This window comes from Paramormyrops kingsleyae, chromosome 9 (assembly GCF_048594095.1).
Source record: "Paramormyrops kingsleyae isolate MSU_618 chromosome 9, PKINGS_0.4, whole genome shotgun sequence".
Classification (NCBI taxonomy): domain Eukaryota; kingdom Metazoa; phylum Chordata; class Actinopteri; order Osteoglossiformes; family Mormyridae; genus Paramormyrops; species Paramormyrops kingsleyae.
The window spans coordinates 21,609,329-21,753,507 of record NC_132805.1 but is presented as its reverse complement, the minus strand read 5'-3'; the positions used below and the strand labels follow the sequence as shown (position 1 = coordinate 21,753,507).

Genomic DNA, 144,179 nt, shown 5'->3' with positions numbered 1-144,179 from the left:
ACACCCAGAACTCCTGAGCTTAATTTCCTCCTGTAAATCCTCTACAAGCCTCATAGACCCAATTCCTACAAAATTTTTCAAGGAAATCGCACCACAGATTAGCAATACCCTGTTAAATGTGTTAAACTCTTCTCTTAAGCTTGGATATGTTCCTAAACCTTTTAAATTGGCTGTTATTAGACCCGTTCTAAAGAAACCAAATCTTGACCCTAGTGTTTTAGGAAACTATAGACCAATCTCAAATCTTCCTTTCATTTCAAAGATCATGGAAAAGGTTGTAGTTCGTCAGTTGTATACTTTCCTACAAAAAAATAATACTAATGAATTATATCAGTCTGGCTTTAGACCAAACCATAGCACAGAAACTGCTCTAGTCAAAGTAATGAATGATTTACTTATGGCTTCTGACCGTGGCTTGATATCGCTGTTGGTATTACTAGATTTAACTGCAGCATTTGATACTGTGGACCATAATATCCTCTTGGACCGGTTAGAAGGTGTAGTTGGCATTACAGGGACAGCACTCTCTTGGTTCCGCTCATATTTAACTGATCGCTATCAGTATGCACATGTGAACAACGAATCATCCAAGGCCACCAAAGTCACATACGGTGTCCCACAGGGATCAGTACTGGGCCCACTACTGTTTACACTATACATGCTACCGCTTGGTAACATTATTAGAAAACATGGTGTTGGGTTTCATTGTTATGCAGATGATACACAGTTATATATATCTGTTAACCCTGATGATACATCACTCCTATCTCGGTTAGAAGATTGTCTGTTAGATATTCGGTGCTGGATGGCAAAAAATTTTCTAATGTTAAACACAGAAAAAACAGAAGTACTGGTGATTGGTCCCAAGGCTGCAAGAAATAAGTTTCACCACCTCAGCATTAGTGGCCTTCCAACACAACCTAACACAGTGGTTAGAAATCTTGGTCTTCTAGTAGATTCAGATCTATGTTTTGATGCTCACATAAGAAGTATAACTAGAACTGCGTTTTATCATCTACGAAACATAGCCAAGCTTCGTAAGATGCTCTCACTTCGTGATGCAGAAAAATTAATACATGCCTTCGTAACTACCAGACTAGACTACTGTAATGCCCTCCTTTCTGGTTGCCCGTCTGGTTCCTTAAATAAACTTCAGCTGGTACAAAATGCAGCAGCCAGGGTTCTCACAAACACTAAAAAATTTGATCACATCACACCAGTCTTATCCTCCCTTCATTGGTTACCAGTTAAGTCTCGGATTGACTATAAAATACTGCTGTTAACCTATAAAGCACTGAATGGCCTTGCACCAGACTACCTTAATAATCTGCTGACCACATACAATCCCCCACGCTTGCTTCGATCTCAAGGTGCGGGATATCTGTTAGTACCTAGGGTAGAAAGATCTACGGCAGGCTGCAGAGCTTTCTCCTATAGAGCTCCTCAGCTGTGGAACGGTCTTCCACCGGATGTGCGGGTTTCAGGCTCACTTTCAATGTTCAAGTCTAGACTAAAAACACACCTTTTTAGTTTAGCTTATAGGGACACTAGTTCTAGCTAGCTTCTCACTCCCAGTTAAACCTATAGTGTGAGGTGTAGAGCTGGGTGGGGATCGGTGCCATTGGCTTTGGATAAACTGAATTGACAGTGCTGTCACTCTAGCTTCACAATTGCTTGTGGGATTGGAGTGCTGACATTTCAGGGACTCCCCATGCCTGCATTCCCACCTGCCTCTCCCTCCTACTTATGCTGCCATAGCCATATCTGCCGGAGCATTGCACTTCATATTGCACTCATCTAACTTTTAGCACTGCCTATAGTCTCCCTTACTTTGACTAATTGCATTTATTTCCACCACCTTCTCCTGGGTGGTGCTACCTGGAGCCTTCAATCTATCAAGATGTCCAGCACACCCTGCAACATGTGACGTCGCCACTGCCAATGACGACCGTGCATCCAGCTCGCCGTTCTGCCAGTGTCATCTTCCTTGTACGACCCGCTCCCTGCCTTCTGGCTGCCTGGCGATTGGAGGATGTGTTGGCACCGGCTTGTCATCTCCCCCCTACTCTGCGTTTGTGTTTCAAACTACACTGTATTTGACTCTCCCTGCCGGCCCCTGGAGGATGGGCTCCCCCTTTGAGTCTGGTCCCTCCCAAGGTTTCTTCCTTCTAGGGAGTTTTTCCTTGCCACTGTCGCCTATGGCTTACTCACTGGGGGCTTTGGGTGGGGATGCTGTAAAGCGCTTTGGGACAATGTAATGTTGTGATAATGCGCTATACAAAAATAAATTTGTTGTTGTTGTTGTTGTTGCTAGCTGTTAGCTTGCTTGCTTGTTCCTCAGTTTGTGACTGTAATTTCGGCTGATGCCCCGGCTTTATGTTTTTTGGTGGCATAGTCAATTGCACAGGGCTGTGGAGTCGGTAGATAAATGCTCTGGCTCCGAGTCCTCAGTTTCTAAATCTTCCGACTCCGACTCCCCGACTCCTCTGTATGTATATACTATGCTAATGTATTTTCTACATCCATTGAAGGAAAGGAAGGCAACATACATGTCATTTCACCACAGAACTACTGGCTAGGAAGCCAACACTCTACTATAATGCCAGATTAAAGACAAACACAATGAAAACAAGGTTTTCACTAGCGCATAGCGAAGGGGAGCCGACGGAGCTGAGAACACACCAGATGATTTTTCCGGCGTTTGACGCGTGATGACTCGTTGAACGGCCGAAAAATCGGCAGTGCATCTGTAAATGTATGGGGGGCTTTAGGCTAAGTTCACAGTTCCCTGTAACAGTGGAACACGACACAATGGAAAGCGGTGCCGCACCTTACCTGTGCATTACATCCCATATAGTGACGCATACAGTCAATGAAAAGCATGCTTCATGGTTACTTGACATGTTCGTTTTGTGGTAACATTATGCACTGCATGCATTGGGCTTTATTCTTACAGCAGAGAAGTAGTTCATTATGACTGTTTGTGAATTGGGACATTTCAACTTGCTTTTTTAATTCCCATTTAAATTTAGTAGGAGTCGGTTAACTTTTTGCCGACTCCGACTCCAGGTACCCAAAATTGTCTCCGACTCCGACTCCTCGACTCCGACTCCGACTCCACAGCCCTGCAATTGCAGGGTTATTTCTTTCAGCTTTATATTTCTTGAGGGTACGTTTTGGTCACTTTGCAGGATTAATTTAAAGAAAGTTAGCGCCAGCTCAAGTCAGCGTGACCTAACAGCTACACGCCATAACCGGAAGTCTCTGACTCACTTATTGACAGGAATAACATCGCCAGTACGGAGAAGCAGATGGAGAAATAGCTGAGGAGGATCGAAAAATCAGGGCTCCCAGGGAAGTTTAAAGCATGGTTCTATCAACACTGACTGTTGCCAAGACTCATGTGGCTGCCGACTGTGTATGAAGTCCCAATGACACGCATTGAAGGACTGGAGAGGAAGATCAAAAAGTGGTTGGGAATCCATCCAAGCTTCACTGCAGTTGGCCTTTACATAAGATCAAGGCAGCTCCAACTTCCTCTGTCATCTGTGGTGGAGTAATTCAAAGTTGCAAAGTGCAGAGTCATAATGACATACAGGGACTCCCAGGATGAACAAGTCAGACAAGCAGGTGTCATCACAAGATCAGGACACAAGTGGACAGCTGGCTCATCTGTTGCACAAACAGAGCATGCTGAAACTACGTGACATCATTGGAGCGCCATGCACAGGAAGACAGGGACTTGGAATCTCCCATTTCCAACAGTGGGGCAAGGCAGGAACCAGTGACAGAAGAGCCATGATTCAAGATGTGGTACGGACCCTGGAAGAGGAGGGACAAAGGTCAAGGCAGTGGAACTAGCTTCCCAAGAAGCCTGGACCGAATAGGACCTTCCCAAGAGGAAAATCACCTGGGTGGACCTATGGAGACTGAAGCCATTCTGCATCTCCTTCCTGCTGAGGTCGGCGTACGACACACTCCCTACCCCAACAAACTTGCACAAGTGGGGTATGAGAGAGGACCCATTGTGAAAGCTGTGTGGGGAGAGAGGCACCATGGTGCATATCCTGTCTGGGTGTAAAACAGCACTCACCCAAGGAAGGTACATATGGCGCCACGACAAGGTGCTCATGACACTTGCTAACGCCTTAGAGCAGGAGAGAAGAAAGAAACGGCAACCACTCCAGAAAACAACATCAATCCAGTTTGTTAGGGAGGGGGAGAAGCCACCAACCACAGTGACAACAAGAACCAGTCTGCTACAAAAGGCTGCAGTTCCCCCAGATTTTCCCAACAACCCTGAGGCCGGATGTGGTACTGTGGTCTGGATAGGCAAAAAAGATAATCCTCATAGAACTTATGGTCCCATGGGAAGAGGGGTGTGAACAGGCCTTTGAAAGGAAGAGCGCCAAATACCAAGACCTTCTGCAGGACTGAAGGGGGAAGGGATGGCAGGCATGGCTGTTCCCCGTTGAGGTCGGCTGTAGAGGATTCCCTGTGCAGTCAGTATGGAGAATGCTCACAGTCATGGGGATGACAGGATTGGAAAGAAAGGCAGCAGCTTGCAGAATGGGGGAGGCAGCAGAAAGGGCCTCTTGCTGGTTATGGAGCAGGAGAGGGGAGGTAAGCTGGAAGCCAGGAGGGGAAGATGGGCAGTGACTTGGCCACCACTGCCAACCCACCATCAGGAGGGTGTTGTGGATAAGGGTCGAAATACCCAATGATCGATGGGTACCACCTGATAACATCAACCCCTCCTGGCCAAGGCTACATTCACTCAAGGTGAATGAAGGCAAGGAGCATCTTAGGATGTATATGTAATCTATCATCTATGGTCCCCACGTGCTTGTATGCATGCCTGACAATGTTGGGGTATGCTCCTTATGAGACAACAGATGGTGTCCTGGGGGATCTCCTCCAAGATCTGGACCAGGGCATCACTGAGCTCCTGGACAGCCTGATGTGCAACCTGGTGGTGTCAGATGGACCAAAACATAATGTCCATGGGGTGTTCTATTGGCATGGGGCCAGTCAATGGTATCAATTCCTTCATCCTTCAAGAACTGCCTGCATACTCTAGCCACATGAGGCTGGGCATTGTCGTGCATCAGGAGAAACCCAGGACCCACTGCACCAGCGTAGGGTCTGACAGTGGGTCCAAGGATTTCATCCCAATACCTAATGGCAGTCAAGGTGCCATTGTCTAATCCAGGGGAGGTCAATCTTACCCGCAAAGGGCCGGTGTGCATGCGGGTTCACTGCAACTCCCTAATTAGATTACTAATTAGAGGACTGATTCGCTGGTCCTTACACCTGAGGTTTGAACAGCTGACCTATACAGGTTACCCCAAAAACCTGCATACACACCAGCCCTTTGCGGATAAGATTGGCCACCCCTGGTCTAGCCTGTAGAGGTCTGTGCGTCCCTCCATGGATATGCCTCCCCAGACCATCACTGACCCACCACCAAACCAGTCATGCTGAACAATGCTACAGGTACCATATTGTTCTCCACGTCTGTCACATGTCCACAGGGTGAATCTGCTCTCATCTGTGAAAAGCACAGGGCACCAGTGGCAGACCTGCCAATTCTGGTATTCTCTGGCAAATGCCAATTCAGCTTTATGGTGCCAGGCAGTGAGCACTGGGCCCACTATAGGATGTTGGGCCTTCAGGCCACACTCATGAAATCTGTTTCTGAATATTTGGTCAGAGACATTCACACCAGTGGCTTGCTGGAGGTCATTCATAGGGCTCTAGCAGTGCTCATCCTGTTCCTCCTTGCACAAAGGAGCAGATACCAGTCCTGCTGATTGGTTAAGGACCATAGCCCTGTCTAGCTCTCCTAGAGCAACTGCCTATCTCCTGGAATCTCCTCCATGCCCTTGAGACTGCTGGTAAACACAGCAAACCTTCTGGCAATGGCACGTATTGATGCACCATCCTGGAGCAGTTGGACTACCTGTGCCACCCCTGCAGGGTCCAGGTATCATCTCTATAATACTGTCTGAGGCAAATTCAAAACTAGAAGAAGAAAAAAACAGAAAAGATGAGGAAGGAAAAATGTCAGTGGCCTCCACCTGTTAAACCATTCCTGTTTTGGGGTTTGCCTAATTGTTGCCCTGCTAGTGCACCTGTTGTTAATTTCTTTAACACCAAAGCAGCTGAACCTGATTAACAACCCCCTCTGCTACTTAACTGATCAGATCAAAATCCCAGAAGTTTAATTGACTTGAGGCTATACTCTTTATTAAAAAGTGTTTAATGATAACTTTTTGTAAGGGTTCATTTGCTTTTGTGTAATATTGTAATACAAAATATTTCCATACAGCACAAGACAAATGTGCCACGTGGTGTATTAGTGAGGCCAATAGCAAGGATGAGAATGATTATGATTGTCTCTGAGAGTGCATGCAGAGCTCAAGTAAAACCAGCAGCGTTTTTTATTTTATTTTTAAACATATACTTGATGAAAAGGAATTGTAAAGCCTGTCAAGTTTTGTTTCCTATGAAATTCAAATAAAAAACCAGATAAACAGATTGAAGTATTGCTAAATTGCAAAAGGTCTATATTTTTCTCCTGATGTATTGCTTTTTTCCCTGTGCATTTAACTAACAAGAAAGTTTGTCATTTTTGTGAAATAATAATAGCAAGCTAAAAAAGTTCATAGTTATTAATTGTAAAATGCACATTTGTTTGAAAATGAAATTTTCCAAATATTCCTTTCTGATTTAACGGGCTAATATGTATTTTTAGATCTAGTCTTAACACTTGATTTATGTGATTTATCTCCTGATAAATATTTGCATATGTCAATCTTTGTAGAGCCCAGTTGGTTCAAGCAATTAACGTAAGATCCTGGAATAAGCCTACTATGGGAAATGTTTAGGCTGTGCACTAGTGAATGCGTGCAGTTCTATAATTTTCCCTGTAATTAGTGTCGGAACTGCGACATTTTACCGAGAAACTTATCTCCGTAAATTGGGCCTATAGAGACGCCACTGTAATTACTTGTATATAGTGAATAGCCGCTGTTTTCCTGTGTCTTTTTGATTTTAATGAAGATAAAATTAAAACGATACAGGCGACGAATTCTCTCTTGGAAATATATATTTTAGAAATTCGGAAAGGCATATGAAGATCAAATTTTCATTTATGGGTAAACCCTTAGAACCTGACAAACGCAAAATGAGTCGCATTAATCTAGCTCTGCCAAGAAAATCTGTTGCATTATTTACTAAATTTATTTCACGTTTTGTTTGCGTAATTTCTAAACATTTTAACATGTATGACTTACATATCTATTGCTGGATAATAATATTAAATTAGTCATTTCCTTTTTTATTTTTCCGCAGCTCGGATTTTTACCATGCCCATAAAAGGATCAGATAACATTCAGCTCGGTATTTGTTTTGCGAGTGACCGATACTAGAGAAACTGAATTACTCAGCAGCCGGTCTAAACCATGTGCTTACACGAAGAGGAGGGTTTATTTGAATGTACCTTCGGCAAAAAGAATAAAAATCGCTCGGAAAATGCCATATTGCTATTCATAGCAGTTATAAAGGGGGTTTCTCGTTTTAACAAATACAGCAGATGTGTATTATGTTTACTTGTTGGTAATACTTCTTCGCAACATTTTACAAACCCCTGGTGACTTTTTGCGACTTCCCTTGTAAACCTTCACTAGCTCACCTGTCCAGCTAATTTGCATACAAAAGTTAAGCTGAAATGGAGGGTTTACCTGTGTCGTAGTGTCAAAATATATGTAAACTAAACCAAAGGTCAATTTCTGTTTTATTTTGTTGGAAAGTATCATAACTTGTATTGCTAGCTATATCAAGTTATATAGTGGATTATCTTTAAAAGTTTCAACTATGTTTCTGATGTCGGGTGTCGTCGTTTTTTTATTTGGTAAGTGTTTCTTTTTCGATTGCGTGATTATTGTAGTACTATAGTTTTTAAAGCCCCATAGAAACATGTTCAGAAGGTAAAATTTTATTTGATATATATTTATTACTTTTTGAAGTAGTAATAAGCACCCTTCTGGTTTAACCTAGCAGAGTTGCTCTTAGGCCCTACAACCAGGAAGGGGATTTTCGGTATAGGGTATTACGTGTTATATTTGTGTATTATCAGTGCTTGTCTTTTAAAACTCAAAGTATATGAATAAAAATGTGCTCTGTTTTTGGCGGAGGATTTCGTAAACGTGAAGCGTAGGCTTGTTGGAGCAGGTCTCTGCGATTACGAATGAGTCATGGCAATGTGAATTTTCTAAGCGGGCTCCATTCTTTTAGTGCTACTCTGTGATTGTGAGTTTCACAAAACATATCCAGGCAGACTTTGTTTGGTTACTTGTATTGACGATAACGCTAGCGGTATCCCGCTACCTCGGCTCCCTTTGTAAGAGATTTATTTACCTATGCCCATGAACAGCTATAATGCTTTTTATGTGGCAAAGATACCTGTATCTGGTCAACACAGCACAACAAGATTATATACACACACATATATATATATATGTGTGTGTGTGTGTGTGTGTGTGTGTGTGTGTGTGTGTGTGTGTGTGTAAAACATTTGGTTTCGTTTTAGCCGAGGCAGTTCACCTCGATTGCAGATTTTATAAGTTTATACTGATGAATATCTCATTCAAATAATACAGTAAAAGTCCTCTGGTTAAGAACGGCTAACTTAAGGACAACTCGTAGGTTACTTATGAACAGACAGACGTGAAGCCTGTTACATTTAAAAATTCGGGTTCAATACAATGGTTCGTTACAACGAAATCACGCACTACTTTGTGACGCCCACGAAGAGATTACGCGCCTTCAGAGGTTATTAACCTTTAATGTTTAATCCTTTAATAATTTCCCCCTGTTTTTTAAACTGCTTTAAGAACTGTTTCTTTAATGTTTTTTTAAGTACTATATAGCTACACATACATACACAGATTCTCTCTCTCTCTCCCTCTTCAGTATATCTTTTGTGGTTACTTTTATTATTGTGTTTTTACCTATTGTATTGAGTAGAAGCTGAAATCTATGTGGCACACTAATAGTTATTTTTTTATTATTATTATTATTAATTGACCATTGACAGGAACAGAATAGTTTTTAGGAAAAACATATAAAGAATTTTAAGTAGCATTGCGGAAATGTGTTGTACAGTAAATTAATTGGACTCATGTGCTGTCTCCATTTAAACTTATCTGTGCACTAAAGATCAAGAGTTCAATCACAGATTTACCATAAGTTGGATAACCCTGTCCATGTTTGGGGATAAAAGCACCTGGGTTGTTCTTGGTTGCAAAAGGGGGAAGGGGTGTGGCTAACTTGATTCTAATATTCTATTAATGTTAAATGGTTAAAATAATTACCCATTACCCACAAAATACCAATACCAATAACCCTTGAATTGGTTTTGTTTTTCCCTTAGGCTCTGCCATGGCCATCTCTGTCCAGTGCCCCACCAAGAAATATGTAGTTATCCTGTTCCAGCCAGTTACACTTACCTGCAACTACCAGACATCATCCATTCAGCCACCAGTGGTGACCTGGAAGTACAAGTCATTTTGTCGAGATCCCATCCAGGCAGCACTGAATCCCAGCAGTGCTGACAATGCTCTGGCCCAGGCAAACCCTAATTACAATCCAAACATCGAATGTTCCGATAGCACACGGACTGTTCGTATTGTTGCTTCCAAACAGGGCAGCACCGTCAGTCTTGGAGATTATTATCAGGCCCGCCAAATCAGCATCATCAACAGTGAGCACAGAGGCCATTTAAATTGTCATTCTCTGGTGTGGTAGTTGGGGTGAAGAGTACACATTTTAATCGATAATACCATATTGAGGACCCCTGACTGTCTCAAGTAATTCTGTCTAAGCGCTTCTTAGAAGATGACATAGTTCAAGGATCTCCTGACAAGTGCTTGATTTTATTGAAATTAATGGATTTGTGCTCAAAACAAAATTAGCTGTGTCTTTCAACTTTAATGCTGAACTCAGCTATACTTCACTGACCTACCATCCTTATCCTGTCTTCAGATGCAGACCTAAGCATAGCACTGACGGCTTGGGGTGATAGTGGCGTCTATATTTGCTCTGTAGTCTCCTCTCAGGACCTTACAGGAAACAGTGAAGACTATACGGAGCTTATAGTTCTGGGTGAGTTATTAATAGCATGTGTGTGATCCCTCACCCTCTACTAAACACCCCCATTTTAGCTGTGGCTCCATTACAGGTTAGGCCAGGTTTTCTAGAAGAGCTCACCTATTTAAGATCAGATTTACTTGTATCAGAAGTCAAAGGGTTTTTTATATTATAGATGTTTCCGTCTCTCACAAGTTTCTCTGTGAAGGACCTTAGATGTAGATTGAGAACAATGGTAAAGCGGACAAGTTAAGTAAGGAACCTTATTCGATGTTTGTCTTTCTTTCGCAGAGAGAAAGTCTAATACTACAGACCTCCTGCCTGGCATTGACTTACTGGTCATGGAAGGTACTTAACTTGCCCTCTAACCAGAGCTCCTGAATGCTTATGCGAAGGGATTTTTCGGGCATATGCCCCCCCGCAGGGTCCTTCACAAGAGAAACTTCCTGTGAGATATTAGTATATTAGAAAGCTGTGTTTAGATAGCTACATGCAAAGTTTGAGTCTTTTTGAAGCAGTGGAGGTACAGTAAATATGTAACTTTTTCATAACTATCAAGATTCAATGGCAACTTTTTTCTGTCCATGAAAATAGGTATTCGGTAAGTACATTTACTCTGTTTAAAATGGTTGTGTTCTCTGCGGTGGCCAAGTGTTGTATGACAGTGAGCATGACCAGTTCTTACCACATTCACAAAAACTTGTCTGATGTCACACAAACCAGCATGTCCTATGTCATAACCTGACACTATATATCGGTTATAATTTTTGGCTTTGTCCGGCTTAAGTTTATATTTTGAAAATGTGACCCTTTTAATAGCAGCAACATGAGAGTATTCAGTCATAGTAAAATGGGTAAACACATGGAGGACTTGGAAATGTTTGGCTATGAATCCTAACGCCTGCCGTAATGCTGTGTGTGTCTTCCCCTGTTGCTTTCAGACTGGTTGCTGGTGGTATTGGTGGTGTTGGGCTTCCTGTTACTTGTGCTCTTCATTGCGATTTGCTGGTGCCAGTGCTGCCCGCATACATGCTGCTGCTATGTCAGCTGCCCTTGCTGTCCTGAGAAGTGCTGCTGTCCCAGGGCTTGTGAGTATTAATCATCTGCTGTGGCCTAAACATAAAGCAGCACTTCAGGCATGATTCTTTTTCAGAATTTCCTGTTTATGAAATTAATTTATATTTGGATAAGCCACTGTGAAATTCAAACCATTTTGTTATTTAAAAAGGCTCATTTGGAAGTAGCTGCATATTGCTTGCCTGCTAAACACCTCATGGTTCTTCCTTGATCTCCATGGACAGTGTATGAGGCAGGAAAGGCGGTGAAGTCAGGTGTGCCGAGCATGTACGCCCCCACCCTCTATGCCCCTAGTATGTACGCTCAGCCCCCATATGGCAGCATGGTGCCAAACCCCTCTGCCATCCCAATGCTGCCCATGCCCACTGTCCCCCCATCAAACGGTTATGGCCAAGACTTGGATGGAGCCAGTTCAGGTAAGAAAGGTTGTTTTAAAATCATTGGCATCCCATTTGAGCTTCTCTGCTATGCTTCCTGTAATATCTGCCTGGCTTGTATGTGGACAAAAGTGTCTGTTAGCTAAACAAATAAATAAATAGGATATGCCCGATGCTCTCTCTGACCACCTCTGAATTGTGATGGATGAGGATAAGTCTTGTCTGTCTGTCAGTTAATTTATTGATTAAAATTTAATTTACCACAAAAGCAGCTAAATGGGTACATATTGTAGTTTCTCAGTTTTAAAAATTAATTTTATTGTGAGAAGAGCTTGGCTAAGTCTTTGTGATTGAATACGTTTTCCTTTTTTGCTGTAGTTGGACAAGGCTCCCAGGTTCCTTTACTGCACGATAGGGACACTGGGGGCAGCGGAAGTGAGTAAAATGCCATTGGAATCATGAAGCACAATTCCATCACCCACACACCTGAATTTGGTTTTGCTGTCTTGTTTAACTGTCACTAAGCTTGTTGTTAGCTTGTCTCAGCTAGTTCAATGTTTATAACTAACACTATTCTTTTGCATAAACAATTTGGTGACTTTTTAAAAACCGTAAAACAAAACTGAAAGAGGGGCTTTTCAGAGCCTTACAACGCAAAAGATTTGCTTTATATGACAACAGTATATGCCTGCTTTCAGCACGCAGTGGTTACCGCATCCAGGCCAACCCCGATGGAAATGCCACTCGTGTGCTGTACTACATGGAGAGGGAGCTGGCCAACCTGGACCCCACTGGACCCGGCGATAGCTCGGGCAATTACAACCGCTGTCAGTTTATTCATCTTTGTTGCTGCTTTTTCGTTATCGCCTCAGCACTTGGTTTTAGAGTCTCCGTCATGAATGTAATTTTACACTTTGCTGTGACCTTTCTATCAGTGATGGACAGGATGAGCGAGGTCAGCTCGCTGCACGATGACCTGGGCTCCCGAAATCGTGGCAGATCGCAGGCACCTCACCTGAGCACGGTGCCAGACCAGGACGAGAACATGAGCACTATTAGTAGTGTGTCCCAGTATGCCCGGCGCAACCACAGAGGGCCAGGGGGCAGTGATGCACCCTCTGGGGGATACATGGGTGCCCGTGGACGGGCACGCTCTGTCGATTACCTGGATGATGTTGCTCATAGTTACCATGACAACTATTCTCCCCCACGGGATGAAAGAGGAGCTAGAAGAGGCAGAGGAGGGTATATGCTAAATTTCCTATGATTGTTTTCCTATGCACCTAGAACACTGTAGCATATACTTCACTGTTTCAAGGCTGAAATGTAAAAATACCATCTTGTTTTCCTTTCCTTTTCTCATTCAGGTTAGATGAAGGAAGCATTTCTAGTGACTATAACCGATATGACAGGAACAGGCCTGATTACTCGCGTGATGACTGGCACCCAAGGGGAAGCAGATATGAGGGCAGGCGCAGCCGTAGCAGAGATGACCTGACAGACCTTGAGAGGGAGTATGGGAGGGGTGACAGAGATTACTATGATGATAGCTTCCTGACGGAGGCACTGCAGAGGAAGAAAATGGGTGAACAGCAACGGATCCGCAACCCAAACATCCATAGCAGAGATGACCTGGTGGACCTGGAGAGGGAGCGTGGGAGGGGTGACAGGGATCACTATGAGGATGGTTTCCTGAAGGAGGCGCTGCAGAGGAAAAAAATGGGTGAGCAGCAGCGGGCCCGCAGTCGCGACAGGCTGGACAGTGAGAGTGAGCGCTCAGAGCGTAGCAGAACAGGGCGCGGGCCCCCGCCTTTACCCCTAGTGCCACCATCCTCCTACCCTGACCAACGAAATGACAACTTCCCGCCCCCTCCCCCACCCTACAGTGAGGATGAGAGCGTGGCGTCTTCCAAGAAAAGCAACCTGCGAAAGGTGAGTGTGAATCTTTACTGAAAGCAAAGTATTCTCTCACGCCATTTAGATGTTTATATGGACCTTAATAATGTCCATTATATATAGCCACATTTGTAATACTTGTAACTATGCATTGTATGTCTGAACTAGTATTATTCTACTAATACTGCTCTTTGCATTTACTTTCAGAATGGAGCTGTGAGTCGGGAGAGCTTGGTTGTGTAAAGTGCATTAAGTATGGGAATCTGTTTCTGGAAAAGATTACAGAATAAATCTGTAGCATGTTTTTATTCCATTTTATGAACTACTACTAGTACTTATTTGTAAAGCTTATTGAATACCTTTGGCTTTGTGTGCATATGCTTTTCTAATCAGTCAGTAAAAATGGGCAGGTTTAGGCTTGAGTTGATACAAATTTAATTGCTTGGAATCCCTGAACATTAAACTGTATGTAGCCTTGATTCATTATTTGCATATCCGCCTTTTCAATATGAATAGCTATGTACATCTTTTTTTTCATAATAAGTCAACAAGTGCATTTTTATATGGAGAACTTTTCTGTCTTTTTATCCTAAACATTTTGTATGTAGCTAAATATGTTAACTTTAACAATATAATTGTCTGTGACATTCTTGCAGGTGATTGGTGTCTGTGAAATATTGAATATTGAATATTACATGTTTTGAATTTGGTTGCTTACCATTGACCTATTTTTGTAAACTTTTTTTTATATATTTTTTTTTTCCATCAACCCCCTTTCACCCATACCTAAATTATAGTATGTAAATGGTGAAATGATTACAAGTGGATCTTTTTCTTTAAAATCTTAACCTCCCTGGCATGGAATTCCCAGTAGCAGAAGGCAGCTGAAGAATCCACAGAATGGTGCTGGAGAGTGGCTTGCCCACACACACGCGCAGATGACAAAATACTGTCGTCATAAGCCAGCATAGCTTATACTGTGTCCAAATGGACAAATGGGATTGAAAGAGTTCTTTTGGCAGTCCTTCTCTGTTGATGTCATATATCCCAGTGTTCTCTTTAAAATTCCTTGTCCCCCAGTTGCTGTCATTAACAATGCCTTATTTGTTCATTCAGTTCTATATCATGTCACTCTCTAAATGCTTTTGATTTAGTTATCTTGCTGAAATACCACAAACCAACAGTGGAAGTGAGTTATGGCTGTATTTGTTGCTGTATGGTTTTATTCAACCAGCATGTAATGTCTTGAAAATGTAAATTCATTGATTTAATTTTTTTTTAAATAAATTCATTTTTTAAAATCCCAATACTGATTTGGTGGTTCTGTAACATTCCACAGTGACCATGTGATCATGTCCTCTTCTGAAAGTCTTATATGCTTTGAAGTATTGTATAATTTCATGTACTGCAAATCATCTGCATCTGGACACATTTAAACAGTAAGAGTTTTTTTTTTTTTTAACAAATAGCAAACTTCAAATTCAAGAGTATTTTATCGCCACTTAACCTAGTTTATATTTGGATTTAAGTGTAGTGCAGCAGTAGGAGACAGAAAGAAGACAGTTATATCATGGCAAAATGCCATTAGATGCATCAGGTACACTTAAGTACAGTGTGTGTGTTGTGAGGTACTGTTAATAGTCGGAAAAATTGTTGGTTTTAGTGCCCCCCCCCCCCTCCTGAAGCATGTCTAGCACTCACTCCTATGATCTTTGATAGCTTGGATGTCATTTGTTCCAGGTTCCTCTTCATGCATCTTTGCTTCCATTACTGATGGTCATGGATGATGTTAAGGTACTTTGAATGATAGCTGTGTAGAACTCAACCTCGAGCTCTTTGATTCTGCACTTTGTCTGATGCAGTAACAATATCTGTTTGACCTTCTTGCTTTCATGATTATATTTAATTCAATTTTGAAATGTCTGTCAAGAAATTTGAAAGTGTCTGGTTATTTAAGTCTATGCACCATGTTACTTCCTGAGCTGTCTTTTGCTAGGTTTGAAACCGGTTTCTTTGTTTGTGATTACTCCAATTAAGCATACTTATACTGTAGGTCTTGGCTGAGTTGTCTTTAGGAATCCAGTAACAATTTGAGAGAATGATGTCTAGCAGAAATAGTACTTTGGTCATACTAAGAGTTGCACTGAATATGTGTACAGGTGTAGTGGCACAGATGTGAGGGTCTGAGAAAGCTGGTTAACTTGCATAATTTTTGGACTAGGAGGATGAAGGGTTTGTCTTCTCCTTGCTGCTCTGGTACTCCCCTTATAGGTCCTTTTGTGTTCCAGATTTCAAGCTGTGATTGAGCAGCTATGCAGCTGTTTAGCAACTTCTGGTAGAGAGATGTCTCTTGGGATGAATAGTCCTAAATACTGTATTCAGTTAGCCTAAAACAAAATAAGGGAAGTAAACCCTTTCATACGCCATCTTTTTTGAAGAAGTGGTACTGTACTGTATAGCTAAATAACTATGTATGTATCCCCTGCCTTCAAAGAGAGAATATTGCCTCCTACTGGCATGTCCAGATCACAGATTCTGCAACAATAGAGTAAGGATTGCAATTTTTGCTTTTTAATAGGGAAATTGCTTCAAAAGTGTTTTCAGCACCACTTATAGCTACCGCTTCATCTGTAATAGCACTTGACATACTTGGAATATACCCAAAATGGTATATTTATTGCTTGTAGTTCATTATAGGGGGCAGAAAGTGAATATATGCTTGCCTCTCAAATAAACAATGCATGGATAATCACACAGTTCAAGATTTTTTTTAATGAACATGTTTCCTTTAAAAGATAAGCCTTGCTTGCTCACCTTTCAGCAGTCTGTATTGGCACTAGTCAGAGATTAGTAATCCATAGTGTTTGCCAAATGTGTGTTTTTCTCGAGCCCAAGGGAGGGATGTATGGGACATGCTGGGGGAGGGAGGTGGCACAGCCCCACACGCCTGTGCTGGGTGTCACTGCTGTGCTCTTCATTCGGTACAAACCAACTGAAAAGGTAAGAGCTGTGATGCTTGAAAGACGTGCTTGGTTTTAGCATCAGAAAGTGGAAATGTTGCATATGTATGCTACTGATATTTCTGGCATTTATAATGTTTATGTGAAATGAAACCCTCATTACCCGCAGTTTTTGTATTTGATTATATATGCTAATTTTAATAGGATATTTTTTCTGTACCTTTAGGCATGCCAGTCTTGTAATGGATATGGATCTGAAACAGGCGAAATTGGGTGTAGCTAGGTGCTGAGATCAGGTTTTCAGTAAATATCTTGCCAAGATAGAATAGGTTGTGTAATTCTAAAAATTTTAACCTTTGAAAACTGACATTTAAGTTTACTAGTCAAATAGATAATAAAATGTCACAAATTAATAATCTTTGTCAGTTTGTTGCGCATGTTTTTTACTGCAACATTCATAGTGGTCCCTTTTTCACTTTGCTTTCACCCCCAGGTCTAATGTTTTAATATATAGTTTAATTATGTTTTCATAAACTTTAACTTCCAGTGAATTCCGGGTACCATAATTCCTTCTTCTTTGCTATGTGCAAAAAAGTATTGAGGTTAGCTGTATGCAGGTGGAGAAGAGCACAAAGTGGGTATGGAGCTGTGTGCAGGTGGAGCAGAGCACCGAGTGGGTATGGGGCTGTGTGCAGGTGGAGTAGAGCACGAAATGGGTATGGGGCTGTGAGTAGGTGGAGCAGAGCACCAAATGGCTATGGGGCTGTGAGTAGGTGGAGCAGAGCACGAAGTGGGTATGGGGCTGTGAGCAGGTGGAGCAGTGCACCAAGTGAGTATGGGTCATAGTGGAGGTGGAGCAGAGCACCGAGTGGGTATAGGGCTGTGTGCAGGTGGAGTTGAGCACTATGTAGGTATGGGGCTGTGTGCAGGTGGAGCAGAGCACCGAGTGGGTATGGGGCTGTGTGCAGGTGGAGTAGAGCACGAAATGGGTATGGGGCTGTGAGTAGGTGGAGCAGAGCACCAAATGGCTATGGGGCTGTGAGTAGGTGGAGCAGAGCACGAAGTGGGTATGGGGCTGTGAGCAGGTGGAGCAGTGCACCAAGTGAGTATGGGTCATAGTGGAGGTGGAGCAGAGCACCGAGTGGGTATAGGGCTGTGTGCAGGTGGAGTTGAGCACTATGTAGGTATGGGGCTGTGTGCAGGTGGATTAGAGCACTAAGTAGGTTTGGGGCTGTGAGTAGGTGGAGCAGATCACCAAATGGCTATAGGGCTGTGTGCACGTGGATTAGAGCACTAAGTAGGTTTGGGGCTGTGAGCAGGTGGAGCAGAGCACCAAGTGGGTATGGGGCTGTATGCTGGTGGAGCAGAGCACCAAGTGGGTATGGGGCTGTGTGCAGGTGGAGCAGAGCACCAAGTGGGTATAGGGCTATGTGCAGATGGAGCAGAGCATCAAGTGGGTATGGGGCTGTGAGCAGGTGGAGCAGAGCACCAAGAGGGTATGGGGCTGTATGCTGGTGGAGCAGAGCACCAAGTGGGTATGGGGCTGTGTGCAGGTGGAGCAGAGCACCAAGTGGGTATAGGGCTGTGAGCAGGTGGAGCAGAGCACCAAGAGGGTATGCGACTGTGTGCAGGTGGAGCAGAACACCATGTGGGTATGAAGATGTGTGCAGGTGGAGCAGAGCACCAAGTGGGTATAGGGCTATGTGCAGGTGGAGCAGTGCACCACGATGGTATGGGACTGTGAGCAGATTGAGCAGTGCACCAAGTAGGTATGGGTCATAGTGGAGGTGGAACAGAGCACTGAGTGGGTATAGGGCTGTGTGCAGGTGGAGTTGAGCAATAAGTAGGTATGGGGCTGTGTGCAGGTGGAGCAGAGCACTAAGTAGGTTTGGGGCTGTGTGCAGGTGGAGCAAAGCACCAAGTGGGTATGGGGCTGTATGCAGGTGCAGCAGAGCCCTAAGTGGGTATGGGGCTGCATGCAGGTGGAGCAAAACACCAAATTGGTATGGGGCTATGAGCAGGTGGAGCAAAGAACCAAGTGGGTATGGGGCTGTGTGCAGGTGGAGCAGAGCATCAAGTGGGTATGGGGCTGTGTGCAGGTGGAGCAGAACACCAAGTGGGTATGGGGCTGTGAGCAGGTGGAGCAGAGCACCAAGTGGGTATGGGGCTGTAAGCAGGTGGAGCAGAGCACCAAGTGGGTTTGGCGGGGGGTGTAAACCCATCTGTCTCCATGATCTTCACAGAGCTATATCTGTAAGGCTTGTAAGGACACATTGCTGTGTTTGTTTATCCAGTGTCAGTAGACTAGTAAAAAATGTAAAAAGATCATGCCAGTCCACAGTGTTTTTATTGTCACGATAAATCCCAAAATCAGATATAATTATGATTTACATGATTATTCAGAATGAATATTATCACTTTTACTTACCAAGGTCATTTAGTATAGCTTTATACCTAGTAAGAAGCAAAATTGTAATTTTATTTATGATAAAAAAAATTGTAATACTAAGTGTTATTCAAAATTGTAAATAAATTAGTCATTTAAGTTTTATTTTTAGGTTACAGCAACAATGCCATAATTAAATTGATATACTGAACTACTTTATGGATATTTACTAAAGCATGTTTGCAAATCATTAATCACTGCGCTGCTCACTGAAAACAAAACACAATAAAGACAATTCAGAATTTCTGAAAAAGTGTGGTTTCACTATGTCAACCATAAATTATGAGTAAGGAAGATAATGAATTGCTACATTATGGATTGGATAACTCTTAAATCTTAAAGCAGTTTTCAAAAGAATATGGACAAATTATGATGAAAAGCACGTATTAGTTTTGTGGGGCTGTGAAGGATACCATTGTTTTTTTTAAGTTATATATGAGGCTTTCCAATGTTTTTATGAAAACAACTTACCTTTAAAGGCAAAACTCTTACAATGTTATGGAATTAACCTTCAAATGAACTAAATCACATGTCTATGTCTGTTGGCCAATTAACCTTTGTTAATCATTTTAGTACTCTGCCATATTGTGTAGTTATACAATTATTTAATACTTCGCCTGAGTCTTCTCATCGTAACCTTATAAATGCACACCTCTCCACTTTGTGTTATACATTCCTCTTTATCTCAAGTTAATATATTTTAAGACAATTACATCATACAGTGTACAAAAATAGATTCATTTGTTCATAATTGTGATAAAACAAAGGCAAGACGAAAAAGATGAGGGTAAGGGTTTGCAATTACCTAATGCTCCTAGGTCCCATGAAGGAAAAAGAAAGGCAGACAGAGGGAGAGGCCGAGAAACTGAGAAAAGGGGATTATTGTGATTAAAAGACAATTATGTGTGTGCATCAACTTCCCTGTGCTGGTCAGTGTCAGGCTCGGGCTGTCCTATTCTTCTCCCTGGGCAGCACATCGGAACAATGCTGCCTCTGTTAGGGAGGGCAGAGGCACATCTCATAGTGCGACTGCACTCACACTTATTGTTTACTCCAGTGTTTGCAGTCATTAGCTTCCACCATGCCACAGCTTTGATTGCCAAAGAAGAAGGAAGGGGCATTTTCACTTCCATAATTTTAAGTTTGTCTTGGTGAACTATAGGCAGGCCTCTGTGGTACCAAAGGTTTATCATGTGTGGCTGATGAAGCAGAGTCTGCTGTAAGTCTGAAGTTAACTGTATTTAAATCACGACTCCTTTTTATCTACTGAATGAAACTACACCATTATTTAAAAGATGCACATTTCTATTGCATGGTTTCATATGTCAGTCTACCTGTGCAATACTGACATTTTAATATTAATGTGAACTGGATCAATTAGTAAGATTATATTATTGTTAAAAAGACTTAAACCAATGGCTTAATTTTCTGAAGCAGTCACAGACAACACTGAGTAGAGAAAATGAATTTTCCTACATGCTGACACCTATCTATGTTCACAGTGGTCAACTAAGGATGGACTAAGGAAACTGCTATTCTTCTGAGTTGTTTTTTCTTTGGAGGACTGGGAAACAGTGCAGTCCTTTGTGGTGCTGACAGTGCAAGCCATGGATTTATGAATGACTATGCCTAGGGATGGAACAATACTATTATCCTGAGGGACTGATTTTCATACAGAAGGGAGGGTGCCTGAGTATAGAAGGGAGAGTCCAATGAAGGAGGGGAGTATTTACCCCGCCGTCCTAATGGGGCATGGTACAGAGAGAGCCGAAGCAGACACGTCCCAGAGCACACCCACTGGACATCTATGTGGGACCACTAACTCATGCTAAGAAAACTGAAGGAGAGAGGAAAAGGCCTAGCCACTCGTCTGTTTAGTGAGTTATGTTTTGTTATATTGCACATTTTAGAATGATTACAGTAGAATACATAGTATGTTATATATTAATAATTATATATATATATATATATTTTTTTTATTATTATTATTTTTTAAAAGTTTTTTTTCTGCTGGTTATTGAATTTTCCGTGCCTGCAAAATTTGGATATTGTATTTTTTTTTCTCATTCAAGGTGCTAGTGTATATGCTTTATGATTCATTACATTTAGCACACCCTCAATTTTGCTTAGGTTTGATATAATAGCTTCATGTGGAATTCTAGGTAAATGTATTTCATGAAAATGTCAGTTTGAATCATGTCTAATTTAGAGAAATTTGCTTAATCTTTCATTACTAAAATATCAATACTTTGATAACGTCTACATAAAGATAGTTAAATTGGGTTTTTACATTAGATGTAGTTGATTTTTAAATCTTTGTTAATATTCCTTAATTGGACTGTTCAGTTGATGAAAATCGTGTTTTTTATCATTATATGAAGCCCAGGTTAAAGTTTAGCTTTTCTATATTTTTTTTATCAAATAAGTGCAATCTCATTTTTCATAACTCAGAAGATTCTTCCATTGTAATTTCTAATTGTCATTTTTTTAAATGTTAATTTCCCCAGGTCAAGTCAACAGTTTTTTTCTTTTTACTGTATGTTTAATACACAGGCCAGCATTAGAATTCAAAGCAGATAGAGAGATTTAGGGAATTCTGGGAGATTTGAGAAAAGCAAGAGGGAGGCTAGAGGATAGTATTTAGCCATGATATAATTACCTGTTATCTTTGTTCTGTAGTGTCCTAGAGGTAGACTTGCATGCTCAGTTTCTGTGCTGAAATGTTCTTTTATTATATTTAGAGTCTTTCTTAAGTAGCAATGTCATACACTATTCAAACCATGTTTTGTCTGAAAGATAATGAATGTAGAGGACTCTTTTCACCATATGCTTATGATTTGTGTCTGTAGTTACTTCCTCTGCATGGGAGAATGGTTTCTTTGACTGTTGTACAAAATACACGTGTTTTTTGCTCTTAGAGTCAAGATATATTTTTGCTTTTGCTCAATAGCAGTATTTTGTGTTCCATGTGTTTTATATGTCTTACTTTCAGTGCAAAGGTCCAAGGACTGCAAAATGCTTGTCATTTTTAGCATTGGTATGCTTGCATACCTTTTAACTTACTTGTCATGGTTTTTCCGGAGTTTGGCTTCTGAGATTGCCAATTGTTGCCCCCTGCTGGGGAGAGGAAGAGATAGCTCTCTGGTGAGAGGGGCCCTGTCGTTCGCCATCTGCCCAGTAGGCCCAAGCCGGGCCACGCAGTGCAGGGCTCCAGTAACTGAGCCAGAGACACAGCTTGGCAGCAGAGATCATACTCACACAGGCATGTATGCACACAAACACACACCCACACACAATGTATCAGTTGTCCACTCACTAAACAAACAGAATCTGTTTACTTTAATGTTTACTGTTTACTAAATTTCCCCAGTCTGGGATCAATAAAGTCTTATCTTACTTATACAGCCTTTGTGTTTCACCATTTCTTGTTCTTTCGTGTCCACCCTTTCTTTGTTATTTTGATTTCTGAATATCTTCTCAGACTTACCCATTGACATTAACTGCACTGTGCGCTGTAAGTCATCACTCTGCCTGTATAGTTGATTTGAATGATTTCTTTACATCCATTATTGCATTTTTCAGATGTCTTTTAAGCAGCGTAGGTTTTGAGTTGCACAATATATGAAGCAATTTAGTTCACTGGGTTATTTGCCATATTGCTTCTATTGCTCAAGGTAGCAGGAAGTAGCTAATTGTCCAAGCTACTTTGTAAAGAAAAGGTTGGTGTCCTTCATGAGTAAGTCATGCTATAAGTCACCATGCCTGTGGCTGTGATTTGCACAATTCCTCTGATTGTGAAGGAACCAGGAAAATTATTCTTTTGGCTTTGATGTACAGGATGTGACAAGGGGTACTTGTGTCAAAAGACCATCTGTCCTGTTGGTAATTATAGCCGATGGTTGTATCAGATTGGGGCTCTGTGGCAAGCTGTGTGAGGGCATGTTCTGAAGAACTTACCACTGTGCTGCCTTGATGACAACAACATTTTTTCATTCTAAACATTTTAATGTTTTTTTGATTTTCCTCCAAAATAGCATTACTGTTTAAAGGAATAGTATTAAATTTTTTCTTGGCAATGCAACAAACAAACAAGCCTGTGGGCCATAGCTGACAATACGTCACACTGCCACTAGAGAATAATGGGATTGCAATTATATTGATCACTTGGCAACTGCTGCAATATAAACTTAATACAGTTCTGCAATATTCATAACTTGAAATGCTTGACTTGCTATTGTTTGACTGTTAAGAAATGGTAATAGGAGCCTATGAGTAGCATGTATTTTCATTTTCTTAGTGTTTTGCCATCTATTTGCAGAATGATTAATATTCTTTGTTTTGCTAGGATAAAAATCATATCTTGGTGTCGGAATGTTATTGGTTGTGATCGCTAACATCCAAAAGTTATCCTGTGCTTGTGTATATAGGCCTAACTTTAGTACCTGTCGTCTGTTCGGCTTGTTGTTGTGAATGAAAATGTCCAATTAGTGATATTTCATCTGAATTGTGGCTAGTGAGACTATGTGCATGCAAGTGTTGATTCATGTAAAGATGTTGATTCATGATGCAAATGTTAATCATGTAAAGAACAATGTCTTTTTGTTGTTTCTTGGTGCATGTTAGGGCGATTGTGATGCGTCCGGACTTTGGCCCTAATATGCCATCTAACATATTTACTGGTTACAGTTATGTTCTGTTTCTGTCATTGTTAAAGCTTTAAATATGTTCCCCAGTCCAGTTTTATCTATTTTAAACAAAGGTACTACTTTTCCGCTAATGAATCGTAATTCATGCCGCCACTTCTATGTAGTTTAAGCCCCCTTTTGGCCCTGATCATTTTAGTCAACTATAAATATTGTATTCATACTTTTTATTTATTTTTTTAATAATCTGTGTATAGTGTTACATGTCAGATATCATGTTCATAATTTATTTACACGTTTTTTATTTTTATTCCAGGACCGTTTATCTTCACATACATGCATACTCACACAGTTCTTGGCAGAAATTGACAAGCGTCTGCTTGTGCCTAATAAAGAGCAGTTACAGTTGCACATCACCACCTTGTTCAGATCAGACAACCTGCAGCAACTGTCACCTCACCACTAGTGCCTGAGATTCGGTTGGCAGATTCTTGAACTCTGCACCGTAGTGGTGTAATTTACACCCATATGCACTTGGGCAGACCTCTGCTTAGTGCAAGTCTCACTCACTAAATGTGGAGACTGTGCGAGACTGACAGTGGAGGCGAGAATGGGGAGGCGGAAGGTCACATAGCGGCTTTGTTACTACAGGGGTTATTGGCTGCAGCAAATTGGCATGTGGTGTGTGTGTGGGGAAGTGGGGCGGGTCTGGCATGTGCTGCATTCATCTGCACCAACAGTGCCTGATGAATGCTACATTCAGGGGAGTGTCCCGACCCAACATCTACCCTCACCTCCTGTTAAATATTTATCTGTTTGCTTTAGGATAGCCCTCCTATGCATGAGATCCTAGTCTTTTAGCTTGCCAACAATTTGGATGATGAGATAATGCAATGAAAACTCATATTAAAGTACAAAGAAGTGGCTGCAATATGCAGAAAACCACAGTAAATGGCAACTCAGAGAACTACAATAACACAAGCCATAGTCCAATGGCCACCTTTTCATTTGCTGATTAATTCAGATACATTAATTACATTCTATAAAGCCAAATACAGCATATAAGTGGTACAGTAGTTAATCTTTTGCCTCCCCTACATGTGTAAGCTGTGTTGATACTATTACGGATTGACTGTAGTATTAAAGAACCTTGGTAGATGGAGCATCAACTGGAAGATATGTCAAGAAGGGCAAGGTATGCATGGTGTGGGCACCAGGCAGTGTGAGAAATTTCTAGATGCATATTCAAAACTGCCCACGGCACACAGTTGTGCAGCCTGCAACAGTCATTTTTTTCTTTTTCTCGGTCATAGCCCTCCACGGAGAGCAGCATATTTCACTCAGGGAGGACCAAAGAGAGACCCGTGAACTTCACTGCAGCTGGCATGAGGCAAGTTAAACAGGGCTCTTTACTGTTTACTGTGTTGCGATCATTGTATGGCTCTGTTCTGTTAGTACATAGCTCACTGTTATCTCAGCTCAACTTCAAGAAATTATGGCTGTGTTACCGTACATTCATGGAATGTCTTAGTTTTGTATTAACAAAAGTGGATTTCATCAAACTAGCTTCTGTGCAGTACTTTGGAAATTGAACTAATTTATATAAGTGCTATCCTCAATATGGAGTAGACAGATATAAGTGTCTTAAAATCATAATTAAAGAAATTACTATCTTTAATTAACTAAATAATTGTTGGAATAATTGTTCCTCTGATTAATGTTTCAAAAGAATTTATTGAGTAAGACTACTTATTTGATTACTTTTCACACTGGACTTCGAAGGGTTCTGATTTTCCAGTTGTAAGGAGAGTTGCGTATGATTTCTTTTGATATAAACTGTTTTATAAGACTGCCCACCATCTTTTAAGAGAGAGTATGTATGTTGCCTCACCACTTATGACAACACATTAACACTTTCATTCCTTACAATAGCTTATAATGCAGTACACTGTATTACAGTTCATGCATAACCTTTTCCCAAAGACAATGAGCTCTCAAACTAAACACTAGAAATAATTTCTTTAGTGTTTCAGGGTAGGACTGTAGTTGCAATGTTGTATTGTGAAACTGACTGAAAGGATCCAGCTGATGATTTGACATCAAATGTTTTGGTGTAGGTTTCTGGTATTGTATTAAGTAATTATAATCAGCATGACCATCTTACGCTATAATCATGGAGGAGTTCAAAAACGTAACTATAACTTGGTGCCAGTGCCAGAGCTTGTGCCAGTAGGAGAGCTGATGTCATTGACTGGTGCTGATGTCACTTGTTTCTGCAGAAAGAGAGAGGAGGGACTGGCAGACTTGTTATGAATTATCTTCTGGTGCCGGAAGGAGGAATCACAAGAAAATAGTGAAGGGTTGAAAGAAAGTAGAAACTCACAAATTCTACTGTTTTGTCAACCACTTTATGATTGCTAATTTAACTTGTACTAATTATTCATATACAGCGGTACCTCAGTTCTCGAACTCATTAGAACTGAAATTTCTTAAAAGTTGAACCAACCAGTTCGAAAAAAAAAAAAAAATGATAGGGTTTTTTTTAACTTTACATATTGTTTGGATACATTTATTTTCTTACTTTACAAATTACTGTTTTGATGTATGTGCTTAGATGTGTTTAGTACAGTACATGTGTTTTATCCTGTTCATTTTGTGTTTAAATGTAAAAAAAAAAAAACATATTTAGGTGTAATTTTTTGGGGTTGGGAACCAATTAATTGGTTTTCTATTAATTCTTATGGGGAAAATTCTATCAGAACTCGAACTGTTTAGGATTCGAACCTGAGTTATGAACGGATTAAGTTTGAGTTCTGAGGTACCACTGTATTTAATATGAGATATTTATCAAATAATAAATTAATCCAAAATACAATAAAGTTCCAGAGCACAGAATTTTTCCTAAGTGTTGTATATTAAAAGCAGTATTTCCATCTCTTGCAGAAATCAAGTGATAATCTAAAGACATGTGGTACCCAGAACTGCTACTTCCTATTTTGCTGATTATAAAAGGTAAAGTATCCTGTTTTTGAAATTATGTTACTTATTAATAACATCAAGGGGATTCCATGTATAAACAAAGTAAATTGTATTACAGGCACCCTCAATCACCCTCTTGTCTTTTTTGTACATAATGACAACCTCTTAGGTTACCACGAGACACATCTGTTCGAAATTGTACTAGAAATACAGGAGAATAGAGTTTATATTGTTAGTATTTGTTCTGTTTTTTTTTAACATTTACTTGTTTTCTTCCTGAAAGTAATAAAGAATGGATGGATTTGTTTCTAATATTAATAGTATGTTATAATAAATATAAAAAATAGATTATTTGGCATTGATTTATAGAAGGCAAGGCTGACTTTCTGCTCCCATTTCCCATCATCCCTCTCTCCCAGACGCCAGTGCCCAGTGGAATGTATGGATGCCACGGGACATCTCAGCCATGACTAACTCATGCGTGGTCATCCCTTGCACCTTCATGTATCCATCAAACATTCGTCCCTCACGTGGTGTGCATGGTATCTGGTACTTCGGCCAGCCTTACCCACAGTTCTTTCCCCCTGTGGTCTTCAAATCACGCACCGACATAGTGAATGAGAGCTACAAGGGCCGCACAAAGCTTTTAGGTGACCTGAATCAGAGGAACTGCACCCTGCGCATCAGCAATGTTGGCGCTGAACATTCTGGGAGGTACTACTTCCGGGCAGACCTAGGGGGTGCCAACATCTTTACCTACCCCGACTTCTCCGAGCTCAAGGTGTTGGGTATGTTGTGTGGGGTTAGAGGGCTTGGTTTTTAGCTTTCATGGGTAACTGCGTGCTGTCGTATCACTGCCTGGTTTAATCTTTTATGAACCAAGTAATCAGAGGGTAGGTTAAACCAATCGGTGACATGCAGCACAAAAGAATCTCACCAACAACATTTTCCTCCTCACTGATAACTGGAAAGTGTTGATATTTTTTGATAATGACTTGGTGAGTTTTTTCTTGATATTTGAGACTGATGGTGTGATTTCCCTCAAGGTTGCCTGTATCTTCAATGTACAGTTTATTCACAATTAAATTTTACTGTTAAGTTATCCAGACAGAACCGTGGTAATTGAGCACCACAAAATGGAAATACTTGCACAAATACTTGCAAAAATTCTTATGAGCCCCAATTTAATACACTTCTATAGTGCTGAAAAATATCTCTTAAATTTCACAGACTTTAAAAAATTCTGTTCTGACTGGAGCTTTGGTATTATACCATGAGCAGGATGACATTTAGCATCTTGTTAATTCAGTATGGATCTTTCATGTCTCATACTCGGTCTTTGTAATAGCATCTCAATGTGAGCCTTTGTCTGCCTTTCAGACCAACCCAATATTGACATCCCTGAAGAGATTGTTAGCAATGAGAACTTGGATCTAACATGCTATGCCCCAGACAACTGCCCCGACATGAGCCCCGAGATCAGCTGGCTTTACACAGACTACCTGCTGGATGCTGAATTCAGCTCCGACTATGTTGAGGAGGGAAACACAGCAGTGCTGTCCAGCACGCTTAGCTTCACCCCCAAGCCCATTCACAATGGCATGCTGCTGGGCTGCCGGGTCCATTTCCCCAACACTAGCTTCATCTATGAACGACTCGTCTCCCTCGATATCAAATGTAAGTGTCACTTACTCTTAGTTCAATATACTGCTCACAGATGCCTATAAGAAAATAAAAACAGCTAGTGTGACTGTCCATTAATTCAAAAATGTATATTTATTTGAATTTTGGCATGCAGGGATGGTAGCGCTCACTCTGTATGTAAGTTTTTGTGTTCTATCTGTGTCGTGCTGGTTAGGTGAATTTGTGTTTTCAAATGAGCTATTGTGTGCAAGCGCAGTGATGTGAGCCAGGTCTGGCAGAGAGAAATAGATATCACATATATTTCTATTTGTGTAACAATGGAAAGTGTGTAATACAGTACTGTGCAAAAGTATTAGGCAGTGGAAAAAAATCTTTAAAGCTATTTATCTGACTAGTAAGTGTATATTTTCTCAGAAAAAAACATATGTCTTAATATGTAAATTGAGAGTGACCCTATAAAACTAACAATAATTTCTTGTGTTCTCCAAAAGTCACTGATATCTTGCTGGATGACTGTAATAACACTCCTTCAGTTCCCAAACATTTCTTCAGGGGCACCCTACCTTTTCCATGTATTCATTAAATTTCACCATCAATTAATCAATTAATTCATTAATTTAATTAAATATCTCCATGAAGTATTGATTAGCATGTACACCTACAGGTAATTTGGTAACTCCAATTCACCTCAGCATGTTTTTGGACTGTGGGGGGAAACCGGAGTACCTGTAGGAAACCCATAACAACAGAGGGGGAACATGCTAACTCCACACATATGAAGCCATGGTGGAGACACAAACCCTGGTCGCAGAGGGGTGAGGCAACAGTGCTAACCACTGTGCCACCATGCCTCCCCTGTCTCCCCTGCACTGTTGCCTCACACCTTTTTTTTCCCTGATACTGGGATTCATCCTGACAGACTCTCCTCGCTCTGTCTGGGTGAACGTGTCCCGGGAGGTGATGGAGGGCAGCTCGGTGTCACTTTACTGTGAGGTGGACAGCAACCCTCCTCCCCGCATCTCCTGGATGTTTGGTGATGAGGAGCTGCTCTGGGATACGGCCTTGAATGTCTCCCTTCAGCTGGAGCAGGTGGGCTCCCTTCAGGATGGAGTCTACACCTGCATTGCTGACAATGGATATGGCACCATGAACAGCTCCATGTACCTTGCTGTCAAGTGTGAGTCTCCAACCTGGAAATGCAGAAGGGAAATTAGACTTTAAAGCTCCACTTAACAAAAGTTACGACATAAAAGTATTTGTACATCTTTGCATGTTAAATTAATATTCACTCTCTTAAGTAAATACTAATATCTCAAATTGTGTTTGTACTGTATGTAATGTGTATTTTTTTTTCCATTATAGTAACTTGAGATTACAAAACTGCATGTACCAGTGCCACGCCAGTACTAAGTAGCACATAGACAGTATTAAGTAGTAGTATTTAGCAATAAATAGGACTGATATTGTTGAGAGTAAAGAATGAGTCGCAAGAAAACTGAAAAAAAATAATAATCACATTATTTGAAATTCCTGAAGCACCTTCCTTGCACACCACTCATGGCCCTTTTTTGTTTTCCTGTGTCTTTCTGCATTTTGCTGGCAGACCCCCCACGGGAGCCCTGGGTGAATAGCTCCATCACTGTGCAGGAGGGCTCTACGCTGGTCCTGCACTGCAGCACCAAGGGAAACCCCCCACCCACACTCACCTGGCTGAAGGACGGTGTCTTGGTGGGCACCATCACAGCAGAGGAGGTGTCTGTACTGGAGCTGGTGGAGCTGACCCCCCAAGCGGATGGCATGTACCGCTGCCTGGCCGAAAATGAACACGGCCGATCCAGCAGCTCGCTTAACGTCACCGTCGAGTGTGAGCCACGAATCATTTACTCCAGCAGTTTTATTGCTTTATTGCAGGACATGTGGCCCCATCAGCATGAGTGGCATCATGTATGACAGAATTTCCCAATTCTGGTCCTGGAGGGCCAGAACCAACACACCTCCCTGCTCAAACACATCTTTAATCTGCTCTTTACCAGGTTTAGTAGGTCAGTCTAAGCAGGGAAATCTGCAAGCTGGGTTACAAACTAGCCCTGCAGGACCGTAATTGGGCAATCCTGATGTATGATCATTTTAGCACTACACTGACAGTACATGTGAAAACTCTTTTCCATTTTCTCTTCAACCAAACCTGGATTTAGCAGCATTGACTGTTTTGTGCCCCCTTTCTTAAAGTATAGACTTCCCTACAAACCTCATAACATAACTAGTTTAAAACTTTAATTTTGTTCCTCAACCATTCTGACACAGGCTTGCTAGTGTGTTTCAGATTGTTGTCTTGCTACCAAACCTAGATGCATATCCTTCATTGATAACCAGGTCCAGATACAGCAAACCATAACACCGCCACTTCTTAGTTGAGAGGCGATTTTGAGCATGCTATTTTGCTGTGCAATTTGTTTAGCCTAGTCTGGGTGGAGTCATAATTTAAAAAATTCTGGTTGAAGTTCTGATCGGATGATTTTATGCAAAAGGCCATTCCAAGGCAGATTGATTAGAGTTGCAAACTGTACAGTATTGGACAGTATGGTTTCTGGTTTAGTGAATTTAGTGGAGTTAGAAGCTCATAGGCAACAACCTTTATCCAGGATTTTAATATTGTGAGAAACCACTTGAACTTGGGCTATAATTAGCTAGATAGGGAATTACTTGGAGGGGGTACATAAGAACATAAGAACTATACAAACGAGAGGAGGCCATTCGGCCCATCGAGCTCGCTTGGGGAGAACTTAACTAATAGCTCAGAGTTGTTAAAATATTATCTAGCTCTGATTTAAAGGAACCCAAGGATTCAGCTTGCACTACGTTATCAGGAAGACTATTCCATACTCTGACTACACGCTGTGTAAAGAAGTGCTTCCTTAAATCCAGTTTGAAATGTTCTCCCGCTAATTTCCACCTATGGCCACGAGTTCTTGTATTTGAACTAATGCTGAAGTAACTATTCGGTTGAACAGCATCCAAACCTGTTAGAATCTTATAGACCTGGATCATGTCCCCCCTCAGTCTCCTTTGCTTGAGGCTGAACAGATTTAGCTCAAATAACCTTTCCTCGTATGACATTCCTCTAAGACCAGGAATCATTCTTGTGGCCCTACGCTGCACCTTTTCTAAGGCCGCTATGTCCTTTTTAAGATATGGTGACCAAACCTGCACACAATATTCTAGGTGAGGTCTCACCAAGGAATTGTATAATCTTAGCATTACCTCCCTTGACTTAAACTCCACACACCTGGAGATATACCCCAACATCCTATTGGCCTTTTTTATTGCTTCCCCGCACTGGCGAGAATGAGACATCCATCAACATACACACCAAGGTCTTTCTCATAATCAGCTACCTTTATTTCAGTAGGTCCCATAAAATACCTGTACTTTATATTTCTGCTCCCTACATGGAGTACCTTACATTTGTCTATGTTAAATTTCATCTGCCAGGTGTCAGCCCAGTCACTAATTAAATTAAGATCCCGCTGTAGCTGCTGAGCCGCTAGTTCAGTATCTGCTACACCACCCACCTTGGTGTCATCTGCAAATTTCACCAGTTTACTGTAGCCTATATATTGGTGTCTATATCATTTATGTAAATTAGGAACAAAAGTGGTCCTAAAATTGAACCCTGCGGTACCCCACTAGGTTTACACAAGACCTGATTGTTGACCAAAGCATTGAAATATCTGACGGAAATGATCCCTTTATTTAGACTGGATTAGCTATTGGAGGAGTTTGCTTGTTTATTTACATGCCAAACAAAGAATCATCAAATTCTGGTGCCATTTTGCTTGTCAAACTCCCACAATTCTTTATTTGAAACTTTGGGTTCTTGTCAAATACCTTTTTCACAGTGCTGTATAAACTGTCAATAAAACTTATTTTAATATAAATGATATATTACATGCTTCAGTAAAAAAAATAATAAATCTAAACCACAACTGTGGAAATGTTATTTACATAATTTGTTAACTTTATCCAGATTAATTTACAGCTTGAAAGATTATGGAATTAATATTCAGATGTACTTTAATTTCAATAACTATGGTACCATACAGGTAAGTGCAACAGAAGGACTCCTCCTTGATCACCAGTGCAAGTTACTTGACCACTATACTAGGAGTTGCCTACATATTTGGAACTTTAAATAATGATATGCAGGCAGTCGCTGGGTTAAGAACGTTCAACTTATGGATAAAATTATGTATTGTATTATTACTTTTCTGACTTACCTACAAATTGGACTTAAATACAGACTTAGGGGACTGCCTGTATACACATATATTTTTATTTGCATATTTAGTTTTTAGAAAAAGAGTAATCTCATGAGACATTTCACCATTTTGAACTAAGATACAGTACCTTCGTGTCTTACTCATAATTATCTCATTATTATTCATAATGATGATGCCTTAAGGCCCTTCAGTGCAAGTCATACATTTTCTAGGCCATGTACCAAAAAGAGTCTGACAACATAAAGCAGATTCAATGTATAAATTATTGATTGATTAATTTAACAAAACAATGCGTAACTGCTGCACATCTGACTTGCTGCCTTTCTTTTTGCGGCAGTCGCCCCAGTGTTCCTGGAAGAGTCCAAATGCACGGTGGTGCGTGAGGGCGTCCAGTGCGTGTGCGTGGCCTTAGGGAACCCCGAGCCTATCATTGAGTTCCACCTCCCCGATCTCAACATCACCGTAAATGACACGGAGAGCCGGTTCAATTACTACACCCACACGGATGGATACACGGCTACGGGCATGATAAAGCTGCGGGAGAAGAGCAATAACGGGGGAAACGGAGGCGGGCCAGTCAATGTGCACTGCCGCGTCAGTAATGCATATGGCTCAGAGATGGTGCGCCTGGAACTCCAGCAGGAAAGTGAGCATTTCTACCAGTCACTCATACTTATGACCTGTTTGGGTGAAACTCAATAACAGGAATGAAAACATTGTGTAGTTACTTCTTTTTGCAGGTTGATTTTTATGTACATGGTTTGTGACTTTCATTGTCTTTTATTTTAATGGGTAGTTTTGACTAATCATGGGAGATACAAGGATTCAGAATCCTATGTGGATGAGATGTGCATGATTTTTTTTTTACATTTTTGAACCTTGCTTCTCTTATTACTAGTTGTAACAACCAAAATAAATATTTTAGTCTATCTAAAAATTAAGTTATAAACAAGGGGTCATTACTGCATTTACAGTAGCAGATGAAATTCTTCCAAACTGCTGTTGGATCATTGTTGGAGTGACCAGTTGAGGACAGACTCTGTTCTTCCCTGCAGAGAAGTATATGATGGCTGTGGTGGTTGGCACCATCGGCGGAGTGGCTGTCATCGCATTCATCATTGCAGCAGTCAGATATGTGGGACGCAACAATAAAAAGTGAGTTTCTTGGGTTAGAAAAAGATCAGCACTACTAATTAACAATATAGAGGGAGATAGGAGCAGGGAACATACTCTCATTGTGTACTAAGAATACCATACTTACAGGAAAATAAAAAGTAAATAGCAATTAAAATCTACGGAATGCATGCAAAGATAACGTAGGTCCCCGTCAGCTACTTTTATTAAGTGTAACTTTTTATTTCTTTTCTAACCTGCTTTGGTTATCAACATTGCTGACAATTTGTTGCTAGTTTGCTTTTCAACCAAGGTAAGAGCTAGCTAGTAAACTAAGGAATGATTACCTTAACTGTTCAAAAAGATGGCTCGAAAATGTTTTAACTGGTGGTGGCATTTCTATAACTGACTCACATCAATGCTGTCATTCAGCCCTGCGTAGGATATCACCAGCACAGCTAATAAGCTGGACAGCTTTCTAAATCTTCTATTAAGTATCACAGTATCACTTCCATTTGCTTAACTTTTCCAATGATGCCCTATTAAAGAACAAAAAACACAAGGAAAGAGCATAACCCCGATAGCGTCCTTGAATTCAAACTATAAAGCAGGAAGCACTCCACTTTCTTCTAGACTATTCTAGCTAATGATCAAATGGGTAGTTATTATTATTATTTCCATCTCTCCATCATTCACACCCACTTATCCAGTACAGGGTTATGGTGAACTGGGAAAATCTTCCTCGTCACACAGGGCATGAGGCAGGACCCCCCCCCCCCCCCGACAGGATAGCAGGACACACAATCACAAACTGAGGAAGATTTAAGGGCAAGGCCACCAAATCACATAACTTCATGTTTTTGAACTAGGAGAACAAGCCAGAGTACCCAAAAAATCCCTTTCACGGTGAAAAACATCTAAATTGTTCACACACAGAGCCGCGAGGGGATTCAAACCCCAGAGCCTGGTGGGCTGCAGTGATATCCACTGAGCCAACATCTCACCTATTGTCATCAAAACACTCCCATATATTCATACAATTTAGATTCACTATATACATATATTAAGATAAACTATGTAAAGTATATAGTATAGTGTATATATGTAAATATACACTCACCTAAAGAATTATTAGGAACACCTGTTCAATTTCTCATTAATGCAATTATCTAATCAACCAATCACATGGCAGTTGCTTCAATGCATTTAGGGGTGTAGTCCTAGTCAAGACAATCTCCTGAACTCCAAACTGAATGTCAGAATGGGAAAGAAAGGTGATTTAAGCAATTTTGAGCGTGGCATGGTTGTTGGTGCCAGATGGGCTGGTCTGAGTATTTCACAATCTGCTCAGTTACTGGGATTTTCACGCACAACCATTTCTAGGGTTTACAAAGAATGGTGTGCAAAGGGAAAAACATCCAGTATGTGGCAGTCCTGTGGGCGAAAATGCCTTGTTGATGTTAGAGGTCAGAGGAGAATGGGCCGACTGATTCAAGCTGATAGAAGAGCAACTTTGACTGAAATAGCCACTCGTTACAACAGAGGTATGCAGCAAAGCATTTGTGAAGCCACAACACGCACAACCTTGAGGCGGATGGGCTACAACAGCAGAAGACCCCACCGGGTACCACTCATCTCCACTTCAAATAGGAAAAAGAGGCTACAATTTGCACGAGCTCACCAAAATTGGACAGTTGAAGACTGGAAAAATGTTGCCTGGTCTGATGAGTCTCGATTTCTGTTGAGACATTCAAATGGTAGAGTCAGAATTTGGCGTAAACAGAATGAGAACATGGATCCATCATGCCTTGTTACCACTGTGCAGGCTGGTGGTGGTGGTGTAATGGTGTGGGGGATGTTTTCTTGGCACACTTTAGGCCCCTTAGTGCCAATTGGGCATCGTTTAAATGCCACGGCCTACCTGAGCATTGTTTCTGACCATGTCCATCCCTTTATGACCACCATGTACCCATCCTCTGATGGCTACTTCCAGCAGGATAATGCACCATGTCACAAAGCTCGAATCATTTCAAATTGGTTTCTTGAACATGACAATGAGTTCACTGTACTAAAATGGCCCCCACAGTCACCAGATCTCAACCCAATAGAGCATCTTTGGGATGTGGTGGAACGGGAGCTTCGTGCCCTGGATGTGCATCCCACAAATCTCCATCAACTGCAAGATGCTATCCTATCAATATGGGCCAACATTTCTAAAGAATGCTTTCAGTACCTTGTTGAATCAATGCCACGTAGAATTAAGGCAGTTCTGAAGGCGAAAGGGGGTCAAACACCGTATTAGTATGGTGTTCCTAATAATCCTTTAGGTGAGTGTATATACACACACAAAATAAAATTAAAATAATAGCTTTCCTTTATTATTATAGCTAAGATTCGGCTGTGTCCATGATGTCCAGTGGATGTCTAAATTAGCGGTATTCAGCTAGTCACAGCTAGCAAGCCTGATCATGTGACTCCGTCCCCCAGGGAGAATGGCAACCCTGGGCAGGACCTGGTATCTAAACTGGAGAATCCTTCATTGTTCTACAGCGCAGTCAAGAAGGACAAACAAAATCTGAGGAAGAAAGTGGTGAGAAATTCTAATGCTAAAAATGATAAACTATGGTTATATTCATAATGCTATGATTATAAATGGCATCTTATAAGGAAGTAGTCAACTGTTACTTCTGTTTTTGACATGAAAGAGGTCATTTTTGAAAGTAGGGGCCGTCTCATACTCCTCTGCCTTTCTTTATTGATATAACATAACAGTTGTTTACATGTCCAACCCGTTCCTCTTACCTTTACTGATGATTCTTTGCTCTAACCTGCTTCTGTAGTGCGCATTCCAACCTGTTATTTTACAGTGGTCATGCTTCATCGCTCCTATGCATCTGTGTCTCTGTTTCTCTTCCCTAACTACCACACAGCTAAAGACTGAGCTTTTGGGCTCAAAGTTTAACTCGATCCTTGAGGAAACCTCTACGGTAAGGTTCAGACATCAGAGTATACGTATACTTGTCAACAAAAACTTGGTCTTGTGAAAACTAAGAGCAGTTCCCTTTGTAATGATTTAGATTTACACAATGTAACAGAATTTCCCAGTACATTCAGGACACTTGTAAAAATTGCCTTGTCCATTTCTCTACTCCAGGGAGACGATGGAGATTACCAGCCGGTGGCTTCCATGGCAGAGTTGGAGAAGCAAGAGCTGAACTATGCTGCCCTGGAATTCATTGGGGGACGGTCTCGAAATGGGGCATCTGTGCAGGGGGACGACGGCAGTGACTACACTGAGATCAAGGCCAAATGAATCGCACTGCTTCCCTGATGCCCCAGCTACGCGAGATGCACAACAGGTGCTCGTCACCTGCATTTCTCAGCACACTTCCCTCTGTCTCTCTTACTCTCCTTCAGTAGCCACATTCTCTTTTTTTGTTTCCCATTTTTTTGTTACACTAACTTAGCAGTTTCCCCAAACCCAGCCAGCCCCTGCTGGCTGCAGTATAGTGATTAGCTCTGCCACAGTCCTCTGAGATGGCTGTTTCATGCTGTATTGGAGAATGACACTTTGAATGAAGTTAAAGCTTCAGTTCTTGCCATTCTGAGCTCCCAACTCCCCTTCTCTCTGCGACATATGCTCCTCCTGCAGTCTGCTTTTTGCCACTTTTGGTTCTAGAGTTTGTGACAAACTGACCCTCTTTCACGGTTTAGTTTCCATAAACTTTTATTTGCTGTGGCTATCTCTGTCCTTCTTGCTCTCTCAATCTTCTTATCCTAATATCAGCTTCAACTTGCCTTGTCCTCTCCAACCTGAAATGTCAGGGAATAGGAATTGTAAACATGCTTTGGCATCTCCACCTTCATCTCAAGTTCAGAAGAGACGACCTCCTCATCTCCTAGACCAATGTGATTCTCAAACATCACATATCAATGATGCCTGTTTTTCATTGCATTCTATCCATCTATTAACTTCATAGGATTTCAGGCGTGTATGTAATCTACTTTGAAATGGTGAATGGAAATGAAAATTTGTTTTTATTAAAAAAATATGGATTGTAAGTTTAGGCAGTAGACTGGGGAAATGCAGAAAACGATTTTGGAGTTTTGAGGTGGTAAGAGAACCCTTTGCAGTTTCATGTGTTTGATAAGTGGTCCAATGTGTCTATCATGGTTGTGTTTGCCTCTGTCACCCCATGCATACGATGTTCCAATTCATGAGACATTTCAGTTTTTGAATTCATCTGATTTGTTTCCTTCAGTGTTTACCCCATAATATTATTGTCTGGCAGTTTTTTTATTTATTTATTTTTTTTTTATAGCAAAGTTTAAATTATTTACATTCATGGCAAAAGAACCCAGTTTGTTCTGGGTCAGTCTGTCAGCCTTATGTAGTGTCTACCAAACAAAAAAGTATACTTCACTGAGAGTTTGCGTGTGAATCAAACCAATCGTGTAAAGTATATTGTTATATCCTTTCCTGAATATGCTTCTAAAAATGTATTCTGAAATTGTTCTTAAGCATGTAATTAATAACCCTGTTATAAAGATTGTCTTGTTATAATGATGTAAAAGATTATAAATAATCCCAGAGTGACACACAGTATGCTAAGCGACTAAATCCACAATGTTACTCAATACATCTGAATAAATAATTTTCAAAAAGGAATATTTTACCCATATGTGATTAAACTTGTATTTGACAGCTCACAATAAACATGAGTAACTAACCCATGTTTAAGCATTCCTTATGCAAAAATGAAAAGCAAAAGTATAAAGAGGAAAATGTAAATACATGTATATACTTTGCATGGTGTTACCATCATTTAAGGTTTTAAAGTCCACTTATAAATGCAGTGAATAAAGCTTTTTCCTTTTAGTTTTGATATGCATGAACATCACCTCAGATAAGTGTAGGATGTAGCTCAGTTCCCTTTGTTTTTTATTTCAAGTTTATTCTAAAATTATATATATATATTATATATATCCTGACGCAATGCATTCCGGTTAGATGCATTGCGACCTCTCACCCAGCGGCACAAACTGGAACCGCCTCCGTGACGACACACCTTTTCCCTTATTGGCTGAAGAGTTTAGTTACACGCATGACATTTGTATCCCAGGCAGTTCCGATGCGTAATCTGCTATTTTTCCCGAATATCAAGTGAAGCAGTGAGAACTGGTTTTCAGTTAATTTGCCTGGTAAAATAAAGTTTAAATAAATGACATAAATGCTCTAATAGTACACGTAAGTTAGTGGTTTATTTATTATTAGTTACTGTAATGTTGCGCTGCTTTATTTGGTTAATCGTCCAGCCTGCAAAGAAGTCATTCAAGTAAGAATTGCATTGTAGTATGACTCATTTCCTGGCGCGTACAATTTATATTATGTCAGCGTTCACGGTTCGACTTCTGATATTCAGATCGAGTTCTAGGTCAAACTGGTTTGTTCGACTTTCAAGAAATTCGAGTTCTAGTGAGTTCGACAACCGAGGTACCACTGTGTGTGTGTGTATTAGAGGTCGACCGATATTGAATTTTACCGATACCGATAGCTAGGTTGGTCTGTACTTGCCGATAACCGATAGTTTTTAAAATGGATACTGGATTAAAAAAAAAAAAACTAAATTAAAACACAACACTACATGTAAAATAGTACTAAACTTTATTACAAAAACCAAACAAAAAAACAGTACTGAATCATGAAAATGTGCTATATGAAATAAATATGAATATATTAATAAATATTGAGGTAAATTAAAGACATGCTTTCAAACTGAAAGAAAAAGTAACACTCCAAATAAATAAAAAAAGTTACATACAAAATGAATTATAATAATAATTATATAATTATATAATATTATAATTATATATAATATTAATTATGTAAATGTATATTATATGTGTAGTCTCCCACTATATTTGCTTCTATTTTGAAAACTTTTTTCTCTCTCCATAGGCAGAGGTTGACCAAACTGTTTGTGTAATCTGTTAACAACGCTCATTATATACCCGTCTTTTTAGGCAAGAACCAGATAATGAGTGTCACGTCATGTCATGAAATGGTTTTAATACGAAGGGAGCTGTATTACGTGATAACAAATTTAATAAAAACATCGTAAGTTAGGCCTATAATAGTAATGATTTCATTTCAAACAACAAATATATTATATAGAGAAGGTGAGCAAAGTATCAACAGAGCTTTTTGAAACTCCGAATCAGTAAAACACTGCGTCGCAAAAAGATTCACTGTTTCGAAGCGCTCCAGTCGGATCCCCCCATCCCCCCGGCAAATCGCACCCTGTGCCTGAAGATAAAAAGAACTGAAATCGAATGCATTCCTGATGGTAACAATCATGACATTAAACATTTGGGTCGGACTTGCGTGTATTTTTGCCACATTATTTTAACCGCTTGATGTACTGCTAATGTTAGCGTCCTCTCAGCCTTGTCGACAAACATACTGCTGTTCTTTCTCCAATGCAGAATCTAATCAACAAATGAATTACTTTATATTGAGATGAAAACATGTACTGTAGTGTACTGTATACATACCTTTTCGCTGTCTGTGTTTTAAACGTGCATTTGAAGTGTCAGCGTTGTCCGTGCCGCGCTCTCTCCAGGCAGCTTGCGCTCTCCTTGCAACTAACAGTATCACGTGTCAAAACAAAAGCATGTGCTTTACAGCGATTTTCGCCTATAGAGGCGGCTCTTGCCATAGATATATATGTTGACTCTCGCACTGTATAAGGACAACGGACCATTCTCAGCCGCTTCAGCTCTGACGCAACCCGGAAAAACTATCGGCGTGGATTTTTGCCGATAACCGATAGTTCCGGGAATCAACTATCGGTGCCGATTAATCGGCAAAACCGATACATCGGTCGACCTCTAGTGTGTATGTGTATATATATTGATAGAATAACCCATAGAATAACAGTCCCATAACAATCTTTATGACAGAAAGAGATTTTTAAAAATGAAGTTTAGGTGAAGCTTAATGAATGGAAGAGAATAGAGAATGTGTGTGTTTGTGTATATATATATTAGTGCTGGGCAAGTTAACGCGTTATTATTAGCATTGTCTGGGATGGCTAGTTGCTACGTCATCATGCCACTTGTGGGTCCAAACTAGTGCGGCGTACCATGTTGTAAAAGCAGAATGATGTTGACAAAACTATCTTTTGCCGCTTTTTACCTCGGAAAAAGTGAAAAGAAGGTGGCTTAAGTTGATACAGTAAGTTGGATCTCAAATTATAATCAGTACAGCCTAATGCCATTACCTCACGTTAATGTTAGCACCAGGTTACCCATCTCTGTTTATAGAGACAGGTAGCAATGTAGCACAACCAGATCGTACCATAACAAACATTATTTGTTTTAATAATCCAGAATGTGCTAGTTCGAAATAGAAATGGAAATGTCTATAAAAGTGAACCAAAATGCCATGTACCTGTTATAATCTGCAATTGTTGCTTTGCAGCTTTCCCAAAGAACACTGTAAAACCCGATAAGTTCGGAGTACTCAAAACGTTTGTGGAAACTGATTACCTAAGATTTTTTAAGTAAACATACTAAAAAATTATAATTACATTAAACTTACAGTGTACTTAAAATTTTAGTTTAGCATATGTAAAGTTTTTAAGTTTTCAATACTTATTATTTTTAATTACCACTTATATAAATAAAATATTTTATTCAAGAAATAAAACTCCTTTTGAATAACTCATAGCCTGATACATATTTGAGTTCAAAATACTAAAAAGTGCACACAGAACTGTTGAGATATAAAGGGTTTTTATTTACTATTAAATTCTTTGTTTTGTATGACTGTTTATATAAATCTCTGTAAACATGTAACAAATTAAATTAGAAACTTAAAACATTGATTACAATTTTTTACACCCATGGCCATTATTTTGCAACATGGCAAATCAAAATAAATAAAAACAATCAAATAAATAAAGCTCCTCCAAAAAGAAATGATAAAAATTATAATTTATAGGAAATAAAAACAATAAATGAATGTCAAAACACAAAAAATACATACCTGATTTCAAAACCAAGTATTTGTTGCATTAAATATACAAGAGATTAAATGTAAACATTTAAATGCTTTAAACTACAGTACATGTTCCATTGTGTACATGTTCCAAGTGCAACTGAGGTAGATCTAACAACTTACCAAATGTTTAAACTACAGGTTAAACAATATACACTTGTAAAACACCTTAGAATAAAAAAATACAATCTGATTGCAAAAAGTTTTTGTTGTAGAAGTGCAACTGAGGTAGATTTGGTGCAGAAGACAACATACCAAATGTAAAAATTCTTTGAACTACATTTTCTACAACATACGCTTACAGAACTACTTAGAAGGAACTAACAAACCCAGAGTGCAATCGATATATATTTGGTGGCCAGGACACAACCTACCCAATGAAAACATCCAAGCACTTAAAACAGCAGTTTTTGACAAGATGAAATTTGCCTACAATGTACGTAATAGTTCATTTTTGAGATTGAGTAAGCAGGGTTTCAGAGGTTTACCATCATCAAGCCCCATCAGTATTTTCTGGATGAATGTGAAGGTGTGAATCAATTTTCTTGGGTAATCCAAATGCAATGCATACATTAACCCAAAGAGTAACACAAAGGCCTCAGGAAACGTGGGGATGTTGCTCAGCACAAACTCATCTTCCACCACAACAGCGGTCCTTGCCGGATTGAAACAGACAGGACCAGTGTTCTCAGTGACTTCCATCACAAGGGCAAGAGGGGTACCAGTGATGTCTGGCTCATCCGACTCCTCCACCTGGAATGCACAAAGAGGGTCCAACTGTAAACATGTCTAGTAATGAATTACATCATCAGCATTTTTTGGTTAACTATCACTTTAATATAGCATCATACTTAACTAGGCAGGCGTTTTCAGTTTACACTGAATTGGCCCAAATTTAAAAACTAATTTGCAAGAATTTGCAAAAGTAGAGTGAAAAAAAGTTGAATATATGTTGTTATGGTAATTCGTTAATGAAGCAAAGACTAAAAAAACCCTGGTAAGCACAAAAACTGATCCTGTTTGGTGAGTGCACTGAATACTTACATTCCATGTCTTAAAAAACTGTGGGTCATCTTCACGTAAATATACTGCTAGGGCACGAAGAACTACAGTGCGCTTTATGTTGATATCATGCATATCCTTGAAAGACAAGCAAAAATAACAATGAACAAGCAAGCATAGTTATTCTGGGTTCGATACTAGAGTTGTACAGTCTTTATCTTTAACTCACCTCACGATCATAAATCCTGAGGATGTCACGCAGCACCTCCGAGACCTTGCCAGTATGTGACGCTTTTTGCCTGTACAAGGCAAATAGTTGTGGCGTATGCCTGTCCAATTCGGCATAGAACTGGTTTCGAAGATTGGTGTTTGTGATGCGATGAAACTCTGCACAAACCTACAAAATCATAAATAACCAAAATGTATAAATGACATCAAAACAGCCTTAGAGAAACATACAATGCAATCATCTTGATAGAAGTTAAGCATTATTCTCCAAAAAAGTTTTTGCTATCTTTGAAAGATTAAGTAGTGGCCAATTCACACATATTCAACAAATTTCAACAAATGCTAATAAACAGCAACAAACCCCAATAGTTCAAAAGTCTCATTGACAAACTAGTTTGTTAGTGTTTGCTGGAGCCGTACAAATAATTTAAAGTTGAGGCAGAAAAGAGAAATGTAGATGTTTTACCTGCGACTCAATCTGAAGTGCTGGCCATTTCACCAGGAAGTTCTTCAACATTGGGTTTTCCTGTACAATCTCCTGGCGACGAAGGGAAAATGTCACCTGCATAAGTTTATCTATCAACAACAGGTTTTTCTCACTCTTCTCAACTTCGTGTAGAATGTCTAGTCTCATTTCTTCCAAACTGGCCTGGTTTTGTCCCTTTGGAAAATTTGGAAGGAAGTTCACTTCTGCTCGTCTTGCTCGTTTTATGTTGGAGTGGGGAGGGTCTTTGTCAGGATTGTTCTTACTTCTCCTGCCTGTGTTGACTGACACCTCCAGACATCCAGATCTGGCTAGCTTGGTACGGTAATTGCCCATTTTGAATTTAAGGCTTATCTTCCATCCATACCATCCATTTTCACTTCCAGGTTCTTTAAGGGATGGATGAGCTTTAACAAGAGCCTCTGCTGCCATACCCACATCCCTGTCACTTGGGTAAGGTTTGAAACCATGGATTACTGATGCCATGCTCTCTAGGATGTTGTGCTTTTGGGCCCTGGATAATTTCAGTGTCTTTCCAGATCTGTCATAGGCAATATTTCCCTCTTCTAGCACATGCTCGACTTCATAGGAAAAAGTAGGCACAGGAAAAATGTCAGGCCAGGTCTTCCGACGCTCGCTTACAGGCACACGAGGAAGGATTTCTGTATCAGAACTTGGAAGTGAGCTGGTAGCAAATTCTGATCTAACAACTTTGAGTGTTCCCTTCTCTGGTAACTCTTGAATATCAATCAGACAGCTCAGTTGTCCATTAAAATCTGCATCCTCATACTGCAGGGTAAACTCAAAATCCAGTCTTGGTTTGACTTTCTCTCGCAGTATGGCAATTAGATCATCCACTGATTCTGGTCGTCCAGTCAAAGTTACTTTCACTGCAATATCTGTGGCAATGTAAACACGCAGCATGAATTTCTGGGGTGCTGCCATCGTCTGGAAGACAAACAAAACAATTGATGAAAACAGGCATGGCATATTTAAACATTTTTTAAACATACAAAAATTAAAGTTATTCTCACACTATTATATTATGACAGATTCGTATAAAGACCTTAGAATGTAAGGATAAAGCACTGCAGAATTTCGCTTTTTTAGGCTTTGCTGACCACAAAATAAATCAAATTCGAACAGTTTTTTTTTTTAATATTAAAATCTGAACTACAGTCACAATCTGCAATTGGTTTAAAATTAATAGTCATACGTACACTATTAGTGAAGAAGTATGAAGCGTTTGGGTGTCAACAGCACTTTTCCTTCAACGCTGTATGCATAGAGGGGTAAAATGTCATTCAGCTCGGATAGGCTGTGGACAGTCATATTCCCTGGGGAAAGCTCATATGACCTCAGGTGTTCAATGTACCATGACTTGTGTTCTTGGCAAAAAAATGTCACATCATTGTTAACAAGGAGAATCGATTCAATTTTGCTAAACTGGGGAAGTCCCCCTTCCTGTCCCACAGACACAAACATCCCAATATCAAAATTAGTTCCATCAATAATGATCCTTGATGTGCTGTATATCATGTTGCTGTTTGTTTTTTGTTCAATGTGAACTTTTGCAACTTCAGGAAGCGATGACACCAAAACAGAAGAGACATCTGTAATCTGCTGATGTGGTTTGAAGAATGATGGTGTATTGAGGAAGTATGCCACCATGTGCTGATGCCGAGTTGCTAGTGTTTTCAGCACATTCTTGAAGTTTTGTGTATCATGAATTGCACGCTTGAAAAAACGGTGCTTACCTTCAAACCTCAATGTCCACAAATGGACAAGAGGCCCAAAACAACGTATGAGATCTGGATAATGCTCCAGATAATGATGCTTGGGGAGCAGTCGGAACTCTGGAAAAACCTCTTGAAGGATTTGTCTGTGATCCTGTATCTTAGTTTGCAAATACTGAATGGAATCTTCATCAAATTTTGGAGATAGCACCACTTCCACAACTTCCTTCAAATCCATCAAAACATTCCAAAAACCATCTTCCTCAGGAACCATATTGCCAATCATCAATGGGAGTAGTCTCAATAATGTAAGATTTTCGTGACCATTGCCACCAATGGTCTTCTTTCCTGCAAAGTTCTTGGGAATGGGATGTGGCTTGTCAGTCTTGTCTGCATGTTGGTATGGGAATGTCACAATTGTCTTGTTCAAATACTCCAGGGTAAAATATTTGATCTTAATCATCTCCTGAATACACAGGGCCAACTCCACTGGAACAATGCCTTCAAAAAGATCATGAAGGACATCAGGCGGGAAACCAGTGATTGTGTGAAAACACTGCAAACTCTCTCTCAAGACACAGTCTCTTTGGACACCAAACTGACTGTTACCATCCCCTTGTAAAACATCCTGCAGGTCATGATCATGGCTGGCTTTTGTCCTTGGGGTAAATTCGCCATCTCCAACAGCAGAACATTGAATCTCATCTCGTGTAGCTTTGCAGAACCTACAAACATATCCAGCTCTGAAAGACTGCACAAAGCCTGCTAAGGAATGGGCTGCTAGATTGTCAGCCACAACCATTGAAACAGTACCCCGTACTGACTGACCAAGGGACTCGATAAAAACCCCATCATGTTCAAGGCAGCCAAGGTCTTGCAACAAAGGAGAAAGTGCTCTTTGATAGCCACAGCTGTGAAGGTCTGGTACCTTACATAGGGCAGCAAGCTGAATCACATGCAGTGCAGATCGATATTTAGATGGCAGATCAGCAAACATCCAATAGACTGAACAGAGTTTGTGGATCTTACGTGAAGTCCCAAGTGGATTAGCAATTTCTAGATCATCTATGTATAAAATCAATGGCAGTGACAGTTCTGAGGATGACAACAAAGTATTCTCCTGGAAATACTTGCCATCTTTATGGCTCATATAATGACCTTCTTGTGATGCCTTTGTTTCCTTTATTCGGTCAAGGACGTCAGTATGTTTGAATATTTCCTGGATCATCTGAAGTATTGGGACATAAACGACTGTGCGTCCAGGCTCCAACACGTACTGCACTGGCTTTACCACAGGAAATGTTTTTTCGAAATGTGTTTTTCTTCGTTTATTTGAAGACAAGTCCTCACCTTTAGCTGTGGCACTGAAAAAAATGTTTGTGTCGTTAACAGCATTTACCAAATCATTCAAGACAGCTTCAGTAGGAGATACATGATGCTGTTGTAGTATCTCTTTTATAGTATCTTTGATAAGAGGTTGCGATAAGGAAAATATCTCTGTCAGATGATCAACTATTTCCTGACATGCCATGTCAGAAACATGAAGAACAGTTTGCATCTTCAGAAACAGGGAAGACAAATTATGGTGTAACTGGGCTCTTAACTCTCCGATGTTAACATTTTCAGCCTCAGGAACAGAAGTTGAAGTGTCCGCAATCCAACAAGGAACTGGATCATCTGCATTAAGGTCTGCAGTGCTTGTGACTAGGGAACTATCATTTTCTATTGATACAATATGATCACAAAAGTCTAAACTTCCAGAATGTTTCTTTTGTGAGCATTAAATGATGAATACACATTGGTGTGGTAGGTACAGTTCTTAAACGGGCATGTCACATTTTCATAGTTCTTTAAGTGGCTCCTTAAATGGCAGAACATGTTCGATTCTGAGAAGGGCTCTTTGAGGCCACACAAGGGACAGGTAAAAAATGAAGATCCTGTTTTTGATCCTTCACTATCAAGAGTTCTTTGTGTGTCTTTATGAATCCGTGACAAATGAATTTTCAGTGCATTAAATGAATGAAATGTGCAAATGCAAGAGTCATAGAGGCATGGCAAAGGGCTAACTCGTGAGTAATGACTGTGCTTTAAACGGTAGTGCCGAAATAACTGTGCCCGGGTGTCTGAGGAGACAGCACACAACTTGCACTTCCACTCCATTGATTTTTTTGAACCCTACAATTGGAGTGAATACTTTCATTTTAAAACCAAGAAATTTAGCCTTAATGTTACATTGTGTTATGTAACTTACCACTGGAATTGAATCAGATCTTCACAATAACAGGGACTCTACATCTACTGTATACAGGGAAACAAAAAATAACAGCATTTCAGTTTTCATGATTATAATAAATCTGGCAAATGCTACAAAGTCGACCAATGAGGCCAAAGCCAATGCACATTTCAGTCATTGTTTTGTACAATTTGTACATTGCTTTGTAAACTCTCAACACGTTATTCTACTTCACTCAATTGCTAACTTGATCTGTACAAAATTAGATAAATATTCAATGCAGGGTTACGTGTGAAGCTGCTAAAATATCTAAAGTAAACGAAAAAATGATACTTACCAAGTTCACAGACTCTGCATCCACTTTAGCCTACAAGGCCAAAAATATGTAAATGTTAATACGAGCTTGCCGGTGTCTCTACCATCCCTAGTTTTCACAACTCTTATTATTAACTATTTTTCCAATATATTGCTAACTTTGTGTCATTAGCCTTAACGTAATGGATAAAAGTTACAGCTAGCCGCAAGTACATTAACAGCTGAAGGCAAGCATAAATTCGCATTTTCCAGAACAGATCGCTTAACAAAAACAGAATAAAAAAATATGAGTTAAGGAATTTCGCCGACTAACTGATTACAATATTAACGTTATATTTAAATGAAATATGGCAGTGGGATTAACGGTTAAAAAATGCGCGCGAAGCAGAGCACTGCAGAGACGCTTGTCGAGCTTTCGACATTAACGTTACCGGTAAAAAGACAACAAAGCAAAACATGAAACATGTTTAAAAGATATACTTGTAGTTATGATAAAATAAAAAGCAGATAAAAAAACATTTACTTACAAATCACCCCACGTGCGTCCAGAGACTCCAGACTCGCACGAGTATCCGCCATCTTGGTTATGTTTTCTGGTAGCGTCAGTCAGAACAATGGCGTACGTCATGACGTAGATGACGTCATTGAACGTCACACCGTATACTTAACAATATCACTTCAGTAGCAATGTATACTCAAAAATGATGAGCAACGCAAAATTAAAATTAAGTCATTAGTTCAAAAAAAGCTATAGTTTTAAGTTCAATAAACTATGTAACCGATTTTAATTACGGTGTTCTCATTTTTTATAAGTTAGTACAGTAGTACTGTTCGGGTTTACAGTGAAGACAATTACATCCTCGTAGCTAATAATATTTATTATTTGGAGTGTCATTATTGATGTCACATACATTCACATCAGAAGAGACCAGAGCGACGAAAGTCATTATTTCTCTATGGAGAGTCGGCGAATTGGCCGAACAAAGCAAATTCACTGGCAGCAAAGCGAATTGGGCGACCAGAGCGAAAAAGAGAAGTTAAAAGTCAGTTAACCTTATGTAATGAGTTATGACGCGGTTCGGTGAAAACCAATTCTAATATATAGATTTACCAACGCCCCACGGTAACAGGCTAAATCAAACATTCCAATGAGCGAACAAAGTGAATAAAGCAAATTCAACAACGAAGCTTCTTCAATGACCTTGGCGACGTGTTCGCTTTGGTCTCTCCTGGTGTGAACGTACAGTGAGAGCCATGTTGGGGCACGGTTAGTGATCACACTACATGTGTACCGTGTCCAGCTGAACCATGCCAGAATCCACCTGTGTACCATATCCCCTTACAGAATGGAGTGATCAGGGGTGTAGTGGTAAAATAAGAGGTGGATGAACTACGAATTCTGTGATCACATTTTGTGCATAAACTATACTATGATGTGCATTTAGATCAATTGAGAAGTGGGTAAACTCTAATTCTGAAATTTCAGAGGTGGGTAAACCGTGTTTACTTGCGTTTAGCCTCCACTACAGCCCTGGGAGTGATTACACTGGTCAAACTCTTACACTGCTACACTGGTCTGGGGGCCACTCAGCGGGCAGGTTAACCGCCTCCATCCCACCATGCTACCGCTCCCTAGTCAGAGGGCCTTCTGTAAGGCTGTTAACACGCCCCCCTCCCCTCCCCCCAGAAGCCCCATGGTAGGGGCCCTTGTAATCAGATGGCCCTCTAAAGGTACACTACACCCTCCTCCCTAGGGCCTCCTAGTAGGGCCCTCATAATCAGAGGGCCCTCTAAAAGCCCCCATCCTCCCTAGGACCCCCTGGTAGCCAGAAGCCAGGACCATAATAGGAGGGCCTAAGAAGTAGGCTCCCATGCACCCATTTCCCTTTAAAGTTCCTATAGCAGGGCCGGGGGCCCCCTGAAAGCACCGACCCCCCCCCCCCCCCCACCCACCACCACCAGCACCAGCACCACCACCACAATTCAAGGGCCCTTGGCAGCCAAACGCCCTCCCTCCATGTTTCCATCAGAGGCCCTATAGGGTCAGGGGCCCTTGTAGGCAGAGGATCAAAGAATGTAGGCCCTCTAAAATAGACAAACGAAAATACATTGTTGATAAGCATTGCAAATTGTTTTTGGCTAGGGGCCCCACGGGCCCCCAGCACCCCAAGGGCCCCTGGGCAGCGGCCCCACTGGCCCGGTCCGTAATCCGTCCCTGCCGTTTCCTAGTTTAAGCTTTCTGGAAAAGGGGAGTGGGTATTACTGCAGGATCTGTCTGTGCTGGTCACCATTCATCTTCCAGTCAGTCCAGATCAGATTAATAATCCCTGGTTCTGAAAAACATCTGCACAAACTGATGCTGCCACCATCACATTTTACCACAGGAGAGATGGTGTTTTCTGGCTAATGTGCAGATGTGACTTTCTGCCATATCTTTGCAGTATCTTCCAAGAAACATTTAGCAAATTCTTCATGGTTAAGGACATTTGTTTCTCAGTCAGGGCTTCCTCCTTACCTTACCTCCTTGCCTCCTCCCTGGGCGCCCCAACAGGTGGCTGCCCTTCGTGGACAACTTATTCTTCAAAGAACAAGTTGAGGGAGGTGTAAAAACAATTTCCCCACGGGGATCAATAAAGTATCAATTATTATTATTATTATTATCATTTTTCCATAAATGTGTAATGTTTTGTATGGTAAAAGAAGATAATGATGTTTTATTACAAAGGCACAAATTGTAGTGGGACAGTCCAGGCAGGATTCAAATTGGCAGGCAAGGTAAAGGTCAGGGGACATGTGGGGGACAGGTGGTGATCAGGCGATGAGAGACAGGCTATCAAAGGACAAGGCATAGCTCAGAGTTTAGGGGTGAAAACAATATCACTAGGCAGGCAGGAAGAAATTGCAAGGGAAACATTTAAACTGCTAGTAAGTAAAAAATCTCAAGTGTGGCAGATGTGCCCAAAACACTAAGGGGTGGTTTCCCGGACCAAGATTAAGCCTAGTCCTAGACTAAAATGGCCATTTAAATCAGACTAACAGAAATGTGCTTTCTCTGTCATGGTTTTAAAAAGTCTAAGACTTAGTCTAGTCCAGAATTTAATAGACTAATTTCCTGGAGGAAGACTAGAGCAACTTCAGGACTAAATTGAGGCTTAAATTAAACCTACCAGGAGGCTTTGATGAAATAAGTTTTCGAGATCGTTTCCGCATGCATAAAGTAAATGCAGTGGAGATAATTTCACTCTTAGAACCCAGGCTTTCATCTGTGACCCAAAGAGGTCTATTCCAGTTTGTCTCCAGGTGCTCATAACTTTAAGGTTCTTGGCATGTGGCACCTTTCATCGAGAAACTGGGGATTTATGTGGTGTCAGTGAACCAACAGTATGTAAAGTCATTCACAGAGTGTGCAGGGCCAATTGTGAATTAAATGCACATTACATAAACTTCCCTGATGCTAGAACCCAGGATTCTATTCTATTCTATGAATATGGAAATTTCCCAGGAGTCATAGGTTGCATAGATGGAACCCATATTCCCATTAAGCGTCCCTCTACTCCAGATGCTGAGGAATACAGGAACCGAAAGAACTGGTTTTCCATAAATGTCCAAGGTGTATGCACTCCCCAGTTAGAGTTTTCAAACATTGTTGCATGGTGGAAAGGTGCAACTCATGATTCCCGAATTTTCCTCAACTCATCTCTGTATACTCAATTTGAAAGAGATCATAATGGAATTTTGCTTGGTGACAGTGGGTATGCTCAGAAGGATTTCTTGTTTACGCCATACTTGCACCCAACAACAGCTGAACACCTGCGCTACAACCAGGCTCATATGCGCACAAGGGGTTTAGTCGCATGTTTGGTGTTTGGAAGAGTCATTTTCAGTGCCTTAGGAAAACACTCAGATTCAAACCAAGCTGCACTGTCATCATTGCAACAGCTGTTCTTCACAACTACCTAAAAAAGCAGGGATGCCCAGATCCCCCAATAGAAGAGGATGACAATCCAGATGTGCCACCATTTACAACAAACTACAGAGAAGGACTTGCATACAGGGATGCTTTTGCATTGTGCCACTTTAAATAGATCTGTTTACATTACTTAACTTTCAACCCTCTGTTCAGATCTGATACATGTAATAATAAAACCAAATATTTGTTAAAAGTGTACAACTTTTTGGTCTGGTATGTTATTGAAACCACCACAACATCCATCTTTTCTTAATAAAACAATATTTATTTCACAGATTCATGTACTGATGTGACATTTGAGCCTGTTGCATTTCTCTCTCCTTCATCTTTATCTCCAGTTCTACTTGTAGTATCTTCATCTTCATTTCATGCTCTTCCTTGAAGATACTTCAATTTATGTTCATGAAAATCATTAACCAACTTTTCATGAACAGTGAGTCTTTTCTTCTGGTTACCAGTACTGGCAGACATTGCCACCCTTGCTTCTGAGGATGTGGAGGGTAAGCTGCTTTCCAATTCTTCAGTTCTGTTTTGACCTTCTCCTTGAAACATGAACAGTTCATATATGGTCAAATAAATACAGATTAAATGGGAAAATGTTTCACATCATATGACAGAAGCAAATAGAAGTTTGAGAGGAGAGAAACAAAAGCCAAAATCAAATTCAAATACTTAATATAGGTGCATGTGATCCATCATCTGAACTGTTCAGATGGTCATCATCTGGTATGTTCTCCAAAGGTTGCTGATTCTCCAGTATTCCTGTCAGTAACTCATCCAACACACCACAGTCTTTATTTGTAGGTCCTCCTCCAGTCTTAAACCTCTCTCTTCGAGCTTCAGCAACAGTTTTTTTGAGGTTTATTTTGATATTTTTCCACAACACCTGTATTAAATAACTATTATAAATACAACAGTGATTTTAAAAAGCCATAATAAAACTAATGATACTTAAGAACATAAGAACATAACTATACAAACGAGAGGAGGCCATTCGGCCCATCGAGCTCGCTTGGGGAGAACTTAACTAATAGCTCAGAGTTGTTAAAATATTATCTAGCTCTGATTTAAAGGAACCCAAGGATTCAGCTTGTACTACGTTATCAGGAAGACTATTCCATACTCTGACTACACGCTGTGTAAAGAAGTGCTTCCTTAAATCCAGTTTGAAATGTTCTCCCGCTAATTTCCACCTATGGCCACGAGTTCTTGTATTTGAACTAATGCTGAAGTAACTATTCGGTTGAACAGCATCCAAACTTGTTAGAATCTTATAGACCTGGATCATGTCCCCCCTCAGTCTCCTTTGCTTGAGGCTGAACAGATTTAGCTCAAATAACCTTTCCTCGTATGACATTCCTCTAAGACCAGGAATCATTCTTGTGGCCCTACGCAACACCTTTTCTAAGGCCGCTGTCCTTTTTAAGATATGGTGACCAAACCTGTACACAATATTCTAGGTGAGGTCTCACCAAGGAATTGTATAATCTTAGCATTATCTCCATTGAGATCCACACACCTGGAGATATACCCCAACATCCTATTGGCCTTTTTTATTGCTTCCCCACACTGGCGAGAATGAGACATGGTAGCATCAACATACACACCAAGGTCTATCTCATAATCAGCTACCTTTATTTCAGTAGGTCCCATAAAATACCTGTACTTTATATTTCTGCTCCCTACATGGAGTACCTTACATTTGTCTATGTTATATTTCATCTGCCAGGTGTCAGCCCAGTCACTAATTAAATTAAGATCCCGCTGTAGCTGCTGAGCCGCTAGTTCAATATCTGCTACACCACCCACCTTGATGTCATCTGCAAATTTCACCAGTTTACTGTATATATTGGTGTCTATATCATTTATGTAAATTAGGAACAAAAGTGGTCCTAAAATTGAACCCTGCGGTACCCCACTATGAACGCAGGCCCACTGTGACATTGAGCCTCTTATAACTACTCGCTGCTTCCTATCCATTAACCAGTTATCAATCCAGGTCGCTACAGTTCCTAAAATACCTGTCGCTTTGACTTTAAGTGAGAGCCTCTTGTGGGGAACAACATCAAAAGCCTTTTGGAAATCTAAGTAGATGACATCATAGGCCTTCTTATCAACTTCCTGAGTAGCTTCCTCAAAAAACTCCAACAGATTTGTTAAACAGGATCTACCTCTCCTAAATCCATGCTGGCTATCCCTCAAAATGTTATTTGAGTCCAGTTAATCTACCATTTTCTCTTTGATTATAGCCTCCATAACTTTACCAGTTATACAAGTTAGACTGATTGGCCTATAGTTTGACAAATTATTTCTATCCCCTTTTTTGAAAATGGGCGTTATGTTGGCATGCTTCCAATCAGAAGGTACCACACCTTCAGATAAGGATTTTTGAAACAGTAATGTTAAGGGTCGGCAAATAATATCTCTCATCTCTTTTAACACTATAGGTAAGATGCCATCAGGGCCCTGTGATTTATTTATTTTGAGCTTAGCTAGGCTTTGCAAAACATCAGCTTCAGTGTGTGTGTGTGTGTGTGTATATGTATATGTGTGTGTATATGTATATGTGTGTGTGTGTGTGTGTGTGTACACACACACATACATATATACACACACATACATATACACACACACACACACACACAAACTGAAGCTGTTTTGCTATATATATATATATATATATATATATATATATATATATATATATATATATATATATATATATATATATATATATATATATATATATATATATATTTATATTAGTTATAGACGATGTTGGATTAGTAATAAGAACTGGTAAGTTACTAGTGTCCGACAGTGAATACCCGTGCAAAACTATCATTGAACTCATTTACTATGTCAATGTCGTTTTCAATTATAAGACCCTTACTATCCTGCAGATTAGTAATTTCAGCTTTTAGAGCTCTTTTAGAGTTAAAATACTGGAAGAAATTTTTTTTTTTTTTTTATTTATTTTGGAAATGTACAAAGGATATTACAACATCAGTAATTTACACATTTTTTTTTTTTTAACAATAACTAAAGATGCAAATGAACAGTCCAAAGCAACCCACCCCCCACAGAGGAGATTAAAATTAAGTGTATTTCTATATACATACATATATCAAAGTAACTAATTAAATATATGTAGAAATTAGGAGAAAAAAAAAAATACATAAATAAATAAGTATATAAACATATTAATATAAAATAATAAAAAGAAGAAGAAGAGGGAGAAAAATCTCATTACTTAGTAAAGATATGTGGTGTATTCTTGACAAAATTAATTAGAGGATCCCAGAGTTTATAAAATTTGTCAGTGGAACCTCAATGTAAACTTTTTCAATGGATAGAAAAGACATCAAATCTAACCAAGAGACAGTAGGAGGAGGCTTAGGGGACTTCCAGTGTAATAAAATCTGTCTCCGAGCTATCGAGGCAAAGGCTAAAACATTAGTAATCTTCTTTGGAAGTTCACCCAACATCGCCGGTACACCAAAAATAGCAATCAAAGGGCAAGGGTCAAGGGAAATATTGAAAATTTTGGAAAAGGTGTCAAAAAAAGAATTCCAAAAATCTACCAGCTTTGGACAACAAAAAAAACATGTGGGTGTGATCCGCAGGAGCCAGAGAACACCTAATGCAAGAAACATCCACACCCGGAAATAGTTTACTTAATTTAAGATGAATTCTATGAAGAACCTTAAACTGAATCAGACTCAGTCTGGCACAGGAAGAAGAAGAATTAACACTGTCAGCGGCCATGTCCCACCAATTCTGTTCCAAACTAAGTCCAAGTTCTATCTCCCATTGATGTTTAAAACAAAAGGAAGGCGGCAAGGTATAAGGGAGAATTAAATTGTATAAAAAGGATATGGAGCCATGTTGCTGAACTAAGCACTTCTCATATAGAGAAGGCTCTGACAGGTCCGGGAAGGAGGGACAAAGGGAACGAACAAAATTACGTACTTGGAAAAAACGAAACAAATTAGACTGGAATACTGAATTTCTTTGTAAGATCGGAAAAGCTTCCAAAAACTCCATCAATAAATAAATCAGAAAAATAAAGGAGGCCTTTGTTTTCCCATAGAGCATATGTAGAATCTAATGTTGAAGGCAAAAACAGATGATTCTTACGAATAGGGCCAAAAACAGAAGCAGCGGCTAAATTAAAATGTTGTCTGAATTGCCTCCAAATTTTGAGAGAAGTACAGACCACTGGGTTTTTTGTATACTTAGAGGGGCGACTGGACAAGGAAGCACAAACTAAGGCCGAAAGCGAAGATATAGAGCAAGATTGAGCTTCTAACCTACACCAATGTGTTAATGGAGAATTATACCAGCTATGAATTTTGCCAATGTTTGCTGTCCAGTAATAAATCAGAAAGTTGGGCAGACCAAGACCCCCCATCTTTATGTTTTTGAAGATATGCCTTGCTTAACCGAGGGGGCTTGCCCTGCCATATAAAAGAAGAAATAACCTCATCCAACAGCTTAAAAAAAGACTTGGGTAAAAAGACGGGGAGGGTCTGAAAAAGGAACAAAAACCTGGGTAAAATGTTCATTTTAATTGATTGAATTCTACCAAAAAGAGTAAGAGGTAACTTATCCCAACGTTGCAAATCTGACTTAACTTGGGTGAGTAATTTAGCAAAATTAAGCTGGTACAGTAGTTCAAAAGAATACGAAATACTTACACCCAAGTAACGAAACTCTGTAGAGGATAAATGAAATGGCAGCAACTCAGCTGAAATTTGTTTAGCTAAGCCATTAACTGGAAAGCAAATGCTTTTATTAATATTCAGCTTGTATCTGGAAAAGGATCCAAAGGTGTTGAGCACATGTAAAAGATTTGAAAGCGAGCCAACAGGGTTCGAAACATAGAGCATGAGATCATCAGCATAGAGAGGAACACGATGTTCACTCCCTCCCCTAACAATACCTGAAAAGAGTAGGGGATTTTTCAAAGCTATGGAAAGAGGTTCTAACGCTAAGGCAAATAAAAGTGGAGAAAGGGGACAGCCTTGACGTGTTCCTCTTGTAAGAGGAAAATATTGAGAAGCCAAAAAGTTCGTTCTTACACTGGCAACTGGCCCAGTGTACAGAAAGCGTATCCAAGATACAAAAAGGGGGCCAAAACCAAATCTGTCTAATATAGTGAATAAATAATTCCACTCGACTCGGTCGAAGGCCTTTTCTGCATTTAATGAGATGACTATTTCACTGGTAGAAGAGGTGGAAGGGGAAAGAATGATTATTTAAAAGTAGTCGAATATTTGATGATAATTGTCGCCCTCTAATAAAACCAGTTTGATCTTCCGAGATTATCCTTGGAAGACAGGGATCCAGACGAGAAGCCAGCACCTTGGCTAATAATTTAACATCCGAATTTAGCAAACTTATAGGTCTCCAACTACCGCATTCATCTGGGTTTTTGTCATACTTAAGAATGAGTGAAATAGAAGCCTGAGTCAGAGTTAAGGGAAGAGAACCATTTGCTAAAGAATCATTGTACATATCTAACAGTAAAGGAGCCAGCTGATTGATTTTTACAAGAGGTTTGCCAATCGGAAACCCGTCTGGACCGGCTGTCTTGCCACTCTACATAGCCTGAAGACCTTTCAAAACCTCGTCCAACTCTAGAGATTTATCAAGATCTGCTGCTATACTGGCATCAATGCGAGGAATCTCTAGACTGCCTAAGAAACGATGCATACAGGACTCATCTTCAGGAGATTCTGATTTATAGAGGTCGGAATAAGAAAAAAAAAAATATCATTGATGTCAGATGGATTCTTAGTTAATACGCCAGAAGAATCATACACTTGACTAATAAGACGAGAGGCAGCTTGTCCCTTAAGCTGAGATGCTAATAGGCGACCTGCTTTGTCTCCGAACTCATAATAATTAGCTTTAGTTCTTCGTAACATGAATTCAGGAGTTTTAGTACTAAGCAAATCAAATTCAGATTTTAACTCCAGCCTCTTAGCACGTAGCTCTGGAGTACAGTTGTTAAGCAGCTGACTGTCAATCTCGATAATGGAATTGAGCAGATCTCGTAACTTGTTTTCTTTGCTTGTGCTTATAACCAGTATATGAAATAATGTGACCTCTGGTTACTACTTTGAATGTTTCCCATAATAAAGAAGGGGAAACTGCATCTGACTTATTTGTCTCAAACACATCTATATTGCTACTAATATACTCACAGAATTGTTTATCTGCCAATAATCCTGAGTCAAACCTCCACTGATTTGCTCGATCTCTAATATAAGACAAATTTAGGTTGAGAGAGAGAGTGGAGCGTGATCGGAAATGACTATCGCTGAATATTCAGAAGTACTAACTACAGGTAAAAGAGCTTTATCTAAAAAAAAATAATCAATGCGTGAGTGTGACTGATGAATACTGGAAAAAAAAAGAAAAATCTTTTCTTGAGGGGTTAAGAATGCGCCAAGGGTCAACGCAACCAACCTGGTCCATAAAGGTTGATACTGCCTTAGCCATAGCTGATTGCTCTAAAGTTTTAGGATTCGATCGATCAAGCCTTGGGTTCATAACACAGTTGAAACACAGCCCCCCAGTATAAGGTAATGTGAGTTTAGGTTTGGGATCAGTAAAAAAAAGGGAAGTGAAAAACATGGGATTGTCCCAATTTGGGGCATAAATATTTACCAATACCACTGACATATGAAAAAGATCGCCGACAAGAATAACATAACGACCCCCGGGGTCAGCATTAATCTGTGATGGAATGAAATGAACTCGTTTATGCATAACAACTGTTAAAGTTGGAATGAAATGCATGCCCTATCCATGGTTTTCTTAATCTAATGTGATCTTTAACACGCAAATGTGTTTCCTGGAGAAAAAAATCTGAATTCTGATATCATTTAAGATGAGAAAACACTCTGGAACGTTTAACTGGTCCTCCTAGACCTCGAACATTCCAGCCAACCAAGTTAACAGAAAACCCTCTACCGACTGTCACTGTGTTAAAAACAGCCATTCTCGTGATACGAAAAAAAAATAAAATCAATCAGGCAAAAAGACTTCTTTAAATTAAAAAAAAAACAGACAGAAGACAAAACACAATTGTGTGAGAACTTTTTCTTTGGAGGAGAATAATTAAACACCCCTAGAACCAACAGAACAAAAGAACATGTATCCTAAACTCGCCATAGAAACCAGCATGAGTTGCAGGAGCAAACCGTTACACAACCGGAAAACCATGCAGTGAAGTCCACTCCGACAGTGAACAAATTTAAGTCAAGGAAAACAAAAACAATTCAACAAGATTTGAGAGAGCAGTTTTAGTAAATAAGAGAGTGCTCAGATTAGTTTAGCACGTTGCACATTATCGCTGCAATTAAAGAACACAGGATACGGCATAAAAACTCAGATTTTGAAATTGACCATTATTGCTGCCCAAAATGAATGACAAAGACATTATCCATCTAGAATATGTTCCTGAAAGTAACGTTCAGCCACCTCTGGGGAATCAAAGATACGCTCACCGTTATGAGTGATGCGCAGACGAGCTGGGTAGATCATGCCGAAGCGGATTCCCTTCTTATACAGATTCGACTTAACTTTGTTGAAAGCGGTGCGGTTCCTGGTGACTCCCACACTGAAGTCCTCATAGATCTTAATGGAGTGACCTTGATAGGAGATCTCTTTGTGCTCCTTGACCCAGCGCAGTACGGTGTCTTTGATCAGAAACCTGTGAAATCTGACGATGAATGGCCGCGGTCTACTACCTTGACGGGGCTTGGGTACCAAACTTCGATGGGCACAGTCAATTTCAGGTGGGGCTGAAAGGACATCTTTCATGGTTTTAACGAAAAAGTCAGTCATGAACTCTCTTGGATTTCTGCCCTCAATCCCCTCCGGAAGGCCTACCACCCGTAGATTCTGTCGTTTCGATCGGGAGACCAAATCGTCCACAGCAAAACCGAGCGTCGCGTTTAAATCCGTCGCCGCTGATAGCTTTGCCTTTAACGACGTGACTTCGCTCTCCAATTCAGTAATCCTGCCGCTGTGATCAGTGAGGGCTGTTTCCATCTCCGAAATAGTAGCGGTATGAGAAGCCAAAGTGCCGTGGATATTATCCAAAGAAGTTTGTAAAGGGGACAGAGAGGCGTTCAGCAAAACAGTAAATTCCTCTGTTAAACTTCGCCTTGACTTCTCAAGCTCGGATACGAGTATATCTGGTGTTAGAGGGACAGGCGCCAGCGTCATACAATTGAAGTTAGCCTTCCTAACATTATATATTTTTGATTTGGACTTTGCTCTTCGGGCACTAAACTTAACCTCAAATTTAACCATGTTATGATCGCTACTGTCAAGTGGTTCTAAAACGTCTAATTTACCAATCTTGTCCTGGTTATTAGACAAAACAAGATCAAGAATGGCATCTCCCCTGGTAGGGGTGTTAAACTGAGTAAAAAACAATCCTGTACTAATTCCACCATCTCAAGTTCATTTTCAGAAGAGCCAGCAACAATGTCCCACTGCATCCCCGGTAGATTAAAATCACCCATAACTACCACATCATTTTTATTGCTCATAATCCTAATATCACTGTATAACAATCTGCTTTCCTCAGCAGCTACATTGGGTGCTCTGTAACAAACACCAACAATTAGGCTATTTGAGTTTGTAGCATCTAATTTTACCCATATAGCTTCCGTACTTTTACTTATATCAGTAAGCTCCCTTGCCTGCAAGTTTTCCTTTACATATACTGCAACACCACCTCCCTTCTTACCTATACGGTCTTTACGGAACAATGTGTAACCATCCATATTATATTCTTGTCCATCCTTATCACTCAACCACGTTTCAGTTATTGCTATAATATCATAAGAGTCCGATGAGATAAGAGCCTCTAAATCATGAATTTTATTCCTAATACTCCTGGCGTTTAAATACAGACAACAAAGGGTAGGCCTATTACAGTGCCTACTTATAATATGATTTTTTGGGGCTTTCCGTTTCCCCCCAGTTACATACTTAACTAACCTCCCTGCCCCCCCAGTCCCTAGTTTAAACATTCCTCAACTACTCTACAAATACGATTTCCCAGTACACTGGTTCCCCTCCGGTTCAGATGCAACCCATCCGGCTTGAACAGGTCCCACCTGTTCCGGAAGGTCCTCCAGTGCCCCATAAACCTAAACCCCTCTTTCCTACACCATCCTTTTAGCCACGCATTTAATCTCCTTATCTCAGCTAACTTAGCCTGACTTGCGTGTGGCACGGGGAGTATTTCAGAAAATACCACCATGGACGTTGTGCTTCTAAGCTTATTGGCGACTTCTATAAATTTATCCTGCAGAACAGCCCTTCTACCCTTGCCTATGTCGTTGGTGCCAACATGCACCACGACAACTGGATCCACCCCAGCTGGGGCCAAAAGCTTGTCCACACGATCTGGAAGGTCTCCTACCTGGGCACCAGGCAGGCAAGACACCGTACGGGACCCTCTATCACGCGTGCACACATAACTGTCTACTCCCCTAATAATTGAGTCCCCCACTACCACAACCTCCCTCTTTCTGGGGGGAGGGGGCTCCTCAGTGCCCAAGGGCCCACCTGCTTCCCCAGTCCCTTCCAGCTCTAAAGCTGGAAGCACCTGAAACCTGTTAGACACAGACACCTCAGGTGATGCCGCCTCTAACGTGTGTACGCCTTTTCTTGCGTCTACGACCTACGGTCACCCAGCTCTCTCGACCTCTCTGCTCTTCATTCTCCCTCCCCCCCGCTAGTGGCATACACACCATCTCCCTAAACGGCATATCAACTAGCTCATCTAACTCACTGTTGCATTGGATGCGAGCCAGTTGCTCCTCAAGGTCGCAAACCTTGACCATGAGTGAGTCCACTAGCTTACATCGCTCGCAGATGAAGTCCGACTGGACACTAACGTCCAGACGGGCAAACATCTTGCAAACGCAACACTGAGCCGGCCCCATAATTAACTAACTCACTATGACCCCGTACTCCCAGCCCAGTAAATTTATATAGTGTATTTAACTATAAAGATTAATTTGCGTAACAATAAATGCAGTAACGTGCGGAGTACACTAAAATAAGTTATTACTTGTGTTAAAACGGAACTTTATTATTTTATTTAAAATGTTAAACCTGATAAAAAATTTACTACTACTTACCAGAAGAATTTCTGCCTGAACCAAGTATAAACTAAAAACAAGGCGAAATCGAAGTTGCTCTTGGGAGGTCGAAAAACCACAAAAACCCCCTCACAGCAGGCTACTGCCGGAGCGGGAAAAAAGTGGAAAATGTCCTCCCGGCCCCGACTGGCGACCGAGCAAAGCTCAGGAGCAACTGTCCTTTTCCGGCGCTGGGTAGCGATACCGACGTTAGATATTATTAGTTATTATCGCCCCGCGGGTGTTTGTTACGGAGTTTAAACGCGGACAGAAAAACGCCGCTCACGCGACACCTGCAGCTCTCTGTCGGTAATAATCGCGCTGTTAATTAACAGACAAGCACTCACGCCGACCGAAATAAGAATAAATAGAAATAAACAGCCACCCACGTAAACAGGTAAAGCACACAAACACTCAAAACACTCCAAAAAACAATCCCAAACAATCGCTGCAGCTCAACACCACTCTCTCGCAGCAATCCCAGCAATCCTCGCAGCCAGTTCTGTTAGCCTGCTATATTTACTTCATTTGCATTAAATTCATTACAAATAGATGTCCAGGCATTCCTTTTCTTTGATTAAACAGCTGATGTGTGTAGTTTATCTTTGATAACAGGATGTCTCGAAACTATTTGCTTTAAAATACTTTTCTCATGTTCAGAAAAGTTCTTTGATCGTACTCTCTTTTCAACTTCCATTGCCATTTGCTTCTCAGTTGCATACAATTTTAACCTTTTCTTGGTTCATTCCATGTTTTATAGGCAACCTCAATCCAGCTAATCCTGATTTGCACAGGTGGCATTAATTAAATTAATCGAGTGTATTTTAGTTGAGGACTCCATAGTTCAGGTGTTAGTAATCTGTACTTAATCTGTGTTTCAGAAAGCCATTTTTTAAAAACATGATTAACTATTCTAGATTAAGGCCTACTCCTGTCTTAATTTAATCTTGGTCCGGGAAACCACCCCTATATGTTTAAGGCTAATCAGGAAAACCTGTCAACAGCTGGAAGAAGCATGGTCCAAAATAAGTTCCAGCAGTGATTATTAGAACATGAGCAGGAACAGGCTTCCCTGGCTAGGTGACAATGAGCATGACAACATCACCTCAGAGAGATCTCACCAGGCATACTAATCAGAACAGACCTCCAGCATACCTCTATGATCACAAGCGTGACCTAAAGTAAATAGAAATGGATAAAAATGACTTTTGTGGGCTGTATGAAGCAAAAGATCAAGGAAGGAAAGAGGGAATACAAAGAAGAATTGAACCAAAGCTAGAGTATAATTATTTCAGCATTTATTAATGATCATGCTCACTTTGTGATTAAACATTATTCAGTAAGATTAGGAGTTTCTACTGTAGGATCACACATGCACATATCACAGGGCCTAAATTCCAGGTGGCCTGAGACAAGGCTGAGCCTGGTACGAGAGGCACCAAAGGGGGGTTACACACATAAACACACACACACACACCGATAACAAGGGAGGCCAGCACTCCAACTTTTATTGCCCAAAGATTTAGGGACCTACAGACAAGCAGAGTGGACCTAATGGACAGGGGTCCCTCGACTTGGCACACAACCCCCTCCCCATACATTCTGCCTTGCATATCACTCACCCAACAGACAAACACCCTAAAGGAAGTTTCATTTAAGTTTGGCTTTTGTATACCGTGTATATTGATTTACTCACGACTACTAGTCTCAATATACAGATAGGTTATGTTTGTATGTGTCCTTAGACAATCTTAGTGTTTTGTGTGCCACCCTTATAACCATGTTCACGGAGTATCACCTATTTTACCCCTTTGCACTTGAACACATATAAATTTAAATAAATAGATAGGTATAGCTACCATTGTATATATGTTCTCATGGTATACCAGAAGAATCTGGAAAGTGAATGTAACCAATGTGTCCTATCTTTTAGAGAGTCTTCTTTGTTAACAACCCCCCTTCTCTTCCAACATTCCTTTGTGGTCCTTATCTGATCTTGGTGGACCGTTACCAAGTTTCTGTTTTCTAAAATACTATATTAAAAAGAATTAAAATTAAGGTGTACATTATCCATTTTGGAGAAGATCAATTAGAATAAGCCACACCAACCAAGATATGTTGTGTCCAGATGTGCAACTTATATTGATATTACCACAAACTAATGGCCACGCCTTATCTATGGATATGATGTGCTGTTTGTAATATGAATATTTGATGTAATGTCTGCACAAAGTGTAACATCTGTTGAGGTGCAACCCAAAACACCTGTATCCCATACTGATGTGAATCAGTCACATAGATAAAATAATTAATTGTTTAATCAATTAATGCAGATGGTATGAGGTATGTACCTGTGAAGCTGGTGTGGCATGTTTGGTGTCAAACTGATTGTTAATCACCCCTGATTCCAAATCTGGTCAGTGATTACCATAAAAGTGGATGTATCAAAAGTTATAACAGCTTAATGAAAATCATCAGTAAAGGGAGAATCAGTCGGGCCATAAATCCCAAAAGGACTGATACAGACCCCCTTCCGAAAGCCCGCCAAATGGATGGCCAGCCATTGGGCCAGGAGTCGAATTCCTGGTCATCCCTATTCATGAACTTTAGACCATAAAAACCTGGACCTCAGAACAAAGGCGGGCAGAGAACAACCATCAGCCCGAGGAAAGACCATCAGCCCGGGAGAAGAGAAGCCCACAAGAACCCTCCGGTGAAGGCCCAGCTGAACAGAGAACAGCACCCAAGACAAAGCTTCACCAGGAGAGAGAATCCAAAGGGGCTTCACTCCACTGCTCCAAACGCCGCGCCTTCCTGAGTGCCATCAACTCAGCAGCTCTGCCATCAACTGCCAAGACCCCCCCCCCCCACACTCTTCAACCAAGTAAACCAACTTCCTTTCATTCTAACAACTTAAGCTGTTCTGTTAACCTGCTATAAGAGTTTAGGGTCGTGTTCAACAAACTGTGCTTGCTTTGCAGAACAGTATTTCCCATTTAAGGTTACTCATTTAAATCCGGTCATTGCATTTTCATAATTACATCGTTTGTTTTATTCTGTTATTTCGTGTTTGTTGTTTGTGTTAGGTGTAATGTCTGTCTTATGTTAGTTGTAGTGTTGGCTAGGAATAAATGCATGTCTTTTACACAACTTCAGCCTCCGTCATTGAGTACTCACACTAAGTTCCTGCCTCTGTGCGATCTTGCTACACGCTCTGAACCTCAAACTCGCCTGAAACATCGCGAGACTCTCTCTCATCGGCCGTGAGGGGAGCTTCGCTACCAATCGTTTACATTACCTGGTGATGCAGCTCGCTGGACGAGCCTTCTAACCCAGGTTACTAAGCGATACTGGTAATTAGTGAATCCCATTTAAGTCTCACATTAACAGACTCACAGGGATACCGCAATTGAGTTTGGAGAAGCCGACCATTCGGCATAACGATTGGTTAATAATCAGCATTAAATAATAATTAATTAAACTTTAATTAATTTCAAACATATTGGTGGAGATATTAAAAATTACCTGAGCTAATAATTCCTACACTACTATCAAGTTCTCTCTCCTGTTCTAATTGCTGATTCATTACTATTTTACCTCATGGATATGCCTCCTGGCACTTTGCTCCTCATCCAGTCCTTTTTATCTTTGTGAAATTCTCAACATATGGCCGGCATATTTATATTTTTTACATATACTTCATATATATATATTTTTTTATTATTTTACATTGTCACTGGAGTGGTATACCAAATTTTACTGTTTTATACAATGACAATAAATGTATTATATTCTGTTGTCCATATTACTTCTAAACCTCTTCCAAGGAAGCAGTGTTATCTGCTTGCTAACTGATGCAGAGGATGATAATATCTACTGGGTAACAACGCCATGGTAAGGAATTCATGGTGATTTGGTCAAGGGTTTAGGGAAGCAAATGCCTGTGTTATTACACTGCTTTTACAGTGGTTACAAATCCAGCAACCATTCTCTTGCATCTTTGATTTATGTTCTGCTTCCTTTTCTGCTACAATACACCCAGACTTACAGTTCATCTATCTAAAATGACAATACGGGATACAAATGAAATCTGTTACCTAAGTCTGTATCTAAGTTGAATTTGTAGGTAAGGTGGAACAACAACAACAACAACAACAATAATAATAATAATAATAATAATAATAATACAGCAATAATAAAAGTTACTCCATATGGTGCTGTACTATACCTCGAACTGATGAATCTCTGAAGCCACTTAATGTTTTCGGAAACATTAAAGAGTAGTGCATTGTGTTCATTATTACGAGCCTTTTTAATGAAATTTTTAATTAAAGAAGAACAAGTTGTCCGTAAGTTGGACATTCTTTACTCAGAGACAGCAGAGGGTGGAAAGGGAGGTTTACAGACGTCATCTTGTGAACACAGTGATTTGAAAGGTCTGAAGGTATCTTTTTCAAACTTCCCAGGAACATTGTACATGTGAGTGATTTTCAAACTGTGGGGCATGAAATTATTTTCTGAGTATTGTAAAATAAGGTGTATAATGTTTTTTTATTGCCAGCCTCCGTGTTCTGCAAATTTTATCAGATCTAAACCAGTCCACTGAAGATGTCATGTCCTTTGCCATCCATCTGCTCCTTTCCTATATTGAAAGGAAGAACACATATGTGAGTATGCTGTTCATTTACTTCAGTTAAGCATTCAACATCATCATCCTCCAATAGCACATAGGGAAGTTGCTAGGCTTCAGCACTTCCCTGTGGAACTGGATCCTGGAGTTCCTGATAGAGACTCCCCACACAGTCTGCATCAGAGACATCACCTCCAGACACCACCATGCTGAATACTGGTGTCCCCCAAGGCTGTGTGCTCAGCTCACTCCTGTTCAGCTTCTTGGCCCATGTCTCTAATGCCGCATACAGCTCCAACACCATCAACAACTTTACTGATTATACAACAGTTCTGGGTCTCATGGGTCTCATCACCAAGCAATGGTGATGAGACTGCATACAAGATGGAGATTCAGTGACTGGTGGACTGGTGTAAGTCTAGCAACCTATTTTTTTACATGGAAAAAACACAGTGCCCTCCATAATGTTTGTGACAAAAACACATTTTTCCTTGATTTACCCCTCTGCTCCACAGTTTAAAATTTCAAATTAATCAATTCAGATATGATTAAAGTGTATATTCCACATTTAGGTTTCACTGTGTAGAAATAACAACACTTTTTATACATAGTCCCCCTCATATCAGGGCATCATAATGTTTGGGACATTTGGCTTCACGGGTGTTTGTGATTACTCAGGTGTGTTTCATTGCTTCATTAGTGCAGGCACAAGATACCTAGGCTTGCTTCTACCATTTGGAATCTGTAGTTGCCATTGCTCAATATGTCTACATGTCTATGATACTACATGACCATCAGCAAGCAGCTTGGTGAGAAAGTGACAACTATTGGTGAAATTATTTGCAGATGGAAGAAAGACAGAATAACTGTCAATCACCCTAGATCTCAGGCCCCAAGGAAGATTTTGTCTTGTGCGGCATCAATGATCTTAAGAACAGTGAGGGCTAACCCCAGAACTACACGGAGGAGCTCGTTAATGATTTCACAGCAGCATGGACCTCGGTTGCCAAGAAAACCATTGGTAACACAATATGCAGTTATAGTTTGAAATCCTGCAGTGCTCACAAAGTACGCCTGTTCATGAGGGCCCATGTTCAGACCCATCTGAAGTATGCCAGTGAACACCGGAATAATTCCAATGAGGCTTGGGAGAATGTGATGTGGTCAGATGAGACCAAAATCGAGCTGTTTGGCATCAACTCTACTCACTGTGTTTGGAGGGAAATGAATGCTGACTGTAACCGCAGGAACACCATCCCTACTGTCAAACACAGAGGTGGAAGCATTATGCTTTGGGGGTGTTTTTCTGCCAAGGGTACAGGACGGCTGCACTGCATCGAAGGAAAGATGGATGGGGCCATGTAGCGTAAAATCTTGGAAGAGAACCTACTTCCTTCAGCCAGGGCACTGAAAATGCATTGTGGGTGGGTCTTCCAGCAAGACAACAACTGTAAGCTGCTTCAAGAAGACGCAGATTAAGGTCATGGAGTGCCCCAGCCAGTCTCCGGACCTTAATCCCATAGATGACCTATGGAGGGAACTCAAGCTTCCTGTATCCAAGTGACAGCCTAAAAACCTTCAAGATTTGGAGGAGATCTGCAAAGAGGAGTGGATGACAATTCCTGCTGAACTGTGTGCAAACCTGGTGTTCAACTACAAGAAACATCTGACAGTTGTGCTTGCCAACAATGGTTACTCCACCAAGTACTAAAGCATGTGTTCCAAGGGATCGAATACTTATTTCCCTAGATAAATGACAAATTGGTTTGTAACTGTTAAATAATGATTTTTCTGGCTTGTTTTGTTGATCTATCTATCTTTTGCAGTTAAAATAAACTTACCAGTGAAGTTACAGACTTCTCATTTCTTTATTAATGGGTCAATTTAAGAATTCAGCAGGGGGTAAAATAATTATGTCCTTCACTGTATGTAATTCCAAAATACCCTATTATTGAAAACCTTTAATGTTCAAATAATGCAGATGTATCCAAAAACCCACAATATAGCAAAATCATCTACACAAAATCCTTTTCCAGATCCCTGATAGCAATAGTAACAATCAACAAAAAACACTACCGACAATGTCCAAAACAGTTATAACAGGGGCAGTCGATGATGGATGACTGAAAGAAATACCTTGTGAACAGCTGTCCTAAAGGAACATACTAGTTCCTGATGCGGTGTGAGGTGACTGGGAGCAGGGCTGTAGCCAGGGTTTGAAAAATAGTGAGCTCCGGGACCCGGGGCTGAGGGGGTTGGGGGGAGGGGTGAGTTGCGTCAATCACACATTTCAGGGGGATAGGCAGTGTTAAATGAGAGTTAAATCAATTCTTTGATGATGAAATTTACACAAGGTTTGATAAATGAGGTCCCACTGTTAACCTTTCATAGCCATTTTGCAGCTGGTTATCAGTATATGGGACTTCATGTCATTAAAATCCTTTGTGTCTAGCCCGAACACCTACTTGCAGACAGCACAATAAGCTTCTCGGTCATTTCCAGTCACTGGTTGCAACAATTTTGGACATTAACAACACTTTCCCATCTATATCTCATTGTGGCCTCCAGCTGGAGTGGCACAAAACCACATTGCGTGTTATAATAATTTGTTTCTTCAATTATCTATTGCTATAAGGATCCACATAATTATTCTTGTGGCATGACAACACACACACCTGGAAAATTTTAAATGAACATTGATCAATATGACCAATTTTGTATCTGAACTCTGATTAAATTGGAAAAATATTTAATACCTATAGGAATCATATTTAAGACTTTTAAAATGCCTTTTAAGGCCAAATTCATTAAATCGATTTAATGCTTTTTAAATATATTTTAATGATCAATGGAAACAACAACCTAATGATAATAAAACCAATGGGGCTATCATGGACTTCACAATATCAAGAAGGAAGGAGCACTCTGCCCCCCACACAAACAATGGGAAAGTTTGAAAGGATGGCCCACTTCAGATTGTTTGAGGTGTTTATGATTGTCAGGACCCTAAACACCAATTTTGTTGTGAAGAAGGCCCAAGAACGCCTCTTCTTCTTTAGCAAACTGAAACAGCAACTGCCACCACAATACTATAGACAGTATCATAACCTACTGTGTACCAGTATGGCATTCTAGCTGCACTGCTGCTGATCAGCAGGTGGCGAAGGTATGTGGTGGCCTGGGGGGGGTGGCCTGCTCCCCTCTCTTGCTGCAGCTATTCAAAGAGAAGTGAAAAGACATGGCTGCACACCATCTCATAAAAGGTAAACCCATTGATTGCCTAGCCCTTTACAGTCATTGGCCTACCTTGGTAGTAGTCAAAGGAAGTCAAGTGGACTTTTTGGTCATGCCAGGCATACACAAATACACAGTGGTACGAGACATTGCTTCTCCAGGACCACGGTGCAACATAAGACACATGGGGGGCTGTATGTACACAATTACAGAGGTAAAGTGCAGATAAGTACACGAGTGACACAACAGGAGGGCAGACACACAGTATATAAATGAATATGGTGTAGGTAATGATGAATGTGAACTATCTGTATATAACAGTATTGAATATAAAAGGAAAGTGTTTGGCTCTCTGATTTAACAAGGGACCCCCCACTGAAGTAGAGTGTTGCAGCAGTGGAAGAATTTTAAGGCATTACACAGTGTCACGCCCACACGGGCGGGGCAGAGCACCGGAGGCCGATCACCATTGGATCGCCCAGCTATTTAATCGCACTCCACCCGGCGGGCAGTGCGAAGTATTGATGCCATTCTAGTGATGTGCCTTACAGAGCAATTTCTCTGTGTCCTGTCTTCCCGGTCTGCCTTCCCTGCTGTGTTCTGCCTGATCGCCTGTCTGCCTTCCCTGCTCGTCTCATCCATCGTTCCTGCCTCGTCTCCTGCTTCCTCGTCTACTCTTCTCCGCCCTCCCCAGATCCTCGTCTCGTCCACTTGTCCCGGACTGATCTCCACGGTTACCGACTCTCGCCTGCCTCTCAACCACGATTTAGCACGTCCCCCCTTGGTTTCTGCTCTCTCCGGCATCAACTCTACTCACTGTGTTTGGAGGGAAATGAATGCTGACTGTACTACATTTTTGAAAGTTGTATGTTACCACAATCATTTAGTACTGGTACTAATTACAGTATTAGTGGCATTGCTAACGCTTTATTCCCAACCATGTTTAAGTGTTTAAATATAGCGCATGATCCTACATGGTTACAAGAGAGCAGTGCACCACTCACTGTTATCACGCCAGATTACTGAAGTTGACTCTAGTCAGTTAAAAATGCCTTTAGAGTTGAATAACAGATAAATGCAACTGCTCCCGAAAAATAAAACAGTAATGCATTGTGTAATACATTGTACAGCTCCAGATAAAAAGGCTAAATGAGTTTTCACCCTTAGATTTCTTATGTGCACAAGTCCATTCTGCACTCTTTGGTGAGACAGGGGAATTTAATACATATTTTGAGACATATTTTGGGTCGTGGGGGCTTGAGCACCTGCCCCTTTCCTCTTGGGTACCCCAAGTGCCCTTTTCTTGAGGCATTTTTTTTTTTAATTTTAATGTGTGTGTGCGTGTGGAGTCCCGTCTGTGCCCCTCGACAATAACATTTAACTATTAATCACAATTTTGCTAAATAAAAGGATCTGGCTTGCATCCGTCACATGATGACCATTAACCAATGCTTACCCTTGATGGCAGAGCGCGCTGGTTACAAGCCGGGAACGAGCTGCATTTTTTGCCGGCTGGGCGGTGCGGAGCTGTAGGGCAAACACACAAATTAATTGGGAGACGCAGACTGATGCAACAAAAACCAGTAAGTAGTGTCACGTTCCACGGGGAAGCAGGCGACAGATGCCGTGAATATAAACAAAAGGGCTTTTTTTCTGGGACGACACACTGCAAGACACACGTAACATTACAATGACCGGACTGGGGAAACAAACGGAAAGGCGGACTAAATACAATGAACTAATGACAACAATCAGAAATAGCCGTAAAACACTGGGAATCCACATGAGGTTAACGAGGGGGCGTACCACACGAGAGGAGCGGACGATCGGGGCATGACAGAACCCCCCCCCCAAAGACGCGCACTCCGGGCGCGCCCCAGGGGATGCGACAGACGTGACGAGACCGGGGACACGGGACCTGGAGAGACATAAGCAAAGCATCAACGAGGGACCGGGAACAGAACAGACACACAGAACAGACACAAGGGCAAAAGCCAAAACAAAACCTGACACAAAACGGGAAAGGCAGAGAGACACACAAGAAAGGGAGAGACAGAGGGCACAACGAACGGAGAAACAAAAGGAGTGAACGGGGGAGGAACAGAGGGACGAGGAGCAGACACAGGCGGGACGAAGGGAGGAGGAGCAGACAGTGGAGACCAGACAGGAACGGACGGGGGACAAAAGGGAGCCCGAGGGAGCCCAGGCAGGTGACGGGCGGCGGCCGGAGGGGCCGCAGGCGAGAGGGAGAAGGGAGCAGGAGGGAACCACAAAGGGGCCGAGGGAACGGGACGAGGGGGAGACGGAGGGGACATGGAGGGAGCAGGAGGGAACACCGGCGAAGGCAGGCAGGAGGGGGAAGTCGCGGCAGGCAACGGCACAGCCTGAGCCGGCAAAGGCGCCGTCCGACGCCCCGCCGAAGTAGGGGGGCCCGGAGGCGACCAACATGGAGCCGGAGGCGATGCCGAGGACCGGCACCGAGGTACCGGGGGGGGACCCGAAGGTGACTGCCGACCCCGAGCCGCAGCAGGCGACCCCGGAGCCCCAGTCAGGGCGGGCGAGGGCGAGATAGGGGGCAGGGCAGGGCGGGCGGGACCCAGCCCTGGCGCAGGTGTCCCCTCCCCTTCCGGGAGACTGAGAGGCGGGGACCCGGCCGGGGTCTGTCACACTGGGGTGACGGTGGAGGAGTCACGGGGGAAGTCACGGGGATAGCCACAGGGGTAACCACGGGGGTAGTCACTGGGGAAGCCATGGGGGTAATCAAGGCAATCCCCAAGGGGTCCCACTCAAGCTCCCCCTCCAAGTCCACTACGGAGGGAGGAGCATCAGAACCGCAATTCGGGGCCTCCTCGAGGACAGGGGCCTCGGGCGGCACCATCTCAGGCACAGCAGGGGCCACAGGGGATGTCGCAGGCGTGGCAGTATGGGCGAGCCGGGCTGGACAGGCAGGACGGGCGAGCCGGGCAGAGCGGCGGGGTCAGGCAGGGCCACGGGCAGAGTTGCGGCGTCAGGCAGGGCCGCGGGCAGAGCGATGGTGTCAGCAGGCACCTCGGGCATGCGGCCAGCAGGGGGCGCCTCAGCAGGCACCTCGGGCGTGCGGCCAGCAGGGGGCATCACAGAAGGCACCTCGGGCGTGCGGCCAGCAGGGGGCGCCGCAGGTGCCTCCAGGGGGGCACTCACCCCTGGCATGGGGACCGCGGGGAGCACAGGACCCACGGGGAGCTGAGCGAGGAGCTCAGGAGTCACAGGGAGCTCAGGGGACTGGGCAGGAGGCGCAGGCGAAGCAGCAAGCGAAGCAGCTTTCTCAGGGTTTCCTCTGCTGGAGCGGGGAGCCGGGGGTGACGGTGGCAAATTCCCTCCGGAGCTGCTCCTGGAGGGTACCCGCCTCTGGGGAGGTGCTCACTGCAGGCTCCCCCACCACTCGCCAGTAGAGTCCCTGGAGGGTGAAAAACCTCCTAGCCGTCTCCAGGCAGGGCCGTGGCTCAGGAAGCACGGGGGGCGCTGCAGCCTCAGGAAGGACAGGGAATCCACATGAGGTTAATGAGGGGGCGTGGCACACGAGAGGAGCGGACAATCGGGGCATGACAAGTAGGATATGGACTATAGTCTATAGCACACAGGAGTAATAGGTTATTATGTACACGTTGTTAAGTTGTCTTGTGGCAACTGACGAATTGAAACAAATGAGCATGCTGTGTGTGCAGTGTGCAACAGCACGACAAAACATTACCTGTCCTTTTATTAACTGCACAAGTAGTGGTGGTCATTAGCCACTAGCTAACTGGGTAAGGGTGTCATGGTCTGTAACTCTGTCCACCGTTTTAGGGAACATATTTCATTTTAAAGTAAGTTACAGGGCTTTCCCCTGCCTTTCTGGAGGGCTTATATTTCACTAAAAGGTTATTTGCCCTACTAAAATTCCAGTTTCAGTTTATTTCCCACAGTTTTGTAATCTGTTGTCACAAATCTTCACATTGTATTATTATCTCACAACACTTGTTTAATCAGCTACCATCTCTCCTATGGACTTTTTAATGTCTACAGTCTCAGATCAACACAGCCCTGCTGTCCAGCACTATCAGCAGCAGGAGCAGCAGCAACCCCTCAACAGCAACATTGTGCCCCATCAGGTAAAACATACAGTAGGCTACGTTTGCTTTGCATTGTCCCCACCCGATGACAGTGATATTGTATGATGCGATTCCATATTAGATTCTTGATGAATGTGGGTTGTTGCCTGGTTCTATATGTGCCCCTTTTTAACTTTGAGCACCCACACCTTCAAACATCTCTGCACGGCCCTGTTCGTGTGTAATATAATGAATATAATGATATCCATGGGCTTCGCCAGAAGGGGGGGTGGGGTGTTGGGCATGTCTTATGTGCTGCCTCCCAAACAGAATTAATGCATTGCATTGTACAGTCGAACTTCGTTACAACGTACCTCGGGGGACATTAAGAATTTGTACGTTATAACCATAGTACGTTGTAACCAAGTCCCTCAAAATGAATGATAGAACACAAAATGTATATAAAAAAACTTTTAGAAAACACCCCTCAAGTTGACACTATGACATACAGCTTGTGTAGTTTGAAGAATATAATAGGAACTATATTCTTCAAACTATGTTAATATCAGTTACTCATAGACAGCCGACATAATGCAAAATCCAGAACAAGATTTAAGGTAGTCTTGGCAAAATGTAAGTGAGCAAATACGAAGTCCATTTAAACTGTGGTACCTTAAATCCGACAAGTTACCTCGATAAGCCAGTAACCCCGCTTCGTAGTACAGGCCACAGGGCTCTTCAAATCTGGACCTTGATTCCAAATCCAATTCCAAGGCCTTGTTTTCAGTTCTCCTAGGTAGTTTAATAATTACTGATTCTGATTGGTCAGAGGCTTCACACCTGGCTCACAGGTAAAGGAAGGCTGGAAAACCAGCAGTGCTTGGACCTCGAGGACCGTGATTTGAATAATAGGACTCTACACAGTGGTCATCTTATATGAAATATTCACATTCCCAAATGTTTTAAATATGAAATGGACCTGCTGGTCTAATGAGTAAGGATGGGTTAGGATACTCAGAGATACATTCACTAAAGGGAAGAACATGGACATTTAAAGATTAACTATGACAATATGAAAGATAACTATATCTATATTTCTGTATCTTTAATAATATCCTACCACCCTTAACAGAGAGAGGAGCAGATATTTATGAAGTGTTTACATCTATAATAATGTCCTACCACCCTAAACAGAGAGGGGAGCAGATATTTATGTAGTGTTTACGTCTATAATAATGTCCTACCACCCTTAACAGAGAGGGGAGCAGATATTTATGGAGTGTTTACATCTATAATAATGTCCTACCATGCTTAACATAGAAGGGAGCAGATATTTATGAAGTTTTTACATCTATAATAATGTCCTACCATCCTTAACAGAGAGGGGAGCAGATATTTATGGAGTGTTTACATCTATAATAATGTCCTACCATGCTTAACATAGAAGGGAGCAGATATTTATGAAGTTTTTACATCTATAATAATGTCCTACCATGCTTAACATAGAAGGGAGCAGATATTTATGAAGTTTTTACATCTATAATAATGTCCTACCACGCTTAACAGAGAGGGGAGCAGATATTTATGAAGTGTTTACATCTATAATAATGTCCTACCATGCTTAACATAGAGGGGAGCAGATATTTATGAAGTGTTTACATCTATAATAATGTCCTACCACCCTTAACAGAGAGAGGAGCAGATATTTATGAAGTGTATACATCTATAATAATGTCCTACCACCCTAAACAGAGAGGGGAGCAGATATTTATGTAGTGTTTACGTCTATAATAATGTCCTACCACCCTTAACAGAGAGGGGAGCAGATATTTATGAAGTTTTTACATCTATATTAATGTCCTACCACGCTTAACAGAGAGGGGAGAAGATATTTATGTAGTGTTTGCATCTATAATAATGTCCTACTGTACCATTACATGTACTGTATTTATGCTGGTAGGATATTATCACAAGGTAGGACAAAATAACAGATATGGTTATAAATTTCCGCTACGGGTAGGAAAATATTTTAGGTAGGAAAAAATTTCAGAACACCTGCTTATCGTTCAAATCGCCTTACTGTAACCTAATGTCAAACCGAAATTATGCACCTGTATATGATTCAATTGGCTGAAATAAATTTCGATACATGTGTTAGACATCTGTCTTTTGTTAATTTCTTTCACTATATGTCACACAATTACCCCAATAACCACACAGTTTCAGAACTTAGTTCGCGTCGGCAGTATAAGGCTGCCATGTATAATTCTGAATTATTTCCACCTTGTCGGTCAGCGAAATCCGTTTCCTTTTAGCAGGCATCTTGCTTGATATGCGGCAGCATGACACCATGCAAAACCATGAAAAAACGGGGGCTGCATGCAAGGAGTTCTGATTCTGAATTGTGCGCGCGCTCGGAAGATGAGGCTGTACGTTGTAACGAAGGTCAGTTTGCCTATTTTCCTCTGAAAATCATACGTTATATCGAAGTTTACGCTGTAAAGGAATAATGCATTACGCGAATTCGGGACATCGAAATTTGAACGTTGTATTGGTGTAAACGTTATAAACGGGGTACGTTGTAACGAGGTTCGACTGTATGCAGCACGCATTGGACCGAGGCTTACGTCCCGCTACGTTTCGGCCTCATTGCGTCATCGCGTACCGGGAACGCTGACGTGTAATCGCGGAAGTGAGCCTGGTGCCTTCGTTTTGTCCACTTGGTGACAGTTCATAATGGAAAGATTTGCGGTTTTACACTGAATTACTACGCAAACAGGAGTCGGACCTGACTGGACAGCAGACATCGTGAGTGCGGATTTGTTTGCTCTTTGTTAGAAATGTCGCTTCGTTTTAAAACAATGACATAAACTGTCCATGTGAACCGGCTAACTTCTTGCAGCTAACTGGCCGTCGACTTACAAACTGCAATACACAACTATCAAGCTGTAGCGGCACTGTCATTGCATAAATCATAAATCGAACATATTGTCATCTTAAAAGTAAAGTAATAAATGCTATTTTTACTCCCTGTCTAATTTGCTACACGCAGCACGACAAATACCTACACTTGAGGCATTGTGGGAACTGTTTATTGATATCTTTTTATTTTATCAAGTTAATCAGTATATGTATATATTTCACGGTAAGACTGCTAAGCATTTAACCACGACTAAACGTGAAACTACCTAATAACATCCTTTGCAGAATGCTATGACGAGCATATCAGCACTAAAGTACAACACTTCCTGGTATTGCCAGCCTGATTAGCAGGGTTATACGTATGAATGAACTGTTTTCGATAAACAGGAATATAACTTTTCAGTGCTTCATAAGTAAAATTGTGATCTCTTGAACGTAATGGGAAAGACAAGTGCTATTAAGTGTAATGTACTTCAGCTTATGGTTAGAATTCTGGATTTTGAATTAACTGTAGGGCAGAAGGTGTGTGATTTGTGCTTTGTGACATTATGCATTACTAATAGTCTAATTTGCTATAGACAAATACAGTCGTAGCCTAAAATATTGGCGACTTTACATACACTCACCTAAAGGATTATTAGGAACACCATACTAATACGGTGTTTGACCCCCTTTCGCCTTCAGAACTGCCTTAATTCTATGTGGCATTGATTCAACAAGGTGCTGAAAGCATTCTTTAGAAATGTTGGCCCATATTGATAGGATAGCATCTTGCAGTTGATGGAGATTTGTGGGATGCACATCCAGGGCACGAAGCTCCCGTTCCACCACATCCGAAAGATGCTCTATTGGGTTGAGATCTGGTGACTGTGGGGGCCATTTTAGTACAGTGAACTCATTGTCATGTTCAAGAAACCAATTTGAAATGATTCGAGCTTTGTGACATGGTGCATTATCCTGCTGGAAGTAGCCATCAGAGGATGGGTACATGGTGGTCATAAAGGGATGGACATGGTCAGAAACAATGCTCAGGAAGGCCGTGGCATTTAAACGATGCCCAATTGGCACTAAGGGGCCTAAAGTGTGCCAAGAAAACATCCCCCACACCATTACACCACCACCACCAGCCTGCACAGTGGTAACAAGGCATGATGGATCCATGTTCTCATTCTGTTTACGCCAAATTCTGACTCTACCATTTGAATGTCTCAACAGAAATCGAGACTCATCAGACCAGGCAACATTTTTCCAGTCTTCAACTGTCCAATTTTGGTGAGCTCGTGCAAATTGTAGCCTCTTTTTCCTATTTGTAGTGGAGATGAGTGGTACCCGGTGGGGTCTTCTGCTGTTGTAGCCCATCCGCCTCAAGGTTGTGCGTGTTGTGGCTTCACAAATGATTTGCTGCATACCTCGGTTGTAAGAGTGGTTATTTCAGTCAAAGTTGCTCTTCTATCAGCTTGAATCAGTCAGCCCATTCTCCTCTGACCTCTAGCATAAACAAGGCATTTTCGCCCACAGGACTGCCGCATACTGGATGTTTTTCCCTTTGCACACCATTCTTTGTAAATCCTAGAAATGGTTGTGCGTGAAAATCCCAGTAACTGAGCAGATTGTGAAATACTCAGACCGGCCCGTCTGGCACCAACAACCATGCCACGCTCAAAATTGCTTAAATCACCTTTCTTTCCCATTCTGACATTCAGTTTGGAGTTCAGGAGATTGTCTTGACCAGGACCACACCCCTAAATGCATTGAAGCAACTGCCATGTGATTGGTTGATTAGATAATTGCATTAATGAGAAATTGAACAGGTGTTCCTAATAATCCTTTAGGTGAGTGTAGTACTGGAATGATACATTGTCGTAATCGATTACGTAAATACGTTGGTTAGTGTGTTGTAGTGTCGATTCATCGCATTTTCATAAACTTTGAAGCAGTGTTGCCAACTTAGCGACTTCACAGAACCCTTTAGCCACTTTTTTGTTGATTTTTTTCTTTCCAAAAAGTGACTAGTGACAAATCTGGAAAGTTTGTAGACGAACCTTACTACTTTCCATAGAAGAGAGTCACCAGTACTGTCCCCCGACAGAGAGGGACACCACCCTCTGCATCTACTTTGTTCAGTGAGTGCTGAGAGCAGCACAATCAGTCCAACTGTCAGCTGAAACAGAATGAGTTGCGCATGTGCCAGCAGTGTTGCCAAGTATGGAGGGCTAAGAGTGCCAAAATTAAATAAATAAATACACCAATAATTAATTAATTAAATGTGCCATGAATTGTTTAAAATGGGAAATATAAAGATAAATTATTACTTAAATGTGTCATGAATTATTTAAAATGGGAAATAAAAATATCCTTAATTAAATGTGCCATGAATTATTATCTACCATTAGAAATAAAATCATTATTAATTAATTACATGTGTCATTTACAATAATTTCACTATTTATTTAATTTTGGCACTTTCACCACATCATGAATTAATTTTATCTGTCACTTCGGGTCGTCAACCGAGAGTAACATCTGATTGGTTACCCTGTATAGCAAGTCAAAACAAATAGATCCCAGATACTGGATCGGTACGGGACCCGTCAACATACTCAGAGACAATAGATGACAGTATTTGTTTTTACATTGCTACCTATAATAATCAAGAAGAAGAAGAATTTCGCAACGGCCTTAATTGAGCGATATAGGTAGGGGTGTCACTACCGAAAATGTTACACCTACCGAAAATGTAACTTCCGCTACTACGCATGCGCACGCTTGCGAGTTCTTTATGGCATCGCGTCACATTTCATTGTTTGTTGATTTTTGGTGATAATGTCGACAGAGAGGAAAGAGAATTAACAGGATAATGATGGAGTTCTTCGACTTTAAAAGATTTTATTTCGCATTAGGCCTTTAATGCCAAATGTGCTTCAGAAGGAGCGACGTAAAATACAGGGTATGGCCATCAATTTTACAGTCAAAGGTGACATTACTTTAATGTTACCCAGTTCGATGTGCTGCGAAGTTACTTAAACTAAGCCTGCTTTTTTTCTCCTTAGTCATTTCTTTATTTAATTGTATCAGTGTAATTACTACACACTCGTGTCAGTTATGGCAGCTGTGTCTTGTGGTGCTAAATGAAGCAAATTATATTTGTTTCTGACAGACGACCGATTGTTTTATCTTGGGCCAAACCGCACAACATAAACATTGTTTATGTTGTGCAAATAAAAGTTCTTAACTATTATTTTGGAGTGACTTTTTTTTTTTTTTTTTTTAAGGAAATGCTGTACATATATCACAGCCCCTTGATAAGCAATATGGGTACACAAGATTGATATACACCTCAATTTTATTACAATTTCTAAAGAAAAGGCATCTATTCAGCAATACCATTGGGAAAAACCTTATGTAAGATTACTGTCAGGCACTAATAGCAACGCGCACACAGATGCAAATATTACAATCGGCAAACAATATGGTTTAAATACCACAATAAAGTGACGGCTGAACTACAAATATAAACATCAATGACCCATCTCATAATACGGGACGACATCCATGCCCTGAATCACGGTCTGCCACAAAATGTGAATACATGCGCAGTATTGGGCCTGGTCCATGATTGGTAGCGCCATGTTGGAAATGACACAGCTTCAGACCAAAACAATCGGCTGCACAAGATTCAGATAGATCATTGTTTGTCCCGCCTACTGACTTTGATGGGTCACACTGACAGATAAAATTAATTCATGATTTGGTGAAAGTGCAAAAATTAAATAAATAGTGAAATAATTGTAAATGACACATGTAATTAATTAATAATGATTTTATTTCTAATGGTAGAATAATAATTCATGGCACATTTAATTAACAATATTTTTATTTCCCATTTTAAACAATTCATGGCACATTTAATTAATTAATTATTGGTGTATTTATTTATTTAATTTTGGCACTCTTAGCCCTCCATAGCCAAGGACTCAGTAATCTGTATTGTTTGTGCCTCCTTTTTTAAAATTTAAATTTGATCCTTTTGACCATTACCGTGATCAGTGTTTAATCACCCACTATCACACAAGGATTTGGTTAATTTCCATTTCCGAACTCACTAAATTAAGAGAATTTATTTAGACAAGTCTGTACATTGTACTTCATTCAAACACATAAACTTTAATCTTTATTAAACTTATTATACTCATAATACAAATATAAATAGAAATGAACACTTCCATGGACGCTACACACACATTTAAAAAAATAGCTAACATGTCACACTTAAATATACTCTCAAAAGTACAGAAGATCAATCGGAGTCAATCCCTAAATTCAAAGAGTGGCTGAACCCATATGAAGGTTGTGCACTATGAGTAAAAAAATTAAAAAGATATTCTGTTGCTTCTAACTTTCTCTCTGAGTGATCAATTTACATGTAAAAATAATCAAAATCACACCACATCTGTTGTCTTTAAATTATATGTATGATGATTTTGTCAGATGGCGTTGCAGTTATAAAATCAAAATTTTAGCAGTGCAGAGCAGCAGCTTGGAATTGACTGCTGGTTAACATGCAGTCTGAATGGGCTGCATTTCAGTCACTATTTCATACCCGTTCTGTTTCTGTTTCTGACTGACATAGGAAAAAAAATATAAAAAACGGCATTATTGGGAATTTGACTGTATGAAAATACACTATATCGAAGCACAGAGAGTAGGAGAGAGGCAAACAGATATAAAGGGCTGACATTGTCTGACACTAGGCAGAATGCGAGTTTGATGCAATGACATAACCAATATGCTAATTAGTGGATCTTCTAGCAACATTTTGATGTTTAGGTACTTTTCAAGCAGACTTTAGTGAGTAGTTAGAAGTAGTTTGCAACACTACTTTGAAGAGGGCAAGATGTAAGCACCTAGTAATGGCTATCTTCAAATGTCTGAGCATATTTTAAGGGAAAACAATATGGTAATGGTGAACTGATATGGGAATTTTGACCAATACCGATGGTTAGGGTTTCACCGATACCATTTTTTAAAGACCTTGCTGATATTGAGTACTGATACGAGTACTTAAGGTAACATTTATACCATTGAAAATAATAATGACCTAACCAGGCATAACCAAACCAATACTCAGATGAGAATTTGTCTGGACCCCATCAGTTCATTTACAGTTTTCACGGGGTATTACCAATGGGTGAATTAAACTTGAGAGTTGGTATGTTAAACTTTTACAAAAACCTGCTATACCATTACAGTGCGATGAACTGAAAGACAGTATTTTTTCCAGACTTCCTTGTTACAGCCTAATATGTTAACGTGAGTATCAAATAAAATGCATAACCTGAGGCCATTTCTAACCAAATATAAACAGAACTTCATGTTTACAGCATGTTTACAGCATATCATGTAAATAAGGTCTCTGAGGTACAAGAGTCCTCCTTTTCAATTGAAATTATAATGCAAAGAACATTCATTAATATGTCACTATGGCATGAAATATTTAGTCAGTTTATTTTCTATGAGGGTGATACATTAGAATGAAAACTGGATATATGCCTCTACTGGGCCATGCTACACAATCCCAACTAGGGATGCTCATTTCAATTAATTTTCCCAACCGACAACCACCGTTTGTTATCTGAACATTAATCGTTAACTTATCAGATTAGAATATTAAATTAGAATTGAATGAAGGAGTGTCTGATTTTTTCAGTTTTATTTTAACATGTGCGAACAACAGCACACAGAACATATCAAGAACAGAATCTGGATTCACACATCGTCAAATTTTCACGCACCTGCAGCGTTTCCGACAACAGAGAAAAACAAATTAATATAAATAAAAAGAATAAGTACTTCTTTTCGCTCGCTTCATTTTGCTTGCCCGGCAAAATACGTCTGAAGGCACGTGTGGAACCTTGCACGTGATAACGCCCCATGAGTTAACAAATAGTGTATGTGTAGCATATTTATGCCACAAAACTTTATACTGCTACTAATAATAATAATTTAAAAAAAAATATATAAAAACATTTTAAACCGTTTAACTGATAGAATGAATTTTGACCGATTTATTACTTTCGGTTAACGGTTAAACGGTCAATATGAGCATGCCTAATCCCAACCCACTTATTTTTCTATCACTGGGACGTTTTTACTCCTCTCCTCCTCTCTTTAATTATAAACAAAACACACTGGTTCACACTGGTACTGTCTCCACATTTTAATTAAACAAAATGTCGATAAAACCATTTCAGTTAGCATATAATATTGCTGTTTCTAAGAAGTAAACATTTTTGGAAAAGTAAGAGGCTGGTTCTTTTTGAAGAATAGAGTCATCTCAGTATGATCAGCTGTGAGCCTGTTTCTGTTTTCATTCACAATATATGACACTGAGCTGAACAACCTTCCACTGTCAACACTACTGCATGGTGCTGAGAGGTACCTGTGCAACGTTTGTGCCATAGTGGGGAAATGCAATTTGTTAACCGCCCGGTAGTGCAGTGGATTGCTTTCCCGAGAAATTGTGGTCTCTCCAAGGTATGTCTCTAGCTGTGCAACAGGACCTACTGCAGCTCTGTTCAGTGATGTCAATGCTTACTCATCTGCTATTTCATCATACACACTGCCTAGACCAGTGGTTCTCAAACTGGGGGCCACCAGATGGCGCTAGGGGGGCCACATCGAAATTGTAGAATCTAAAAAAAAAAAATTACCTAAATCAGGCTTGTCAACCTATGTAAAATATAATGTATTTAAAAAAAATAGAAGTATAAAAAAAATGTAAATATAAATTTTACTTAGCACACTACGCTGCTATGGACATTATAAATTACTGTTCAGTATTCAGTGCTTTTGTTGCACTTTTCAGACAATTTTAGTTTTACTGTCAAAACTGTTTTAATACAATGTTATATTTTGTGAAATGTAAATTTAACAAACCAGAGAAATAAAGACTACAAACAGAATCTAAAATCTAAAATTAAGTAAAATTGTAAGTTTGAGGATGTTTTGCGTCATGATTTTTTTTTTGAGGAGGGGGGCCACAAAAGGATTCACCCTACACAAGGGGGCCTCCTGCTGAAAAAGTTTGAGAACCACTGGCCTAGACTGCTGCTGGCCTGGACCCGGCATGGTTTTTTGGCATATGGTTCATCCTGATCCCCTGATCCTCCTGCATGCCTGCCTCTTCTTCATACAACCTCAGCAGCTTGTGCATCACCATCTCTGGTGGAGAAAAAAACAATTTTTACACGTACAACAGAAGTGCTGACAATGCGCATGTTTGCCTTAATGATATGACTTGTTAAAAAAAAAAAAAAAAACACATTTTCCATTATATTAATGGATTGCATCAAAGTGAAATACTAAAACTTTTTAGCAGGCCATAATGACATCATATTTAGTTTTCATCTCTCTCTCTCACACACACACACACACAAACATGTTCACGTTACCTGGGATCGAGAAGAGTTGCTGTAGAGTGGGTTTTTTTCAACATCAGAAAAGTGCTTCTTAACAGCTGCTGCTAAGGTTCCATTCATGGATTTTGATGCCATGGTCCTCATGTGTTTCTTTCAATACAAATCTCTGCAGCACAGTGACGGCAGGAATCACCTCTGCTTTAATAGCCTCAGAAGAGCTCACTTTTCTGGTTAACTCCTCAAATGGAGCCAGAACAGCTAGTGTTTTCTTCTTCTTCCAGTAGTGTCCACCAGTGAGCAGTGAGATAGTCGGTGAGTTCATACTCTGACCCAAATGTTCCCACTCTATCAGGTGAAACGTACTGTTCCAGTGCATTTGCACATCTTGCTGGAAACTTTTTATGGACTGATTAAATTGTACCTTAATGTCTTTGAGGTGGGAGTAGGTTAAGGTAGACTGCTTAAAATGTCTGACTGTTTTGCACCTAATTGCAACCATATCAACAACATTTCTGTGACAGTAGGCCATCATGAACTACCAGCTGGAGCATGTGAGTGGCACATGGCAGGCTAGGGAGTCATGCATCATTCATGGCCTTTATCATATTTTTGCATTGTCTCAGAACACAACATGGAAAGAAGATTTCGGAATGCCCAGAATCTGAAGCATATCGTCACCTGATATAGCTTGGCTGGTGTGTGAGCACTTGAATGGCTTTGCTTGTAATGTGAGTTGGTGCAGCAGGCATTAAAGTAAGTAAAATCCTCATCAATCCACTGTGTGGTTAAACTGAGGAGAGACATCGGGCATACACTGCTGGTCCAGATATCACCTATGAAGCTGGAGACTGAAACTTCATGCATCATGCCGCTAATGTGCATTTCCACAACATCGAAAACCTTTGGTAAAACAGCATCTGTGATGTGACTGGGAATCTGATAACTTGACTCCAGTACGCCAAGAAGACGACAAAATCTCACATTATGAACAAACAACGACTGGTCATCAAGAGCAATGTAGTGAGTAAGATCCTCTGTTATTTTTACTGCTCGTGAGTTTTCCCTAGACATTTTGTCTCATTTCTCCAGAATTTGCACTGAAGTTTGTTGTTGTGGTCTTTGCTAACCTTAGCAAACTCTATGTACTCTGCACTATGGTGCGACTTTAAATGTCAAATTCGTTGTGTTGTCTCTTCCTCTTCTTGACACTTCAGCAGAACAGAACTTGCAGTCTGCTTTACTTCTGTCCTCATCCCTTATCTTAAAAAATGTCCAAACTGCTAACATCCTCTGCGTATACTCGCCAATTTGCCAATGCTGATATTCTCTTAATTTATCCCTCCCAAATGTTTCTGGTTGACGAATCTCTTGCTAGATACCAAAATCCATTTTGGGCAGCAAAAAAAAAGGTAAAATGTCATGGCTTTGCGTTTTAACGTAATGTTGCAATTAAATGGTATCAGTTCTTGGTATTGGAAATTTTTTACGAATATGGATTATGGCTGCTACCATTAGTTGATGTAGTCGATGACGCAATAATTTAAATTGATGCATCATTATCATTTTAATAAAATTTTAATTGAATTACAAAATGCTTCAGTTCATTATAAGAAATGTTTTCCTTTAATATCACTACATAACTATGGGAGTAGTTAAAATTACAGTGGAATCTGCTTATAGTGAATCTGTCTCAGTGAAATGATACGCGGTTTATCATTATAACGGATTATTTTCCTTTTTCTTTATGTCTCAGGCAGATTGCCATCTAATTGACATTTGTATATTTATTTCATGAATATAAGGCATTAAAATGGGCAGCGTTGCTATTTCCAGACTTGCTTTTTAAATTACAGTACTGTATAAATTAAATTGCTGAACTATGTATAATTCCAATACGCTATCATACTGTTGCGCCCACGACATCTGCATGTCCCGGCATACCGCGCGAGCGTGTGTATATAGCCCTGTGTATGGCTTGTTTATAGCTCCTGTTTGTATTCTTTTAGTATAGGTACTTGTTGTGCTGTGTATCCAGTTGCCGCGTGTGCCTTTAACTGTGGTTGTACTCGGTTCTTGCCTGATCCTTGTGTGTCTTAGCCATTGTAATTACCCACCGTGTGTGCTTTATAGTCCTTAGTGTAATGTCCCTGTATTTCTCTGTCATTCATGGCTTTTGTATTATTGTTGCTTGTTGTAGGGTTTCTTTAAGGAGTAACATAAAGAAAAACTTTGTGTCAGTCTGCCTCTCGTCATTTTCATTTGTCGCCGCTGCCTCCGTCTGCTAAAGTACAATATTATAATGACCAGATTTAAGAAATAAGATCTCCGAGGTTATGCTGTAGAACATGGAACATGGAAGTGGCTGCGGTTATGTCCACAGACACTAACTCAAACGAAACAATCTCCACACCCCATGACAGAATAAGACTCACTCAGCTCCCAACCCCAAACTCTCCGAAAACATCTCCCCCTCCCTCACGTCCCACATCACACGCAATTCCATAACCACACCCTCATAAGTACAGAACCTAAACTTAACAGAATAACATGGAACACATAATACCTGAAGGTATTACAATATTGTGCATAAAATATTGTAGTTTCACCGTTGCATCTCGGTGGCTTGTTTTTGGCAGTTTATCATAAGCTTTAATGAAACTATATTTGTCATTGAGAGAAAATTATGAAATGAGATCAGTGTCAAATATACGAGAGCGCAGATGCATAGCTAAACCGAGCAAAACGGACACTACGAGGGCGGAAAATGATGGAAGACCGAACACATTAAGAGGCGACGAGAGCATAGGATAAGCACTGTGCCTTTGAAACGCAGATAGGACCACTCACTTCTCGCAGCCTCACGCTCGATTCACCATTCCTTGCGTGCTTCTTAGTTTTCTGCTCACTTCTGAAATCCCTGTGCGCCTCACAATTTTCTGCTCGTTTTGTAATTAAAACAGGAAATTACGTCAGAGATCGAAGACGTGGTAGCTGATTTCCGAGACGAAGAACGAATTTTTTCAGTTAAGGCAACTACTAGCCAGTTAGCTCACGTTATCCTACCGTAAAATAAACACATTTCTACTTTTACAGAGCCTTTCATGAAGTTATTTTGTGTCTTAGTTTCTAGCATATAGTTTTTAATTGTTTGTGTGGTTTCTCGGTCGTCTTATTACAAGACAAGACAAGTTTATTATCATACACAGGAGTTATTTAATGTGCTTTATAAAAACAAGATTAAACCAAATGTTAAATCTTTCTTGGGCCAAAAAACAAAACCAAAGTGCAGTATGTCATGCCCCGCACCGCTCGTCCGCTCCCGTGAGTCACGCCCCCTCGTTAACCTCCTGTGGAATTCTAACGTCCTCAGCTGTTTCCAGTTGTTTTCATTAGTCTAATGTATTTAAGTCTGCGTTAGTGGTGTTTTCCCCTGTCCGGTCATTGACGTCCGTTTTGCGTTTCTTCGATGTTCCTGTTTTGTCTCCCTTCGAATAAAGCCTTGTTCACCTGATCTCACGGCATGTGTGCTGATTCTCCGCCGAAAGGCGTGACACAGTAAATGTCCAGCTAAAAATCAGACACAGTTAGAGGTTTTATATTATATCAATGTTTTCATTGGTTTGTTTTGTTTAGTTTATTAGGCTGTTATCTCATCTAACATTTGATTCCTGATGTGGTGTCCAGCTTTTATTAAGCACAGTTTGGTACCTCATGGCATATGTAAAGTGTATTACATATTACAGTTCTGATATACAGTGGTACCTCAGTTCTCAAACTCATTAAAACTCGAATTTCTTAAAAGTCGAACCAACCAGTTCGAAAAAAAATTACCTAGAACTCGATCTGAATCTCAGAAGTCAAACCGTGAACGCCGACCTAAGATACGCGCAGGGTAATGAGTCACACAGCACGTCTCTCAGCTGAAACATAGGGTAACGCTTCAGTCTAAGCCTCGCATGTGCTGTGATAGCATCGTGCATGTTTACACTAGCTGAATACATATATTTAGACAGTAAAAATACATTTAGACAATGATAGACAGTAATTATTATATAATAAAATACATTTAAAAACATTTAAATACTAATACGGTGTTTGACCCCCTTTCGCCTTCAGAACTGCCTTAATTCTACGTGGCATTGATTCAACAAGGTGCTGAAAGCATTCTTTAGAAATGTTGGCCCATATTGATAGGATAGCATCTTGCAGTTGATGGAGATTTGTGGGATGCACATCCAGGGCACGAAGCTCCCGTTCCACCACATCCCAAAGATGCTCTATTGGGTTGAGATCTGGTTACTGTGGGGGCCATTTTAGTACAGTGAACTCATTGTCATGTTCAAGAAACCAATTTGAAATGATTCGAGCTTTGTGACATGGTGCATTATCCTGCTGGAAGTAGCCATCAGAGGATGGGTACATGGTGGTCATAAAGGGATGGACATGGTCAGAAACAATGCTCAGGTAGGCCGTGGCATTTAAACGATGCCCAATTGGCACTAAGGGGTCTAAAGTGTGCCAAGAAAACATCCCCCACACCATTACACCACCACCACCAGCCTGCACAGTGGTAACAAGGCATGATGGATCCATGTTCTCATTCTGTTTACTCCAAAATCTGACTCTACCATTTGAATGTCTCAACAGAAATCGAGACTCATCAGACCAGGCAACATTTTTCCAGTCTTCAACTGTCCAATTTTGGTGCGCTTGTGCAAATTGTAGCCTCTCTTTCCTATTTGTAGTGGAGATGAGTGGTACCCGGTGGGGCCTTCTGCTGTTGTAGCCCATCCGCCTCAAGGTTGTGCGTGTTGTGGCTTCACAAATGCTTTGCTGCATACCTCGGTTGTAACGAGTGGTTATTTCAGTCAAAGTTGCTCTTCTATCAGCTTGAATCAGTCGGCCCATTCTCCTCTGACCTCTAGCATCAACAAGGCATTTTTGCCCACAGGACTGCCGCATACTGGATGTTTTTCCCTTTGCACACCATTCTTTGTAAACCCTAGAAATGGTTGTGTGTGAAAATCCCAGTAACTGAGCAAGTTGTGAAATACTGAGACCGGCCCGTCTGGCACCAACAACCATGCCACGCTCAAAATTGCTTAAATCACCTTTCTTTCCCATTCTGACATTCAGTTTGGAGTTCAGGAGATTGTCTTGACCAGGACCACACCCCTAAATGCATTGAAGCAACTGCCATGTGATTGGTTGATTAGATAATTGCATTAATGAGAAATTGAACAGGTGTTCCTAATAATCCTTTAGGTGAGTGTAGATATACACTCAAAAAATACAAACGGGACCAGCGACTGCGATGCAGATGATATGCAACGTCAAGTTCACCAGTTGGTTCTCCCTTTTACACAAGCTCAATGGCTATAAAACTCCTACGTTTAGATGATAGAAATTAACTTTGTCCTTAGGAACAAAACTAGCTAGCTTGATTTATCGCTAATGAAGGTTACCATATATGACAAACCACAAGATGCCACTGCCTGATCATGTCTGTTGAAATAAACTTAATTTAGAATGCCGCTAGCCTCCTAAGGCTAGTGGCATTCTAATTTAAGTTAATTTACAAGTTATAGAGTTAATTTACAAGTTCTAGAGCACAGTACTGCTGTTTGCTAATTGTCCTATACTGACATTCAGTCAGCAATATATGCCTATTTTACTGCATATACTAATAGGCAATTTGCGCCGATCACCATTAAAGCAGCTTCTTTCCTTGGAATAATGTGAAAGATGGCGATAGGCTGTATTTAAAAGTCTGTAACCCTAGTGATGAACGTTCTTAAAATGGCCTTTTATTAAGTATTTTAAATACACAGAATACAATCTCTCAATCTATTTTGTTCCAAATTAGCCTACATCTGATTTTTTCCATCCAGCAAAATACAAATTACAAAATGCTCAAAAGGAAATGAATACGCATTTTTAATGCATTTAACTGAAATACTGCCCATTCTCAGAATACAGAACATGTCACTTCTTGACAGTATCATCGTTCAAGTTCCTTCGATTGATGGATCTTAGCCAAGTTTTCTGTAGCCTTTCCAGCAGCTCTTCTATCTCTTTGCCTTGATTTGTATGATCTGAAGGTATACAGAAGAAACTTAGATTTGGGGTTTTCTTGCTGCTGTTGTCACTCGCATCCCGGTAAAATGGCCGCCGCCTCGTTTTCATTTATGCGTACCTTGGACAATGACGTCAACTAGGGCTGCACGATTTATCGATTTCAAATCGAAATCGTGATTTGAAACAACGAGATTAGCAAGTCGCAAAGGCTGTGATTTAGGATATACATTACACAGGACGTTGGACCCAGGGTTTAAAACTGCTGTAAGAATAGTTTTTCAAATTCATGCCATGTTCCCTGTGTGACAGTCATTCTCACCAATCACAAGCGCCTTGTTTCTCGCGTGCCAGTCATGCTCACCAATTAGAAGTGGCCCAAGAAAGCGTATAGGCACACAAACAGCAAACACTTGAAACCCAAGGAAAATGTTACATTGGCGGTGAGGAAAAATACTGATTCCGCTGCTGAGCTATAAGTGAATTGCCTTCCTATTTCATGGTTCGAGATTGTTTCAGAAAGGTCCTATCATCAATAGAACCGGCTAGCTCCTTTTAAACACCAGCTGCAATATACTTCAGCGTATCATACCTTTGGTTTTTGTTAATAGGCAATAGCATTAGTATACTGCTAACCTATCAAAACAACAATGAGACAGCCAGTAATTCTCACAGCAGCGGAGTCGGTGACCCCCAAAAAAGCCGTAAAGCCCACAATACAGTCGTGTTTATGTCGTATGTTTTTGTGTTTATTAATTTAAGTATTTCCAAAGATTAATCTTAATCCCACAACAGTAATAAAATAAAAGCCTTGCTTTAACATAAATACTAAAAGAATAGATTGCTTTAATCGCTGTTACAGAGCGTGGTAAAGTTGGTTTTATATTCGATATTTATATTTGATATTCAGATTTCCCTCCCCTATATCTTTGAAACGATATCACCAAAAATCACAAAAGTCACACTCTCTGTTTCAGGAGAAAATGCAGATTGTACTACAACATTGCATAGTGAGTGATATGTTCATTAATTATTGTAGTGACAAAGCATTTTCTGCGAAACTAATAAGCCAGCGTTGGAAGCGCAGCTTTTTGCTAGGGACCGTCTACAAAGTGCAAAGTGCATTCTGGAGAAACAAGCATTGCTACTGGAGCTTTTCTGCTAAGAATTTTTAATACAAACATCTGTGAAATTGCAATAATTTCACATTGATACTAAACCAATTTCTCCCACTTAAAAGGTTGTAGTAGTTGCCAGAGGTGCCCCCTGACTTACTACAGGTGGAATTTCTCAGAAATATCCAACCATGAGTCTACTGTAATTCAATATGTTTTTTGGAAAATTACTGTAAACCACACAAATGGATTTCTCCCATTTCAAAGGTTGTAGTAGTTGCCAGAAGTGATGACTGTCTTACTACAGGTGGAATTTCTCAGAAATATCCAACCATGAGTCTACTGTAATTCAATAAGTTTTTTGGAAAATTACTGTAAACCACACGAATGGATTTCTCCCATTTCAAAGGTTGTAGTAGTTGTCAGAGGTGCCCCCTGACTTACTACAAGTGGAATTTTACAGAAATATCAAACCACGAGTTTATAGTAATTAAATATGTTTTTTGGAAAATTACTGTAAACCACACAAATGGATTTCTCCCATTTCAAAGGTTGTAGTAGTTGCCAGAGGTGATGACTGTCTTACTACAGGTGGAATTTCTCAGAAATATCCAACCATGAGTCTACTGTAATTCAATAAGTTTTTTGGGAAATTACTGTAAACCACACGAATGGATTTCTCCCATTTCAAAGGTTGTAGTACTTGCCAGAGGTGCCCCCTGACTTACTACAAGTTGAATTTTACAGAAATATCAAACCACGAGTCTATAGTAATTAAATATGTTTTTTGGAAAATTACTGTAAACCACACAAATGGATTTCTCCCATTTCAAAGGTTGTAGTAGTTGCCAGAGGTAATGACTGACTTACTACAGGTGGAATTTCACAGAAATCTCTCATGTCAAGTGAACAGTAATTCAATACTGAAATGATCTTGCAAATTAGGCCATGAAGTGTATATGTGACCAGATAATGAACTCTGCAAATGAAGTAGGACAGGATAAAATATCTAACCAGTTGTCTTAACTGTAACAGAAAATGGAAAAATTACTGATTTGGGGAGACTTCAAATGGTTGTTCAAGGTGAGAATAGTGGGCCTAAAAGCAAAACAATAAGGACGAGGACTGGTGGCAAATTAAATTAATATCCAAAATGGATAAATTAGAAAGACGTAGTGTGTCACAGAAATGACCTGGAGACAGGAATGTGGTTCAGAATCCCATATAATCAAGGAAGTTTTATTTAAGGAAGTTACGCAAATAATAATAATAATAATTATATCAAGAATGACAATGTGTCACATCCAAATCGTTCCGATCCCCGCTCTATGCCTGCAATTCGTGACAGAATGACCAGACTCAACAAGAAGACACCTCATCTTAATGAGGTGGCGTACCTCAGACTAGTCGATGAGGTGATATACTGGATCAGACAGTCCAGGAGGACCCCACAACTCGAGCCCTTGCTATACAGTCGAGGGATAACCTGGAATCCTTTTCCTCAGGAATCCTGTTAAAACCCCACGTGAACCCCGCTTGCTTCCCAGTGGTTAAGCATGAGGCGTATCTCACAGTACTCGACCTGGCGGTGTTTGTCACACCTTGGTCGTCAGCCACCACTCCTCCTGAGTCTGCGTCTGACCTCCCTGCTGCCGGTCCACTCAGATCGGCACTTAAAGTCCCCGCCGCTCCATCCCTGTTGGGAACCCCGGTCTCCGGCCTCCCGACACAGAGTCTTCTGTTCCCTGACTTCCAGTGTGCTCAATCTCCTTAGCCCCAGTTCCTAAGGTTCCTGTATCTGTCCCAGTTCCAGCACGTGTCCCAGCTTCAGGTCCTGTCCTGGCTGCAGTTCCCGTGTCCACTCCAGTTCCTGTCCTGGGTCCAGTTCCCGTGTCTGCGCCAGTTTCTGTCCCAGCTCCAGACCCTGTGTCCTGGCTCCAGTTCTCGTCCCAACTCCAGACCCCATGGCCACCCCATTTTGGAAGATCCCGGCCAGGATCCTGTCTCTCTGTCTCTTGCAATGGGAGAGGCTACTTGCACAAAGGTCAAATCCCACCCACCCTGCCCCCAGGTTTGCCTTCAGTCCCAGTTGCTTCTGCCCAGCAGTCACTGACGGTTCCTCCACCTCCTGCTCAGCTGTCACCTGCAGTCCCACTGGCTCCTGCTCGGTGGTCACCTGCGGCCTCCCCTGCAGTGACTCATTGGGCATCTACGATCCCACCTGTGATGATTCGTTGGTTGCCTGCGGTTCCCCCAGCTCAGCCTTGTCAGTGGCCTAAGCCATTGCCGACTGTGGCTTCTCCTTCGCCTGTGATGGCTTCAACTTCCTCCTCGCCTTCTCTGGTGACCACTTCGCCTCCCCCCTCATCTCCTCTGGCAGTCTCTTCAACTCCCTCCTCGCCCCCTCTGATGTCACCTCCACCTTCTATCTCGCGGTTGTTGAGGGTCCCTCAGTGGGCCTGCGTTCATAGTGGGGTACCGCAGGGTTCAATTTTAGGACCACTATTGTTCCTAATTTACGTAAATGATATAGACACCAATATATACAGTAACTGGTGAAATTTGCAGATGACACCAAGGTGGGTGATTCAGCAGCTACAGCGGGATCTTAATTTAATTAGTGACTGGGCCGAGACCTGGCAGATGAAATTTAACATAGACAAATGTAAGATACTCCATGTAGGGAGCAGAAATATAAAGTACAGGTATTTTATGGGACCTACTGAAATAAAGGTAGCTGATTATGAGAAAGACCTTGGTGTGAATGTTGATGCTTCCATGTCTCATTCTCAACAGTGCGGGGAAGCAATAAAAAAGGCCAATAGGATGTTGGGGTATATCTCCAGGTGTGTGGAGTTTAAGTCAAGGGAGGTAATGCTAAGATTATACAATTCCTTGGTGAGACCTCACCTAGAATATTGTGTGCAGGTTTGGTCACCATATCTTAAAAGGACATTGCGGCCTTAGAAAAGGTGCAGCGTAGGGCCACAAGAATGATTCCTGGTCTTAGAGGAATGTCATACGAGGAAAGGTTATTTGAGCTAAATCTGTTCAGCTTCAAGCAAAGGAGACTGAGGGGGGACATGATCCAGATCTATAAGATTCTAACAGGTTTGGATGCTGTTCAACCGAATAGTTACTTCAGCATTAGTTCAAATACAAGAACTCGTGGCCATAGGTGGAAATTAGCGGGAGAACATTTCAAACTGGATTTAAGGAAGCACTTCTTTACACAGCGTGTAGTCAGAGTATGGAATAGTCTTCCTGATAACGTAGTGCAAGCTGAATCCTTGGGTTCCTTTAAATCAGAGCTAGATAAGATTTTAACAACTCTGAGCTATTAGTTAAGTGCTCCCCAAGCGAGCTCGATGGGCCGAATGGCCTCCTCTCGTTTGTATAGTTCTTATGTTCTTATGTTCCAGCTCTGGCCTCGCGGTTGCCTGTGGCCCAGGCTGCTCCTGCCTTCCCTCCGGCTCCTGGTTTTTTCCCTCCCTTTGTGTCCCCATCCCCTGGTTTGGTTCCCCTTGTGGGTGGTGTCCCCATGTTCCCTCCTCGTTCACTTGGTTTTCGCCTGTTCCCTTTTCATTCTTCTCCCCCTTTAGTCAGTGTGCTCTCTGGTGCTGTCCCTTCGTTGTCCCCTTCCTTGTCCCCTTCCTTGATTTCTTTGGGTCTCCTGTTCCTGTCCTTGGTGTCCCTGTTTGTGTCTCCATTTGTTCAGTTGGTGTACTGGTTGTTGCTGTCCTGCTTGTTCCTGGTGCCTGTACAGTTTCCGTTTGTTTGTTAATGTCTTTTGGTTGTTGTTTCCCCCAGGTGGTGCTGTGCACCGAGTTCCATTGTGTCCCCTGTTTGGTCCCTTTAGGGGGACTTGTAGTTAAGTCAGTCATCAGCTCTGGCAACTACTACAACCTTTGAAGTGAGAGAAATTTGTTTCTCTGGTTTACAGTAATTTTTCAAAAAACTTATTGAATTATTGTAAACTCATGGTTGGATATTTCTGTAAAATTCCACTTGTAGTAAGTCAGGGGGCACCTCTGGCAACTACTACAACCTTTGAAATGGGAGAAATCCATTTGTGTAGTTTACAGTAATTTTTCAAAAAAATGATTGGATTACTGTGCGATCGTGGTTGGATATTTCTGTAAAATTCCACTTGTAGTAAGTCAGGGGGCACCTCTGGCAACTACTACAACCTTTGAAATGGGAGAAATCCATTTGTGTGGTTTACAGTAATTTTCCAAAAAACATATTTAATTACTATAAACTCGTGGTTGGATATTTCTGTAAAATTCCACCTGTAGTAAGTCAGGGGGCACCTCTGGCAACTACTACAACCTTTGAAATGGGAGAAATCCATTCGTGTGGTTTACAGTAATTTTCCAAAAAACATATTAAATTACAGTAGACTCATGGTTGGATATTTCTGTAAAATTCCACTTGTAGTAAGTCAGGGGGCACCTCTGGCAACTACTACAAGCTTTGAAATGGGAGAAATCAATTTGTGTGATATACAGTAATTTTCCAAAAAATAAATAAATTACTGTACACTCATGGTTGGATATTTCTGAGAAATTCCACCTGTAGTAAGTCAGGGAGCACCTCTGACAACCACTACAACCTCTGAAGTGGGAGAAATTGGTTTAGTAATAATTTGAAATTATTGCAAATTCACAGATGTTTCTATTAAAAAACCTTAGCAGAAAAGCTCCAGTAGCAATGCTTGTTTCTCCAGAATGCACTGAACACTTTGTAGACGGTCCCTAGCAAAGAGCTGAGCTTCCAATGCTGGCTTATTGGTTTTCGCAGAAAATGCCTCGTCACTACAATAATTAATGAACATATCACTCACTATGCAATGTTGTAGTACAATCTGCATTTTCTCCTGAAACAGAGAGTGTGACATTTGTGATTTTGGTGGTGTCGTTTGAAAGATATAGGGGAGGCAAATCCGAATATCAAACGAATATCGAATATAAAACTTTACCACGCTCTATTAGCGTTGGGTATGGGCACACGGTCTTATTTAGAAAACATACAAAAAGAGACGCATATAATGTTTATTCATTTGTTTTGTATTTGTCCGAGTAACAAAGCAAAGGAATGATAAGCTGCTTTAGTCAAAAACTGCATTTTACTTCTCATTTCAAATAAAATGCAGGGTTGGCAACTTTGATCAGTTGCATGGAGTGAGATTTTCTGTTCTCTGTTCTGCACAAACATTTACATGTATGTAAGTTTTATTACCTTGCAAATAGTCTGTAGGGTTTGCAAACTGCCCTAACGTTTATGATGCAGCTAATTTTAAGTTCAAAATGGAATACTGATTTGCCGTAAGATTTCTCGCATGAGAGTCTGAAAGTTTTTTTTGTTTCACCAGCATTGATTTGTATAGAAAATCGTATACAGTTGTTAAAAAGTGGAAACTTCGACCAAGATGAAATCACCAATAAATGACTTAATTCTATTTATTCAACATTTTATAAAATGCATACTATGTTTAAAAATTTCCAGCTTTACGGTTTCAGGACAGAACAGCCACTCTGTTGTGAACATTACGACTTTTTGAGTGTTGTTAGCTGCTGTTATTAACACTAATAACACATTAGCGCAAACAAAAGGGCTGCATACACCGAAGTAGTTCTTGCTTGTTCATTGGCGTGGAAAAGGCGGTTCCAGTGTTGTTAGGGGGGTAATCAACGTTTTATTTACCTTTATTTTACCAGGAAGTCCCATTGAGATATAAAATCTCTTTTACAAGAGAGACCTGGCCAAGGTAGCAGCCATACGAAACATAAACATATACAGTACATGACAATAAAACATTAAACAGTAAAACAGAAGAACAATTGTTTTTGCACAGTGGCTTCTCAAGCAAAACATTGACATTCCTCAGTCACTGTACTATTTATGATGATCTTAAAATCCTTTAAAGATATTAGTATTTGCAATTTAAGAACTTTTTGAAGGTTGTTCCATGACTATGGTGCGTAATGAGAAAATGCTGTTTTGCCAAGGTCTGTCAGTGTTAAGATGCCGACCCAGGAACGAGGCAGACCCCGAAATGCAGGAGCCGGGTTTATTCACACAAACAAAGCCAATCACACGCAGTGCCAAAGGGGAAATCCGTAGGAATAGTCGGGTCGGGCGCTGAAGGGTCGAAGCCGGGTAAATCAGTCCTACAAAGAGGGACGGGACGATGAGACGAAGGGATGGATCAGGCAGGACGAGTGGATCAGGCAGGCAGGAGAAACGAGGCAAGCAGGAACGGGGACGAAGGCAGGGCGAGCGGGACCAGGCAGGCATGCAGGGCAGGCGGGACAGCAGGGCACGGCGAAACAGGCAGGGAAAGGAGAGGAAACACAAGACAGGTAAACGCTCGGTAATGCTCCGGTACATGGCAACAATACTTCGCACCGGCTGTCAGTACTGCTAAGCCTTAAGTATAGGTCCGGCAAATGAGGATGATTGCTAAGTGCTGCGCTGCCCCACCCCTGTGGGCGTGACAGTCAGGACCTGGGGGACATATAAAGGCAACCACTTGGAGGCACGCAAGTGGTAGCTATTGGAGCTGATGCAGAGTAGGGTACTGAGATATTCTGGGAGTTTACCCAGCAATGCTTTATAAACAAACATGTACCAATGCCGTTTTCTACGGATGGTTAATGACGTCCAGCCAACTAAGTCGTATAAAATGCAATGATGAGTGAGGGATTTTGCATTTAAAATAAAACGTAGAGAGGCATGATACATTGAATATAGGCTCCTTAAAGTGGAGGAGGCCGCATGCATGTACAGCATATCACCATAGTCTATCACAGGTAAAAAGGTAGCTTCCACTAGTTTTTTCTTTGAAAATACGTTACTTGCAAGATCGCTATTTTTCTATTTGTTGCAATTGTTTTCATTATTACTTTAACTTGACACACCACATCTTTAAATTCTCATGGTGGCATTATAATATAGACCAGTTAATATTGATGGTATCTCATGCTGCATCATATGTTTTAAAATTACTACACAATGAATATTGAACTGAAGTTTGACATAAAAAAGTTAAATCGCATAATCGCATCAAATCGTAATCGCAATGTCTGTCAGAAAAATCACAATTAGATATTTTCCCCAAATCCTGCAGCTCTAACGTCAACTTAATATGACCCATTAGGAAACGATTCCCCGGTTGCAGTTCCTGTTGTGGCTGAGCGTGCATATGGCTGAGAGTGCACATTCTGCAGCCAGACCCTTTTTCACGCTTTCAATCGACAGTCTCGGAAATCAGCCATCACACCTTCAATCTCTGATGTAATTTCCTGTTTTAATTACAAAACGAGCAGAAAATTGCAAATTGCGCAGGGATTTCAGAAGCGACCAGAAAACTAAGAGATGCGCAAGAAACGGTGAATTAAGCGTGAGGCTGCGAGAAGCGAGCGGTCTTATCTGCGTTTCAAAGGCACAGTGCTTATCCTGTGCTCTCGTCGCCTCTTAGTTTGCTCGGTTTTCTGTCATTCTGCGCCCTCTTAGTGTCTGTTTTGCTCGGTTTAGCTATGCATTTGTACGGTGGCCCCTGCAAATTAAAAAAACACGCAAAAGAAAAAGCAGAAACAACAACAACCATCACTACTGTGTAGCGACTGGGCCACATGAGCTCACCGCGCCCCCTAGCGTGGTGGAGCACTTCCGGTTTGGGATTGTCTACTTGCTGCGCATTTTCATTTTGTTTCTGCTTTTTCTTTTGCGTGTGTTTTTTTTTATTTGCTGCGCATTTTCATTTTGTTTCTGCTTTTTCTTTTGCGTGTTTTTTTAATTTGCAGCGCATTTTCATTTTGTTTCTGCTTTTTCTTTTGCGTGTGTTTTTTAAATTTAATGCACATTTTCATTTTGTTTCTGCTTTTTCTTTTGCGTGTGTTTTTTTAATTTGCAGCGCATTTTCATTTTGTTTCTGCTTTTTCTTTTGCGTGTGTTTTTTAAATTTGCTGCGCATTTTCATTTTGTGTCTGCTTTTTCTTTTGCGTGTGTTTTTTTAATTTGCAGTGCATTTTCATTTTGTTTCTGCTTTTGTGTGTGTTTTGTCTCTAGGGGCCACCGTACATTTGCGCTCTCGTATGACACTGATCTCACTCCATAGAAAATAACTTTCTTTTTCCCGTCATGTTTCCTATGCATACAGCATTAGCCTCAGGTAGCTAGCCACAAACAGTCAGGTTACTGCACGGCAAGGTAGGCTTATCAAAGTAAAGCAAAAGAAAAAAAAAAAGAATTAGCATAGTTTAACATTTTTTATGTATGTTGTCGTATAAAAAGACCCAAAATGAACACTGTAAGTGTACTACTTGATTACTATAAGCAAATTACTGAAACAGTATTTGTATATGAATGATTCTGTCACAAGCTTTTTGATTCATATATATAAGCGGTTCATACTATAATTGTGATCACTATAAGCGGGTTCCACTGTATCACTAAACAAAAAGGTGATTTTACACTGCAAAGTTGTAGTTGTCATGAAAAATAATAACCCTGTACCATGCATTGATCACTAACTGCTATTCTGCTACTGCTAACAGCATTGTAAGGAACTGTGGTTTTGATACATATTTCACAGTGTTATGATATCTCAGCAACAACTCAAAAACCAAAGAACAAATTTTCTGGAGATGTTCATTACATTATGAGCTAGCTTTAGTAAAAACATGATCAATTTTGAAATATAGTTTTTTTTGTTATTGAATTTTTAATATTTTAATCAGGTATTAGTAATTATTCAAATGGGGATGGCATATTATTTATTCAATCTATAGAGCAGGACAATAGCTTTAAAACAATATGAAGACCATTTCTGTGCAGCTTATATTAAGGTAAATATAGCTAGTCATAGTCACCCCCCAAAAAAAAGTTAAAAATTTGTTCGCTTAAATCTCCCTCAATATTGATCCAAGACACGCCCAATTTCAGTTTCATGAGTTACTCATGTGACCAAATCAGCATGCTAAGTTTTGTTAATTGCTAACAGACAAAAATTAAAACTATATTTACAAAAAAAAAACAACAAAATCAACAAAAAGTACCACCACACCACCAATGTTTTTTTTTTTTTTTTACCATAATATCTCCTCTTTTAAAAGATGTTTTGCCAGGGAAGAGTGCAGAGTAAAAATTGAGTAAATGATATATATATCACATTTAATACATTAATGAATACCTTTTCGCTTGCACCTCCTTAGTTCTGCGTTAGAAAATTTGATCTGTCACCGACATACTTTTGTCTAAGTGTTTATTAGCAGAATATTTTAACATTATTTTTTATTCTATGGAAAATGAAAGATCAGTCTGCTGGCCAGATTTAATAATGAATTATAAACATGTCGCGGGTCGTATTAATAAAATGTAAATAAAAGGCTGTGTCCTGTTATGATCACAATCAATCCTGCAGTAGGTAACAAAAAAAAAAGGCTTGTTCATCCTCGATTGTTTTTCACGGTGCAGTTTTCTATGAAATTACATGTGAAGTTTAACCTATGACCTTTTTGCGTCTCCCATACTTGTTTAGCATAAGGGTCCCAGTTCCTATTTTGCGGAGGGAAAGCGACATACAAAAGTGGCCAGGAGCTACAGAAGTTTCCGGTTGAAATGGCCCAGGAACTCGGAACTAAGTTTCCAAATTTTGGTGGGAAAGTGCCTCATGAAACATTTCTACAGCTTGCACAACTACAGCTTGATGCATAATCTATGCAGGGACAGATGCACGGAGAGAAAAGCGCTACCAAATACATACCTTATGTTTACCTTTGTAAATTTATTATTTGGTGTTTATGTTTTAAAGGGAACAATTTAACTTAATTTGTGACTTTTTCCTTTAAAATGAAACATCATATTGTTATTTCTGTAAATTGTATATTACCAAGGCATTTATATGTAATACAGTTTGAATACAGGAAAAAAAATGACTGTCTTGCATCACATGTTGATTTACGTTGTGCACAGAAATTTTGTGCTGGGGGTCTGAACATTTTCAGTAAAGAACACCAGTGCTACCAGTAGTAAAAGTTAGTCTGGAACCCTTTCTCATATATGTCATTTTGAAGGTCAGGTCACTTTCAATTAATATCTTTTATAAAGTCATTATATTGCTTGGTGTTCCTGTTTATACTTCAGCTGGTATATTCATTTATTGAATAATTAAACAAAATTCCTGACTGTGTTTAATAGATATAGATGTTGTAGACACAATGATGTGTGATGATTGAAAAGTTTAATGCTAACATGTGTCCCACAGCATAGGACTGTCTTAAAAATATTCCTGGTTTACTATTCAAGATTGACTTAAAACACTAGTTGAAAGAATGTATTTCTTAGTAGAAACTGAAATTTAAAGAACATGAATTGGAGGGGTCTGTATGTCTGTTTTTATTAGGCTAAGTTGTAATATTAAACTGAGTTTGAGAAATTTGTTATTAATGTTTTTTTATTATTATTATTTTTTTTTTTTAGACGTGGGTTTCAGGGACCACAACAAAGGCAGCCATGAGTCGACGGAAGATTGGAGACTTGTACAGAGCCCCCTTCCCCCTGTACACAGTTCATTTTCATAGAGAAACAGGATTGGTTATTACAGCTGGTGGCGGTGGTGCTTCTAAGACTGGCATTAAGAATGGAGTGGTTAGTGGTCTTTTTACTAATCCAGCATCATCTATGACTAATAACTGTAGCTGATGTGCTACAAAGCCTGGTTAAGCTCAAAGTAAATAAATTGCAAGGCCATGATGGTATCTTAACTATAGTTTCAAAAGATATGATGGATATTATTTGCTGACCTTTAACTTTACTATTTCACAAATCCTTACCTGCTGGTATGGTACCTTCTGATTGGAAGCATGCTAATATAACGCCCATATTCAAAAAAGGTGAAAGAAGTAATCTGTCAAACTATATAGGCTAATAAGTGTAACTTGCATAACGGGAAAAGTAATGGAAACTATAATCAAAATGAAAATGGTAGATTACCTTAATTCAGATATCATTCTGAGGGATAGCCAACATGGATTTAGCAGAGGTAGATCCTATTTAATTAATCTACTTGAGTTCTTTTAGAAAGCTATAAGAGAAATTGATCACAAAAAGGCCTATGATGTGATCTACATAGATTTCCAGAAAGTCTTTAATGTTGTCTCGCACAAACAGCTCCTCTTTAAAGTCAAAGCAGCAGGGATTATAGGAACTGTATCAGTTTGGATTGAAAACTTGTTAACCAACTGGAAACAGCAGGTAGTTATTAGAGGCACAGTTTCACAGTGCCTACATTCCTAGTGGGGTACTGCAGGGTTCAATTTTAGGACCACTGTTATTTCTAATTAACATTAACGATATTGACACCAATATATACAGTAAACTGGTTAAATTTGCAGACGACACCAATGTGGGTGGTGTAGCAGATACTGAACTAGTGGTACAGAAGCCAAAGAGGGATCTTGATTTATTTAGTGACTGAGCTGATATCTGACAGTTGAAATTTAATGTAGACAAATGTAAGGTAATCCATGCAGGGAGAAATATGAAGTACAGATATTTTATGGGTTCCACTGAAATAAAGGTAGCTGATTATGAGAAAGACCTTGGTGTGTATGTTGATGCTTCCATGTCCCACTCTCGCCAGTGTGGGGAAGCAATTAGGCTAATAGGTTGTAGGTGTGCAGAGTTTAAGTCAAGGGACATGATGCTAAGATTTTACGATTCCTTGGTATGACCTCACCTAGAATATTGTGTGCAGGTTTGGTCACCTTACCTTAAAAAGGACCCTTAGAAAGGGTTCAATGTAGGGCTACAAGAATGATTCCTGGTCTTAGAGCAATGTCTTATGAAGATAGGTTAGCGGAGCTGAATCTGTTCAGCCTTGACCAGTGGAAACTAAGGGGGGACATGATCCAGATATATAAGATTCTAACAGGTCTGGATGCGGTTCAACCAAATAGTTACTTCAATATTAGTTCAAATACAAGAACTCGTGGCCATAGGTGGAAATCAGCGGGAGAACATTTTAAACTGGATTTGAGAAAGCACTTCTTTACACAACATGTAGTTAGAGTATGGAATAGTCTTCCTGTTAGTGTAGTGTAAGCTAAAACCTTGGGTTCCTTTAAATTAGAACTAGGTAAGATTTTAACAACCTCAAACTATTAGTTGAGTTCTCCCCCAAACAAGCTTGATAGGCCAAATTTCGTTTGTAAATTTCTTACGTTTTTATTGCAGCCTTTTTATCTTTACTGTAAATTTGCTAATTTACATCTTGTCGTTACATGTAATGTAACACAGTTTTGTAAAATTAGGTAGCATAGGATTTCCTGTGGCATCCGTTGACTGTGTTTGTGTATATTAGTGTGCTCAGTTGGAGGTTGACCGATGGGACTGTTCTGCAGCACTTTCTTAGCCTGGAGCTGGTTGAGGGGAAGCATAGTGCCACATTGCTGCACTCCCACGACACTGAAACACGCGCCACCATGAACATGGCTGTTGAAGGCAATGTTATGGCTGCTGGACAAGACGGTTGCTGCTGCCTGATGCGCTTTCAGCAGCACTCACCCAAGGACCTTCGCAAGGATAACACCAAGCGGGGTAAGAAGCCAAAGCAGTCTGCTTCTTAGTCTTGATTTTAACTGTCTTTAGTAATTTGTAAGTATTCCTCTATAAGCTCCATGATCAGCTGGCCTGTGCTGTTGTCTACAGGTGCTAGTGGTGATGTTGATGGCCCCAGGCGGCGAGATGGTCATCATCAGGGCAGTGGGGGAGGTGGTGGACTGGAGACCAGGACTGAGAGTTCCCAAGTGAAGGTGGAGGTGCTGGGTGAGGTGTGCTCTGACCTGAGCCCCACTGATGCACTGCAGAAATGCGTCAGGTTCAGCCCGGAGCACAACCTTTTGCTGACTGGGGGTGCCGATGGCCACGTCCGTGTATGGGAGGTGAGGTGGGATGGCATTGCTCAGGCTGTCTGTTTATCAGCATTTTCTGATCCCCTTTCAGTGATGTCTCATTGTTTCACATTTTCACTCCCTCCATCATTGCGGTTTTCTTGATGGTTCCATTTTATTTCTACTTCTTCTCTGCTCTACCTTTTTTGTCCTGCTCTTAGCTGAGAGTGCAGTTATGCTGGCAAGCAAAATATTCAGTGAACTTTAGGTGATAGACCTATGTTTAGTACTCTACTGGGGCAAAATCTCACTTGATCATGAATGAACTGAAAGACCTGCTCTTACAACTACATTCTATCCTAGTATCCTTCTTTGAAGAAGAAACTGGATTTCAAAGCTCATGAAGGAGAGATTCAAGATTTAGACATTAGTTCAAACAAAAAGGTAAGAATTGAACTGTGTTTCAGGGGTGATTTTAACTGAAACTGTTGTATGTTACAGATCACACGTTGACATGTGACAATGGACATCATAAAAACTCTTAAATATTAAGTATTTGTGCATTTTTCAGTCTTGACATCAGAAACATTATGCACTTGCAATTCATACAGACATTAAGAAATACTTTGAAATGTTAATGCCGATAACTAAATGATAGTAACTTGGTCATTTGATTTTTCCTTTATACACAAAAAATCCAGGTGGAGAAGGTAATGTTTTAATAAATGAAAAGAAAAACTAAAAAATCTCAGTGTACACACCTTTGAATTCTCGGAAGAACCTTTCACTTGAATTACCACAAACATCTTAGGTTTCCACCCGCATCCAATGCCTACATCTTTGAACAATTGCCCATTCCTCCCATAAGCTTAGTTGAAATTCAGAGAGACAGTGGGACTTGCACTTTAAAATTCAATCGGTCCGAGGCTGACTCTGTATAGGTCACATCAGTATTGTACAGTATTGTATTTCATGTATCTAGGCAGAGAGCAGCTGATATTAACCTTTTTCCTCCAAGAATTTATCTGAATTTGGTAGCTTTCTTTCCTCTTCTCACTCCATTGCCAAATAGTTTTGTTCCATATAGTTCATATAGTTCCAAATAGTTTCATGTGGCTGCAGAATCTGTAGAATGATGTTTTATATATACATTAAACAAGCCTTAATGTGGAATCCTGAATTTTAAAGCATGTGTAGATGTTCTGTATCACTACCTCTGTTCCCTCATCCTTCATGTTTGCTTTCATATGCATTTATACTGTATTGTACAGTATTATATTGTACAGAAAGTCTCTCCCCAATATAGTCATAGACCGAGCAGCAGTAATGTTCCCAGGACAGCTCCCTGCTCTCCTCACCTTTTCACACTCCACTTTCAGTGGTACAGTAAAGCTTTTCTGTCTGTGTGTGTCTGAAACAGGTTGTGACAGTGGGGCGTGATTTTGCATGCTGTGTCTGGAGTGATGACCAGCTGGCCATGGGTCTGCGCTGGCAAGACAGCCTGCCTCATATCGCTGAAAAGATGTATCGCTACCAGGCCTGCAGGTACCACCTTGCTTACCACGGTACTGTGTGATGTTTCCACACTGTAACATTAAACAGACACTTTATTGCCTGCTGTTTGTTAGTATTTCCAATTTTCTCAAATAAATTGGTTTGTTTGTGAGTGAGTGAGTGCCTGTGTAAGTTCTCTGTCTGTTTTGGGGAGGGGAGCCGCTCTGGGGGCGGTAAGTGGCTTAGTGGGCTAAGTCTCTGTGCCTGTGATCAGGAGATCCCCGGTTCGAGCTCTGGAGTCAGCAGCACAGTCACATGTCCGTGGGCTCTTGAGCAAGGCCCTTAACCCCCAGCTCCAGGGGTGCTGCATGTTGGCTGACCTTATACTGTTATCCTCAAGCTATGGAAAGCAAAATGGGGTTGGCAAAAATAAGCATTCCTATGTACCTGTACTTGTGCAAATGGCAAATAAAACATGTTTGTTTGTTTGTTTTTCCCTCACTTAGGTTTGGAAAGGTAGAGGACCTGCCAGGTGTTCTTAGACTGTACACTGTTCAGGTACCCCACAAAAGAGATCGCAAACCGCCTGCTTGCTATATCACCAAATGGGAAGGGCAAAACTTTTTGCCCCTCCTCACAAAACCTTGTGGTAAAGAAGTCATCTCCTGTCTTGAGGTTAGGTAAGAATGTGGTATCATTTTGTCTGTCTCAAATATTTGAGTTTGATTCTGATTCTACTGCACTATAGCAGCTCTGTTTTTTTCTGTTTTAGTGACTCTGGGACATTCCTGGGCTTGGGGACAGTAACCGGATCAGTGGCCATATTTATTGCTTTCTCACTACAGGTAGCTATAGTCACAATTACACATGAACGTAGTTCCATCCACACACGTGCAGTGACTTATGACTTCCCTTTTGTGTCCCTTGCTTCTGCAGAAGCTGTATTACGTACAGGAAGCTCACGGTATCGTGGTGACAGACTTAGCCTTCCTCCCAGAAGTGGTGCAGGGCAAGAATTTCCTGGGAGACAATGAAGTAGCTATGTTAAGTGTGGCGGTGGACAGCCGCTGTCAGATGCACATAATTCCAAATCGCAGTAAGTATGTATTTAAATAACTACTAGAAATTTGACAGGTGTATGGCATAATATCCCTATGACAGGGTAATGCAGTAATTTTATGGTCCTACAATAGCATTGGTAAGGGATATGGGCAATATATATTGAATGACAAAAATGGTTGCTATTATGAATGATTGTTATGAAATGCAAATATTATTATTATTATATAAATTTTTACTTCTGGAAATGCTGTATTAAGTAAGGGATAATGTACAGGCAGCCGGTAGTTATCGCAGAAATAAGTCCCGACAGTGTGATCAGGACCCGACGCGAAGCGGAGGGTCTTGTATCACACTGAAGGGGCTTATTTTGCGATAACTACCGGCTGCCTGTACATTATCCCGCTTATTACACGGCTACTTGCCACATAAGGAAAAAAACTGGACATGAATATGAATTTGAAACATTTTATTGGCATATTTGTTTTAAATTAACATTTTTAAACGGTAATCTTTGTTGGCGCGGAGGGATTTTAAACATACAAGTAGTACCGGCTATGCATTATTACTTTGGAGAGGTTATTATTTGAAAAGAACGAACCTGCAAATGTCTCAACTGACCAATCAGAATCAAGCATTCCAGAGAGCCGTGTAATAAGATTAGTTATTATACCTCTTCCTTTATGTAAAGAAATAAGTGTATTTACATTTATTAGAAATCTTTATTTCTTAAGTGTTTGCTTTTGGGCAATATCCTCCTGAGACTCCACCCATTCATTTATGTCCATTGTAGTGGACATTTTGTTTTTGCATCTATCTTTTCACTGATGTAAGGAAACGTATTTATTCCTGTTGTACACTAAAGAGGACATGCTGTGAAATTAAAAATAAAAATAAATTTGAAACAATCTAAATTGTAAGATGTCTTATTTCCCCCAAAGACAACCTAAAATTGAAGGACACTTTTTTCCTTGGGTCTCAGGAGGATATAGTAAATATCCAGTAGTAATTGGCAACAGAACTTCTGTTTCAAGTCAGAGCTTCTTTATACAATTTTTGAAATCCTGCAGGCTGGGGATGGATTACAAAAACATGTAACATGAATAAGGCTTCCTTGTCTTACCCTTCTTACCAGGGTCCTTTCCTATATGGCTGGTGCTGCTGCTGTGTGGCCTCCTCATCGTGGCTGTGGTCTTCCTCCTGCAGCAGGTCTTCCCAGGGTTCATTTAGCCTAAGTGCACTCCACATCCAGTGTATCCAAGACCCAAGGATGCTGCCTCTTCATGGATGATGCTTGAGCAACAACATGCAATTATTTAAATTAATCCTATAAATCAGAATACTGGAAGGTAGTTATAGAAATAGCAGGATTCTCACTTTTTTGATACAGTTCTTTCTTTACCACTAGAATTATAAGTGATTGCTGTTAAGCAGTGAGGCCAGTCACCCAATGGAGAGCAGTGTCACCAGAAGGTGGTGCTGGAGAGAACTAGAGCAAGTTCACATCTACTTTCTTGTACAGATGTCCCATAGATAAGCTGGAGAGCACCCCTTCCTCTTTTCTATACTTGTGCTTAACCCCCCCAAAACTGATGTTGCATATATAACAGGTGTGTTTGTTTAAAAAATGTGCAGTATGCTTGTCTGGGGTTTGTAATTGAAAATATTATAAATTTTATTTTGACTGTGTCTCCTCCGTGCTTTGATGCTGTAGTGTTCTCCCTGGGAGTTTCCTGGGTCACACACCAAGTGCTCTTATTGTATTAAAGCAAACTTATTTTAAAGCTTGCGTTTGTAGCATGGACACTGGTTTTTCCTTAGTATTGCCTTTGTGGAGATTAAACAGACACACAGGTATGATCTAAATTCAGAATTCATAAGTATACGGTATCATTAATGAGACATGCCAGCAAAATGCCATAGTTCTGTTGCATAACATTTTGCACCTTTGCCACTCTGCTTTTAGCTAATAGATTGTGTCACCTCGCTTCTATGTTGCTTTGGACAAAAGCACCTGCTAAATATATAAAATGTAAATGTTTGAATGTCACACATGAGCAGGTTATCCTATAAAACTTCAGAACTGAATAGAATGACTCTACTGCCATGTACCCGTCAGTTTCTGTAGAAGAAAGACAACATTTTGTGAATGAACAACAACAAATAATTTATTTTTGTATAGCGCATTATCACAACATTACATTGTCCCAAAGCGCTTTACAGCATCCCCACCCAAACCCCCAGTGAGTAAGACATAGGCGACAGTGGCAAGGAAAAACTCCCCAGAAGGAAGAAACCTTGGGAGGGACCAGACTCAAAGGGGGAGCCCATCCTCCAGGGGCCAGCAGGGAGAGTCAAATACAGTTAAATCTGAAACACAAACGGGGAGCAGGGGGGAGATGACAAGCCGGTGCCACAACTTCCTCCAATCGCCAGGCAGCCAGAAGGCAGGGAGTGGGTCATACAAGGAAGATGACACAGGCAGAACGGCGAGCTGGATGCACGGACGTCATTGGTAGTGGAACCAGTGTGGTACAAAAATCAATGATGCAAATACAATTGTAATCTCAATCAGTAATTACCAAAGAAATTCATAACAACACTGTTGATTTAATTACAATGGCTATAATGATTAATTGCTGCTTTGGAATAGTTATAATACTTGATTGATCCCTGTGGGCAAATTGTCTTTATGCCTCCCTGAACTTGCTCTTTGTAGAGTAAGTTGTCCGCAAAGGGCAGCACCCAGGGAGCTGGCAGTTAAGGCCCTTGCTCAAGGGCCCGCAGATGTGCTGAGGCTAGGTTTGAACCAGCAACCTTCTGATTACAGTCACACAGGCTTAGCCCACTGACTCACACACTGCTTATTAAGCTAAGCATGTACAAGCTTGCTGAAGTAATGGGTTTTTCACTTTTAAAATTAGAAGTATTTTATGAGGAACTAACATGTGGTAGCTTAATCTGTAAAAGGACTGGATAAAGGTGCAGACATGATCCAAGAAGATAGAACTGTTACAGATACCGATATTAGAAATTTCTGTGCTGATATCATATGTCAAAGATAAGTGAAAAGGGGTACAAGGGAATATACTGTAGGGGAAGTACAATGAAGAAAGTAACTGAAAACAGCTTGTTGAGATAGTGAAACCATGAGAACAATTGGCTTCTACAGGTTGACCCTGCCTTGAACTGATAAAGACAGAAGTAGCTGGTGTCTATATCTGACCCCTCCCTGAACTGTCTGTAAACTCGCGTTTTTGGCTATAAAAGATGTTGTTCAGGGAGCAGATCACGAGACGCATGAAATACTGATGATTGTCTGCTCCCCCAAAGCTTTGCAGTAATAAAGTTTTGTCAGTCTCTTAAGCAAATAGACTTCGAAAATTTCTACCACACCAGTTAGGTTGTGAATTACTAAAAATTCATACTACAATTGAACTGTGAAATGTTTGTATTTTATTGACCTTTTAATTGAATTTTTTGTAGGATTTTTGGATTAGGTTCTAATTGTTATATGATTATGTTGCAAATAAACCACATGGGAATGGAATAGAGATACTATAGTATAGTACCACAAAATAATATATTAAGCTACTGCACATTTGGAGTCTTAAACATTTTGATTTGTAGGCAAGAATTTAGAATATAGATTTGTTTTCCAGTGGAAAACATTTAACCTGAACACAAAAATTATGCTCATATGATTTTCTTATATATTTATATTTTTGGAAAACCTTTAAACATCTCATTAACCAAAATTGTCTTCTTGTCTGATGGTTAATGGACTCTGGCTGTAACTAAATTGCAAAAGTGTTTCTGCATTAAAGTTTGGGGTGAAGAGAATTTAGATTTTGCATACACATTTAAACTTCCAAACCACCAATTTGAAGTAACTTACAAAAATGGGCCTTATGCTTTATGGTAGAAAAATGTATGAAAATGTGTAGAGACTAGAAGCAGGAAACACTACAGTAATTACATATTGTAATTTGTTATATTGCATAATTTAGTGAAATCTACTAAATGTGAATAACTGCTTTTATGAACTTATGTGTTTGAGGGCTACACTCATTTCAAATCCTTTGGAATTTTTACAAAACATTTTTTTCTTAGATCGTGCTATTATCTCTCTCCAATCAGAGAGCTCAAATGTCACATCTTGAGTTTAGAAAGTTCAAAAACTATTTCAATACCATGTTTAACAATAGAACTATTTAGATTTTAATAAAATCAAGTTTATCTGTGCATCAGTGTTGGATACAGGTGGGTTCTTAGCAGCAGCCCTGCCATAGATTCCAGCTTGGTGAAACTCATAACATGTATGCACATGCTCATTCATTTCTAAGCCATATTTTTATGGTTTAGCAAGTTAAATATCCATCAATTCCTGTATGTGAGCTTTTAATTCTGACTGCTGTTCCTATTTAGATGTAATTTTTGTTATGTTTGGCATATGTTGCCTGACTGTTGAGACTTCACTTGGCTCATTAAAAGATTTTTCACTTTTTGTGACCAGTGCACCTGCAATTTGGCCTCTTTGGAACTCATACTGCTTTGAAAACTCACATTGAAACTCACAAAGCCTGATTGCCAGATCCTCTTTAATAACTTGCATATATTGTTGATTGGCCTGTAATCTAATATGACTGGTTGTTATTGTAATTGTTACTTCTAAATCAAAAAGGTTTGTGATCCTTATATTTTGTAACTAGAGGAATCTCCACAGCAGTTAGGAGGAGAAGGGGTGGGATTATAAACCCCTACCTGATTGGTTTATAGCTTTGGTGCTACCAACTGAGCTACCATGCCTTCCAGAGTCACCTTTGTTTATTACAGACGCTCCTATACTTACGAACGTTCAACTTACAAACTTTCAGACATATGAACAAAGAGGACTGTAAGTCCAAATTGTGTTCCTTGGGCTCCCGTTTCCTGACCGCAACATAATTATTTTTTTCTGTGCGTCAATTTTGGGTAGTACGACTTCTGGCCACTACTCCCGCCATGCAGCAGTGTAGCGTGTGTATTCCCAGCATCCTAGTTCTTTGTACTTGTGTATACCCTTAAAATGATGTTAAATAACGACTTATGAACATTTCAAGTTACGAACGGCTGTCCTTGCAGGTAAGCAACTTTGTAATAATCTTATCAGAAAACTTTAGTTGCAATAATATGCAGTTGTCCTCAACACTCCTGCATTGGGTTATGTGGATTTTATGTGCTCCTCACCTTTTTTGAGGCCTTTCTGTATGCAAAATTAGACTAAGGATTCTGTGGGGGGCAGGAAAAGCAACTTAGTAAATAATATATAAATTACAAAAGGGACCTTCTGACTAGGGGTGTAAAGATGTATTGATGTGAATCAATTATTTTGATGTGGTGTTTTAATACATCGCTCTATGACATCTGAATCAATTTTTGGGGGTAAATTAAAAATACAAAGAAGTAATGCCAGCATACAGATTTCCAAAATGTAGGATGACAGGAGATTTGTTAATGTTAATAAAGGAAGCGCTATCTGATCTTTGCACTCAGTGCAGCTTTTAATACTGTTGTCCACACAATATTAATCAATAAGCTCCATCAGTGTGTAAGCATCTTTGTTCAGCTGCTTAAATAAGACCTCGCTGCTATGTCTTCAAACTATGCAAAATGCTGCTGCTAGGCTGTTAGTCAGGTCCACCATTACCCACAGTCTATTGTTTTGCACAAAATTCAAACATGTTTCACTGTAACCATTGCAGTTTTCAGATTGATTAGGGGAGAATATGTGTAACTCAAAAACATGTGACTTTTTAAGCACTTTTTGACTTAACTGTTGAAAGGGAGAATAGACCCCATTGACCTTCTCATTTATATGCCAATTTTCAAAATCTTTACTAACCAATTATGTGGTCAACTGTATTTCTGTGTATATCTTAATGTTCATTTATGTCAATTATATCTTTTATATTCTTTATGGGGTCAATTCTCACATCAAGAATTCAAGTCACCAAATGCGCCTCAAAAGTCACACGCATTTTATTTTGCAGTACAGTTAGACTGTGCATTAGCTACAATTAATAAGAGCAGTATTTACAAATCAAAATATTTTTACCTCTTGGCTCTTTTATATAGATTATGTGTCAGGGTCAGCCCCTGCTGTGGTCCTATCGTGTCCCTTCCCTGCTTGACCAGCAGGTATTGCTGGTCATCCCGTTCTTTATGTTAATCTTTGTTCTCCCCTGTTACCTGTCTTGTCATATGGCTCAACGTGTTGAGCATCCAGTTGTGTGTACCCTTCTGTCCTGTGTTCAAGTCCCACCTCCTCTGTCTTTGTACTTTGCTCCCTAGTGTTTCATTTGAGTGTTTCTAGTTCTTGTATCTGGTGATGTTGTATTTGGTTTTTGGTTTCGTTCCTGGTGTCCCTGCTTGTGTCTTTACCTGTTCTGTAATTCCCCAGTGTTAGTTTCTGTTCCCCAGTTTCTGTTTCCTTGGTTAGTTCTTAGTTTCCCTGTTTTTAGTTCCTTTTGAGTTCATTAGTTTCACCTGTGCCCTGTTTCCTTGGTTTTGTTAATTAGCATCACCTGTCCTGTGTTAGTCTCGTTACCCCTTAGTATTTTAGTTCCTGCCTCTGTTCAGTTCCCCAGTGGTTCATTGTCTACAGTATGTGTTGTAATGGTTTTGAGATTTTCAGTGTTCAATGTGTATTCGGGTTTTGTTATTTAGTTTTGTTAATTAATCCCTTTTTAGTTTTTGACCCCTCGTTGTCCTTTGTTTTTGGTTAGTCGTTTGTAGTGTTTTCTGTTTTCTTTAATAAACCCCTTTTCTGTTCCTGGAGCCGCAAGTGGGTCATCCGCCCTATTTGTGCACCATGCCTCGTTCCTGTGCCCGAGCCGCCTGCCTACATGACAGAATGAACCACTCAGAAGGATGATCCTCAGGCTCCACAATGCCCCTCATGCTGGGATATGTGTCCCTAGCACCAGCCACTGGGTCTGCAGTGCTCAAGTTGGAGCACTCACCCCCTGGACCTGTTCCTGATCCTGTTCGTTCTCTAAGTACCTATTATGGTACTCGTCTGGCTTTGAAATGTTCCCGGTCTCCTGTGGATGCAATCCCTCAGGTCCCCAAGTTCCTTAGAAAGGGAAGGAAAGCTCCTGCTGTTTTAGCAGTGGAGCCTCTGCCCCTAGAGGGCCCAGTTCTTCCCTGCCTGCCTCCAGGGGTTCCATTTTTAACGCCTGTTGTGGGGGAGGATGGACTGGAGACCCTCAGTCGTCGGCTGATGGATTGGGCCAAGGGTTTCTGGTCTCCAGTGTCTGGCCCGGTCGCAGCCGCCTCCGCCGCTCTGCCCGAGCCCTGCCCAGGGGAGGCCTCCGCCGCTCTGCCCGAGCCCTGCCCACAGGGGGCCGCCGCCTCTGCTCTGCCCGTGCCCGGCCCACAGGGGGCCATGCTTTTTGACTTTGCCCCTGCTTCTCCACCCAAGGCTGTCCTGGCCCCAAGCCGCAAGTCTCAGACTCCTACCTCCACCCAAGCGGACCTTGCATGGTGCTGGTGGAGGTCCAGCGGAGGGCCGGGCCGGTTCTCTGTCTCCCGAAAGGGGAGACGGGGACACACTAGGCGGTCCAACCGCCCAGACCCAGTCCCTTCCTCGTTGTCCTCAAGTCCCAGTCCTGCAGTCACCTCATCACCCTCCAGTCCTGCACTCCCTTCCTTGTCCCCTTCCAGTTCCCATCCTGCAGTCTCTTCCTCATCACTTCCTAGTTCCTGTCCTACAGTCCCTTCCTCGTCGTTCCCCAGTCCTGTCGTCATCGTCCTCCAGTTCCTGTCCTTGTCCTGCAGTCCATTCCTCATCGCCCTCCAGTTCCCGTCCTGCAGTCCATTCCTCATTGCCCTCCCATTCTCGTCCCCGTCCTGCAGTCCATTCCTCCTCGCCCTCCAGTTGGCCACCAGGCCCACCTCCTACCCATCCTTTCCCTTTTCTGTTTCCTGGCCAGTTGTCCCAAAAAGTCCCGTTGCTACCCTTCCCTTTCAGTTCATCCACCCCATTTCAGTCCCTGGTCCTTTCCCTCGCCCTGCTCCTTTTGTTCCTTTCCCTTCCAGTTCCCCTACACCATTTTGTTTTCTGCCTCATGCCCCTGGTCCTGTTCCTCAGTGTCCACGTCCGTTTGTTCCTGGTCCCCAAGTTCTGCCCACTACTGTGTTCCCTCGTCTGGTCTTGTCCCAGTTCCTGGTGTCTGTTCTGTCTGTTTTTGTTCCCCTCTTGTCTGAGTTCTTGGTTTTGTCTGTCCAATTCCTTGGTTTTCGTTAGTGGGTTCCTTGTCCTATTCTGCGTCTTGTCCTGTCCGCCCGCTCTCTGTGGCCCTGGCAGTGCCCTTGCACGCGTCCGGTGTCCGCACGTTAGGTGGGGGGTACTGTCAGGGTCAGCCCCTGCTGTGGTCCTATTGTGTCCCTTCCCCGTTTGACCAGCAGGTGTTGCTGGTCATCCCGTTCTTTATGTTTAGTCTTTGTTCTCCCCTGTTACCTGTCTTGTCATATGGCTCAACATGTTGAGCATCCAGTTGTGTGTACCCTTCTGTCCTGTGTTCAAGTCCCACCTCCTCTGTCTTTGTACTTTGCTCCCTAGTGTTTCATTTGAGTGTTTCTAGTTCCTGTATCTGGTGATGTTGTATTTGGTTTTTGGTTTTGTTCCTGGTGTCCCTGCTTGTGTCTTTACCTGTTCTGTAATTCCCCAGTGTTAGTTTCTGTTCCCCAGTTTCTGTTTCCTTGGTTAGTTCTTAGTTTCCCTGTTTTCAGTTCCTTTTGAGTTCATTAGTTTCACCTGTGCCCTGTTTCCTTGGTTTTGTTAATTAGCATCACCTGTCCTGTGTTAGTCTCATTACCCCTTAGTATTTTAGTTCCTGCCTCTGTTCAGTTCCCCAGTGGTTCATTGTCTGTGTTGTAATGGTTTTCAGTGTTCAATGTGTATTCGGGTTTTGTTATTTAGTTTTGTTAATTAATCCCTCTTTAGTTTTTGACCCCTCGTGGTCCTTTGTTTTTGGTTAGTCGTTTGTAGTGTTTTCTGTTTTCTTTAATAAACCCCTTTTCTGTTCCTGGAGCCGCAAGTGGGTCGTCCGCCCTATTTGTGCACCATGCCTCGTTCCCGTGCCCAAGCCGCCCGCCTACATGACATTATGCAATTTACCTGGCCACAAATCAGCAAGCAATAATGACAAATAAGTGACTTTATCTTGCCCACTATTTGAATGGGGGGAAAAAAAAGGTTAAACTATAAAGCCATTTATCTTGTGCCCCTGGAGCACTTTGTGATACTTGTCTTAATGTAATTAGGTTCACCAAACCCGCGCTTCTTCTTTCATGTACCGCCATTGATTAGACTGGACTGGTCTATGGCAAAGTGACACGATTAAATTCCCCCATGATAAATTTCACTGAGTGAAAATACTGCAGTCTAAAGAAAATATTATTGCAGGCCTACCTTACACACTCTCCCCACCTCTCCAAAACAAAAAGTGATATGACTGATTTCCTCACAGTACATTTCACCGACCAGCTACTAGACTGCTACGCATAAAATTTGCCAAAGAAGGAGGCTAGCAATGAGAAATTTATATAAACTTTATTACACAATAGTGTCAAAACTGCCCCTTTTTGCTATCACTATGCAGCACTGCTTCAGTTCTGGGGTGATCTATCTCAAATTGAATAATTTCCAGTTCATCACCCATACAATGCTTCTGCAAAGTTTGTAAAAGATCCATCAAGCTGTTTTTGACAAGCAACGTGTCTGCAGTATCCTTATGAGATGCCCAGTGCACCTCAGCTGACTCCTTGATCTGAATGAGCAGTGGCTATACTTTGAGGTCCAATCTCCAAAATGTACTGTATCACTCTATAATGCAGAGTGAGCCTGGCAACACTAGGAAGAATCCTCATTTTGGCTCACAACCTCTTCTTCTGGTCATGACCCACATCGCATGACCATAAGTGAGGAAAGGACTACAGATGGAATGGGAAACCACACCTTGATGACTTACTGTAGTTCCCATTTCCCCACCTGGTATTTGCTTGTCAGTAAGAGGTTTCCTACAGTAGTTCTATCACTCATGAAAAAGATCCAACACTAAAGGTGGCCGTATACACAATTTCCAGACAGATCAAAATCAAACACATCAGCGAGAAACATCTGTCACATAGTTCAAACAACGCTACCTTGTTTTTTCTATGTACTGTATGTCAAGCCATGACCTTAGAGGGTATAGAATGTTTTTGATGCAGCAGACCTACATACAGACTACAAATTAATGTATTGTGGTGAGCAGGCAATTCATTTTAATGAAGCAGATGACAGCTCTTTATTAACAACCACTACTGGTTTAACCTTTATAAGTTAACCTTTATAAGTTTTTAGCTTAAGAAAAATTATAGAAATAATTATTTTTTCAAGCTGAGATTCATTGGCCTTGGCTCATTTTCGGTGAGCAACATAAATCAGAAAACATTCACATTGACCTCCCCCCATGTCCCCCCCCTTCACATTTGTATTACATACAGGGTCTTCGGGTCCACTGAACCCGGGGCTAGTGAAAGTATGGAAATCATAGGTCCTGTGTACCCTCATTTTCCCTTCATCCTCTCTGGGTCTGTGTGTGTGTGTGTGAGAGAGAGAGGGAGAAGGAGAAGGAGAAAGTAAAGCAGGTGAATGGACCCAGGTGTGAGCCACCAGTGCTGTTCCCGCACAAGGTTGCAACATTGGCCTCTGGTGATATTTTTTGACGTGTTGGATATCTCTGCGTCATTTTGATGTCACTGAGCCCAGAGTGGAATAGGGGAAAGCTGCAGAAGAGGGGTCTCTTTCTTGAGGAAATGGGGAAAACACTGGTGAGACCTCAAATTGGAAGAAGGTGACATCTTCCAAGAACCCCAGTCTCTGCAGCTATTGTGAGGAGGATTCAGGAGGAAGATGATGGTGCCACATCCCGCCAAATGACAGAACCATCATCTGCAGACCCTGGGGTAAGTGTTTGATGCTGGTGCAGTATAATAATTTATGTTTCTGAGAAAGAGGAGTAAAGTGTTAGTAAAGATCCTTATCTTTTCACATAGATTGTGGCCGGCAACAAAAAGAAGCGCTGTGATGTGTGTGGAACCAAGATGGACAGAAAAACATAATATACATGCACCCAGTGCAAGAAGTACATTTGCAATACACACACATTGAAACTCTGCCCCTCATGTGTGGTTTAGTCTGGCATGAAAATAGCCATGTTCAATAGCACTAATGTGTTGTTCAGACAGATGTTGTGTAAACTAACCAGAGTAGGTAAAATTTCTAATGAAATTCAAATAAATAATACACTATAGTTTTGGAAAAACTTGCTTCATTTGTACATTTGTTCATTATTTTCCAGTTATGCCTGTTTTATGGTGTATTTCCTTATTTTGTAATATTTTAATTTAAAAAAAATGAGTTGCATTTCTATTCATAAATGTGATTTAACAAAGGTAAAGGGAACAAAAGTAACATGTTTTGTTTATATTACTTGCAAATGGGATGAAGTAAACATTTGCTGAGAATTTTAACAAAAAAGTTTTGAATATGTTGAATTAAAAGCCTCATAATGCAATGGGTCCACCAGACCCAGCAGGACTCCCTAGCTGTGTAACCAAAAAATGAGGACCCTAACAGGGTTAATACCAGCAGTGGCACAGACAGGGAAGCCAACAATTTACATGACAGTCTCACACTAACAAAACACATGCATCCCCCAGCAAATGTTACACACTCCCAACATTTACTATTAACATAAATACACAAATATACATATTAATTTACACAATTTACAGATACACACGGTGTGTGCCAAGCATGCTAATAACTGCATAATTAGTCCTGCTGACTAACTCAACAGTGTTACATTAAACCAGCCAATTGTGGACAGCGGGTGAGATCAGAACAAGTGAAAATATTCTCCTTGGAGGCCTTACGCTGGCAGTGGGTCACCATGATGAGCACTGCTCATACACTTTTGTTTGAAATATGTGAAGACTCTGACCCCTGGCTTTAATGGAGCAGTCCTCATCTCTGAGAGTATGATCTACATCTATGTTGTGCTGAACAAAAGCATGAATATGAGTAGTCCAAGACCTAGAGCTTTCCTGATCAGGAAAGGATGCCTCTGTAATTCTTTTAATGGTTAATGTTAAATTGGCATGTTTAATGTATATGTTACAGCTATACAAAGTGAAATTAGTGGACAGTAAGCCTACAAAAATATCTGATCATAATTTACCAGCACAAGTAGAACATCAAGTTTACAAAGATGCCCGACAGAGATCAATATCAAAGAGGAAAGAGTAGGAAGAAATGTAGGAAGGACAGGAAGCAGGACGTGCATCAGAGAAAGGTCAAAAGCAGAGCAGAAGATAAAACACACTATCTCATTCACCATCTCATTTCTGATGAACTCAAGAACTTGTGAGGGAAAAACACTCAGACCAGTGATCTTGCTATCTGAAGGACAAGATATCCAGTCCCTGGGTCGGCAGCTTTGAGGTAGTTAAAACTTGTAGCTTTTAGCCTTATTTAATTCTATATTGAAAATTAGACTGGGCTTGCCTATAAGAACATAAGAAATTTACAAACAAGAGGAGGCCATTTGGCCCATAAGAACAGAAGTATATGCTTAGCCATCTTCGAAAGTGTAATTTGTCTGTGAGGTTTTGCATTTTAGTTAATGTTTAGTGTCTATATTATCATGTAAGCAAATTTTTTGACCATCTACAAAAAAGGACATGCACAAGGTGTTACACTAAATATCAAGGAGGTTCTTTTGTATCATATTTACACCATATGGGGATCACATCTATCTCCATTTCACTGCATTTCACAGGTTTTCATTGGTGAGTTGCCATTTGTTTCTTATATTCAGTTTTTCTTACCATGTGTATGCTGGATTTGTTCAACCAGATGGATACTTAATGTGGCAATAATGGGTTAAATGAAAATAAAAATAAGGTGATAATCTGATGCCACTAATCCTCTGAGTACAGTGGGGCAAACATAAATGAAAATGCATGCCATTATCTGCACACCAGAGTTACCAATTAGCAGTAAACTTCAATTGTTAATATGTAATCATACACATTGAAGAATGTGTAAATCCTAGATATATCTTTTATTATTTCAAGAGAGACAAATTTCATGTATTTTGTTGTCTTTGATGCAAGTATATTTGAAGTATACTATGCATGAATTTAAGATAAGAAACACACCTGTTTCTCTGGACTTCTCTGGCCATGTAGCAAGGTCTACTGCTTGTATGGGCATTTGTGACTGACTTAGTGGGTTAAAGTTTTTTGCCCAGTTGCTTATAGCTGCATACTTGTCTTTGGTGTGCAGTTCAGTAGTTAGCAAATAATTCCCCAAAGTATGGGCCCCATCTTATTGATAATGTTGATACTTTATTTCATTAGCATAACTATATTGGAATTCTTTAGTCTTTGTATATCCAATTTTGCTCTGTTATGAGATATATGTACAATAAAAGAGCAAAGCTTGGAATCAAAACACATAGCCATTTTCCAGCACCCCTGGAGCAGTTTTTGGGGTTAAAGACCTTGTTCAAATGGCTCAACAGTGATCTGGTTTCCATTCATAGGACTGGAAAAGTTATCTTCCAAACAGGCATTGTATTTTAGTTGTTTAGATAGGAACAAGTTTTCTTAAGTCTTGTTGCACTGGCACCTTTAAAAAGTGTTACTCCGCCCCCCTTTTGGAAGTGAGTCGCGGGCATTTTCTCTAGAGTTTGGGTTTCACGCATCGGCTGCTGTTCTTCCTATTTAAGATCATCAGCAGGACTTGTGTGCATCCATAAGATAAAGTAAGTTGCAGTTATTGATTCTGAGTGAGGTTTGATGGTGTTTAAAATATTTAAAGTGCGCACATGTTGTTTAGGTTAATGTTTCGCAGTAAAGATGTTAGCAGCAAATGCTAAGTGCTGCAGGATCGCTTATTAACTTATGTTGTAATGTTTATGCTGGAGAATCCACGAGTAATGTTGCTCATGTGAGGTTGAGATATTACTGAAATGTCTGTCTGTAGAACCTTAAGTTAAATGCCAATTTTGTGTGTTTAGCTTAGCCATCTATATGCATATTTCACTTAATGATAATTATAATAATTTAATTATAAGTATAATAATTTAGATGTGACACCAAGAACGGCACGTTGCGATGTTTATTTAGAATTACAGATTCCTCCTTATTTGATGGATTGTTTAAGTACATCTTCCTTTATTTTTTTGTAAGGTCTCGTCCATGTGGACGTTCGTTCCTGCGTTTTGTAGCTGTATTCGATTGGCGTTTCACTGGTGTTCACTTGATGCTGTTTAACACCAGCCTGACGCCTAGTCTGCAGTTTCGTGTATTTACCTGTGGGGGCAGTAATTACTCTGTCCAGAGTGTTTACACGTGGATCATCTTAGTTTATAGTTCTGCATTGAAAACATGGATCCCTATTCTTTATTAAAACTTACATTCGACATTCTTGTTTTAAAAATCCTCCTGATACGGCGCCGTAGGCAGGAGAGGAACAAACATCGCCGCCGCTACTGGGTTCACCCTCTTACTGCGCAACGTCAGATCAAAGGGACGTTTTTTGTGCTTTTTGGGCTGGATCAATGTCCGACATTTTCCGTAAAATGTGGTTTTTTGCAGTTGCCATACAGAATCATGGGACATATTCGGTCCTCCAGAACGGCAAACGAACGGCATGTAAACGCAATAGCGTCGTTTTCCTTGCATTCGTCGGGATCTTGACGCCAAGAAAACGTTGCATGCAGCATTTATTTGATGCCACCTGAACGCGTAGCCGGCCGAATGCCGGTGCTGAACGCCCATGTGGACGCTTTGATTTGCTTCAATGAGCAGAAAAACGGTTGGCATTCAGTCGATGCTCACCTGGCGCCACGAATGCCAGAAAAACACCTGGTACAGACTAGTGGTTGAACGACTTTAGATTTTTTAAAGTCGACTTTTATGTGATTGAAGTCCAGTCGACGTCGACTAGTCGCTGGTGACGTCATCATTAAAACGATGCAAAAGTTTTGCAACATGCCACAATTTGTAATTTATTGACAGGAACAAAATATACAAATGCTGTTAGACAGCTCATAACACATTGCAAAAACAATGCAACAGCACTGGCTAATTTTAGTGCCAACAAATGCACAGTCAACACAATAAACACTGCACTTACTAAAAATATAAAAACGACAAATAGTTTATGCAAAAGTAATGCATACCGTCGTCAGAACAGAACACTAATTCATATGAAGTGATTTCATAACTCTCGAACGAGAAAGGCTATAAGCCTACTCACTGTCAGAGTCCTGCTCAGTCACATAATTTACTTTTTTATCCTGGTTTGCGTGCAAGAAAATGAGGGCGTTGACATGGGCTGGATGCAGGCTCGCACGCTGTCGCGTAATTGTATTCCCAGCGAGTGAAAAGATTCTCTCGCTTGGGGTGCTGGTAGCTGGAACAGCTAAGTAGCTTTTGCTAATATGCCGCTGCTTTTCTGAAATGACCCACTAGGTTCCTGATCGGTGCACGTGTGACGTGTCGTGTAAGGCTGCCATGTTTTTCACGTCAAAATCACATGATCCACGCAGCGCGACTAGTCGACTTCAATCAAAAAGCGTCATGACAGAGTATTAAGGTCGACCAGTCGACTAGTCGACTAGTCGGTGCAACCCCTAGTACAGACGTCCGTGTGAACGAGGCCTTAGAGCCACACAATACCTAGATGTTTATCTAATGACTCAATAAATATTTTAAGAAGAACTGGTGATCGCCAAGTTGTGAGTGAAGCAAAGAAGTGGGACTGAAGCCATTAAGAGGGTTCTAACCAACCAACACATAGAGATCACATAAAGAAATAACCAGTACATTGGCTCCCTCTGCTACATATGGCCCTCGAGTCGGATATCTGTGATTCCTGTGTAATGATGGATCACATCCCAATTACAACAACTCCAGTTCCCGATGCAATAATGAGGGGTGCCCGTCCACAAAGGCAGGTAAGACAACCAGCTTAGCTTGAAGAATATGAGGTTTATGCCCCACCTTGCTTACCAAGTCGAACAGCAGGAAATGTCACAGTAAGAGAAGAGGGGAATGGCCTTAATAGTGAGACGCATAATGCTGCATCTAATGTAGAAATGATGCCACCGACCCTGCACACCATGCAGTATGCATTAGATTCCAGCGGTATGGAGTCTGCTCATTCGGGGTACGATGATGTACCTGCACCTGGATACACAAACACTCCAGTAGGACAGCAGTACTCAGCTGATATACTAAGCCTGCTGCACCAGATGAAGGAAGAATACAGGAGGCTCCATACAACGGTCATAGGTATGAAGCAGCAAATGGAAGCAAGAAGTGAAACCCCAACACCAGCTACCCATTCCTCATCTCCTGAATACACGGGCAAACACAGGCAGTACCCCGTGGCAGCTCCGAATGAGGATTAGGATGAGGAAGGTTGGCCGTTTCCACCCACACCAGCACCATATCGCCCTGTACCACTCAAGCAAATAAGGCCATCTCAACGACAGCCTGATGTGGTCGAGTAGTTGCAGGAACCACTACATAGGTTCACAGCAAATAGTATGTCATTTCCCCTAGCACAAGACCAGTATGACCAGGGGTCCATTCCTCCCAATTCGCAAGCTAACCCCTTCCATACAGAGCATTACAATCACTTGCCCTCAGAAACTGGCTCTCTCGCAATAGCTCCTGAAGCCCCTGAGTGGATATACTGGGGACCAAAACCAGACATACCAAAGTTCACCAAGGATGATCCCAGGGAGTTTGCTAGATTAAAGCTTGCTCTTGGAAACCTCCTTCCAATCGATGCAACTGAGCGCTTCAAATACCAAATACTGTGTGATCATCTGCAATATGATGAAGCGCTTCTTATAGCCGACTCCTATTGTGACTCTGCCACCCCTTACTTAGACACCATGACTGCCTTGACTAAAAGATATGGTCAGCAACATCAGCTGTCCCTGCGACGTATAGCAGAGTTGATGGATGAACTAAATATCCGCCCAGGTGACATCACTGGGTTTAGCCGGTTTGCACTAAAGGTCCGAGCCCTCGTCGGAATGTTAAAACATGAGGCAGGCCACAGTTTGCGAGTAATGTCCCCGATGTCATTGGGCATGTGCCTCAAGAGCTAAGGGCAGAGAGTAACGAAGAGTGGCTGAACCGCACTGACACGGATCTGCAGGAGTCAACCTTGGGGCTGCGCTGGTCATGTAACTCAGATACTTTGCACTACAATTCACGGCAAGTTGAGTCTTCACCTACCACAATGAGGAGTATTTACAGAGTTTTAGCAAGCCAGTACGACCCACTGGGCTTTCTCATTCCATTCACCACCAGAGCCAAAGTCTTAGTGTAGTAGCTATGGGACAAAAAAAGGGAATGGGATGACCACTTGCTACCTGGAGACCTACTGGCAGCATGGCAAGCCTGGGAGAGTGAGTTACCCTACTTAGATAATATTAACTTGCCCCGTTGTTATACTAGCCCTGACCTGGACCACAGACTTTGCAGGCACAAAGTGCACGTGTTTTGTGATGCATCAGAATGGGCATATGGCAGCGTGGCTTACTTGCGCACTGAAGATCCTCAGGGACAAGGGGAGGTAGCATTTTTAACAACCTGTTCCAGAGTGGCTCTAAAGTGGCACGGGTGCTCAGCTTACTAACCTACTGGAAGGTGAGCTTACTTTAGAAATCCACAGGACAGTAATGTGATCTGACTCCACGACAGTCCTGACATGGATTCGGTCCGACTTTTGTCGGTTCAAAGTGTTTGTGGGAACACGTGTAGCTGAGATCCATGAGCTTACTGAGAGGCACAACTGGCGCTATGTTGAAACTATCTATGGTCGTGGCTAGGGCTGCACGATTTATCGATCTCAAATCGAAATTGCAATTTGAAACAACACAATTAGCAAGTCGCAAAAATCGCGATTTAGGATATACATTATACAGCATAAGAACATAAGAATTATACAAACGAGAGGAGGCCATTTGGCCCATCGAGCTCGCTTGGGGAGAACTTAACTAATAGCTCAGAGTTGTTAAAATCTTATCTAGCTCTGATTTAAAGGAACCCAAGGATTCAGCTTGCACTACATTATCAGGAAGACTATTCCATACTCTGACTACACGCTGTGTAAAGAAGTGCTTCCTTAAATCCAGTTTGAAATGTTCTCCCGCTAATTTCCACCTATGGCCACGAGTTCTTGTATTTGAACTAATGCTGAAGTAACTATTCGGTTGAACAGCATCCAAACCTGTTAGAATCTTATAGACCTGGATCATGTCCCCCCTCAGTCTCCTTTGCTTGAGGCTGAACAGATTTAGCTCAAATAAACTTTCCTCATATGACATTCCTCTAAGACCAGGAATCATTCTTGTGGCCCCACGCTGCACCTTTTCTAAGGCCACAATGTCCTTTTTAAGATATGGTGACCAAACCTGCACACAATATTCTAGGTGAGGTCTCACCAAGGAATTGTATAATCTTAGCATTATCTCCATTGAGATCCACACACCTGGAGATATACCCCAACATCCTATTGGCCTTTTTTATTGCTTCCCCGCACTGGCGAGAATGAGACATGGAAGCATCAACATACACACCTTTCTCATAATCAGCTACCTTTATTTCAGTAGGTCCCATAAAATACCTGTACTTTATATTTCTGCTCCCTACATGGAGTACCTTACATTTGTCTATGTTAAATTTCATCTGCCAGGTGTCGGCCCAGTCACTAATTAAATTAAGATCCCGCTGTAGCTGCTGAGCCGCTAGGTCAGTATCTGCTACACCACCCACTTTGGTGTCATCTGCAAATTTCACCAGTTTACTGTATATATTGGTGTCTATATCATTTATGTAAATTAGGAACAATAGTGGTCCTAAAATTGAACCCTGCGGTACCCCACTATGAACGCAGGCCCACTGTGACATTGAGCCTCTTATAACTACTCGCTGCTTCCTATCCGTTAACCAGTTATCAATCCAGGTCGCTACAGTTCCTAAAATACCTGTCGCTTTGACTTTAAGTGAGAGCCTCTTGTGGGTGACAACATCAAAAGCCTTTTGGAAATCTAAGTAGATGACATCATATGCCTTCTTATCATCAACTTCCTGAGTAGCTTCCTCAAAAAACTCCAACAGATTTGTTAAACAGGATCTACCTCTCCTAAATCCATGCTGGCTATCCCTCAAAATGTTATTTGAGTCCAGGTAATCTACCATTTTCTCTTTGATTATAGCCTCCATAACTTTACCAGTTATACAAGTTAGACTGATTGGCCTATAGTTTGACAAATTATTTCTATCCCCTTTTTTGAAAATGGGCGTTATGTTGGCATGCTTCCAATCAGAAGGTACCACACCTTCAGATAAGGATTTTTGAAACAGTAAAGTTAAGGGTCGGCAAATAATATCCCTCATCTCTTTTAACACTATAGGTAAGATGCCATCAGGGCCCTGTGATTTATTTATTTTGAGCTTAGTTAGGCTTTGCAAAACATCAGCTTCAGTTATATATATATTAGTTATAGACGATGTTGGATTAGTAATAAGAACTGGTAAGTTACTAGTGTCCTCAACAGTGAATACCCGTGCAAAACTATCATTGAACTCATTTACTATATCAATGTCGTTTTCAATTATAAGACCCTTACTATCCTGCAGATTAGTAATTTCAGCTTTTAGAGCTCTTTTAGAGTTAAAATACTGGAAGAAACTTTTAACGTCATCCTTAGCCTCCAATGCGATCTTCCTTTCGACATTCCTTTTAGCTCGTCTAATGTCATTTTTTAATTCAGCCTGTAGATTTAGATACTCTTGCTTTATTCTGTCATCATCAGTTATTTTCCATTTCTGGAACAAAGCCCTTTTCCTCCTTACTTTATACTTTATTTCCCTAGTAAACTACCTATGTTGCAATTTCCTAGATTTATTCTTGCTCGAAACAGGTATGAAGTCCTCTTGCACTTGCAATAATGTGCACGTCGGACCCAAGGTTTAAAACTGCTGTGAGAATAGTTTTACAAATTCATGCCGTGCTGCCTGTGTGACAGTCATTCTCACCAATCACAAGCGCCGTGCTTCTCGCGTGCCAGTCATGCTCACCAATCAGAAGTGTCCCAAGAAGGCGTATAGGCCCAAAAACAGCAAACACGTGAAACCCAAGGAAAGTGTTACATTCGCCGTGCGGAAAAATACTGATTACGCTACTGAGCTATAAGTGAATTGCCTACCTATTTCATGGTCCGAGATTGTTTCAGAAAGGTCCTATCATCAATAGAACCTGCAAGCTCCTTTTAAACACCAGCTGCAATATACTTCAGCGTATCATACCTTTGGTTTTTGTTAATAGGCAATAGCATTAGTAAACCACTAACCCATCAAAACAACAATGAGACAGTCAGCAATTCTCACAGCAGCGGAGTCGGTGACCTCCAAAAAAGCCGTAAAACCCACAATACAGTCGTGTTTATGTCATATGTTTTTGTGGTTATTAAATTTAAGTGTTTCCAAAGATTAATCAAACAACAGTAATAAAAGTCTTGCTTTAACATAAATACTAAAAGAATAGATCACTTTAATCGCTATTACAGTTGGGTACTGTATGGGCACGTGGTCTGATTTAGAAAACATACAAAAAGAGACGCGTATAATGTTTAATCATTCGTTTTGTATTTCTCCGAGTAACAAAGCAAAGGAATGATAAGCTGCTTCAGTCGAAAACTGCATTTTACTTCTCATTTCAAATAAAATGCAGGGTTGGCAACTTTGGTCAGCTGCATGGAGTGAGATTTTCTGTTCTCTGTTCTGCACACACATTTACATGTATGTAAGTTTTATTAGACTATAAGTAGTCTGTAGGGTTTGCAAACTGCCGTAACGTTTTTGATGCAGCTAATTTTAAGTTCAAAATGGAATATAGATTTGCCGTAAGATTTCCTTCGTTGAGAACCTGAAAGAGTTTGCTACCATGAACATGTACATTTTAAATTTTTCACCTGAATTTATTTGTATAGAAAATAACCGTATACAGCTGTTAAAAAGCAGAAACTTTGACCAACATGAAATCACCAATAAACGACTTCTATTTATTCAACATTTTATAAAATACATACTTCGTTTAAAAATTTCCAGCTTTATGGTTTCAGGACAGAACAGCCACTCTGTTATGAACATTATGGTTTTTTGAGTGTTATTAGTGTACATTAATAACAGCAGCTAACAACACAATTGTGCAAACAAAAGGGCTGCATACACTGAAGTAGTTCTTGCTTGTTCATTGGCGTGGGAAAAAGTGGTTCTAGTGTTATTAGGAGGGTAATAAGCGTTACCTGCAAGATCGCTAGTTTTCTTTTTGCTGCAATTGTTTTCATTATTACTTTATTTAACTTGACACATCACATCTTTAAATTCTCATCCTTGCATTAGAATATAGACCAGTTAATACTGATGGTATCTCATGCTGCGTCATATGTTTTAAAATTACTACACACTGAGTATTGAACTGAAGCTTGACATAAATTAAATTGCAAATCAAATCGTAATCGCAATTTCGGTCAGAAAAATCGCGATTCGATATTTTCCCCAAATCGTACAGCCCTAGTCGTGGCCAGCAACTGACCTAATCCAGAGCAATTCCGTACCTTCAGGAACCTGGTGAACTCCAGTGTCTGTCTGCCAGTAAGCCTGTTCCAAACTCTAGTCTTTGATCATGCGAGTGCCAGAACTGGACAACAAAAAGCAGCTAATAAGAGTAGGTTGCAGATTGTGTCGTTGCCCCGATGTAGAATCAGAGGACATACAGTACTGTGCAAATGTCTTAGACAGTCCAAAGAAATATTTAAAGCTGTTTATCTGGGTAGCAAGTGTACTTTGGCTTAGAACAAAAAACACAATTTAACATTAAGAGTAACACAATAAAAACTAGTAATAATTTCTTCTGTTTTCTAAAAAGTTACTGATATCTAGTTGGGTGGCTAGATGAACACCGCTTCAGTTCCCAAACTTCTCCTCAGGGGCACCTCAGCCGATCCATGATTTTGTTAAATTTCACCAACAGCTCAATTAAATAATTAAATACATTGGTTTAAAAAGTCAGTGACAGATTGACTAGCTGCATGAGGTGTGCTAGTGGCCAAGTCAAAAAATACATAGCTGCACTGGACGGTCGCTGCAAATACTGGGGTGATTTTAGCAGAGGTTCTGAAATGGCTACGCTGACACACTTTGACAGGCATAATATCATAGTTTTACACCAACACAAGGATAATCTAAACATCATTTTCTTTGCCTGCCTAAGACAGTACTGTACATCCAATCATCTTGGATTCAAGTCATCCTACTACAAAGCTTCTCTGATAGTGATCTGAAGTACCCAGGTTCCAAACGTCTTTTTGCCAAGCTAAGGAGAAAATACTGGATCCTGTGTCGAAGAGAGGCTGTGAGGCGAGAACAGCATTCCTGCATAGAGTGCCAGAGGTGGATGGCCCAACCAGTCACCCCCCCCCCCCAAATGGCGGACCTCCCCCAGCTCGCCTCAGGTTGCACCAGCCAGCCTTCTACTCAACAGGGATGGACTGCTTTGGCCCATTTCAGGTCTGGATAGGCAGTCGGCATGTTCCAGTTCATTGCCCGCCAAGTTGCTCTCTGACCAGGGCACGAACTTCAAGGGTGGAGAGAAGGAGCTCCAGGAAGCCTTTAAGGCCCTTCAGCCCGACCTGCAGACACAGCTAGCTGAGTCCCAGATTTGTTTCAATTATAATCCACCTAGCGCCTCACATTTCGGTGGTGCATGGGAGCGAGAGATTCAATGCATCAAGAATGCCCTACAAGCCACCTTGGGTTCTCAGGTTGTCACCAGCGAGATGCTCTCTACCATTCTAATTGAGATAGAGGGCATATTTAATTCAAAACCCTTGGGTTATGTGTCCTCTGATGCATCAGACCCAGACCCAGTCACCCCAAACTTATTGCTGATGGGGCAGCTAGACCCATCATTGCCCAAAGTACTTTATCATGATTCAGGATTGTTGAGTCATCGGCATTGGAGAGCTGCACAAGTCTTAGCTGATCACTTCTGGTCTTGCTTTCTGAGGTACTACTTACTTTCACTGCAGAACTGATCCAAGTAGCAAGTAAACACGGACCCCCTCCAAGCTGGAACAGTTGTCATGATTGTCGATCCACAATTACCGAGAGCTTTATGGCCCATCGGGAAGATAAGCAGACTGTTGCCAGGATCAGATGGAGTCATTCGGATGGCAGAGGTTCAAGTTCAGGATCGCACCTACATAAGACCCGTGAGCCGCCTAGTCCAGTTTCCAGCTTTACCTGAGGACAATTGACCACAAAATGCTTCAAATTTGTGGGACAAATTTAGGGGCGGCTGTATTGTAGTTGTTTAGATAGGAACAAGTTTTCTTAAGTGTTGTTGTGCTGGGACCTTTAAAAAGTGTTACTCTGCCCCCTCTTGGAAGTGAGTCACGGGCATTTTCTCTAGAGTTCGGGTTTCACGCATCAGCTGCTGTTGTTCCTAATTAAGATCATCATCAGGACTTGTGTGCGTCCATAAGATAAAGTACGTTGTAGTTATTGACTCTGAGTGAGGTTTGATGGTGTTTAAAATATTTAAAGTGTGCACACGTTGTTCAGGTTAATGTTTCACAGTAAAGATGTTAGCAGCGAATGCTGCCGGATCGCTTATTAAGTTATGTTGTAACGTTTATGCTGGAGAATCCACATGTAATGTTGCTCATGTGAGGTTGAGATATTACCGAAATGTCTGTCTGTACAACTGTTACGTGCTGAAATACGGCACGGAACGGAGACAGAGGAGCGGGAGTCCAGGAAGTCGGGGAAACAAAGGAGTTTATTGGGGAAACGAGGGCAGTATGGGGGAGACAGTCGGGCACACAGGACAGACGGGCAGTAACGTCAATGATAGGACTGGGGGAAGACGAACAGGGAAGTATTTAATTACACCAGACTACATTGAACGAAACCAGACACAGCCGGTGACATGGGGATTCTGCACGGGGCAGCGAGGGAGGGGGCGTGGCACACGGGGATCAGATGAGCAGGGCATGACAGAACCCCCCCCAAAAGGTGGGCACTCGTAGCATATCTAGTACATGTAATATAGCATCTACAAAAGTGTTGAATGCTTCATTAAGAACTTGGATATAAATTTATAATATTAACAGAACTGAGAAAGTATTTACCTTAAGACATATTTATGTCTTATAACAAAAGTTGATGAAGTTTTCATCTGCATGTCTCTCTTACAGATCCCTGGTGGGTGACCTCTGACTATGGAAAGCCTCCTACTGTCTGTGTACATTCTCACCTTCCTTATTGGCCTACCTACTAACATCCTATCCCTGTGCACCTTTTGCATTAAAGTTTACAACAAGCCCATGCCCACTGATATCCTGTTACTAAACTTAACTGTGTCAGACTTGCTCTTCCTTTTAGTTTTGCCACTGAAGATGCATGAGGTAGCCTCACATATGAAGTGGTCCCTGCCCTATGCCCTGTGCCCAGTCACTTACTTTGTGTTTTTTTCCACCATCTACACAAGCTCTCTCCTGCTCATGGCTGTCAGTGTGGACCGTTACTTGGGTGTAGCCTTCCCGGTGAGGTACAGACTGTTGAAAAAGCCACTTTATGCTGCAGTTGCCTGCGTAGGGATCTGGGTCATCAGCTCTGCCCACTGTAGCATTGTCTTCATCGTAGAGCACCTTTCTTTGGGGAATGACACCTTGGACACCACCGTCTGTTATGAGAACTTCACAGAGGAGCAGCTGAACATACTGCTCCCTGTACGCCTGGAGTTCTTTGTGGTGATATTCCTGGCTCCACTTCTCATTTGCACATTTTGCTACTTGAGCTGTATCCGCATCCTCTCTGCTCAGTCCCGGATCTGTCACAAAAAGAAGAAGAAAGCCATTGGCATGGCTTTGGGGACTCTCCTGGTTTTCGTGATCTGCTTCCTCCCATATAATTCTTCCCATGTTTTTGGCTACGTGAAAGGGAAGAGCCCACCCTGGAGGGACTACACATTGCTCCTCAGCACCTTTAACACATGCTTAGACCCAATCATATTCTATTTTTCCTCCTCTACTTTTCAGACAATGGTCAAGTATTTTATGCTCAAGATTGTAAGATTGAGAAACCTCATTCTCAGATCAGAAAGGCTGTCAAATGTGACAACCAATACTGAAAACATCCGTCAGGAAAACTGAATTAAAGTGGAAATCAAAAATATTTGCACTTATCTTTTAAAGCTGTATATCTGTATGTCTTTTTTTGCTTTGTCTTTGAAACCTATATATGCAATAGTGAACTTTGTCTCAAATAAATACTCCATAAACAGTATATAAACAGTCTCTCTATGTGGTCCTGTGTTTTGTTTAACTGATGCTAAAAAAAATCACTATGGCTGATCTTGGCTTTCCCCTTATGCTTTTGCGCAATTTTGGGCCTTGGACATAGTAATGTGCCCAGGCTCCCTCTGGTGCCTCCCCACCCCCACACAATTCAGAATACTCACCCTTTTTGGAGTCCTTGGAAGGGGTGTTGGAGAGCGCTCCTCCTGGGGACTCTCTTCTGCTGGGGGACTTCAACGCTCACGTGGGCAATGACAGTGAGACCTGGAGGGGCGTGATTGGGAGGAACGCCCCCCCTGATCTGAACTCGAGTGGTGTTTTCTTATTGGACTTCTGTGCTCATCATGGATTGTCCATAATGAACACCATGTTCAAACATAAGGGTGTCCATATGTGCATTTGGCACCAGGACACCATAGGCAGCAGTTCAATGATCGACTTGGTGGTTGTGTCATCGGACTTGTGGCCGCATGTATTGGACAGTTGAGTGAGGAGAGGGGTGGAGCTGTCAACCAATCACCACCAGGTGGTGGGTTGGCTCCGCTGGTGGGGGAGGAAGCTGGTCAGGCCTGGCAGGCCCAAGCGTATAGTGAGGGTCTGCTGGGAACGACTGGCGGAATCCCCTGTCATAAGGAGCTTCAACTGCTACCTCCGGCAGAACTTCGCCCATGACCCAGGAGAGGCGGGGGACATTAAGTCCGAATGGGCCATGTTCTGCGCCTCCATTGTGGAGCCGGTTGACCAGAGCTGTGGCCGTAAGGTGGTCGGTGCCTGTCGTGGCGGCAATCCCCGAACCTGCTGGTAGACACCAGCGGTGAGGGATGCCGTCGAGCTGAAAGAGTCCTATCGGGCCTTTTTGGCCTGTGTGACTCCAGCGGGAGCTGATGAGTACCAGCGGGCCAAGCGGAACGCGGCTTCGGTGGTCGCTGAGGCAAAAACTCGGGTGTGAACATAAGAACATAAGAACTATACAAACGAGAGGAGGCCATTCGGCCCATCGAGCTCGCTTGGGGAGAACTTAACTAATAGCTCAGAGTTGTTAAAATCTTATCTAGCTCTGGTTTAAAGGAACCCAAGGATTCAGCTTGCACTACGTTATCAGGAAGACTATTCCATACTCTGACTACACGCTGTGTAAAGAAGTGCTTCCTTAAATCCAGTTTGAAATGTTCTCCCGCTAATTTCCACCTATGGCCACGAGTTCTTGTATTTGAACTAATGCTGAAGTAACTATTCGGTTGAACAGCATCCAAACCTGTTAGAGGAATGCCATACGAGGAAAGGTTATTTGAGCTAAATCTGTTCAGCCTCAAGCGAAGGAGACTGAGGGGGGACATGATCCAGGTCTATAAGATTCTAAGACCAGGAATTATTCTTGTGGCCCTACGCTGCACCTTTTCTAAGGCCGCAATGTCCTTTTTAAGATATGGTGACCAAACCTGCACACAATATTCTAGGTGAGGTCTCACCAAGAAATTGTATAATCTTAGCATTATCTCCATTGAGATCCACACACCTGGAGATATACCCCAACATCCTATTGGCCTTTTTTATTGCTTCCCCGCACTGGTGAGAATGAGACATGGAAGCATCAACATACACACCAAGGTCTTTCTCATAATCAGCTACCTTTATTTCAGTAGGTCCCATAAAATACCTGTACTTTATATTTCTGCTCCCTACATGGAGTACCTTACATTTGTCTATGTTAAATTTCATCTGCCAGGTGTCGGCCCAGTCACTAATTAAATTAAGATCCCGCTGTAGCTGCTGAGCCGCTAGGTCAGTATCTGCTACACCACCCACTTTGGTGTCATCTGCAAATTTCACCAGTTTACTGTATATATTGGTGTCACAACCTAACACAGTGGTCAGAAATCTTGGTCTTCTAGTTGATTAAGAATTATGTTTTGATGCTCACATAAGAAGCATTACTACTGCGTTTTATCATCTACAGAACACAACCAAGCTTCGGAAGATTGTCTCCCTTCATGATGCAGAAAAATTAATACATGCCTTTATAACTTCCAGACTGGATTACTGTAATGCCCTTCTTTCTGGTTGCCCATCTAGATCCTTACATAAACTTTAGCTGGTACAGAATGCAGCAGCCAGAGTTCTCACAAACACTAAAAAATTTTATCACATTAGCCCTGTCTTATCCTCCCTTCACTGGTTTCCAGTTAAGTCTCAGATTGACTATAAAATACTGCTATTTACTTATATAGCACCGAATGGCCTTGCACCAGAACACCTTATTGAGATGCTGGCTTCATACAATCCTCTGGGCTTGCTTTGTTCTCAAGGTGCAGGATTTCTGTTAGTACCTAGGGTAGAAAGAGCTACGGCAGGCTGCAGAGCTTTCTCCTATAGAGCTCCTCAGCTGTGGAATGGTCTTCCACCGGATGTGCGGGATTCAGGTTCACTCTCAATATTCAAGTCAAGAATAAAAACACACTTATTCAGTCTAGCCTATAGGGACTCTAGTCCTAGCTTTAGCTAATTGTTCACCCCCAGTTAGATCTGTAGTGTGAGGTGTAGAGCTGGGTGGGGATCGGTGCCACTGGCTTTGGATAAACTCAGCTGTCAGTGCTGTCACTCTAGCTTCACAGTCCCTTGTGGAATTGGAGTACTGACATTTCAGGGACTCCCCATGCCTCCATTACCACTTGCCTCTCCCTCCTACTTATGCTGCCATAGCCATATCTGCTGGAGCTTATACTGTACATTGCACTTACATATTGCACTTACCTAACTGTTAGCACTACCTAATATCTCCCCTACTTTGACTAGTATGCTGCCTGGAGACCCCAGTTTATCGAGATATCCTGCACACCCTGCTACATGCAACATCTCCACTATGCATGACGTCCTTCTCTCCAGCTCGCCCTTCTGCCTGTGTCGTCCTCCATGTATGCTCAGCTGCCTTACTACTGGTTGCCCGGTAATCTGAAGGAGCTGACTCATACTTTATGACTTCAACTGTGTGACTTGCCACTTAGCCAATTTGACTTTCCTTACTGGCCCCAGGAGAATGGGCTCCCCCTTTGAGTCTGGTCCCTCTCAAGGTTTCTTCCTTCTAGGGATATTTTCCTTGCCACTGTCGCCTCTGGCTTACTCACTTAGGACTTTGGGCAGGGATGCTGTGAAGCACTCTGAGACAATGTAATGTTGTGAAAATGTGCTATACAAAAATAAATTTGTTGTTGTTGTTTGGCGAGGCCATGGAGACGGCTTCGAGGAGATTCTGGTCCACCATTCGGCAGCTCCGGGCGGAAAAGCGGTGCAGCATCAACACTGTTTATGGTGGGGATGGGGCACTGCTGACCTCAACTCGGGACGTTGTGGGTCAGTGAAAGGAATACTTCGAAGACCTCCTCAATCCCACGACACGCCTTCCAATGAGGAAGCAGAGTCTGGGGACTTGGGGGTGGACTCCCCTATCTCTGGGGCAGAGGTCGCCGAGGTGGTTAAAAAGCTTCTTGGTGGCCAACCCCCGGGGTTGGAATAGATCTGCCCAGAGTTCCTCAAGGCTCTGGATGTTGCGGGGCTGTCCTGGTTGACACGCACCTGCAGCATCGCGTGAACATTGGGGGCAATGCCTCTGGATTAGCAGACCGGGTTGGTGGTCCCCCACTTCAAGAAAGGGGACTGGAGGATGTGTTCCAATTATAGGGGGATCACACTCCTCAGCCTTCCTGGTAAGGTCTATTCGGGGGTCCTGGGGAGGAGGGTCCGCCAGATTGTCGAACCTCGGATTCAGGAGGAGCAGTTTGGTTTTCGCCCTAGTCATGGAACAGTGGATCAGCTATATACTCTCTGTGATTCTGTTCATAACTTTTATGGACAGAATTTCTAGGCACAGCCAGGGAGTTGAGGGTGTCCGATTTGGTGACCTCAGGATTAGGTCTTTGCTTTTTGCAGATGATGTGGTTCTTTTGGCTTCATCGGACCGTGACCTTCTGCTCTCACTGGAGCAGTTCGCAGCTGAGTGTGAAGTGGCCGGGATGAAAATCAGCACCTCCAAATCCGAGACCATGGTCCTCAGCTGGAAAAGGGTGGAGTGCTCTCTCCGGATCATGGAGGGAGTCCTTCCCCAAGTGGAGGAGGTCTTTTTCACGAGTGAGGGAAGGATGGAACGGGAGATCGACAGGCAGATCAGTGCGGCGTCAGCAATAATGCAGGTACTGCATCGGTCTGTTATGGTGAAGAAGGAGCTGAGCCAAAAGACAAAGCTCTTGATTTACCAGTCGATCTACAATCCTACCCTCACCAATGGTCATGAGCTGTGGGTAGTGACTGAAAGAACGAGGTTGCGAATACAAGCGGCTAAAATGGGTTTACTCCGCAGGGTGACTGGGCTCTTCCTTAGAGATAGGATGAGAAGCTTGGTCATTCGGGAGGGACTCATAGTAGAGCTACTGCTCCTCCACATCAAGAGGAGCTAGATGAGGTGGCTCAGGCTTTTGGTTATGATGCCTCCTGGATGCCTCCCTGGTGAGGTGTTTCAGGCATGTCCCACTGGGAGGAGACCCCGGGGAAGACCTAGGACATGCTGGATAGACTATGTCTCTCGGCTGCCTGGGAATGCCTTGGAATTCCCCCAGAGGAGCTAGACGAAGTGGCTGGGGAGAGGGAAGTCTGGGTTTCCCTGCTTAGACTGCTGCCCCTGCGACCCGACCCAGAAAAGCGGTAGGAGATGGTTGGATGATGGATAATAAAATAAAGTAAAATACTTTATTTTACTTTCCCCCGAACAAACGGGGAAATTAAACACAGCACTGCCGATGTGTTTCAGAGCTCAGAAATACCCACTCTTGTAGCCTCCTATATATTTTGCAAGAACACGCAATTTAACTGCATTCCGTAAAATGCATAGAGAGCTCGTGCACGTGAACGGGAACCTCGCAAACATGTGCAACAGTACCTCTAGGGTTAGAGAACTCAATGGTCACAGATTTTGATGTAACACCTGGAGGATCACAAGGGGGCAGTGTACGGTTTAGTGGGCTAAACCTGTGTGCCTGTAATCAGAAGGTTGCCAGTTCAAACCCAGCCTCAGCACATCTGCAGGTCCTTGAGCAAAGGCCTTAACCCCCGGCTCCCAGGGTGCCCCAACAGTTGGCTGCCCTTTGTGGACAACTTACTCTAGAAAGAGCAAGCTGAGGGAGGTGTAAAAACCTCCCTCAGGGATCAATACAGTATCTATTATTATTTCTATTATCATCCGTCGACCACCATTTCCACAGGCTGCTCTGTGCCTGCTTGTCTGTCTTGAGTGGATACGTCTTCATCTGGTGAGCACTCCCCATCAGGGCCGTAGCCAGACATGAGTGAAACGAGCTAAATATAAAAATTGAAGTTAAATACAGTAGAACCTTGGAAATCGAACGCTTCTTAACTTGACTAACTTGAGAAAAATCTAGTCACAACTGAACCGAAAACTCGGAACACAGCAAAACAAAACAGACCTGCTAAAACTTGTCGAGACGTGTGTCTGATGGGCTGAAAAGAAGCCAAACGATCCTACTGGGATGCTGGTGCCTATGGATCACTCTCGCGGTACCTCTCAACCGAGTTTGACGTGTGAAAACTGTGTTCCTGTGTTTGGTGTGAAATTTTTTGTGCTTTATCTACAGTACATTTAGTGATACGGTTATCATGGCCCCCAAGAAAGTGAGCAGTGATAGTAGTAGACAAAAGCGGAAAGCAGCGAGAGTATCTGTAGAACTTAAAGAAATTACAGCGAGACTTGAAGTTGTGTCTGCTCTCGCTTCGGAGTATGGGGTTAACATTTATTTGTTTACTGTTATTGTATGTGCTCTTTTTCATGTGTGTATTAGTTTTGCATTGATTGTTAACTCTCTGGGGTCGAGTATGTCGTCGGCGACATCGCGTACTTTTCGCGTCTATTTCAGTTTATATCTCGCTGAAATCTTAATGTAGAATCATGAAAAAAACGCTGGCTAAATCCGTAATCTGTCTTCTTTTCAAAACGTCCATTGTCGGAAGTATTAAAGTTTTTTTTAATTAGGTTAAATCGGCAAAAAAGTAAACCATGTCATCTTACTTTGTTTTACCTGCATCGGGGGCGTGTAGTGCCGCTCTCACCCGAAGATTGCTATTCACATTCTAAATATCCGCATTAGCGCGTATTCAAATCGCATTCGCATGGTAATTTGATTAACAGCGCAACGGTGAAACGCGATCCAGATACATCCCCTTCAGTGCCATAAAAGGGGGTTGGGGACGTGGCCAGGTGACAATGGCTCATTCATACACATGAAAGTTGCTACATATTCAATGAAAGGAGCCAGAAATAGTGACATGAGTTAGGTTTTTCTTATTTATTTATCAAAATGAATGTTGCATCTACACCATTTAGTCATCTTCTTGTAGCCAAGACTTTGGTGATCAGATATCTGGGATCAAAACAAACTGCCAGCATTGCTTACTATGTACTTTTATAATGTTTCTGCAAGTGTTCCAAACTGCATTTTGCAATGTCTATACTTTGATGTCAAATTTAACAAAAATCTGACATATTTACAATATATATTAAAATAAAGATGAATGTAATGGCAAAACAAATATATAAGAAATAATTTATTTGCCATGAATTAAGTTTATGATATTTGAAGAAATGTGTGATCATGCCCCAGTCAGTGAAAGTGTGTTTCCTACCCCTAGACCCCAAAGGGTTAATGCTTTTTTGTCATTTGGTTGGTAGATAAGTTTGACCATCTACATCATGGAATGAATTCGTGTTCCAAGGTACCACTGTATTCACCTGAATTTAAAAAAATCAGCAGTTGAAAATATCTGTGGGCCAAGTGTATTCTTAAGTAAGTTCGAATAATAATAATAATCATAATCATTATCATCACTTTATTAATCCCCATGGGGAAATTGTCTTTATGCCTCCCACAACTTGCTATTTCTAAGCAAGCTGTTCGCGAAGGGCAGCCACCCATAGCGGCGGCCAATGAGTTATTAATGGTGTGTGTACTGTATGTGTGTGTGTGTGAGAGAGAGAGAGAGAGAGCATTCAGTATTAGTATGTGTGGGATTCAATAGAATTATAAAGAACATACAATGAATAGAGGAAAAGGAGAATATAGCTTAAAGGAGGGCATGATGAAATTGAGGGGTGCATTAGACAATAATGAAGGGGTAGTTTCACTATAATCCAAATATTAACTTACTAATGTTTAATAACACAGTGTCTAATATAATGCAGACACTAAAACGGGAACTGGTAGACAAGAAAACAGATCAAGATGACCTCGTCCTAAATAGATTGAGGGGTTAATCATTTAAGAATGCAACTAATAATTCTTCCCGACAGTAAAAGAACAGGAACCGAGCAGGTTAGGAGGGCCTTGTTCCCGACAGTAAGAGAACAGGAACCGATCATGTAGCTGACACTTATTTTTACTCTTTTCTGGGGACAGGCACACACACTAACGAGAGTAAATGTCAATGTATGTGGTAGTCACGTAGGTGGAAAAATACAGAAAAGGGGGGCCACACCCCAAAAGGCCTATAAAGACCTAGAGCCGACACCTATGGTTCGAGCATCTTCCTGTACATGCTGAATGTGTGTCAGATCGTTGCTCCCTGATTAATCAAAATAAACTGGTGACCTGCAACCACTCCTCGACTGTGCAGTGAATCTCTTCTCATCAACGGACTCCGGCGGAGATCTGACTCCAACATATGTTAGAGGATGCCCGAGTAAAGATAATTGTATGAAACTTAATACAGTGGTACCTCAGTTCTCAAACTCATTATAACTCGAATTTCTTAAAAGTTGAACCAACCAGTTCGAAAAAAAATAGAGCTCGATCTGAATCTCAGAAGTCAAACCGTGAACACCGACCTAAGATAACTTGTATGAGTAAGGAAATGGGTCATGCGGCACGTCTCTGAGGGTGACGCTTCAGTCTCAGCGCGCATTCGCAGTGATAGCACCGTGCACGTTTACACTAACTGAATACATATATTTAGACAGTAAAAATACATTTAGACAATGATAGACAGTAACAGTAATTATTATTATATAATAAAATACATAAAAAAATAATGATTTCTTATTCATTATTTTAATATTAATAAAAAACCATTAATACGTTTAATTATAATAATATTGTTGTGCCGAGCAGGGACGGAACGGAGACAAAGGCGCAGACCTCAGGGTATCGGGGAATACGGGGTTTAATTACAGGTAAGGCAGGCAAAACGCAGACGGACAATACAATGACCGGACTGGGGAAACAAACTGAAACGCGGACGAAATACAGAGGGAAACAGCTGATCACACGGGGCTTCCACACGGGGTTAATGAGGGGGCGTGGCATACGGAAGGAGCGGACGATCAGGGCAGGACACATTGTTTGGATACATTTATTTTCTTTACAAATTACTGTATTGATAAATGTGCTTAGATGTGTTTAGTACAGTATATGCTCTTCTTGTTTTATCCGGTTGATTTTGTGTTTAAATGCTAAGAAAAAACATATTTAGGTATAATTTTTTGGGGCTGGGAACCAATTAATTGGTTTTCCATTATTTCTTATGGGGAAAATTTTATCACAACTCGAACTTTTTAGGATTCGATTTGGAGTTCTGAACGGATGAAATTCTAGTTCTGAGGTACAGTACCACTGTATAAGCGTATTGAAATATAAGCATAGCCTATGCTACTCTGGCCATGTTAAAGGTTGGTTTTCTTTCATATTATATCTGATATTCTAGATTAGGCTACCTAACGTTTCACATAACGTGATTATTATTACTATTATCATTAATAATTGTCATGCAATAAACGGGGAAGCAGGCGAAGGAAGCCGTGAATAAGCACAAAAGGGATTTATTTTCCGGGGTAACACACATAAAGACATGTAACGTCAATGACCGGACTGGGGAAACGAACAGAAACGCGGACTAAATACACTGAACTAATGACAGCAATCAGAAACAGCCGTAAAACACTGGGAATCCACATGAGGTTAATGAGGGGGGCGTGGCACAGAAGGATCGGCATGATCGGGGTGTGACAGAACCCCACCCAAAAGGCGCACACTCCGGGCGCGCCCCAGGGGAGGCGACAGACGAGACGAGACCGGGGACATGGGACCTGGAAAACAAGAGCAAAACACATCAACGGGGCACAGGGGACAAAACAGACACACAAAACAGACACAGAGACAGCAACTCAGGCAACAACCAACAAACCACGGGAAAAGAAAACAGGCACAGGGGCAACACCGGAGACACAGGGGGAACACCAACGGGAGGAACAAAGGGGCCAAGAGCAGATGAAGGAGAAAGAGGAGGACGAGGAGCAGACATAGGGGGCACAAAGGGACCGAAATGCACAGAGGGACTGGGGGCGAACACAGGGGGCACAAAGGCAAGGGGCAAGGAGGCAAAGGGCGGGGGGAAATGGGGAGCCGGCCAAGGCGTAGGCGACCGACGAGTTGGAGGCAGGGGACCCGCAGTCGACTGACGAGGCGTCGGAGGCGGGACCATAGCCGGCCGACGAGGTGCCGGAGGCGGGACCGGAGGCAACCACCGAGCTGAAGCCAGGGGGGCCACAGGCGACCGCCGAGCCACAACCAGGGAAACCGCCAGGGGGCAGGGTGGGAGACAGAGAGGCGGGGACCCGGCCGGAGTCTGCCACACTGGGGTGACGGTGGAGGAGTCACAAGGGAAGTCACCGGGGAAGCCACGGGGGAAGCCAGGGCAATCCCCGAGGGGTCCCACTCAAACTCCACTATGGAGGGAGGAGCATCAGAACAGCAGTCTGGGACCTCCTCAGGGACAGGGGCCTCGGGCGGTGCCATCTTAGGCACAGCAGGGGCCACGGGAGCCGCAGGGGGCTGCACAGGGGCCTCGGGCACTGCAGAAGGGAGCACAGGAGTCACAGGGGACGCCGTGGGGAGCACAGGAGTCACGGGGAGCATAGGGACCGGGCAGGAGGCGCAGAAATGGTCTCGGGCGGCGGGCCAACAGGGGGCGCCGCAGGAGCAGGAGGCACGGGCTCCTCTGGGGATGCCGCAGGAGACACAGGCGCCTCTGGGGCCGCCGCAGGAGCAGGAGGCACAGGCACCTCTGGGGGTGCAGCAGGGACCTCGGGCGGTGCAGCAGGGAACTCGGGTGGTGCAGCAGGGACCTCGGGGGTGAAGGCAGGAACCTCGGGTACCATGGTGGCCTGAGCAGGGGGCAGCACGGGGACCACTGGGGCCTGAGCGGGGACCACAGGAGCCACAGGAGTCTCAGAGGGCGGCGACGCAGTAGGGGCCGCATCCTCTTCTGGAGGAGCCAGCTCTGACCGCAAGCGGAGCAGCTCCCTCACGGTCTCTTCCACCTTGTTAAGCTGCTGGGATGGGGACTCGGGGGTCACAGCGGCAAACTCCCTCTGGAGCTGCTCCAGGAGCGGAACTGCCTCCGGGGAGTCTCTTATGGCGGGCTCCCCTACCACCTGCCAGTATAGTCCCTGGAGGGTAAAAAACCTCCTTGCTGGATCGCGGCACCACTGGCACCAGAATCACAGGGGGCGCTGCGGGCTCAGGAACCATGGGGGGCACTGCGGGCTCAGGAACCACGGGGGGCGCTGCAGACTCAGGAACCACGGGGGGCGCTGCAGCTAAATAGAGATTCCTGACAAAGTCAAAAAGCCTTGATGCAGTACACAAATCTATGTGCTGCTTTTTTGCATTTTAAACTTAAAGACAGCTCGGTGCCGACCCTAACACCACAGGAAGGTAATAATGTCTCTAAGGACAGTAGGAAACAGGGGTCTTCGACCATCGCTTCAGTAGAAACTGCAGGTGACGCATCATCTCTCATAGAAAGAACATAGAATACCGGAATATTAAAGTTATTTTAATGTATAGTGTTTATCATAAAACATGTATAACATAATATATAATATACTCACTCTATGGAAGTCCCATGTAGTTTTCTTTTTTTCTTTTTCCAGTGGGGGTAAGGCCGTAGATGATACTTGGGGGTACTTCTGTTTCTTTACAGAAGGGGGGAAAACCGGTACAGTGGCCGCTCACTGTAATAAATATCTGTGGCTGGTTGTGTGCCTTTTAGGAGTAGATATATGCGCGGAAAGACAAACTTTTAACTTTTATCTTTTCTTAGCATTCTTTAATAAGAAATACAGCGTGTCAAGTTTTAGGTTACCTCGGATTATCTTGTTTCTTAATTATATCGATTGTCTGTTTGATGTTTTTCAATATTAGTCTAAATACTAGAACTCGTGGCCATAAGTGGAAATTAGCGGGAGAACATTATAAAACAAATTTGAGGAAGCATTTCTTTACACAGCGTGTAGTTAGAGTATGGAATAATCTTCCTGCTAGTGTAGCGGAAGCTAAAACCATGGGTTCCTTTAAATCAGAGCTAGATAAGATTTTAACAACTCTGAGCTATTAGTTAAGTTCTCCCCAAACGAGCTTGATGGGCCGAATGGCCTCCTCTCGTTTGTAAATTTCTTATGTTCTTATGGTGTTTTCTTTTATCTCCTGTTTGTAGTTATGCACAGACACAGATGTTATGCTCAATTCGGGATGATCTACGGGGGGTGTAAGTGACCACATAATCGTCTTGGAGCTTTATTTTGAAATGCGCGACCTGGCGCAAGAGTAGCGCGCAATAGTGAGGGTTTATGGGAAAAAACAAAACCTTAGGATCACACACAGACCTCCATTGCACTTCTCATGCATCTTTGCGGGAGCGGCATGTAACGTGAAACACCTAATAAGCCTGATTGAGAATAGCTGAGAAGTTAAAGTTTGTACCCTTGGGAAGTGGATTGAGGTATGATATATTTAAGTATGCACTGTTGATTGTTTTGTAATGCTATTCTTTGTTTAAATTACTTATTTATGTTTGTGTTGAATTTGTACGTACACTAAATTATTATTGAGGTTGTTAACATTTTATTTTGAACAACTGTCACGTCCAGCTCCGTCCGATCCTCATG

General features: G+C 41.4%; 6 protein-coding genes and 1 long non-coding RNA gene across 24 annotated transcripts; 5 read left to right on the top strand and 2 right to left on the bottom strand.

Annotated features, from left to right (window-relative positions):
• The first annotated feature begins 7,690 nt into the window (after nucleotides 1-7,690).
• Nucleotides 7,691-14,809, top strand: lsr (lipolysis stimulated lipoprotein receptor). Of its 2 annotated transcripts, XM_023801884.2 has the most exons (11): nucleotides 7,691-7,915; nucleotides 9,437-9,766; nucleotides 10,048-10,167; nucleotides 10,444-10,500; nucleotides 11,094-11,240; nucleotides 11,454-11,645; nucleotides 11,985-12,041; nucleotides 12,305-12,433; nucleotides 12,542-12,851; nucleotides 12,974-13,538; nucleotides 13,710-14,809. In XM_023801884.2, exons 1-11 carry the CDS (start codon nucleotides 7,879-7,881, stop codon nucleotides 13,743-13,745), a joined length of 1,980 nt encoding a protein of 659 aa, XP_023657652.2. In that variant the 5' UTR covers nucleotides 7,691-7,878; the 3' UTR covers nucleotides 13,746-14,809. The 2 variants fall into 2 exon arrangements, with proteins under 2 accessions (XP_023657652.2, XP_023657653.2); XM_023801885.2 differs by lacking the exon at nucleotides 10,444-10,500.
• Nucleotides 14,810-16,422: 1,613 nt separating this feature from the next.
• mag (myelin associated glycoprotein) lies at nucleotides 16,423-38,297 on the top strand. Of its 7 annotated transcripts, none has more exons than XM_072716534.1 (13): nucleotides 16,423-16,502; nucleotides 24,865-24,941; nucleotides 25,831-25,918; nucleotides 26,495-26,563; nucleotides 26,950-27,318; nucleotides 27,911-28,207; nucleotides 29,094-29,351; nucleotides 29,778-30,038; nucleotides 32,792-33,100; nucleotides 33,510-33,609; nucleotides 36,055-36,157; nucleotides 36,498-36,554; nucleotides 36,722-38,297. In XM_072716534.1, the coding sequence occupies exons 4-13, from the start codon at nucleotides 26,518-26,520 to the stop codon at nucleotides 36,878-36,880; spliced, it is 1,959 nt and encodes a 652-aa protein (XP_072572635.1). In that variant the 5' UTR covers nucleotides 16,423-16,502; nucleotides 24,865-24,941; nucleotides 25,831-25,918; nucleotides 26,495-26,517; the 3' UTR covers nucleotides 36,881-38,297. The 7 variants fall into 7 exon arrangements, with proteins under 7 accessions (XP_072572635.1, XP_023657648.1, XP_023657644.1 ...); XM_023801876.2 differs by lacking the exon at nucleotides 16,423-16,502 and adding an exon at nucleotides 20,411-20,785; XM_072716535.1 differs by lacking the exon at nucleotides 16,423-16,502 and adding an exon at nucleotides 20,411-20,785 and having other exon boundaries at nucleotides 25,831-25,922.
• A 3,406-nt stretch (nucleotides 38,298-41,703) lies between these two features.
• On the bottom strand, nucleotides 41,704-48,987 carry LOC140577562 (uncharacterized). Of its 3 annotated transcripts, XM_072716533.1 has the most exons (7): nucleotides 48,155-48,987; nucleotides 47,650-47,679; nucleotides 47,331-47,377; nucleotides 43,326-44,291; nucleotides 42,861-43,028; nucleotides 42,674-42,769; nucleotides 41,704-42,382 (listed from the first exon to the last, which is right to left on the bottom strand). In XM_072716533.1, the coding sequence occupies exons 4-7, from the start codon at nucleotides 44,286-44,288 to the stop codon at nucleotides 42,059-42,061; spliced, it is 1,551 nt and encodes a 516-aa protein (XP_072572634.1). In that variant the 5' UTR covers nucleotides 44,289-44,291; nucleotides 47,331-47,377; nucleotides 47,650-47,679; nucleotides 48,155-48,987; the 3' UTR covers nucleotides 41,704-42,058. The 3 variants fall into 3 exon arrangements, with proteins under 3 accessions (XP_072572634.1, XP_072572633.1, XP_072572632.1); XM_072716532.1 differs by lacking the exons at nucleotides 47,331-47,377; nucleotides 47,650-47,679; nucleotides 48,155-48,987 and adding an exon at nucleotides 44,564-45,005; XM_072716531.1 differs by lacking the exons at nucleotides 47,331-47,377; nucleotides 47,650-47,679; nucleotides 48,155-48,987 and having other exon boundaries at nucleotides 43,326-44,342.
• A 17,100-nt stretch (nucleotides 48,988-66,087) lies between these two features.
• LOC111838656 (uncharacterized) lies at nucleotides 66,088-72,148 on the bottom strand. 3 transcript variants are annotated; one of them, XR_011992815.1, is made up of 4 exons: nucleotides 71,096-72,148; nucleotides 69,712-70,455; nucleotides 69,518-69,619; nucleotides 66,088-68,651 (listed from the first exon to the last, which is right to left on the bottom strand). It is a non-coding gene; the product is annotated as an uncharacterized lncRNA (long non-coding RNA). The 3 variants fall into 3 exon arrangements; XR_011992816.1 differs by having other exon boundaries at nucleotides 69,518-70,455; nucleotides 71,096-71,166; nucleotides 71,446-72,148; XR_002836917.2 differs by having other exon boundaries at nucleotides 69,518-70,455.
• Nucleotides 72,149-76,358: 4,210 nt separating this feature from the next.
• preb (prolactin regulatory element binding) lies at nucleotides 76,359-108,477 on the top strand. Of its 5 annotated transcripts, XM_023801867.2 has the most exons (12): nucleotides 76,359-76,517; nucleotides 84,845-85,069; nucleotides 100,784-100,900; nucleotides 101,725-101,892; nucleotides 103,647-103,842; nucleotides 103,954-104,186; nucleotides 104,499-104,579; nucleotides 105,556-105,680; nucleotides 106,136-106,309; nucleotides 106,402-106,474; nucleotides 106,566-106,725; nucleotides 107,824-108,477. In XM_023801867.2, the coding sequence occupies exons 2-12, from the start codon at nucleotides 85,034-85,036 to the stop codon at nucleotides 107,916-107,918; spliced, it is 1,458 nt and encodes a 485-aa protein (XP_023657635.1). In that variant the 5' UTR covers nucleotides 76,359-76,517; nucleotides 84,845-85,033; the 3' UTR covers nucleotides 107,919-108,477. The 5 variants fall into 5 exon arrangements, with proteins under 5 accessions (XP_023657635.1, XP_023657639.1, XP_023657636.1 ...); XM_023801871.2 differs by lacking the exon at nucleotides 84,845-85,069; XM_023801868.2 differs by lacking the exon at nucleotides 100,784-100,900.
• Nucleotides 108,478-112,676: 4,199 nt separating this feature from the next.
• Nucleotides 112,677-118,042, top strand: LOC140592649 (uncharacterized). The gene is made up of 2 exons (XM_072716530.1): nucleotides 112,677-117,683; nucleotides 117,774-118,042. Exon 1 carries the CDS (start codon nucleotides 113,620-113,622, stop codon nucleotides 114,976-114,978), a length of 1,359 nt encoding a protein of 452 aa, XP_072572631.1. The 5' UTR covers nucleotides 112,677-113,619; the 3' UTR covers nucleotides 114,979-117,683; nucleotides 117,774-118,042.
• Nucleotides 118,043-119,509: 1,467 nt separating this feature from the next.
• LOC111838652 (free fatty acid receptor 3) lies at nucleotides 119,510-132,151 on the top strand. 3 transcript variants are annotated; one of them, XM_023801865.2, is made up of 2 exons: nucleotides 119,510-119,570; nucleotides 131,078-132,151. In XM_023801865.2, the coding sequence occupies exon 2, from the start codon at nucleotides 131,102-131,104 to the stop codon at nucleotides 132,032-132,034; it is 933 nt and encodes a 310-aa protein (XP_023657633.1). In that variant the 5' UTR covers nucleotides 119,510-119,570; nucleotides 131,078-131,101; the 3' UTR covers nucleotides 132,035-132,151. The 3 variants fall into 3 exon arrangements, with proteins under 3 accessions (XP_023657633.1, XP_023657632.1, XP_072572629.1); XM_023801864.2 differs by lacking the exon at nucleotides 119,510-119,570 and adding an exon at nucleotides 120,451-120,550; XM_072716528.1 differs by lacking the exon at nucleotides 119,510-119,570 and adding an exon at nucleotides 127,821-130,368.
• Nucleotides 132,152-144,179: the final 12,028 nt, after the last annotated feature.

Coding starts and splice junctions, on each gene's coding strand:
- lsr (XM_023801884.2), top strand. CDS start 7,879: ATGTTTCTGATGTCGGGTGTCGTCGTTTTTTTATTTG. Junction 12,042..12,304: donor GGACACTGGGGGCAGCGGAA/GTGAGTAAAATG, acceptor GCCTGCTTTCAG/CACGCAGTGGTTACCGCATC. Junction 12,434..12,541: donor CTCGGGCAATTACAACCGCT/GTCAGTTTATTC, acceptor CCTTTCTATCAG/TGATGGACAGGATGAGCGAG.
- mag (XM_072716534.1), top strand. CDS start 26,518: ATGTGGTACCCAGAACTGCTACTTCCTATTTTGCTGATTATAAAAG. Junction 27,319..27,910: donor CTCCGAGCTCAAGGTGTTGG/GTATGTTGTGTG, acceptor TCTGCCTTTCAG/ACCAACCCAATATTGACATC. Junction 36,158..36,497: donor AAAATCTGAGGAAGAAAGTG/GTGAGAAATTCT, acceptor ACTACCACACAG/CTAAAGACTGAGCTTTTGGG.
- LOC140577562 (XM_072716531.1), bottom strand. CDS start 44,333: ATGCCATGCCTGTTTTCATCAATTGTTTTGTTTGTCTTCCAGACGATG. Junction 43,029..43,325: donor CACTTCAGATTGAGTCGCAG/GTAAAACATCTA, acceptor ATGATTTTGTAG/GTTTGTGCAGAGTTTCATCG. Junction 42,383..42,673: donor AGTTTTTTAAGACATGGAAT/GTAAGTATTCAG, acceptor TGTGCATTCCAG/GTGGAGGAGTCGGATGAGCC.
- preb (XM_023801867.2), top strand. CDS start 85,034: ATGAACAAACAACGACTGGTCATCAAGAGCAATGTA. Junction 104,187..104,498: donor GCCACGTCCGTGTATGGGAG/GTGAGGTGGGAT, acceptor ATTCTATCCTAG/TATCCTTCTTTGAAGAAGAA. Junction 106,726..107,823: donor GCACATAATTCCAAATCGCA/GTAAGTATGTAT, acceptor CCTTCTTACCAG/GGTCCTTTCCTATATGGCTG.
- LOC140592649 (XM_072716530.1), top strand. CDS start 113,620: ATGCCCCTCATGCTGGGATATGTGTCCCTAGCACCAGCCACTGGGTCT.
- LOC111838652 (XM_023801865.2), top strand. CDS start 131,102: ATGGAAAGCCTCCTACTGTCTGTGTACATTCTCACCTTCCTTATTGGC.